At 40.7% G+C, this 120,494-nt stretch overlaps 1 protein-coding gene across 1 annotated transcript; it reads right to left on the reverse strand.

The window, feature by feature from the left end:
- Window positions 1-8,179: 8,179 nt before the first annotated feature.
- Window positions 8,180-119,288, reverse strand: LOC139753853 (probable G-protein coupled receptor Mth-like 3). The gene is made up of 9 exons (XM_071670790.1): window positions 119,266-119,288; window positions 91,189-91,668; window positions 88,310-88,622; window positions 55,651-55,914; window positions 49,367-49,445; window positions 42,225-42,421; window positions 31,520-31,688; window positions 16,411-16,500; window positions 8,180-9,634 (listed from the first exon to the last, which is right to left on the reverse strand). The coding sequence occupies exons 2-9, from the start codon at window positions 91,588-91,590 to the stop codon at window positions 9,370-9,372; spliced, it is 1,779 nt and encodes a 592-aa protein (XP_071526891.1). The 5' UTR covers window positions 91,591-91,668; window positions 119,266-119,288; the 3' UTR covers window positions 8,180-9,369.
- Between the last annotated feature and the right edge of the window lie 1,206 nt (window positions 119,289-120,494).

The raw sequence follows: 120,494 nt of genomic DNA on the forward strand, positions 1-120,494 counted from the left end.
CAATCCATCACTGATTCCCTAAATACATCCCATTCCTCCCCCACTCCCCTTACTTCCATTGTTCTCACCTTTTTCCATTCTGTACTCAGTCTCTCCTGGTACTTCCTCACACAAGTCTCCTTCCCAAGCTCACTTACTCTCACCACCCTCTTCACCCCAACATTCACTCTTCTTTTCTGAAAACCCATACAAATCTTCACCTTAGCCTCCACAAGATAATGATCAGACATCCCTCCAGTTGCACCCCTCAGCACATTAACATCCAAAAGTCTCTCTTTCGTGCGCTTGTCAATTAACACGTAATCCAATAACGCTCTCTGGCCATCTCTCCTACTTACATAAGTATACTTATGTATATCTCGCTTTTTAAACCAGGTATTCCCAATAATCAGTCCTTTTTCAGCACATAAATCTACAAGCTCTTCACCATTTCCATTTACAACACTGAACACCCCATGTATACCAATTATTCCCTCAACTGCCACATTACTCACCTTTGCATTCAAATCACCCAACGCTATAACCCGGTCTCGTGCATCAAAACCACTAACACACTCATTCAGCTGCTCCCAAAACACTTGCCTCTCATGATCTTTCTTCTCATGCCCAGGTGCATATGCACCAATAATCACCCATCTCTCTACATCAACTTTCAGTTTTACCCATATTAATCGAGAATTTACTTTCTTACATTCTATCACATACTTCCACAACTCCTGTTTCAGGAGTGCTGCTACTCCTTCCCTTGCTCTTGTCCTCTCACTAACCCCTGACTTTACTCCCAAGACATTCCCAAACCACTCTTCCCCTTTACCCTTGAGCTTCGTTTCACTCAGAGCCAAAACATCCAGGTTCCTTTCCTCAAACATACTACCTATCTCTCCTTTTTTCACATCTTGGTTACATCCACACACATTTAGGCACCCCAATCTGAGCCTTCGAGGAGGATGAGCACTCCCCGCGTGACTCCTTCTTCTGTTTCCCATTTTAGAAAGTTAAAAAAAAAATATATATATATATATTTCATTTACTATACTTTGTCGCTGTCACCCGTGTTAGCGAGATAGCACAAGAGACAAAAGAATGGCCCAACCCACCCACATTCAAATGTATATACATACACGTTCACACAAGCATATATACATACCTAAACATTTTAATGTATAAATATATATACATAGACATATACATATATACCCATGCTGCCTTTATTCAATCTCGTCGGCACCCCGCCACACATGAAATAGAAACCCCCCTCCCATCGCGAGGTAGCGGTAGGATTGGACTAAAGGCCACGTTCGTTCACACTGTCTCTAGCCATCATGTGTAATGCACCGAAACCAAAGCTCCCTTTCCACATCCAGGCCCCACAAAACTTTCCACGATTTACCACAGACGCTTCACATGCTCTGTTTCAATCCAATGACAGCACGTCGACCCCGGTATACCACATCGTTCCAATTCACTCTATTCCTTGCACGCCTTTCGCCCTTCTGTATATTCAGGTCCCGGCTGCTCAAAATCTCTTTCGCTTCGTCCTTCCACCTCCAATTTGGTCTCCCACTTCTCGTTCCCTCCACCTCTGACACATATATCCTCTTGGTCAATCTTTCCATACTCATTCTATCCATGTGACTAAACCATTTCAAAAACACCCTCTTCTGTTCTCTCAACCTCACTCTTTTTATTACCACACATCTCTCTCACCCTTTCATTACTTGATCAAACCACCTCACACCACATATTGTCCTCAAACATCTCATTTCCAGCAATTCCACCCTCCTCTGCACTGAATGGTTCTCAGTGAATGTTGGTTTGTGGCAGGGGTGTGTGATGTCTCCATGGTTGTTTAATTTGTTTATGGATGGGGTTGTTAGGGAGGTGAATGCAAGAGTTTTGGAAAGAGGGGCAAGTATGCAGTCTGTTGTGGATGAGAGAGCATATAAACATATCAACGTATACATACACATACACGAACATATACACATGTAGATATTCATACTCGCTTGCCTTCATCTTTTTCCGGTGCTACTCCACCCCACAACAAACAGCATCGCTACCCCCTACTTCAATGAGGTAGCGCCAGGAAAACACACAAAAAAGCCCACATTTGCTCATACTCAGTCTCCAGCTGTCATGTGTAATGCACCAAAACCACAGCTCCCTATCCACATCCAGACCCCATAGACCTTTCCACGGTTTACCCTAGATGCTTTACATACCTTGGTTGAATCCATTGACTGCACGTCAACCCCAGTATACCACATCATTCCAATTCAATCAATTCCTTGCACACCTCTCACCCTCCTGTGTATGTTCAGGCCCCAATTGCTCAAAATCTTTTTCACTCCATCCTCTCGCCTCCAATTTGCTTTCCCACTTTTCCTTGTTCCCTCCAGAGCTCTGATATTCTTAAAGTCTATCTTTTTTGCCAGAAATGATGTATATTTTGTACCTATAGTATATTTGAGGAATTTTCAATCATAAGCAGTGAATTGAAATACTGTCTTTATTTAGAAAGGACACCATTACTTTATTTTCAAAATATGAGAAATCCTGATCGTGGGCTGTTGTAACATAACTGCATCTACTTCTCAGGGACATTATTCACTGGCTGGTGGAACCAGGAATTTAGTACCTTTCACATCCATGCAGGTTTTCCTAACCTGCACAAAAGTGTCAGCACATAAAATGCATGAAAAAGTGTAAGGACATGCCATTGTACAAGGCCATATGAGTATATGTGGAGCAATAGTTCACACTGAGTTGGCAGAGCCATAGATCAGTCACCACAAATAAGAAAAGTAGCCTAAATATATAGAGCAATGATCACAAGGTGCTACGTAGTATGTATGAAGCCCATAGACTTCATCATCCATATCTGGGTAACATGCAGATATGCAAATGAAGGAGCCTGAAGGGCAAGAATTTAACTTATGATTACCTAGGGACTACCTCATATATAATTATCTTTAAATGTATCATTTATTGTGATGTGAGTATGACTGGAATAAATAGCTTGCATCCCTTTCAGTAGATTACTGAAATATATGTTAAGTCAGGAAATGTATGTGATAAAATTTACTTCTAACCATTAAAGCTTGATCTCAAAAACTGTTTGGTCCTGCACTAAGGGAGCCTCCACATAACTTATATGCACAACAGCCTTTAAAATGGGCTAGTAAACAATCAACTAATAATCCAGGTATGGGAGGTGCAACAGTTTCTAATCTGAGGCAACTAACATAGCTGTTCTGTGCTTAAAAAGAGAGAAATCCAGGCTCACATAATACCCAAATTATCCCCAAAATTTCATACCCACTATATCAGGAGGAATATTATGTTCGTGGACTTATAAATGTTTAAAAAGTATAAAAAATATTCATTAGACTCTAGCTCGAGTACATGCCCCCATTCTAATCACCCCATTTAATATGCTGGATAAAGATATAGAGGTAAGCAAAAGAGACTGTACCAGAAATAAGAAAATTAAGTTACAGGTAAAAGCAGCAACAGAATTATCCATGTCTAAGGAAGAGGGGAATGCGATAATCAAGTTTCTGAAGCGATATGTTGTAGATACTGAACAGTTCATAACTAAAAAAAATTACAGACTGATGAGGGGACATGGCAGGAAACTAACACATATATCCTCTTTGTCAACCTTTCCTCTCTTATTCTCTCCATATGTCCAAACCATTTCAACACACCCTCTTCTGCACTCTCAACCACACTCTATTTACCACACATCTCTCTTACCCTTTCATTACTTACTCGATCAAACCACCTCACACCACATATTGTCCTCAAACATTTCATTTCTAACACATCCACCTTCCTCCGTACAGCCCTAGCTATAGCCCATGCCAGATAACATTATTGAAAATACTATTCCTTCAAACACCCATTTTTGCTCTCCGAGATAACATTCTCTCCTTCCACACATTCTTCATTGCTCCTATAACCTTCGCCCTCTCCCCCACCCTGTGACTCACTTCCACTTCCATGGTTCCATTCGCTTCTAAGTCCACTCCCAGATATCTGACACACTTCACTTCCTCCAATTTTTCTCCATTCAAACTTACATCCCAATTAACTTGTCCCTCAACCCTACTGAACCAAATAACCTTGCTCTTATTCACATTTACTTTCAACTTTCTCCTTTCACACACTTTTCCAAACTCAGTCACCAACTTCTGCAGCTTCTCACCCGAATCAGCCACCAAAGCTGTATCATCAGTGAACAATAACTGACTCACTTCCCATGCCCTTTCATCCACAATAAACTGCATACTCGACCCTCTCTCCAAAACTCTTGCATTTACTTCCCTAAACACCGAATCCATAAACAAAATAAACTACCATGGGGACATCACACACCCCAGCCACAAATCTACATTCACTGGGAGCCAAACACTCCTCTCTTTCTACTTGTACACATGCCTTACATCGTAGGTAAAACATTTCACTACTTCCAACAACTTATCTCCCACACCATATTCTCTTAAAACCTTCCACAAAACATCTCTGTCAACCCTATCATATACCTTCTCCAGATCCATTAATGCTACATACATATCCATCTGTTTTTCGAAGTATTTCTCGCTTACACTCTTCAGAGCAAACACTTGATCCACACATCCTCTACCATTTCTGAAACCACACTGCTCTTCCCCAATATGAGTCTCTGTACATGCCTTTACCCTCTCAATCAATACCCTCTCATATAATTCCCCAGGAATACTCAACAAACTTATGCCTCTGTAATTTGAACACTCACCTTTATCCCCTTTGCCTTTATACAGTGGCACTATGCATACATTCTGCCAATCCTCAGACACTTCACCATGATCCATACATACATTGAATATCCTCACCAACCAATCAACAACACAGTCACCCCTTCTTTAATAAATTCCACTGCAATACCATCCAAACCCACCGCCTTGCCAGCCTTCATCTTCTGCAAAGCATTCACTACATATCTGTTTACCAAACCATTCTCCCTGACCCTCTCATTTTGCATACCAACCCAACCAAAACACCCAATATCTGCCACAATATCAAACACATTCAACAAACATTCAAAATACTCACTTCATCTTCTCACCTCATCACACTTGTTAGTACCTCCCCACTTGCCCCCTTCACTGATGTTCCCATTTGTTCCTCTTGTCTTATGTACATTATTTAACTCCATCCAAAACATCTTTTTATTCTCCCTAAAATTTAACAATGCTTTCTCACCCCAACTCTAATTTGTCCTATTTTTCAACTCTTGCACCTTTCTCTTGACCTTCTGCTGCTTTCTTTTATACATCTCCCAGTCATTTGCACATCTTCCCTGCATGTGTCATCCAAACAGTTCTCTCTTCTCTTTCACTAACAACCTTACTTCTATGCCCCACCACTCACTAACCTTTCTAATCTGCCCAACTCTCACCTTTCTCATGCCACATGCATCTTTTGCGCAAGCTATCTCTCTTTCCTAAATACATCCCATTCCTCACCCACTCCCCTCATGTCATTTGCTCTCACCTTTTGCCATTCTACACTCAATCTCTTCTGGTGCTTTCCTCACACAAGTCTCCCTTCCAAGCTCGCTTACTCTCACCACTCTCTTCTCCCCAACACTCTCTCTCTCTTCTTTCTGAAAACTTCTACAGATCTTCACCTTCGCCTCCACAAGATAGTTATCACACATCCATACAACATCCCCTCTCAGTACATTAACATCTAAAAGTCTCTCTTTAACATGCCTATCAATTAATTCATAATCCAGTAATGCCCTTTGACCATCTCTCCTACTCACATTCATATACTTATGTATATCTCTCTTTTTAAACCAGGTATTCCTAATCACTTGTCCTTTTTAAGCACACAAATCCACAAGCTCTTCACCATTTCCATTCACAACACTAAACACCCCATGTACACAAATTATACCCTTAACTGCCACATTACTCACCTTTTCATTTAAATCAAGCAGCACTATAATCCGGTCTCATACATCAAAGCTGCTAACACACTCACTCAGCTGCTCCCAAAACACTTGCCTCTCATGATCTTTCTTCTCATGACCAGGTATATAGGCACCAATAATCACCCATCTCTCTCCATCCACTTTCAGTTTTACTCACACAATCTAGAAATTACTTTCTTACACTCTATCACATATTCCGACAACTCCTGCTTCAGGAGTAGTGCTACTTCTTCTTCAGCTCTTGTTCTCTCAAGACTTTCCCAAATCACTCTTCACCTTTACCCTTGAGCTTTGTTTCACTCAGAGCCAACTCATCCAGGTTTCTTTCCTCAAACATATCCCCTATCTCTCCTTTCTTCTCATCTTGGTTACATCCACACATATTCCGGCACCCCAGTCTGAGCCTTCAAGGAGGATGAGCACTCCCCACTTGACCCCTTCGTCTGTTTTCCTTTTTAGAAATTTAAATATGTGAGGAAATATTTCTGTAATAAGAGAGGTGAATCATGATAAAAGACAGATACTTCTCAATGCTTACACTACAAAGAAGTTTTAAAGACCATACACTATGATAAATAATATCTTAAAAAATTTGGGACCCAAGAGTAAAATTTCCATCATTTAGTGCACAAACAGTTTATCACATTATTTTGATTTGTGGCACCTGGAAACAGGATTGTCTATGATAAATCTATTGTGCAAAAACTGAAGAGAAAAAGTGATTGTGGGGCCAGTAATCTTAACATTATTGGGTAGAGGAACTGTTTAGTGGAATTTAAGGATGGAAATTATGGGGCAAGGGTCAGCAAAAGAGAAACATTCCCTACTGGATTAACTGAAGGAAGAAACCCTGCAAGTTCTTACCCACAGATTATGTTTTGGCCAAAGAGGAAGCTCTAAAGAAAATTCAGAGGTATATCAGGCAAATCAAAATTGCAAGTGGTGTGAAAACAACTCTGAATACAAAGAAAATAAGGAAAGCAGAGCTGACAGATGGTTAACTTAGTGATTCAAGCAAGTGGACACTAATTAATATGTAAACTTATCTACTTTTCTAAGGAATGACTAGATAATACATTGTACAATATTAAAAATTTCTACAGTTGTACACTTAAAAATTGGTAAGACTACAGGCAAGTGGGAAGATACAGACTGAGAATCTAATGTAAAAGACAACCAAAATCATGTGCTGAATGAGGAGCAATATTGAAACAAGGTATATGATACTACGTCACTAGACTAGTGCAAGTACAGGTACATCACTGAATTTCCGGCAACTGATGATTCGGTACCTCTTTTAGTCCAGACAAAATTACATGAGGGAACTTGAAATTACTGAGGCCACCAGACTAGTTTACTGGGCAGCCACAGGTGGCATTGTGTGTAGGGCGCACTTATTTACATTCTTAACACTGCACTTGTTGGTGGTGATACCGCAATTATGTGAGATTCTTAGCTTGATTTGCTTAAATTCAACCCTAGCTATGGGAGCCCGTGTCAGGATAAGGTGGCCAGTGTCATAAGGGGCCCACGTCAGGCTAAGGTGGTCATTGTCATGAGGGCCCGAGTCTGGCTAAGGTGGTCGATGTCGTGAGGGCCCGTGTCAGGCTAAGGTGGTTTGTATGGCTTTTAAGACATGAGAATGTCAGTCGTGGTGTCAAATGTAAACACCAGTCCATATCGATCCGAGATAAAGTAGAACTGTTGAAAAAAATGAACTGTGGTGTTTCGGTGTGTAAGCTGCATGACATCTACAGTATTGGCTTGTTGACTGTTTATGATATAAAGAAGCAAAGGGAGAAAATATTGAAATTTTATGCAGACAGCAATTCCAAGAAGCAAATGGTGATTAGAAAAACTATGAAAGATGGTAAGAGTACTGAGCATGATCGAGAGGTGATGGAATGGTTTCGACAGCGTCAGAGTGATGGAGTGGACTTGTCAGGTAGCATGATAATGAACCAGGCCAAGTTGTTCCATAAAGAACTTAAATTACAACATGAATGTAATCATAGTGAAGGATGGCTTCAAAGATTCAAGAAGTGTCATGGAATTTCCATGAATAAAGTGTGCCGAGAAAAGCAGTCTGCAAACCACAAAGGAGCTGCTGAGTATGTGGTCGAATTTGAGAAACTCATAGCTGACGAGCACCTCAGTCCTGAGCAGGTGTATAATGTATTTCATTTATTTATCTAATTTACATTTAATATTTGTTTAATTCAAATTTCTAGCAGTCCATAGTATACTTTAGACACATGGGAGATGTATAATTAGTGGGTTAGAGGTGTGTTGATCAATCATTATTATGTGACCATGGTTTGTCCGGTAAAATCGTTATTCAGGCATGGCTTTGGAACCAAGACTGCCAGAAAATCAGTGGTGTACCTGTACATATGTAGTCTGTTTTGGTATAGCCACAGAAGAGAAGTTTTACAGTTTAGTAATTAGTCATATGAAGTGAATACAGTTACCAATACAGTTATAAGTAAAAGCAAAATGGTTAATAAAACCAGTGAAAATACAGCCTTGTACATAAGGTGACCTGATACTGGAAAAGTCTGAAATGCACTGATGACAAGGCTACAACTGCATCTCCATTATGGCTGAAAAGCCTGAAGAACACATATATCAAAAGAGACCAACTAGGCTGAAGACAAACAGCATGGATGATTCCTTTCATGTTTTTGGAGAAAGGGATATGGAAGGCAGTAAAAGATATTCAGGTAAGGATAATTACCCATGTCAGTTCAGAGAGATTATACATAGTCATAAATGGAGGATGCAAAACCTTGGGGAAGAATTGAGATCAATTACAAGTGGAATACCCATAGTAACTAAGAAGTTAGGAATCAAAGGGGAACATGAGAACCTTGTTTAGGATAAAGGTGGATGATGAAACATTATCCCACCACAGGTATAACAAAATTGAGATAAAAAGAGAGAAAAAGATTGAAATTAATGACTTACAGGGTAGACAGCCTTTCACTTAAAAGATAAGAGGGGCAGTGAAGCCATCACAGGGGTTTATCAACTTAAAACACAGGTGAAGTAAGAAACAGTAAAAATACAAGAAAAAATATGCTATAAACACAAAGTCATTGACATTCATTTTCTATCAATTAAAGCATTAATAAGGATTGCCTAAAGCTAATGGATGAACAGGTTGAAAGACATGTGAATCAAATTGAGAAATACAAGTGAATCAAAATAGAGTAAAGGAAGTTGTTTGTAATCAATTACACACTATTTCAGTCAAATTAATGAAACATGAGATGGAAAGATGTAAAATGATCATGAGCAAGAAAGATGTCCAACAGATTGGTCATGACACTTGATCTACAAGAACACAGTTCTTGGACTTTGGGGGCTTTAAGATTTCCTCAGTATTATTCATTGCTATTTCCTTGGTCTTCCTGAGATAATCCTAATGTCACAGGGTGTTCCTGAGGTACAGAAAGAGATGATGATGCTATATCTACATGAAAAGTGGCTCCCGGATTTTCACTCCTAGAGAGTTTTCTTGCTGTATTTGAAACTGAAGAAGTAACTCTATTCCAGGCTTCTTTTACCAATTCACGCTTCTTTTCACTTTTCATGAAGATGAGGAACACTATGAATCCTTGAGATGAATTCAAAACATCTGTTGCAAACCTGTTAGAATATCATTATAAATAAGAAATCAGTAATTAATAATAAAGGCAACTTTGTAAAAATAGATATATCTTCTGCAGTATAAAACCTATTTCCTAATTTGAAAATGGGTAGTTGATTTAAAATATATTCTCAGAGAATTGATGAGCAGCTCCACAGCTTAAAGTTCCAAATACCCATCAAGTGTTCGAAAAATGCTGATTTATTTATACATAAAACAGCCCCCTGGGGATAGGGGAGAAAGAATACTTCCCATGTATTCCCTGCGTGTCGTAGAAGGCGACTAAAAGGGGAGGGAGCGGGGGGCTGGAAATCCTCCCCTCTCGTTTTTTTTTTTTTTTTTAATTTTCCAAAAGAAGGAACAGAGAATTGGGCCAGGTGAGGGTATTCCCTCAAAGGCCCAGTCCTCTGTTCTTAACGCTACCTCGCTAATGCGGGAAATGGCGAATAGTTTGAAAGAAAAGAAATATATATATATATATATATATATATATATATATATATATATATATATATATATATATATATTGATTGAAAGGGTGAAGGCATGTACAGAGCATCAGATTGGGGAAGAGCAGTGTGGTTTCAGAAGTGGTAGAGGATGTGTGGATCAGGTGTTTGCTTTGAAGAATGTATGTGAGAAATACTTAGAAAAGCAAATGGATTTGTATGTAGCATTTATGGATCTGGAGAAGGCATATGATAGAGTTGATAGAGATGCTCTGTGGAAGGTATTAAGAATATATGGTGTGGGAGGCAAGTTGTTAGAAGCAGTGAAAAGTTTTTATCAAGGATGTAAGGCATGTGTACGTGTAGGAAGAGAGGAAAGTGATTGGTTCTCAGTGAATGTAGGTTTGCGGCAGGGGTGTGTGATGTCTCCATGGTTGTTTAATTTGTTTATGGATGCGGTTGTTAGGGAGGTGAATGCAAGAGTTTTGGAAAGAGGGGCAAGGATGAAGTCTGTTAGGGATGAGAGAGCTTGGGAAGTGAGTCAGTTGTTGTTCGCTGATGATACAGCGCTGGTGGCTGATTCATGTGAGAAACTGCAGAAGCTGGTGACTGAGTTTGGTAAAGTGTTGAAAGAAGAAAATTAAGAGTAAATGTGAATAAGAGCAAGGTTATTAGGTACACTAGGGTTGAGGGTCAAGTCAATTGGGAGGTGAGTTTGAATGGAGAAAAACTGGAGGAAGTGAAGTGTTTTAGATATCTGGGAGTGGATCTGGCAGCGGATGGAAACATGGAAGCGGAAGTGGATCATAGGGTGGGGGAGGGGGCGAAAATTCTCGGAGCCTTGAAGAATGTGTGGAAGTTGAGAACATTATCTCGGAAAGCAAAAATGGGTATGTTTGAAGGAATAGTGGTTCCAACAATGTTGTATGGTTGCGAGGCGTGGACTATGGATAGAGTTGTGCGCAGGAGGATGGATGTGCTGGAAATGAGATGTTTGAGGACAATGTGTGGTGTGAGGTGGTTTGATTGAGTAAGTAACGTAAGGGTAAGAGAGATGTGTGGAAATAAAAAGAGCGTGGTTGAGAGAGCAGAAGAGGGTGTTTTGAAATGGTTTGGTCACATGGAGAGAATGAGTGAGGAAAGATTGACCAAGAGGATATATGTGTCGGAGGTGGAGGGAACGAGGAGAAGAGGGAGACCAAATTGGAGGTGGAAAGATGGAGTGAAAAAGATTTTGTGTGATCGGGGCCTGAACATGCAGGAGGGTGAAAGGAGGGCAAGGAATAGAGTGAACTGGAGCGATGTGGTATACCGGGGTTGGCGTGCTGTCAGTGGATTGAATCAAGGCATGTGAAGCGTCTGGGGTAAACCATGGAAAGCTGTGTAGGTATGTATATTTGCGTGTGTGGACGTATGTATATACATGTGTATGGGGGTGGGTTGGGCCATTTCTTTCGTCTGTTTCCTTGCGCTACCTCGCAAACGCGGGAGACAGCGGCAAAAAAAAAAAAAAAAAATATATATATATATATATATATATATATATATATATATATATTTCTCACATACAGTCTTCAAAGCAAATGGATTTGTATGTAGCATTTATGGATCTGGAGAAGGCATATGATAGAGTTGATAGAGATGCTCTGTGGAAGGTATTAAGAATATATGGTGTGGGAGGAAAGTTGTTAGAAGCAGTGAAAAGTTTTTATCGAGGATGTAAGGCATGTGTACGTGTAGGAAGAGAGGAAAGTGATTGGTTCTCAGTGAATGTAGGTTTGCGGCAGGGGTGTGTGATGTCTCCATGGTTGTTTAATTTGTTTATGGATGGGGTTGTTAGGGAGGTAAATGCAAGAGTTTTGGAAAGAGGAGCAAGTATGAAGTCTGTTGGGGATGAGAGAGCTTGGGAAGAGAGTCAGTTGTTGTTCGCTGATGATACAGCGCTGGTGGCTGATTCATGTGAGAAACTGCAGAAGCTGGTGACTGAGTTTGGAAAAGTGTGTGGAAGAAGAAAGTTAAGAGTAAATGTGAATAAGAGCAAGGTTATTAGGTACAGTAGGGTTGAGGGTCAAGTCAATTGGGAGGTGAGTTTGAATGGAGAAAAACTGGAGGAAGTGAAGTGTTTTAGATATCTGGGAGTGGATCTGGCAGCGGATGGAACCATGGAAGCGGAGGTGGATCATAGGGTGGGGGAGGGGGCGAAAATCCTGGGGGCCTTGAAGAATGTGTGGAAGTCGAGAACATTATCTCGGAAAGCAAAAATGGGTATGTTTGAAGGAATAGTGGTTCCAACAATGTTGTATGGTTGCGAGGCGTGGGCTATGGATAGAGTTGTGCGCAGGAGGATGGATGTGCTGGAAATGAGATGTTTGAGGACAATGTGTGGTGTGAGGTGGTTTGATCGAGTGAGCAACGTAAGGGTAAGAGAGATGTGTGGAAATAAAAAGAGCGTGGTTGAGAGAGCAGAAGAGGGTGTTTTGAAGTGGTTTGGGCATATGGAGAGGATGAGTGAGGAAAGATTGACCAAGAGGATATATGTGTCGGAGGTGGAGGGAACAAGGAGAAGAGGGAGACCAAATTGGAGGTGGAAAGATGGAGTGACAAAGATTTTGTGTGATCGGGGCCTGAACATGCAGGAGGGTGAAAGGAGGGCAAGGAATAGAGTGAATTGGAGCGATGTGGTATACCGGGGTTGACGTGCTGTCAGTGGATTGAATCAAGGCATGTGAAGCGTCTGGGGTAAACCATGGAAAGCTGTGTAGGTATGTATATTTGCGTGTGTGGGCGTATGTATATACATGTGTATGGGGGGGGAGGTTGGGCCTTTTCTTTCGTCTGTTTCCTTGCGCTACCTCGCAAACGCGGGAGACAGCGACAAAGTATAATAATAAATAAAATATATATATATTTTTTTTTTTTTTTTTTTTTTTTTTTTATACTTTGTCGCTGTCTCCCGCGTTTGCGAGGTAGCGCAAGGAAACAGACGAAAGAAATGGCCCAACCCCCCCCATACACATGTACATACACACGTCCACACACGCAAATATACATACCTACACAGCTTTCCATGGTTTACCCCAGACGCTTCACATGCCTTGATTCAATCCACTGACAGCACGTCAACCCCGGTATACCACATCGCTCCAATTCACTCTATTCCTTGCCCTCCTTTCACCCTCCTGCATGTTCAGGCCCCGATCACACAAAATCTTTTTCACTCCATCTTTCCACCTCCAATTTGGTCTCCCTCTTCTCCTCGTTCCCTCCACCTCCAACACATATATCCTCTTGGTCAATCTTTCCTCACTCATTCTCTCCATGTGCCCAAACCATTTCAAAACACCCTCTTCTGCTCTCTCAACCACGCTCTTTTTATTTCCACACATCTCTCTTACCCTTACGTTACTTACTCGATCAAACCACCTCACACCACACATTGTCCTCAAACATCTCATTTCCAGCACATCCATCCTCCTGCGCACAACTCTATCCATAGCCCACGCCTCGCAACCATACAACATTGTTGGAACCACTATTCCTTCAAACATACCCATTTTTGCTTTCCGAGATAATGTTCTCGACTTCCACACATTTTTCAAGGCTCCCAAAATTTTCGCCCCCTCCCCCACCCTATGATCCACTTCCGCTTCCATGGTTCCATCCGCTGACAGATCCACTCCCAGATATCTAAAACACTTCACTTCCTCCAGTTTTTCTCCATTCAAACTCACCTCCCAATTGACTTGACCCTCAACCCTACTGTACCTAATAACCTTGCTCTTATTCACATTTACTCTTAACTTTCTTCTTCCACACACTTTACCAAACTCAGTCACCAGCTTCTGCAGTTTCTCACATGAATCAGCCACCAGCGCTGTATCATCAGCGAACAACAACTGACTCACTTTCCAAGCTCTCTCATCCCCAACAGACTTCATACTTGCCCCTCTTTCCAGGACTCTTGCATTTACCTCCCTAACAACCCCATCCATAAACAAATTAAACAACCATGGAGACATCACACACCCCTGCCGCAGACCTACATTCACTGAGAACCAATCACTTTCCTCTCTTCCTACACGTACACATGCCTTACATCCTCGATAAAAACTTTTCACTGCTTCTAACAACTTGCCTCCCACACCATATATTCTTAATACCTTCCACAGAACATCTCTCTCAACTCTATCATATGCCTTCTCCAGATCCATAAATGCTACATACAAATCCATTTGCTTTTCTAAGTATTTCTCACATACATTCTTCAAAGCAAACACCTGATCCACACATCCTCTACCACTTCTGAAACCGCACTGCTCTTCCCCAATCTGATGCTCTGTACATGCCTTCACCCTCTCAATCAATACCCTCCCATATAATTTACCAGGAATACTCAACAAACTTATACCTCTGTAATTTGAGCACTCACTCTTATCCCCTTTGCCTTTGTACAATGGCACTATGCACGCATTCCGCCAATCCTCAGGCACCTCACCATGAGTCATACATACATTAAATAACCTTACCAACCAGTCAACAATACAGTCACCCCCTTTTTTAATAAATTCCACTGCAATACCATCCAAACCTGCTGCCTTGCCGGCTTTCATCTTCCGCAAAGCTTTTACTACCTCTTCTCTGTTTACCAAATCATTTTCCCTAACCCTCTCACTTTGCACACCACCTCGACCAAAACACCCTATATCTGCCACTCTGTCATCAGACACATTCAACAAACCTTCAAAATACTCATTCCATCTCCTTCTCACATCACCACTACTTGTTATCACCTCCCCATTTACGCCCTTCACTGAAGTTCCCATTTGCTCCCTTGTCTTACGCACCCTATTTACCTCCTTCCAGAACATCTTTTTATTCTCCCTAAAATTTACTGATAGTCTCTCACCCCAACTCTCATTTGCCCTTTTTTTCACCTCTTGCACCTTTCTCTTGACCTCCTGTCTCTTTCTTTTATACTTCTCCCACTCAATTGCATTTTTTCCCTGCAAAAATCGTCCAAATGCCTCTCTCTTCTCTTTCACTTATACTCTTACTTCTTCATCCCACCACTCACTACCACTCACTATATATATATATATATATATATATATATATATATATATATATATATATATATATATATATATATACATATATATATATTATATTATCATTATTATTATTATTTTGCTTTGTCGCTGTCTCTCGCGTTTGCAAGGTAGTGCAAGGAAACAGACGAAAGAAATGGCTCAACCCACCCCCATACACATGTATATACATACACGTCTACACACGCAAATATACATACCCATACATCTCAATGTACAGATATATATACACACACAGACACATACATATATACACATGCACACAATTCACACTGTCTGCCTTTATTCATTCCCATCACCACCTCGCCACACATGGAATAACCTCATGTGTGCGAGGTAGCGCCAGGAAAACACAACAAAGGCCCCATTTGTTCACACTCAGTCTCTAGCTGTCATGCAATAATGCTCGAAACCACAGCTCCCTTTCTACATCCAGGCCCCACAGAATTTTCCATGGTTTACCCCAGACGCTTCACATGCCCTGACTCAATCCATCAATCCATTGACAGCACGTCGACCCCAGTATACCACATTGATCCAATTCACTCTATTCCTTGCCCACCTTTCACCCTCCTGCATGTTCAGGCCCTGATCACTCAAAATCTTTTTCACTCCATCTTTCCACCTCCAATTTGGTCTCCCACTTCTCCTCGTTCCCTCCACCTCCGACACATATATCCTCTTGGTCAATCTTTCCTCACTCATTCTCTCCATGTGCCCAAACCATTTCAAAACACCCTCTTCTGCTCTCTCAACCACGCTCTTTTTATTTCCACACATCTCTCTTACCCTTACATTACTTACTCGATCAAACCACCTCACACCACACATTGTCCTCAAATATCTCATTTCCAGCACATCCACCCTCCTGCGCACAACTCTATCCATAGCCCACGCCTCGCAACCATACAACATATATATATATATATATATATATATATATATATATACATTTTTCTTTAATACTATTTGCCATTTCCCACATTAGCAAGGTAGCGTTAAGAACAGAGGACTGAGCCTTTGAGGGAATATCCTCATTTGGCCCCCTTCTCTGTTCCTTCTCTTGAAAAGTTAAAAACGAGAGGGGAGGATCTCCAGCCCCCTACTGCTGTATCCCCTTTTAGTTGCCTTCTATGACACGCAGGGAATACGTGGGAAGTATTCTTTCTCCACTATCCCCAGGGATATATTGACAATAAAAAGGAAATCGTAGCTTACCATAGCTCTCTAGGAGGAATTTTCCAAGAGAGAATTTCTGTAACCCAACACAAAGCCATCAAAATGAATAGAAGGAAGCGATGCCAAAACCTGAAATAAAAACATATAGTGTACATTAGTCTCTACCTACCTGTATACATATGACAAGTGAAACATATGTTAGTTCAGCAATTTCACAGTGGTACCATTATAATATGTTTGTTTCATTACTCTGTGCATCAGAAGCCATATGCCTGTAAGGCCATATCTTTTAATCTCATTCATTTTTCTTACAGTGGCTGACATGGCACAGGCAAAATTATGCTCTGTCTATGGTCTTTTCAGATGAAAGGAATATAAAAAAGCAAGAGAAAAAAAATGAAGAGATTAATATGAGCTCCTCATGTATTGAAAGATCTGACTCTTAAAGGTGAAAAAGCTATAAGAAAGGGAAAAAAGAGAAAGAAGAGAATTCTGCAGCTCTATTGACTGAGGAAATGAGATATCTTAATGAACCATTTTCATGTAGCTTATCTCCCACAGAAGCTATGGAAAGTAACAGCTAGTCACATGCCATAAGTCCAGGCTTGGTGGCTGGAACATAAGAAGACAGCTCACAAGAGCAGTAGCCAAAATGATACTTGTAAAACAATGATACTGCATGCAGCATCACGGTAGATGGAAATGGATGGCAGAAGGGAGGAAATTCCATTCTAGCTATGAGAAAGGGAGGATGAGTTACCATGGATATGCATGTGAGATCCTTGTTAGTATACAAGGAATACAAAAGATTTCAAACAACAATAGACCACTGGGTTCTTTCAAGGCTGTTTGTGATGGTGGAAGATATTAGAAACTCATAGATTAGTGTGGCAAAAGTAGAAAAGCATACAGATAGTTCAAGGAGAAAAACCTGCAAACTGTCAACATAAATAAGAAGGCACAAATAAGTTAGTTGTGGACATGAAGCAAAATATTCATCGTCTATTCTCTAACATATCTATAGTACTGCTTCAATTTAACCGCTAAATCATTCCATATAATAATCCTGTTGAGGAAAAAGTACTTTGCCTCATTCAAGACAAAACGTTTGCCCAAGAGTTTATATCTATCACTTCAAATAAAATCAAATGAAACTAGTCTTACATGGCTTGTTCAATCAAGATTATTCAAGCCTTTGATAATCCTGAATACCTGTATTACATCACCCCTTAACCTTCTCTTTCTAAGCTAAACAGATTCAAGTTATTTAGATGGCTCTCACAGGATTTGTTTCTTAGTCCTGGAATCATCTTGGTAACTTGAACCTGTATTCTCTCCACTCTAGCTTTGTCTTTTTTCAAATTAGGAGACTAAAACTAAACACAATATTCAAGATGGGGAAGCACCAAGAAACTGAGAAGAGTAAGTATGATTTCCCTAGAATTTATTTCAAGATCCCTACCTATAATTCAAGAATCTTTTCACTGCTGCTATGCACTACTTACTTGGCTATTGGTCGACAGAGATTATAATGTCCAAGTTTTTTTCCTTATTTGTGTTTTGCAGTTCAACAGCTCTAATATTGCAACTTACTTTTTTGTTTCTGATATGCCATTAATGGACTGAACCAGGGCATGTGAAACAGTTGGGGTAAATCACGGAAAGGTCTGTGGGGCTTGGTTGTGATAGGGAGCCGTAGTTTTGGTGCACTACAAATGACAGCTATAGAATGGATGAAAGCGAATGTGGCCTTTTTTCATCTGTTTCTGGCACTGCCTTGCTAATGCAGGAAATGGTAATGTAGTATGAAAAAAAATTAATGTAAAACTTTGCACTTATCAATAAGAATTCGTCTGCCACTTATGAGCCCAGTCCATCAACTTGTCTAAGTCAGGGTGAAACTACAGATGTTCAAGTTGAATTGTAGATTTATTTCCCAGCTTATCATCATCAGCAAATTTTCATATCTCACAATGAAGCACATTATCAATATCATGAATATATGAAACAGTTGTTCACAAGGCAAGAGGCACTTGCCATGAGTTATATGCCAAGAAGAAAGTTAATGAGCTAATTCACTTGCAAAACTCTGCATGTTATGATATTTCTCTACCTGCTACATGATGTTATAAATCTGCACTTCATGAGTTACATGAACTGCAAAAACATCATCTTCCCAGTCCACAATTACAAAGAAAGATAATAGAAGATTAGGAGAAGTGATGAACCCATATATGCAACAGCAAGTTTCCCATCTCCTGTGATGGCACCACTTATGCACAACATTAAATTCCCACTTTTTTCAAAATCTAGCATGTTAACCTGCTGTCAACTGTCCTTCTAGAAGGTGATGTCACCATTTGGGAATTATTTACACTACGTCCGTTAGGTGTATGTCATTGAACGCTTCAGTTTATCAAAACAGACGGTGTAATGCCTTGATAAACAAAATTGAATGCTGAGAGAATATAGCTCTGATGATGATATTAACACATGTGATACCAGCTCCATTCATCAAGAGAAAGTGATTATAGAGTAACGATGAAAATGTATTTGGATTCCTGTATTGGCTGTGGTTTGATCTCCAGTTCTGAACCCTCAAGACCTAAAAATTAATTCTGGCAATGATATTAGGATATAACAGTTAGAATATAAGCACCAAGTAGGAAAAAATCTTCATGAAGTAAAAATATATAAAGGAGAACTTGTGACTTTGTAAAATTACAAATATATTGATGCATCAAGCAAATACACTGTGAGGCATGATCAAGCATGGTGGCCTGGCTCAGACCAGGCAGCACAAAAAACCCCTTTGCTGAACTACAGTAAACTTATGTAGTTGTATATTTTGTCTAACTATACCATATACAATATATTATACATCATATATTGTATATTTCATTGCTTGATAATGGTGACGTCAGTATAAGATTCATTGTTTGGTGTATGCAGAATCATAAAGCAATCATTAATGAACAAGTGCATTTAAAAACAATGTATGACCAAAAACAATGTGGCAAACTGATAAAAGTCATAAATATTTATGCAATGACAGTAGTAATTAGCTCAGCATAATCACTTCATAATAGTGAAGTCCTAATAATATTTACAATTTAGTGTACACAATATTACAGAGCAATCATTTATGAACAAATGCATATAAAAAAAGTAAGATGAAAAAGAGCATCACAAATTGATAAATACAATAGACATTTTTCACAGTGGCAGTAGCAATTACTGGTTACAAGGGAAACAAATGGGATTCCATCATATTAATTTTCTGGGGTGGTACGATTAATGGTGTGTAATTTCCTCCATAATCCCAATTTACATCTCAAATCTTTGCTTGGTAGGATATAAGTTTTTCTCTAAAAACTCAAAATACATTCTAAACTCAATGCCCTTGCATATCACTGATTCCATGCTTGAAGTGAAACAATTTCATCTTCAGCCAAAAGCAACCAATTTAGGTAAAACTTTACAATTTGCATGCTCCTTCCTATTACAAACTGATCCTTACTTTTAAGAAATTCTATTTACAGACTGTTTCTGCAAGAAAGAACAGTTTTCAATTTCAAATCCCCAAAGAGCAGATTAATGCAAAGCCTCCTACCTTGAAACAAAACCAGCACCTTGTCCAAATGAATGCAAACATCCTACTTCACAATGACCCCAAGGTCTTGTTCAAATACCAAACCAGTTCCCTCTTTACAGAATTTAATTATTTTTATCTGTTCCATTATACTTTGTTGCTGTCTCCCATGTTAGCGAGGAGTGCAAGGAAACAGACGAAAGAATGGCCCAACCCACCCACATGCACATGTATATACATACATGGCCACACATGCACATATACATACCTATACATTTCAGCATATACATACATATACATACACAGACATATACATACATACATATGTACATATCCATACATGCTGCCCTCATCCATTCCTCTCGCCACCCCTCCACGCATGAAATAGCACCCCACTCCCCCGTATGTGTGTGCTTGAGGTAGCATTAGGAAAAGACAACAAAGGCCACATTTGTTCACACTCAGTCTCTAGCTGTCATGTGTAATGCACCAAAACCACAGCTCCTTTTCCACATCCAGGCCCTACAAAACTTTCTATGGTTTACCCCAGACGCTTTACATTCCCTGGTTCAATCCACTGACAGCACATCGACCCCGGCTTACCAAATCATTCTAATTCACTCTATTCCTTGCATACCTTTCACCCTTCTCTATGTTCAAGCCCTGATTGCTCAAAATCTTTTTCACTCCATCCTTCCACCTCTAATTTGGTCTCCCACTTCCACTCGTTCCCTCCACCTCTGATACATGTATCCTCTTTGTCAATCTTTCCTTACTCATTCTCTCCATGTGACCAAACCATTTCAGAACAACCTATTCTGCTCTCTCAACCACACTCTTTTTATTACCACACATCTCTCTTACCCTTTCATTACTTACTTGATTAAACCACCTCACACCACATACTGTTCTCAAACATCTCATTTCTAACATATCCACCCTCCTCAACACAACCCTATCTGTAGCCCACGCCTCGCAACCATATAACATTGTTGGAACCACTATTCCTTCAAACATACCCATTTTTGCTTTCCGAGATAATGTTCTCACCTTCCACACATTCTTCAACGCTCCCAGAACCCTTGTCCCTTCCCCACCCTGTGACTCACTTCCACTTTCATGGTTCCATCCGGTGCCAAATCCACTCCTAGATATCTAAAACACTTCACTTCCTCCAGTTTTTCTCCATTCAAACTTACCTCCCAATTGACTCGTCCCTCAACCCTACTGAACCTAATAATCTTGCTCTTATTCACATTTACTCTCAGCTTTCTTGTTTCACACACTTTACCAAACTGTCACCAGCTTCTGCAGTTTCTCATCCCAAATCAGCCACCAGTGCTGTATTATCAGCAAACAACAACTAACTCACTTCCCAAGCCCTCTCATCCACAACAGACTGCATACTTGCCCCTCTCTCCAGAACTCTTGCATTCATTTCCCTAACAACTCCATCCATAACCAAATTAAACAACCATGGAGACATCACACACCCCTGCTGCAAACCAACATTCACTGGGAACCAATCACTTTCCTCTCTTCCCACTTGTACACATGCCTTACATCCTTGATATAAACTTTTCACTGCTTCCAGCAACTTACCTCCCACACCATATACTCTAAATGCCTTCCATGGAGCATCTCTATCAACTCTATCATATGCTTTCTCCAGATCCATAAATGCCACATATAACTCCATTTGTTTTTCTAAGTATTTCTCACATATATTCTTCAAAGCAAACACCTGATCCACACATCCTTCTCCACTTCTGAAACCACACTGCTCTTCCCCAATTGATGCTCTGTACATGCCTTCACCCTCTCAATCAATACCCTCCCATATAATTTCCCAGGAATACTCAACAAACTTATACCTCTGTAATTTTAACACTAACCTTTATCCCCTTTGCCTTTGTACAATGGTACTATGCATGCATTTCTCTAATGCTCAGGCACTTCACCGTGAACCATACATACAGTGAATATCCTCACCAACTATTCAAGAACACAGTCACCCCCTTTTTGATAAATTCCACTGCAACACCATCCAAACCAGCTGCCTTGCTGGCTTTCATCTTCGGCAAAGCTTTCACTACCTCATGCCTGTTTACCAAACCATTCTCCCTGACTCTCTAACTTCATATACCACCTCGACCAAAACACCCTATATCTGCAACTCTATCATCAAACACATTCAACAAACCTTCAAAATATTCACTCCATCTCCTCACTTCACCACTACTTGTTATTACCTCCCCATTAGCCACCTTCACCGATTTATTTATTTATTTATTTATTTATCTATTTTACTTTGTCGCTGTCTCCCGCATTAGCGAGGTAGCGCAAGGAAACAGACGAAAGAATGGCCCAACCCACCCACATACACATGTATATACATACACATCCACACACACAAATATACATACCTATACATCTCAAGTATACATATATATACTCACAGAGAGATATACATATATACACATGTACATAATTCATACTGTCTGCCTTTATTCATTCCCATCGCCACCCCACCACACATGAATTAACAACTCCCTCCCCCCGCATGTGCGCGAGGTAGTGCGAGGAAAAGACAACAAAGGCCCCATTCGTTCACACTCAGTCTCTAGCTGTCATGTATAATGCACCGAAACCACAGCTCCCTTTCCACATCCAGGCCCCACAGAACTTTCCATGGTTTACCCCAGACGCTTCACATGCCCTGGTTCAATCCACTGACAGCACGTCGACCCCGGTATACCACATCGTTCCAATTCACTCTATTCCTTGCATGCCTTTCACCCTCCTGCATGTTCAGGGCCCGATCACTCAAAATCTTTTTCACTCCATCTTTCCACCTCCAATTTGGTCTCCCACTTCTCGTTCCCTCCACCTCTGACACATATATCCTCTCGGTCAATCTTTCCTCACTCATTCTCTCCATGTGACCAAACCATTTCAAAACCCCCTTCTGCTCTCTCAACCACACCCTTCACCGATGTTCCCATTTATTCTTTTGTCTTGCACACTTTATTTACCTCTTTCCAAAACATCTTTTTATTCTCCCCAAAATTTAATGATAAGCTCTCACTCCAACTCTCATTTGCCCTCTTTTTCACCTCTTGCACCTTTCTCTTGACCTCCTGTCTTTCTTTATACATTTCTTTATACATTTCCCAGTCATTTGCACTATTTCCCTGCAAAAATCATCCAAATGCCTCTCTCTTCTCTTTCACTAAAATCTTACTCCTTCATCCCACCACTCACTAACCTTTCTAATGGCTTGCACAAAAGATGCCTGTGGCATGAGAAAGGTTGGAGGTGAGCATTTGAAAATATCTGAAGACAACTTACAAGGGCCTCTGGATAAAACCTTATTAAAAACCTAACCTTCTTATTTCCATTTTATACTTGCTACTGACTTGTGGAACAAGAAATAAAAAAAAAACATGCAATATAAGCATGTTATCACAAACAATTTTCACTGTCAACACTCAATCTAAATGAAAACCTTGAAGGTGTGTTCAAGTCTCCCCTCATTCTTCTTTCTTTTCTGATTAGCAAATTTATAGCATTTTACCTATTCCTCTATTTCATCTTTCTAATTTCAAGGTACAGTTTTTATAGCTGTTTCCATGAAGTTTAGAAAAAATGGAAAACTTTTCTGCTAACCAAATTTTGTTTCTGTAAGTGTTCTAACAGTGTTTAGGTTTCAAGTTCTCATAGTGTTGATGTTGCAGATATGAGAAAATGCAATGTATGTATTATATGTGATGCCTTCTACTATCAGTGTTTTATTCATAGGGAAGGTTTGTTGAACAATATGTAGAGGTGCATTTGATTTATTCTTGTTGGGTGTCAGTAGGGTAACTGAGGATTTCTATAGATATATTATTCAGTTGTGGAGGACACACTGTTCAATACATGTGAGAGACTATAGTAGGTAGCAGGGTGTTGATAGCACCAACCCACACTGGTACTACCATCCTCACTCAAGAGCATTAAAGTGGTGCCAGAACCATATTACACCCTCCATGTCAGGATTGCTGGTCTTACTTTCTGTTTCATCAAAACAGGACAACCAGGTTAGTCCTACCATCTAAAAAGCCACATAAACCTATTCATATCTCACTCAAGTTCTCATGCTATCTCATATCTGAATCATCATTTTTAAATGTAATCATGATAGAATCCAACACACATGCAGTCCTTAGTCCCCGGCATCATGGGGAATAAGAATATCCAGGTTCCCATCTGACTCTACAGTCAATGACAGAGAGAGCTCAGATAGTAGTAGTACCAACCTCTCCTATGACCATATACTTTCTAATAGACCTGTTTCTTTTTCCATTCACTATAAAACATTATTGGTCTTCCCTAATACATTCTCTTCTGTTGACATCCTCTGTCCAGTACTTCTACTATCTTACTTCTCCCTAAGAACCTAGTGATGTTATCACTAGCCCCTTTCTCATATCCTACTGTAATCTCCAATCATGATTCCAGTTCAAAAGTGGTGTCTATGCTTATTCTAACATCAACACACTTGTGGCATGCCTTGAGTACCTTCAGTCCCCAAACTTTGATGTATTTGGCTCAAGGTCTGTCTCCCAACTACCACTATCTTCCTTTGTTTCACCTACCACTCAACTAATTCTACAAATTTCAAAACTTTCTTCAACTATCTAAACTCCTGCAATGAGGCTGTGACATCCTCTCATCCACATACAGAGACCCTCTAACAAGGGGATTTCAACGTTCAACACTGGGATTGGTTTATCTCCTCCCACACAGATGGAATAAAGGCCTTACATTCTCCATGCTCAATGATCTAGAGCAAACTATCACCCACCCCACCCATGTTCCTGACTGCTGCTACCACTCTCCTAATATTCTGGATTGGTTTTCACCTCCAATCCTTTGTGTTATAGCTTCATAATCTTGCCCCCAGTGGTTTATCTGACCAAACTTTCATGAATGTATCTGTTTTAACAAGACCTTCCTCTCCAGCAGCCCATTCTAAATGTAAATGTTAGCACCTGAACAAAGCTGACTGGAATAACTTATGAAAATTCTTTTCCAACTTTCCTTGGGGAAATTACTGTCTCTTATGTGGTGATGATTCTGTCTCTGCTAATTGAATAGCAGAGGTTGTTGTTTCAGGAATGCAAGCATTCAACCCTCTTCCTCCAAGACAGCCACTTCTTCAAGTCCATGGTTCAACCATTCCTGTTCTGAGTCCATTCCGGCAAGAGATAAGGCATATCAAACTTGGAAAAACTCTGCTTCCTCTGACTTCCAATGAGCATTTATCACTGCTAGATATCATTGCAAGTGCATCATTTGTGAGGCAGCATGTTCCTTTATTCAAAGGAAGTGTGATAATCTCTCCCATTCATCCACAGATAAATCATTCTGGTCTTTAGGTAATAGCACCACTACAAACTTCTCTTGCTCTACCAGTCCTTCACTTATCCATTGTGATAGTACTATAGCTGTCTCTCCCAAAGACAAAGCAACTCTCTTTGGTTCTCATTTCTCCTTTAACTCTATTTTGGATGACTCTAATATTCCTTCACCCCTTTAGGCCCTCTTACTAATCTTATGCCCCTCACCTTAATCTCTTTTTGAAGTGTCCAAAAAGCACCTCTCTCTGGATACATGCAAGGCTTATGGATCTGACGGCATCCATCCCCATGAACTGAAAGAGTGTGCCTCTGAACTTGCACCTGTGACTGCTCGTTTGTTCCATTTCTGTTTAAAAACAGGAACTTTTCCTTCTTAGAAGCATGCGCTGGTACATTCCATTCCAAAAAGAGCAGCCATTTTAACACCTCTAACTTTTGTCCTGTTACTTTGACATCCACTATTTCCAAAGTCTTTGACTACTTTCTCAAGGATCATGTCCTCAGATTTCTTGAATATCATATCTTCCCTCTGATTATAATGGCTTACATAAGGTGAGGTCAACTGATGGTATTTTTTACTGTCTTACTAATGTCTGGGTACCATTCCTGAAAGATTCTAGAGAATCCTATGTAGTTACCCTTGATATATCCAAAGCTTATGTCAGGGTGTAGCAATGCGGTCTTAACTCTTAGTTCCATCTTTTGGCTTCCCTCCCTCACTATGTTTCTGTTTGACTAATCTATCTCTATGGTTGTTGACGGATCAGTCACTTCCCCTTTCTCCATCAACAGTGGTGACCCTCAAGGCTCTGTCCTGTCTCCTACACTTTTTATTCTTTATTCAAAGATTTCCTTTCTTCTACAAATAACCAAATGCACTCATATGCTGATGACACAACTCAGATCTACTCCTTCTTCTCCCATTCAATCTGCATCTCGCTTCACCACACCTTCCTCAATAAACTTGGACTTGGACAGAGCATCTAAGTGAGGTAGACTAAATTTGGTTAACTTTAATGTCTCCAAGACCCAATTTCTGCCCATAACTCTATCAAAGCTCCTCACACCTTTCTTCTCTTCTTTTCCCAATCTGTAATTCCACCTCTTGACTCCATGAACATACTTGGTATTACTATAACATCCACACTATCTTGGCAACCCCACATTAAAGAAGTAGCTAAGCGTACCTCTAAGAACCAGGAAGTCCCGTTCAAACATCAAAATTTCTTTTCTTCCAACTAGTTGCTCTATCATCACAAAGGATTGATCCATCCTTGTACATAGTTCTAGCTATGCATCCTAACTTGACAGAGTTGAAACAAAAGAAGGCCGACTTATCAATTCCCCTAGCCTAACTTCAAAACTTGACCCACTTGCTCTACATTGCAATGTCAGTTCATTTTCAGAGTCTTCTTTTGGTATTTCTTTGTTTTTTTTCTCTGGGAACCTGGCTGCTACACCATTGGCCAAGACATGCAATACTTGGCAAGCTGCTGTGTCATGCGATTACTGTATGGCAGCTGGCCATTCTGATAACTGTTTCTTTCCTTACACCTTGAAGCATTGGAACTCTCTACCCTCTTATGTCTTTTCCAATAACTATGGTCTGACACTTTTTAAAGAACAGATTTTTCACTTCCTCCAACATTCGTAAATACTTTTCCTTGTTTCTTCTTTTTCCCTTTCATTAACCTCTGTGACTAGAGCCTCCAATGTAAAAGAAAAAAAAAAGTTATTTGAGCTCTGTGGTACTTCATGGTATGGTGTGACGGTACGGTTGTTTGCATAGGAAAGAACAAGGATGTTACTGGTTACAGGAAGTGGTAGGTCATGAAGGAAGAGGTTAACTATAAGCACCCATGCTGAGATTTCATCAAAAATGGTAGAGCTATTTCCCAGCACTCACTGCAAGTTTTCTTGTTGAATTATTGTATTTCTCTCCACAGCAAACCCACCTGAGTATCTGTTTATCTGAGGTCCATCAAGGGGCTGACTTAAGGCACAAGTCGAATCTTCTTTTGAGTGTGTTTGTGATCACTTCAAACAAGTTACTTATTTCTCCTTGAAATACTTTACATGATCCTTCAATCTTTCTTTGCAAGACAATCACATTTTTGTCTGATATCTTTTTTCATATGTTCACAGGAATTATTCTCAACATAACAATTCTTTAAATTCCAAGCCTAGATGCATTCAGATTAGAACTTAACTATTTATGCCTGCTATCTGTTGTCATGCACAGTTCAAATTCTTAAAAGTTTCTTGTAATTCTGAATCCATTCAAACTTGGTTATGTCCACCTGTAAAACAGTTCAAGAGTAGCCAAAAGATAATGGAAGACAGAATGACACTTTAAGGGACTGCAGTGGGGAGGCTGCAAGTTTCTGAGGTGGTACAGTATTATTACATGATGGTGAACATAGTTTAAGAAATAGGGCTCCACAAGCACAGAACTCTCATACCATACTGCAGAATGAGGCAACTTCACACATTTATTATTCAAACTACTGCCAGTACACTACATCAGAAAACTTAACAACCAAATCATTCAGTGATATGAACATTTGTTTTCAGAAAAAAGAGAGAATGTTGGGGTGAAGATAGTGGTGAGAGTAAGTGAGCTTGGAAAGGAGACTTGTGTGAGGAAGTACCAGGAGAAACTGAGTGCAGAATGGAAAAAGGTGAGAGCAAAGGACATAAGGGGAGTGGGGGAGGAATGGGATGTATCTAAGGAAGCAGTGATAGCTTGCACAAAAGATGCTTGTGGCATGAAAAGCATGGGAGGTGGGCAGATTAGAAAGGGTAGTGAGTGGTGGGATGAAGAAGTAAGATTATTAGTGAAAGAGAAGAGAGAGGCACTTGGACAATTTTTGCAGGGAAATAGTGTAAATGAGTGGGAGATGTATAAAAGAAAGAGGCAGGAGGTCAAGAAAATGGTGCAAGAGGTGAAAATAAGGACAAATAAGAGTTGGGGTGAGAGAGTATCATTAAATTTTAGGGAGAATAAAAAGATGTTTTGGAAGGAGGTAAATAAAGTGCATAAGACAAGAGAACAAATAGGAACATTGGTGAAGGGGGCTAACAGGGAAGTAATAACAAATAGTGGTGATGTGATGAGGAGATGGAGTATTTTGAAGGTTTGTTGAATGTGTTAGATGATAGAGTGGCAGATGTAGGGTGTTTTGGTCGAGGTGGTGTGTGAAGTGAAAGGGTCAGGGAGAATGGTTTGGTAAACAGGGAAGAGTTAGTGAAAGCTTTGCGAAAGATGAAAGCTGGCAAGGCAGAGGTTTGGATGGTATAGCAGTGGAATTTATTAAAAAAGTGGGTGACTGTGTTGCTGACTAGTTGGTGAGGATATTCAATGTATATATGGCTCATGGTGAAGTACACGTGGATTGGCGGAATGCATGCATAGTGCCATTGTATAAAGGCAAAGGGGATAAAGGTGAGTGTTCAAATTACAGAGGTGTAAGTTTGTTGTGTATTTCTGGGAAATTATATGGGAGGATATTGATTGAGAGGGTGAAGGCATGTACAGAGCATCAGATTGGGGAAGAGCAATGTGGTTTCAAAAATGGTAGAGGATATGTGGATCAGGTGTTTGCTTTGAAGAATGTATGTGAGAAATACTTAGAAAAACAGATGGATTTGTATCTAGCATTTATGGATATGGAGAAGGCATATGATAGAGTTGATAGAGATGTTTATGGATCTGGAGAAGGCATATGATAGAGTTGATAGAGATGCTCTGTCAAAGATTTTTAGAGTATATGGTGTGGGAGGTAAGTTGCTAGAAGCAGTGAATAGTTTTTTATTGAGGATGTAAGGCATGTGTATGAGTAGAAAGAGAGGAAAGTGATTGGTTTCCAGTGAATGTCAGTTTGCGGCAGGGGTGCGTGGTCTCCATGGTTGTTTAATTTGGTTATGGATGGTGTTGCTAGGGAGGTGAATGCAAGAGTTTTGGAGAGAGGGGCAAGTATGCAGTCTGTTGTGGATGAGAGGGCTTGGGAAGTGAGTCAGGTGTTGTTTGCTGACGATACAGTGCTGGTGGCTGATTTGGGTGAAACTCTGCAAAAGTTGGTGATGAGTTTGGTAAAGTGTGTGAAAGAAGAAAGCTGAAAGTAAATGTGAATAAGAGCAAGGTTATTAGGTTCAGAAGGGTTGAGGGACGAGTCAATTGGGAGGTAAGTTTGAATGGAGAAAAACTGGAGGAAGTGAAGTGTTTTAGATATCTGGGAGCGGATTTGGCACCAGATGGAACCATGGAAGCGGAAGTGAGTCACAAGGTGGGGGAGAGAGTGAAGGTTCTCAGAGCACTGAAGAATATGTGGAAGGTGAGAACATTATCTCGGAAAGCAAATATGGGTATGTTCGAAGGAATAGTGATTCCAACAATATTATATGGTTGCGAGGTGTGGGCTATAGATAGGGTTGTGTGGAGGAGGGTGGATGTGTTGGAAATGAGATGTCTGAGGACACTATGTGGTGTGAAGTGGTTTGATTGAGTTAGTAATGAATGGGTAAGAGAGATGTGTGGTAATAAAAAGAGTGTGGTTGAGAGAGCAGAAGCGGGTGTATTGAAATGGTATGGTCACATGGGGAGAATGAGTGAGGAAAGATTGACAAAGAGGATATATGTGTTAGAGGTAGAGAGAACGAGAAGTGGAGACCAAATTGGAGGTGGAAGGATGGAGTGAAAAAGATTTTGAGCGATCAGGGCCTGAACATGCAGGAGGGTGAAAGGCATGCAAGGAATAGAGTGAATTGGAACAATGTAGTATACTGGGGTTGATGTGCTGTCAATGGATTGAACCAGGGCATGTGAAGTGCCTGAGGTAAACTATGGAAAGTTTTGTAGAGCCTAGATGTGGAAAGGGAACTGTGGTTTCGGTATTACACATGACAGCTAGCAACTGAGGGTGAATGAATGTGGCCTTTGTTTTCTTTTTCTAATGCTACCTTGCATGCATGTGGGGGGAGGGGGGTACCATTTCATGTGTAGCAGTGTGGTGATGGGAATGGCTGAGGGCAGCAAGTATGAATATGTACATGTGTAAATGTGTATTTGTCTGTGTATGTATATGTATGTATACATTGAAATGTATAGGTATGTATATGTGCGTGTGTGGGCATGTATGTATATACATGTGTATGTGGGTGGGTTGGGCCATTCTTTCATCTGTTTCCTTGTGCTACCTCGTTAACATGGGATACAGTGACAAAGTATAATAAATAGATAAAAATGAATATTACGAAAAACTAGAAGAGACAATACCTGAACAAGATTGAAGTCTTACCTAGCCCCCAAATACTACTGATTGCCTTCATTTCAAAATATTCAGAATATAATCCATGAATGAATGAAATATACATGAAAAAATAACTAAAAGAGACGGAACGCTCATCTAGCACCCAAACACTTGTGAGTCCCTTTGGTCATAACTGCTAGATTTGAGTGTACCACCTGACTGGCCACATGAACTTGCATGTTTCACATGCATTCTATGAAGTAATGGGATAACAATTTACAAAAATCAAATCTTAGAAGTGAGTTAAATAACAGCATTAATGTACAACAACTTTAACTCCCCTAATCAAACTAAAAATCTCAAAAGTGAACAATATCTCAATAAAATTCAACAAGAGATCATAAAAAGACACTAAGCAAGAAACATGCTAGAAAATATGTGATTAAGTACCTCTACAGTAGAAGAGCAATGGATAAATGAATCATGTTGAGTAATAAAAACATGCTAGGAATTATGAGATTAAGTACTTCTACATTGGAAGAGCATTAGATGAATATAATATTCTGAGTAATAAGACTGTGAATGCTGGCAATGTACAGAAATATAAATGGTTGGATAGCCAAATTAAAATTAAGAGATGGAGGCCTCATGAGTGTAGGACTCCCTCCCTGCACTGAACAATATGATACTCTCACATAAGACACACACACATCATTACCCCAGATCATAAAAAAAACACTGATCTTAAGTATTTGGAATACACTTCATTGTTATCACTCATCTATGAAGTTGTTATGAATCAATTTTGATTTCTACAAAACAAACCTTCACACGCACATTTCTCTACAATGTACAGTTATAGGCTGCAGTTTACAGGAGGCTGGAATAATAGCAAAACTTACATTTCAAGATGATGCCTGTTGAAAGCAGTAAATGACACCTGCCTGACAAAGCACTGGAAAGCAGTCCCAGCCTGGTACAGCATTAAAACAGTGTGTCCTAGGAGCACCATGTTAAACAGGAACAGTAATGCCACAATACCATAAAAATAGGTTAAACGTTCAAGACCATCTGTAGAGAAAATACAGATTTAGTACTTATTCTCATATAAGTACAGTATATCAAAACAATGGATATATATTAAACTTTACACTATTCTTATATATGAAAAGAGTAGGATTAATCATAACAGGCTGAGGTGAAAAATCATGAAGAGGTGCTTTTTCTCCTTTCATGGCAAATCCAGGCTACAGTATATTGATGTTTGGCACACATGCAAGGAATCTGGTTCAAGGTGTTATACTAAAACTCTGACTTACAATTTCTGAGAAAAAAAAAGCAGAATGCATATTCATATCAACAGAAGGCTTGTCTATGAGATGTAAAGAAAAATGAAGGGAATGTGTGCTTGAGAGGGTTGCATGCATGATAGAGTGTCCAGAAATTTGTTAGGATAAGGATGAACAAAGGAAATTGAATATAGCCACCCTACTGAACAGTGGGAGTATGTGCACTGGATACAAAGACAAGAGATATCTCAAGTTCTGTAAAAGATGCTAGCAATGTTCATAGTGGTAGCTTTACAAATCAAAAGAGACCAAAAGGCGGCAACACCGTCATGCATAGTATCTAATCAGATAACATCACTAGCCAAAAGAGTTTACCACAACTATACTCTACTGACTGCAATAGGAAACAAATACTGGAACTGTCAAGTACATGGTCTCAGTACTTTATTTTGTTTTTTATACCTGCTTGCCTATGACACCTCAGCAAAGCAGTGTTAGGTACAGGTATCAGTTTTCAAAAAAAAAAATCACATTTAGCTCCTTTTCTTCCTACTTTTTGAAAGTGATGAAAGACAAATGAAGGATTTCCAGTCCCCAACTCTTGTCCCTCTTAACTGCCTGATTGCTATGATACAGATACATGGGTAGTATCTTCTTTCTTCTCTTTTGTAATACTTACCATGGTACATTGGTCAAGGTACTTCTAATCAAACACTTAACAGCCCAAAAATAATTGCTATACTCTGGGAAAACTTCTGGTAGCTACAGCAGTCAGTTATACAATTTCATTTTGCAAACAGAACCCAGTTTGGCCATAAATAAAAACATTCATTCACTGTAAAGTTATGACATCCATTCCCCCTAAAATATGAAACTAACAGTATATAGTAAAATAATGTGTTTACAGGCATTTGTACCTTTTTTCACTATCAAGAAAATTACTGACTCTGTGCTGTGTTATAGAAATACAGAATAATTCAAATACAGCAAACAGAAAATACATATCCTTGAAACTATATATAAGTTCAGTAAAATAATTTGTTCTTCTGTTTTACATTCAGTGTATTACATAAAACATTGTACTCCTGAATATTATTGACGTACTCTACAAATCTAATCTCACAGGTGTATTCATAACTCATCCAGACCTTGCTTTAGTTATGAATGAGCCTCCTGAAGTTACCATCCAGCATAAACTTGCTTCAGGTCTCTCCCTGCTTATTTTCAAACTCACTTTGGCTTGGAAAACTGATGTTACCCTCTCATTGATCTTCAAATGTTCTACCATGTTCCTGAATCACAACTTGCCCAGAGCTCATTTATCCTGAAGCCTGCTGTGTTTTCACTCATATCATCTTCATCCCACTCTTGTATGATTACTTTCCTTAGAGTTCCCTGCTGTGACATCTTTACACTTCTAAATCTCATTTGATCAACATGTCTCCTGACAACTTTATCATCACACAGTTCTATCTTATATGAGAGAGATCATTACTTCCAATACAACTCCTGGTACCCAACAACCTCCCCTACTACTATACACAAACACTTCATCATTTACCCTACCCTAGATTCCCTCAAAGGTCTGCCCTTATCATGATATTTCTTTTGTTCTACTTGTTTCCTTTTCATCCTTTTTTAACCTTTGGTCTCAGTAGGTCAAGGGGTCCTTGTAGATTTCTACCTATTAGCAAATCTGCTGGGGCACTCCCAGTTACAGACTGTGGTGAACATCCGTATCTGAATAAGAATCTAGACAACCTTCTTTTGATACATGCTTTTCTCATTTTTGAACGTTTAAACAGCTCTTTCGGCCATTCAATTAGAGCTAGGGTGAAAAGGAGTACAAGTAACATGATCACTCCCAGTTTTCTGCATAAACTGACCAAATTCATAACTAGTAAACTGGCTTCCAATACCACTAGCTACCATTAAGGGCAGCCCACGAGTGGTGAAAATATCCCTTAAGTCAGCAATGGTTGCAAGTGCTGATGTATTATTCATGATTCTTACCTCTAACCATTCTGAGTAGGCATCAATGAGGACCAAATACATTCTTTTTTTTTTTTTTTTTACCGCTGTCTCCCGCGTTTGCTAGGTAACGCAAGGAAACAGACGAAAGAAATGGCCCAACCCACCCCCATACACCCCCATATGTACATACACGTCCACACACGCAAATATATATACCTATACATCTCAATGTACACATATATATACACACACAGAGACATACATATATACCCATGCACACAATTCACACTGTCTGCCTTTATTCATTTCCATCGCCACCTCGCCACACATGGAATACCATCCTCCTCCCCCCTCATGTGTGCGAGGTAGCACTAGGAAAAGACAACAAAGGCCCCATTCGTTCACACTCAGTCTCTAGCTGTCATGCAATAATGCCCGAAATCACAGCTCCCTTTCCACATCCAGGCCCCAAACAACTTTCCATGGTTTACCCCAGACACTTCACATGCCCTGATTCAATCCACTGACAGCACGTCAACCCCGGTATACCACATCGATCCAATTCACTCTATTCCTTGCCCTCCTTTCACCCTCCTGCATGTTCAGGCCCTGATCACACAAAATCTTTTTCACTCCATCTTTCCACCTCCAATTTGGTCTCCCACCTCTCCTCATTCCCTCCACCTCCAACACATATATCCTCTTGGTCCATCTTTCCTCACTCTTTCTCTCCATGTGCCTAAACCATTTCAAAACACCCTCTTCTGCTCTCTCAACCACACTCTTTTTATTTCCACACATCTCTCTTACCCTTACATTACTTACTCGATCAAACCACCTCACACCACACATTGTCCTCAAACATCTCATTTCCAGCACATCCACCCTCCTGCACACAACTCTATCCATAGCCCATGCCTCGCAACCATACAACATTGTTGGAACCACTATTCCTTCAAACATACCCATTTTTGCTTTCCGAGATAATGTTCTCGACTTCCACACATTCTTCAAGGCTACCAGGATTTTCGCCCCCTCCCCCACCCTATGATCCACTTCCGCTTCCATGGTTCCATCCGCTGCCAGATCCACTCCCAGATATCTAAAACACTTTACTTCCTCCAGTTTTTCTCCATTCAAACTTACCTCCCAATTGACTTGACCCTCAACCCTACTGTACCTAATAACCTTGCTCTTATTCACATTTACTCTTAACTTTCTTCTTTCACACACTTTACCAAACTCAGTCACCAGCTTCTGCAGTTTCTCACATGAATCAGCCACCAGCGCTGTGTCATCAGCGAACAACAACTGACTCACTTCAAAAGCTCTCTCATCCACAACAGACTTCATACTTGCCCCTCTTTCCAAAACTCTTGCATTCACCTCCCTAACAACCCCATCCATAAACAAATTAAACAACCATGGAGACATCACACACCCCTGCCGCAAACCTACATTCACTGAGAACCAATCACTTTCCTCTCTTCCTACCCGTACACATGCCTTACATCCTCGATAAAAACTTTTCACTGCTTCTAACAACTTGCCTCCCACACCATATATTCTTAATACTTTCCACAGAGCATCTCTATCAACTCTTATCATATGCCTTCTCCAGATCCATAAATGCTACATACAAATCCATTTGCTTTTCTAAGTATTTCCCACATACATTCTTCAAAGCAAACACCTGATCCACACATCCTCTACCACTTCTGAAACCACACTGCTCTTCCCCAATCTGATGCTCTGTACATGCCTTCACCCTCTCAATCAATACCCTCCCATATAATTTACCAGGAATACTCAACAAACTTATCCCCTTTGCCTTTGTACAATGGCACTATGCACGCATTCTGCCAATCCTCAGGCACCTCACCATGAGTCATACATACATTAAATAACCTTACCAACCAGTCAACAATACAGTCACCCCCTTTTTTGAGAAATTCCACTGCAATACCATCCAAACCTGCTGCCTTGCCGGCTTTCATCTTCCGCAAAGCTTTTACTACCTCTTCTCTGTTTACCAAATCATTTTCCCTAACCCTCGCACTTTGCACACCACCTCGACCAAAACACCCTATATCTGCCACTCTATCATCAAACACATTCAACAAACCTTCAAAATACTCACTCCATCTCCTTCTCACATCACCACTACTTGTTATCACCTCCCCACTTGCGCCCTTCATATGCCCTATAAACAATCCTCTAAGATCTACATGAACTCTCTCCCTTGGCTTATTGGGGTGTGGTCACACATGATGGGATGCAACACAGGGTTTATTTCTGTTTTCTTCACATATCTAACAAGTTTCTATAATTTGTTCAATATCCCTATCTAAACTAAGCCACCATACATATAATGTGGTAATCCTTTCATTGCAGGGATCCTTGATGAGCCTCATGCAGTTCTCATAATACACTTTGCTGTCCTGCTGGAGTAACCACTACCCTGTTCCCCCATTATGCAACCTCTAACTATACCAAGTTCATCTCTACACCCATAAAATGTTGAAACATATAACGTAGGAATCCCTTTCAATGCAGAGATCCTTGATGAGCCTCATGCAGCTCTTGTAATACACTTTGCTGTCCTGCTGGAGTAACCACTACCCTGTTCCCCCCATTATGTAACCTCTAACTGTACCAAGTTCATCTCTACACCCATAAAATGACAAACTCTGGAAGCTGAGCAGCTCCTCCATTTCTTAACCTCTATCTTAACTAAGTTCATCTCTACACCCATAAAATGACTTAAACTCTGGAAGCTGAGAAGCTTTTGACCAATCATTCTTGATAAAAGAACAAACTTTAGCATCTACAGGATCATGTGCTGTCCAAATGATGTGTTTAGCTACAACTGGTGAATCTTCAGTGTACTCTAACATCAATATGGTATCTGTGGGGAGTGCAACTGATGCTAGTTTCTCTGCCAATGGTAACCTCCTCAATAGGTTAGCACTTGCATTGTCATGATCATTTCTAAATTTCACTGGTAATCATTAGCAGCAAATGAGATGGCCCAATGTTTTATTCTTGCACTAGCCTTGTGTTCAGGTAAAAGTGAAACTATGGGTCTGTGTTCTATGACTATTGTGAATGATCTATACACATAGTTATGAAAATGGTGCACCCAAAACACTATTCTTAAAACCTTCCTGTAAATTTGTGCATAATTTTTTTTTCAGCAGCAAGCAGCATGTGTGAAGCAGAAGCTAAAAGTTGTTTTGAGCCATTTTCATTTTGGTGTGCTAGCACTTCCCCTACATCATGCAGTGATGCATCATATGACAAAACAAGTAGCCCATCCGCATCACACCCCCTTCTTTAATAACATACACGATGGCACAAGCAATGAAGAGAGGTTAATGAGAAATTTACCATGAAAATTTATACCTCCTAAGAATGATTCCAAAGTCTGTGCATTTGTTGGCCTGGGTGCTTCCACAAATGCTTTTCCTTTTTTCTAATACATGAATGCCCTGTGCATCAATTTTGTGTCCCAAATAATTTACACCATTTTGGAAAGACTTACATTCTTCAACAGGCAACCTCAAACCTTTTCAGTTAATCTCTTGACCACCTTGGTCAAGTTTGCTCTATGTTCTGCTTCAGAGCTTCCAGTGATCAAAATATCATCTAAAAATACAACAGTGTGTGAAATATCTCTCAATAAATTACATTTTTGCTTGAAAAATTTTTGGTTCACCCTTGATCTCATAAGGTAATCTGTTATACCTGAGCAACCATCTATGTGTGTTTATCACACAATACTTCTTTAACTCTTCATCCAATAACATCTGTTGATAAGCACTACTTAAGTTCAATTCTGAGAATGACTTATCACCAACCAAACTAGTCATTAACTCATTAACTTTGGAACTGGGAAAGTGTCTATCTCAGCTATCTGGTTTACCATCACTTTAAATTTAAGTCTTCTTAAATTCTAACTTGTGAGGATGGCTTGGAAACAACCACTTATGCAATAGCCCATTTTGAGCTTTCAAATGGTGAGTGTTCCATTTGTCACTAACTTATTGAATTCTATGTCTGTGGCCACTCACAGAGAAAAAAGCACTGTGCAAGCTTTCAAAAATTTTGGCTTTACACAATTCCCGTAAATTTTGGCCTTCCCTCCAATGTATGTGCCCAACCCTTCCTCAAATACACCAGCATTCTTCATTTTTAAATCCTTCACACTTTTCCATTGCTATTCAAGCGTTCTAGTACATTAAACACTAAATTTTTCCGATCAATCTGGAGTGTTTGTAACCAGTTCCTACCTAACAAATTTTGTCCATCATCTTCTACTACTGCTAACAGCAACTCATAATCTAGACCATGGTGAGGGATAAGTGCTTTCATGATGCTTTTAACTCTCAATCTTTCTTCTGTGTATGACTTCAATATCACATTATCTTTCATTAGCTTCTCTTGTAATATAAACATGTACATGTACATAAAACTTGCAGTATTTATCCAAATTTACCTCTTGCCCTTCAATATCTAGTCTACACATATACAGCTGAACACTTCCCTATTGTATCTCACTTGTTTCCACTACTAAAATATAGTACTGAAAAGAATTCAAAATAATCTTCTTTACCTTTCTCAATAGCATCATTATTTTCTAATCCTTCTTCCTGGTTTTCTATGGTTTCCACCTGATATATTTTACCTCCTCTCGGTTTTCCTTCTTCCCCTCTTGGTGCTGTTCTCCTTCCTTTTGGTGAAGGCACTCAGTTGGATGTGTTGTTTGGAGAAGGCTTGAAACTGCTGCTAAGGAATACCCATCCATCCCTCCTAGTCTCCGTCCAGTCCTGTCGCTGAGACTGCTGACATTTACAAGAGAAATGGCCTGCTTGTTGGCAGTTGTAGCATAGCAACAGCCATCTGGATGATAAACTTCACTGCATCTCCAACAGGGTGTGCCTTGTGTCACTGCATCCAGGGATGATGGCTGTTTCAGTCTGACATATCCTCTTGTGTTGTCTCTACTGCCAGTGCTAAATCATAGATTTTCTTGCACAACAGAGTCTCATCAGTCTTGGGCTCCAATGCCAGTAGTTTTGCTTGAGTCTGTTCATTGCTGATACCTACAACCAACTGGTCTTGCAATATTTGAGCATGCAGGTCTGTCATCAAAGAACTGATATTGCAGTTCTCCGTTAGTTCTTTCAAGGTAGTCATATACTCAGCATCACTCTCCTGGTTGCCTGATTCTTTTATGGAATTTTAATTTTGCTATTGTGTCTGACAGCTTTGGCTCATGACGTTTAGATAAAACTTCACATGGGTCTTCAAAAGTCAATGCTCCAGGACGTTTAGGCTGCTGCAAACTTCTAAGCAACTTAAATGTCTTTGGTACTACCATTGCTATCAATACATTTTCCTCCTTAGCTGCATCATCTATATCATTCAAGAAGAAATAATGTTGCCGACACTCTTTATACTCAGTCTAGGATTCAATGTCAGGATCAAATTCACTTATGTTACCAATAAGAGACTCTGTTACTGTTTGTAGTAAATCAGCTGTAGAAAACACTTGACAATGCCAAACAGTGATATTTGTTGACACCTTTTTTCACTTTTCAACAACTTTCATAAATTTCCCACACTAATTGCATGCAGTTTTATCCTCATCATCACTTTATGTAATATTTAGTGTAGCATACTGGTCAGGATAGTTCCAATCAAATACTCAATAATCCAAAAATAATTGCTCTACTCCGGGAAAACTTCCAGTAGATACAGCAGTCAGTTATACAGTTATGTTTTGTAAAAAGAACCCAGTTGGGCCATAAAGAAAAGCATTCATTCCCTATGATGCCTATCCTAAAGGATAATGATATATCAATTAACCCTTACAGTACTTAGAAACCTCATATGGGAAATCAACTAGGAAGACAAAGCTGAACAAATATATGGTTCTCAGTGAATGTAGGTTTGCGGCAGGGGTGTGTGATGTCTCCATGGTTGTTTAATTTGTTTATGGATGGGGTTGTAAGGGAGGTAAATGCAAGAGTCCTGGAAAGAGGGGCAAGTATGAAGTCTGTTGGGGATGAGAGAGCTTGGGAAGTGAGTCAGTTGTTGTTCGCTGATGATACAGCGCTGGTGGCTGATTCATGTGAGAAACTGCAGAAGCTGGTGACTGAGTTTGGTAAAGTGTGTGGAAGAAGAAAGTTGGGAGTAAATGTGAATAAGAGCAAGGTTATTAGGTACAGTAGGGGTGAGGGTCAAGTCAATTGGGAGGTGAGTTTGAATGGAGAAAAACTGGAGGAAGTGAAGTGTTTTAGATATCTGGGAGTGGATCTGTCAGCGGATGGAACCATGAAAGCGGAAGTGGATCATAGGGTGGGGGAGGGGGCGAAAATTTTGGGAGCCTTGAAAAATGTGTGGAAGTCGAGAACACTATCTCGGAAAGCAAAAATGGGTATGTTTGAGGGAATAGTGGTTCCAACAATGTTGTATGGTTGCGAGGCGTGGGCTATGGATAGAGATGTGCGCAGGAGGATGGATGTGCTGGAAATGAGATGTTTGAGGACAATGTGTGGTGTGAGGTGGTTTGATCGAGTAAGTAACGTAAGGGTAAGAGAGATGTGTGGAAATAAAAAGAGCGTGGTTGAGAGAGCAGAAGAGGGTGTTTTGAAATGGTTTGGGCACATGGAGAGAATGAGTGAGGAGAGATTGACCAAGAGGATATATGTGTCGGAGGTGGAGGGAACGAGGAGAAGAGGGAGACCAAATTGGAGGTGGAAAGATGGAGTGAAAAAGATTTTGTGTGATCGGGGCCTGAACATGCAGGAGGGTGAAAGGAGGGCAAGAAATAGAGTGAATTGGAGTCATGTGGTATACAGGGGTTGACGTGCTGTCAGTGGATTGAAGCAAGGCATGTGAAGCGTCTGGGGTAAACCATGGAAAGCTGTGTAGGTATGTATATTTGCGTGTGTGGACGTGTGTATGTACATGTGTATGGGGGGGGGTTGGGCCATTTCTTTCGTCTGTTTCCTTGCGCTACCTCGCAAACGCGGGAGACAGCGACAAAGTATAAAAAAAAAAAAAAAAAAAAAAATATATATATATATATATATATATATATATATATATATATATATATATATATATATATATATATATATATATATAAATATATATATCTTTTTTTTCTTCTTTCTTTCAAACTATTCGCCATTTCCCGCATTAGCGAGGTAGCGTTAAGAACAGAGGACTGGGCCTTTGAGGGAATACCCTCGCCTGGCCCAATTCTCTATTCCTTCTTTTGGAAAATTGAAAAAAAAAAAAAAAAACGAGAGGGGAGGATTTCCAGCCCCCCGCTCCCTCCCCTTTTAGTCGCCTTTTACGACACGCAGGGAATACGTGGGAAGTATTCTTAATCCCCTATCCCCAGGGATAATATATATATATATATATATATATATATATATATATATATATATATATATATATATATATATATATATATATATTATATATATATATATATATATATATATATATATATATATATATATATATATATATATATATATATATATATTATCCCTGGGGATAGGGGAGAAAGAATACTTCCCACGTATTCCCTGCATGTCGTAGAAGGCGACTAAAAGGGGAGGGAGCGGGGAGGGCTGGAAATCCTCCCCTCTCGTTTTTTTTTAATTTTCCAAAAGAGGGAACAGAGAACGAGGCCAGGTGAGGATACTCCCTCAGAGGCCCAGTCCTCTGTTCTTAACACTACCTTGCTAACGCGGGAAATGGCGAATAGTTTGAAAGAAAGAAAAGATATATTCTTTTTTTTTTTTTGCTTTGTCGCTGTCTCCCGCGTTTGCGAGGTAGCGAAAGATATATATATATATATATATATATATATATATATATATATATTTGAGAAGCATTTGAATAGAAATTTATGCAGGTCAGAAGAGATGAATGGTGACCAAGTGCTGAAGAGTCTATAAAGGGATAACAAAAAAGAATACAGATGAATATATAGTTAATCTAAATGAACATACATATACATAATTCATTAAGAGATACTTTATTTTCATTATGTCAAAAAGAAGGATTCTCTTATGTGCACTGTTGCATATATCACCTTCAAATGATATACTAAACTATAAACTGATATACAGATGATTTACCAGTAACTACAACAAAGAAATTTGTGCCATGATTTTCCTGATGATTTCTCTTTAAAAAGATGTACATTAAGCAAAATATCTTCAGAATTAGATTTATATAGCTCAGAGTTTGATCTATGACTTGTGATTAAAGTATATTTCTAAAAAGAAATAAAATCATTGATTCATAAACTGACCTGGGAACCAACATGATATTTTGCCAAATCCAGGACGTAAAAGGTTGCTGAATACCGGCTGGTCTGGTAGATTATGCAACACCAGAGTCACAAAAGTCATTATAGAAGGTCCTCCCCAGGCATACACTAAGTACAACTTGAATTTCTTAGCATCATTGGCTAAGATGCCGGTTAATGGTATGCAGCTGACAGTGGCTCTGAAATGAATGTTACAAGAGAAGACATGGTTTATTTTGACATTACTGAACAGCAAAGATTATCTATATTTATCTTATATCCCTGGGGATAGGGAAGAAAGAATACTTCCCATGTATTCCCTGCGTGTCGTAGAAGGCGACTAAAAGGGGAGGGAGTGGGGGGCTGGAAATCCTCCCCTCTCTTTTTTTTTCTTTTAATTTTTCAAAAGAAGGAACAGAGAAGGGGGCCGGGTGAGGATATTCCCTCAAAGGCCCAGTTCTCTGTTCTTAACGCTACCTCGCTAATGCAGGAAATGGCGAATAGTTTGAAAGAAAGAAAATCTCGATCACTGTTTCCCGCGTCTGTAAGGAAGCGCCAGGACACAGATGAATGGCCCATCCACTCACATACACAAATATCACATATAATGGGGAGGTGATAATAAGTAGTGGTGATGTGAAAAGGAGATGGAGTGAGTATTTTGAAGGTTTGTTGAATGTGTTTGATGATAGAGTGGCAGATATAGGGTGTTTTGGTCGAGGTGGTGTGCAAAGTGAGAGGGTTAGGGAAAATGATTTGGTAAACAGAGAAGAAGTAGTAAAAGCTTTGCGGAAGATGAAAGCCGGCAAGGCAGCAGGTTTGGATGGTATTGCAGTGGAATTTATTAAAAAAGGGGGTGACTGTATTGTTGACTGGTTGGTAAGGTTATCTAATGTATGTATGACTCATGGTGAGGTGCCTGAGGATTGGCGGAATGCCTGCATAGTGCCACTGTACAAAGGCAAAGGGGACAGGGGTGAGTGCTCAAATTACAGAGGTATAAGTTTGTTGAGTATTCCTGGTAAATTATATGGGAGGGTGTTGACTGAGAGGGTGAAGGCATGTACAGAGCATCAGATTGGGGAAGAGCAGTGTGGTTTCAGAAGTGGTAGAGGATGTGTGGATCAGGTGTTTGCTTTGAAGAATGTATGTGAGAAATACTTAGAAAAGCAAATGGATTTGTATGTAGCATTTGTGGATCTGGAGAAGGCATATGATAGAGTTGACAGAGATGCTCTGTGGAAGGTATTAAGAATATATGGTGTGGGAGGCAAGTTGTTAGAAGCAGTGAAAAGATTTTATCAAGGATATAAGGCATGTGTACATGTAGGAAGAGAGGAAAGTGATTGGTTCTCAGTGAATGTAGGTTTGCGGCAGGGGTGTGTGATGTCTCCATGGTTGTTTAATTTGTTTATGGATGGGGTTGTTAGGGAGGTGAATGCAAGAGTTTTGGAAAGAGGGGCAAATATGCAGTCTGTTGTGGATCAGAGAGCGTGGGAAGTGAGTCAGTTGTTGTTCGCTGATGATACAGTGCTGGTGGCTGATTCATGTGAGAAACTGCAGAAGCTGGTGACTGACTTTGGTAAAGTGTGTGAGAGAAGAAAGTTAAGAGTAAATGTGAATAAGAGCAAGGTTATTAGGTACAGTAGGGTTGAGGGTCAAGTCAATTGGGAGGTAAGTTTGAATGAAGAAAAACTGGAGAAAGTGAAGTGTTTCATATATCTGGGAGTGGATGTGGCAGCGAATGGAAGCATGGAAGGAGGGAGTGAAAATTCTGGGAGCGTTGAAGAATGTGTGGAAGTCAAGAACATTAACTCGGAAAGCAAAAATGGGTATGTTTGAAGGAATAGTGGTTCCAACAATGTTGTATGGTTGCGAGGCGTGGGCTATGGATAGAGTTGTGCGCAGGATGGTGGATGTGCTGGAAATGAGATGTTTGAGGACAATATGTGGTGCGAGGTGGTTTGATCGAGTAAGTAATGTAAGGGTAACAGAGAAGAATGAGCGAGGAAAGATTGACCAAGAGGATATATGTGTCAGAGGTGGAGGGAACGAGGAGAAGTGGGAGACCAAATTGGAGGTGGAAATATGGAGCGAAAAAGATTTTGATTGATCGGGGCCTGAACATGCAGGAGGGTGAAAGGCGTGCAAGGAATAGAGTGAATTGGAAAGATGTGGTATACCGGGGCCGACGTGCTGTCAATGGATTGAACCAGGGCATGTGAAGCATCTGAGGTAAACCATAGAAAGTTCTGTGGGGCCTGGATGTGGAAAGGGAGCTATGGTTTCGGTGCATTATTACATGACAGCTAAAGACTGAGTGTGAACGAATGTGACCTTTGTTGTCTTTTCCTAGCACTACCTCGCACACATGAGGGGGGAGGGGGTTGTTATTACATGTGTGGTGGGGTGGCAATGGGAATGAATAAAGGCAGACAGTATGAATTATGTACACGTGTATATATGTATATGTCTGTGTGTGTATATACATGTATACGTTGAGATGTATAGGTATGTATATTTGCGTGTGTGGACGTGTATGTATATACATGTGTATGTGGGTGGGTTGGGCCATTCTCTCGTCTGTTTCCTTGCGCTACCTCGCTAATGCGGGAGACAGCGACACAGCAAAATAAAAAAAAATAAATATATATATAAACGCCCATACATAAACATATACATATCAACATATAAATATATACGTATACATACACAGACATATACATATTCATGCTTGCCTTCATTCATTCCTGGCACCACCCCACCCCACAGGAAACAGCGTCGTTACCCCCAGCTTCAGCAAGGTAGCACCAGGAAAACAGACAAAAAAGGCCACATTCATTCACACTCAGTCTCTAGCTGACATGTATAATGCACCAAAACCACAGCTCTCTATCCACATCCAGGCCACACAGACCTTTCCATGGTTTACCCCAGATGTTTCACATACCCTGGTTCAGTCCACTGACAGCACGTCAACCCCAGTATACCACGTGGTTCCAATTCACTCTCTTCCTTGCACGCCTCTCAACCTCCTGTATGTTGAAGCCCCGATCACTCAAAATCTTTTTCTCTCCATCCTTCCTCCTCCAATTTTTTCTCTCCACCTCTGACACATATATCCTCTTTGTCAATCTTTCCTCATTCATTCTCTCCATATGTCCAAACGATTTCAACACACCCTCTTCTGCTTTCTCAATGACACTTTTTATTTCCACACATCTCTCTTACACTTTCATTACTTACTCGATCAAACCACCTCACACCACATATTGTCCTCAAACATTTCATTTCCAACACATCCATCCTCCTCCGTATAACCCTATCTATAGCCCATGCCTCGCAACCACATAATATTATTGGAACTACTATTGTGTATATATGTATAAGTCTGTGTGTGTATATATATGTATACATTGAGATGTATAGGTATGTATATTTGCGTGAGTGGACGTGTATGTATATACATATGTATGTGGGTGGGTTGGGCCATTCTTTCGTCTGTTTCCTTGCGCTACCTCGCTAATGCAGGAGACAGCGACAAAGCAAATAATAATAATAATACAACTATTCCTTCAAACAGCAAAGATATGGCTAAATCATATAGAATTACTCCTCAAAAAAAGTGGACATAATCTTTTTTTTCATCTTACAGCACCTGCCTACTGTTTCTGTATCTATCTACTATAAATTTTGATTTTGATTAGCAGTTTAATGCTCTATGAAAATCCAAATATTCAATGGTAAAACAGTAAACTTCCCCTTTTTCTTGGATACATGCCTTGGTTCAGCCCATCTCAAAGAAAGAACATTTAGGCTTTCCAAATACTACCCTATCACTCATGTATGCAATCTCCAAAAGCTTTGAAACTCCTCAACTCCCACATTCTTTAAAAATCATAGTCTGAAAACCTTCTTCGTGTTCACTAACACTTTTGCAGTGCAAGGTCTACTGTTGATCATTCCTGTGTGACTCACATCTGGTCCTCCTCTCTACGAAATTATGGCAAATTGTTTGTTGAGGCTCTTAACAGCTTCAAAGCATATGAACGGATGTGCCACAAGTCTGCTTACTAAACTTCCCTCTTTTGGCTTTTCTCCATTTTTCTTTGCTCTGATGCATGGTTTCCTTTCTAATCAGTCCATTTTGGTAATCTTTGATGCAGAAAATTTTCCCTCTAACCCTATCAATGATGGTGTCTCTCTGGGTTTTGTCCTATTGTCTACACTTTCTTCTCTGCAAAGAACTTCCTATAATCTATATCTCTATTCACTTTTACAACAATAATTCCATTCTACAACTTGTATTCCTTTCCCTTCTCACTCCATTATTATGCAGTTTAGGTAAGGGGAAGGGCACACAACTAGCCAGCTACCAGGAAAAGACATCAGAGTTATATTTGCAGAAGAGGGAAGGTAGACCAATACTGCAACATATGGCCAATGTTTCGAGCTGTAAGGTCAGAATGAAAGGGATGATAAGTCAGATTACGACAGACTCAACTCTGTCTAATAAAGTACGTACAACTGGAGCTGTGGATAATCTGTGAAGCTGTTCAGAAGAAAATATGGATTCTAAACAAAACTTCCAGTTTCTTAGGGGCATTTGTGTAATGTGAGGTTTTCTTGAGGTAGATTTGATGTTACAGTAATATCAAGTATATCTACTACGGATCAGGGTAGTAAAAAAAAATACAGGATGGACCTGGAGTTTTACTCTGTTACACTTCAGCATAAAGCATAAAATCATCCGCTCTGTACAGTAAATGTACGTTTGCATCAAACCTCTAACTCGCTTGTCCTACACAAAGATTAATGTGGATATTTGCCGAAATGGCAAGAGGCCAGGATAATCCTCAAAGATCTGAATAAGGGGATGAAAAAAAGCTGCTGAGGCTGCCTATATAATACCAAATAACAATAAATCATTCAGGAAGATTCCTCTACTTGTCAAAAGTGACATGAAAACTGGTGATGTCATCAAAGGAGGCAGAGCCAGCAGTCAACATTAGCCAATCAGGGAAAGACACGTACAAATGTCCGGAAAGATAGTCTATTTTCCATTTAAACAATGTATTCATCTCTAATGTTGTTAGTCAGTGCGAACAAAGTTTTACACCAAATGTAACAGATAAAAACTCTAGGTCCATCCTGTGTTTTTTATGACCCTAATCCACTTATCTGTCGATACTGATTCATATGCATCTATTGTTTGATTCATGTTATTAAAGATCCAACAAAAGGGATGAGGAAAGTTGTGAGGGACTACAGAAAGAGATGGACATAAAGTGAGTATGGAAGGCAATAACTGAGCCAATAGGGATACCCTGTCCATGTGGAGTTTATAAAGGAAGTTGTGTCAAAACAAAATGCAGATTGAACAAGAAACTGGTAATCTAACTGGTAAATAATTCCATATAAAAAACTACTTGTTTTATTTGAAGTAAAGAGTTTGCCCAAGAGTTCATACCCATTAATACACAAGGAATCAGACAAGAGGAATCACTGAAACTTTTGATAATTTTGATGACCTCTTAACCTTTTTCTACAATAAATAAGGTTAAGTTATCTAGACAGCCTTCACAGACTTGTTTCTCAGCCCAGGAATCATTTTGGTAGCCTTCCATTGGGTACTTTTTATTCAATGTCTTTTTTCAAGAAGAGAGACCAAAACTGAACACAACACTCAAGATGGGGATGGACAAGCTCTGAACAACTAAAAGACCAGCTAGAACTGACTATGCATGTGCTGCATAGACTTACCAAGCCTAATAAACAAAATTGCATTGCTGGCAATTAGTCTATAGTGTAAGAGAAAAAACTTAAGACAAAATTTTTCATTTCATTTGAAAATATCCACCTTATGTTCCTGCTTAAAGGTTCATCAAGTGTTCAATGATTTAAAGTACAGCAACCAAAAATAGTTCAGCTATATGGATTTTTTTAAGCCAATGGAAGAGTCATCAAAGTAGCCAATTTCTGGAACATTCTGGTTATTGGGCAGTCAGATTTAAGGTCAGACTGATCTCTAGTACACTATTCTAAGGCTTGATCATTAGCCTCCACTCATTGCTTATGGCCATTAAACAAATTTTGTAACAAAAGAAGTAAAATATCATGAGCACTACATCACAACCCTTGTTAGTAATCTTTGATGCAAGACTTTATCAAATGTTTCAGAAAATCTTAATATATAATGCTATTGTCATCATACAGGGTTGCTTACAAACTATGAAGAAACAAACCAAGGAGATCTGTCAGACAAACAATTTCATTATAACCTATGCTGCAAACTGTTAAGCAATTATTTTTGCATGACAGTAAAGACAGCACAGGCAAATGAATGCCCTAATCATGGCTATCTCATAAATGCTACATATACTGACCAGGCCTATAGGGAGGATGTACATCTGGTTTGGCTTAGGGCCAAATGCTGTGCTCAAGATTCTGAATGATTTACAATCTTGTCTCAAAATGATGGCTTCCCCAAGTTTACTAACTACAGATGCTATGGTAAATGGAAAATAATTTCTAGGCAGGAACTTATCTTTTTTAATATAAGTGTTCAGGAGAATTGTTCATGAGTAAAACATGTATTCTTTTCTTCACAGTGACAGGATCATGAAAAAGTATATACACTGCCATCCTGAAAGATCCCAACATACTTTCTGCCCTAGACATGTTGTCTTTGAATCTGCTGAAGGTAATGGAGCCTTTAGGTTATTCCTACTAAAGGTGAGTTTGGGAGCTGGAATATATATCCTACATGTGGCTAACGACTAGTATCCAGTCTTTTAGGGCAATCTACTGGTCACTTTGTTATTACAATTTTGGCTAGTTTTGTTGATGAATCAACTAGCTTGATAAAATGAAAAGGTTGAAAGGTAAATAAAATTTCATTCTGGCTGTATACTTGATGAATCGCCTTGTTTCAGAATATGAAATGGTAGAAAAGCAAATATAATTTCAAAATTTTGCAGCCAAGGATTAGTAATGTCTCCAGTTTCAGATGTCATTCTTTTTACCAGTTCCAACACAGAAAATCTTCAGATACTGGGAATTAATTCTACATAAATCTAAATATGTATATACCATATATAAATAGCAAGGCTCAGCTTAAGTAACTGTGTCAACTATAATCTTACCTGATTACTCGCCAGATGTCAAAACACATCACATTCAGCCAAAAAAATGCTGCTAAAAATGAAAACTGGAGAATGAGTCCTGGAAAGATGTAAAGCAAAATTCTAAATTAGATAAAATCACTATAATATCAACATGCAGTCTTATCAAGTGTAATATGTTATGCATTAAGTTTTGGGATGTTTGTTGGGAGAACAACAAATTTTACATAAGAGGCAGCAATTCTTTTTCAGCCTTATTTCTTTCTTTCTTTTTACATTGAAAGCTCCAGTCACGGACAAAAGTCCACATCAAGGTTGGGCCTTAATTGAAATACATAGAGAATTATGAAATGGAAAAAGAAAAAACATGGGAAAGCATTTATGAATTTTGGAGAAAGTGAAAAACCTGTCTCTTGAAATCTGCCAGATCATAGTTACTGGGAAAGACATGAGAAGGTAGAGAGTATTAAAGTTTCAAGGTGTTGGGAAAGAAGCAAGTATCAAAAGGGCCCATTTTGAGTTACCAAAGCCACACGGTAACCATATGACACAGCAGCTTGCCGAGGATTGCGTGGTCTAGCTAGTGGCATGGGCATACAAGCAGCCAGCTCTCGGGAGCAAAAACCAAAGTAATACCTACAGAAAAGGGAAAGTGAACCAACATTGTGCTGTAGGGCAAGAGTGTCAAGTCTGGAAGTTAGCTTGGGACAGTTTATAAGTCAGACAGCTTTTGACTCAACCCTGTCAAGTAAGGATGCAGAGCTAGAACCACCCCAGACGTAAACGCAATACTCCATACAAGGAAAAATCAATTTTTGTATAAACAGAGCAACTGTTCAGAAGAAAAGAACTTTTAATGTCTAAACAGGACACCCAGTTTCTTAAGAGGCAAACTTAGCTATTCCTGTAATGTGGGGTTTCCAAGAAAGAGTGGATGATACAATAATACCAAGTATGTTCACTGAGTCAAGAGGTCGAATAACATAACTGTCAAAGGAGAAATGAGAGTTATGAGGAGTTTTCGACAGAGGGATGGGTAGAAACTGGGTCTTGGAGGCATTAAATATAACATGATTTTGTGTACCCCACTGGGATGTCCTGGCCAAGTTTGAGTTTACTGAAGAAGCTGTGTCAGGACGAGATGCAGATCAAGTGAGAGAAGAGAAAGCAGAGTTGAAAGATGATGATGAATGTAGAGTTAAGATGCCAGCATATGTGCATTGTATTATCTGTGGAGGGGAGGAAATGTTGAAAAAAGAAGTGTAGGGGACAGGACAGAACACTGAGGGACAATGCTGTTGATGGAGAAAAGAGGGGAGGCTGATCCTTAAACAACCACTGAGATAGATTGGCTGTAGGGGAAGCTAGATATCAAGGAGTTAAGTGAGAGAGGGAAGCCAAAGAGGGGAGCTTAGAGATGATACATTGATGCCACTCACTGTCAAAAGCCTTGGATAAGTCAAGGGCAACTTCACAAGACTCCCTAAAAACTTTTAGGGATGATGACCAGACATAAGTAAGATAGGAGAGATATCATCAGTGGATCTCACTTTACTGAAGCCATACTGGTGATCAGAGAGAAGACTGTGATTTTCGAGGTGTTTAAGGTCGTGGGAGTTGAGAAGGGATACAAAAACCTTGGGAATGGTAGATGTCAAAGCAATATGGCAATAGCAAGAGGGGTCAGAGGGATGTATCAATGCATGCTTTCAAGAAGGAGGAAATGTTTTGGCTTTTAAAAAGAAAAGGAACAAAGGAGCAAGCACAGGTGGAAGTTCAGTGGCATATGAGTACATATATTAATGTTAGACCTTCTATTCATAAACATTCAAAAATCATTACTTGAAAACTTATAGCTATGAAATGGTAAATACCACACAGGGATATCATATCATTAGACAGCTCTCATTTCCCAACATATATATCAAATCTTCAAAGAGATATGAAGGTTTTCTTTAATGTGATTCCCTCAAAGTTGTCATTATGTAAGAATCAGATCTAGCCTATGTCCCTCCTAAGCTGTTAGAAGCTGAAGCATTTGCTTTTGTCTTCTGATTACCAAGAATTGAATTAGGGTTGACAAGAGGGTAATATATTTACAGGAATATCAAGAAGGTATACATTTGTTGAGGTGAGTTAAGGAATAAAAGAAATTAAGTAAATGGGATAATATTAACTGAAAGGAGTGCTACTGCTATTGCTGAGTGGTGTGAATAAAGGGTGGCTAATAAACCTACATTTATACATCCTAATGAGCTCAAAAATTTGACATTTGAAGGTTTGTTCTTTGTGATATGGGTCATACAAGGTGGACAAAAAATAACTGTCAAAAGGAAATGTGGGCTTTTAGGATGAATTTCATATCCATGAATTACTAAGCTAAACATCCACTGAAAGATCAATGCATTTACCATCAATAACAGAACATCAACTAATCATCACTGAATATGACAGGACATTATCTACTAAAGTCTTGATGAGAGACAATGGGTGACATAAGATTTATATACAAGATCTAAGAAAATCATGAGATGGATAAATGCCTTCTGAAGCACTGCTAAAACTTTTGAAGCTAGAAAAAAAGTGAACATCATACTGTGAATTTTATCATATTCATTATGAATTTTCATAAAAGCAGCAATGAATGCATGTACAGTACATTCAGTACATTTACTAATCTTTCTCAATATACCTCTCAATTCTAGTTCATTTTCCTTAGTATGCATGTACTCTTTCCATAAGTCATATGCTGAAAAACTGTAGGTCAAATGTTTATGCACATGTGCAAATATCCTAGATTCAGTGCTCAAGAGCAGGAGCTATACTGTCTGTAGAAATGTGTATGCTTCACAGGTGATATGCTAAAGAATGAAGGTCTGGTGTCTGTAGACACGATAGTTCAGTCAGGTAACATGAGTATTCTTTCATGCACACTGGAGGCAAAGTTTCAAAATATCAAAAGAAAAAAATCTTAGTTCTGTTTTTAAGATTAACTAGGGTGTAATATTTTGATTAAAATGATGTACAACTCAACCTGGCGAGTCAGTGCATATGAATGCTGTGCACTCTTTTAATGAGACTACACCACTGCCAGGTATATGTGGCACTCCATAAGCATTTTCAGGCATAATGAGTTATGTGGTATTTTGTATGTGTTTTTGTTGCAAAAGATTATTACTAATTGTTTTGCATCAAAAACATCTATCATCTTGTAACACTGACAAAGAAAAAAATATCTTGTAACATGGTGCAGATACTGTAGTCATTCTTGTCATCTCCACATATAATGACCAGTAATGGAAAATATTTAGGCCTACAGCATCCAGAAACAAAGCATGGTATTATCAATGGTTGTATAAGTTGCCTCAAGACAGAGGCAGCAAATAAATAAAATTCATTCTCATATGAGGCCAAATGCCTGCAAGGCCAGGCATTCATATGAGATCAACCACCATCTAAGGGTTCAGCTGTAGAGCATCTTGCCAATTAAATATCTGCAAACAGTTTCCATCAAGAGCAGTTATTCTTTCCAAAGTTTCGATACATTGGATCAGTTGGTCTACATACTAAATAATAATCTGAGCCATAATAGGAACTCTAAGGGGCTGCTACGACCATGTTGGTTTCTAAAGTTTCTATGGGTAGGCTTATATCTTAGGTTATGTTTAACTATCAGTCATTAAACCTCAAGCATCTGAACCAGGAAATCTAGGCAGGGTCCCCTGAATGAAAGGTTATGTATATAAGATCATTCTCCAAAATATACAGTTTCATCTGATTTGCATGCAATGTTAATATGCTATGATCTGCAGGTTTTCACTACATTTCCCATTATAAAATATCAGTGGACATTCGTTATAATATTAACTAATTCAAACATACAGTACCATGGTAAAGACATTTCTATGGGGTTTTACTTCTCAATGGCATGGAGTCACTTTGTGGACCAATCTCACAGAAACTCTCTATGTCAGGTTTTATAAAGAAGTTGGTGAAATATATCTAGAAATCAACAGTACCTATAAAAATTTCACCTAACTGTCCATAGGAAGAGATAACTGCCGCGTATAAGATGTAAAAGGTATTTGAAAAAGACATGCTTGTCATTGTCTCATTTCACATCATTTTTTGTCTGCTGTTGGTGTTTGCATGTAATCATTTGTACAACACGGAGAGAACTTTGGTAGTACTCCACCTCTTAAACTTTCTATACTATAATGTAGCCTTTTAAACCACTATACCCTGCCTTTCACCATCTCCTTGATTAGTTTATTCCAATCACCCAGCATTCTTACACTAAACCATTGGTTCTTTACATCCTTTCTGACTCATTTTGCCCAGTTCCTTGCCTGCATCTTAACCTGTTCACTGTCAACATCATCTAACTGATCTAGAATTTAAAGGCTATTATCAAAACCCTATTATCTCTATCTTTCTCCCCTTCTCCACGATGAGCAGTTTTGTAGCCCTAAGCTTATTCCCCTTCATTCAGGTACCATCTTAGCTGTTCCTCTCTGGGCCCTCCCAATCACAGCTTTGTGGTTCTTTAGGTGTGATGACCAGACTTGCATGGTATAATCCAGTCTTCACCTAACATCAGTAATGAACAGTTTACTGAAAATCTCCTTATTCATATACTTGGATGTGATTCTCATTTTTGTCAGCGGACACTTTGCTCTTTGACAGTGCTCCAGATGTGTACCTCTAGTGTCAAATTAGACACAATTTGGTTCCTAGGCCTCTTTCGCACAATGATTACTGGAATCCATATTGTGCATGATAATAATTGCACTGAGACTTTCTATAACTGACTCATCCTCATTGCCTCACACTTACTAGGAATGAATTTCACCATCATTTATCCGACCTACTTTAAAGTTTGTCCAGATCACCCGGTATTCAGATGCGATTATCAATCCTTACTTCTCTTATGACCTTGGCGTCATCCACAAGTGTGTTTAAGCAAGAGTTCAGTATGCCAGCCATGTCATTTACATACAACACAAATAGCAGTGGTCCAAGGATAAGCCTTGTGGTATACCACTTGTAATCTCAGCCCAGTTCGAGTATGTTTTCTTACCTGCATCCTCTCTTCCCTTCTACAATGAAAATTACCTCTAGCTTCTTTATCAACATTTGATGGGTCTGATATGGAGTTCCCTGTCATACCTGAGAGTGTGTTAGTGCATGGCTTCCTTCCCTGAAATCACACTTGGTCCCAGTTAGGTAGCTTCTCCTTTCCAAGAATTTGTTTCATTTGTTTTCCGATTATCTGACTGGTCAGTAGTTCAGGATGACTTCCTTAACACTTCTTTAGATACATGAACATTTGCCCTTCCCTAAATCTTTGGAATTAAAAGACAAATCCCTTTTAGCACACATTTTTCAGCATGTATATTTCCATCATAAAAATTAAATCTAAAGGAAAGCTTGGTCTTTAGGCAAAGTCAGAGATGCTTTTGCAGGATCAGGTGATTTCAAGAGGGGTTTCATCAACTTCTATAATAAGTGACTGCAAGTTTTTTCTTACACTCATAACCCTCCCTACTATGACTTATTTCTTATGAAATAGAAAAGGCTCTAATCAGAACAGCTACTTCTTTTAATCTCTAGACTTTATCAATGCAAATCAATATCACTCAAGTTAAAAAGCTATTCAAGTGGCTGTGATAAACTGTAACTGGTATCCATAAGAAAAGAAATATGCAGTTCGAAAAAAGAAGCTGTCCTTTTGATATGTCTGAAATATATAAGTCTGGCAGTTTGGTCATTAGAGAAATTGTCAGTTTAGTAAAACTAAAGAACTGAGTTATCAGTCTTGAGCCTGTCATTATGGTGATTACAATCACACATTCAATCATGAGATGTGAGAGCTTAATGAATTTTACACAGGTTCAGGTTTGCTGGAATGATTTCATTTTATCTTACTTGAAACTTTCCATGCACCCTGAGGAAGTCATTAAGGAAGATTTAGCTGAGCATATACAGGGATAGTGAAAGAAATGAAGTGAAGAAGTCCCTCCTGAGGATACAGCATATCTATCCAAGGATATATATGTATATGCTCTTTATCAATTTTCAGAAAAAAGGCTAGGAACCCCAATTCTGCAAATTTAATTCCCAAGAAAAGGGCATGTCTTTGCTCAAATCGTGTACCCTATGTATATACAAAAAAAAAGACGAAAACAAAACAAAAAACTCTGCCAAATAAGATCATAATAATCAACAATAAATTCTTTCTACTCTGTACAATATTAGTAAGTGAAACATATTTTATGATAACTTCTCTTGCTCTGCAGTCTTACCATTGATAATGCAGTGAACTGATGTCAGATATTTTGTAAGAACGTAAGTGACGAATAATGCACTGTCTGCCACAAGGAGTGATGCCATATGACACAAGAGACAAAGGCCCTGCATGTCACGAAGACTTGGGATGAAGACATGAAACAATATTGTTAAAGTAAGAAATATGGTTGATATGACCACACCAGCTATTTGCATATAATCTTTCACCACCAGTGCCTTGGATGTGGTACCCAAACACACTAATGCCACTTGAGCAGACCCTGCAAAAGAAGAATATTGAATTAAGAAAAATATTTCTAAATTTCAATGCAAGATACTCGTATATCAAGATCTTAAACAATTAAAAATGTGACCACATCATAGAGCACAGTAAACATGGGAATAATAAAAATGACAAGTACACATCATGTTGTACTAAATAAGGTAGAGGGATGTATAAAAAAAAAATTAAAACTTCCATCAGAAAAGTCTTGTAAGCAAAAGTGAGAACATATCCAGTACAGGATAATTAGGCCCAAGTGACTATCTGTTAATGTTCCTAGTATATGCAGAGATTCCTACCTCAACTCACTTCTGGGTCTCTGTACCATCTTAAGAAGTTACTTAACCTATTCACTGCAACTGGTGCTTATACATTATGGGATTATATTTTGGGAGCAGCTGAGTAACTGTAATAGCAGCTTTGATGCACGAGACTGGGTTATAGTGATGGGTGATTTGAATGCAAAGGTGAGTAATGTGGAGTTTAGGGCATAATTGGTGCACATGAAGTGTTCAGTGTTGCAAATGGAAATAATGAAGAGCTTGTAGATTTGTGTGCTGAAAAAGGACTGGTGATTGGGGATACCTGGTTTAAAATGAGAGCTATACATAAGTATATGTATGTAAGTAGGACAAATGGCCAGAAAGCATCACTGAATTACGTGTTAATTGATAGGCGCGTGAAAGAAAGACTTTTGGATGTTAATGTACTGAGAGGGGCAACTGGAGGGATTTCTGATTATTATCTTGTGGAGGTAAAGGTGAAGATTTGTAGAGGTTTTCAGAAAAGAAGAGAGAATGTTGGGGTGAAGAGAGTGGTGAGAGTAAATGAGCTTGGGAAGGATACTTGTGTGAGGAAGTACCGGGAGAGACTGAGTACAGAATGGAAAAAGGTGAGAACAAAGGACATAAGGGGAGTGGGGGAGGAATGAGATGTTTTTAGGGAAACACTGATGGTTTGCGCAAAAGATGCTTGTGGCATGGGAAGCGTGGGAGGTGGGCAGATTAGAGAGGTAGTGAGTGGTGGGATGAAGAAGTAAGATTTTTAGTGAAAGAGAAGAGAGAGGCATTTGGACAATTTTTGCAGGGAAATAGTGCAAATGACCGGGAGATGTATAAAGGAAAAAGGCAGGAGGTTGAGAGAAAGGTGCACGAGGTGAAAAAGAGGGCAAATGAGAGTTGGGGTGAGAGAGTATCATTAAATTTTTGGGAGAATAAAAAAATGTTTTGGAAGGAGGTAAATAAAGTGTGTAAGACAAGAGAGCAAATGGGAACATCAGTGAAGAGGGCTAATGGAGAGGTAATAACAAGGAGTGGTGAAGTGAGAAGGAGATGGAGTGAGTAATATTAAGGTTTGGTGACTGCGTTTGATGATAGAGTGGCAGATATAGGGTGTTTTAGTCGAGGTGATGTGCAAAGAAAGAGGGTCAGGGAGAATGGTTTAGTAAACAGAGAAGAAGTAGTGAAAGATTTGTGGAAAATGAAAGCCAGAAAGGCAACGGGTTTAGATGGTATTACAGTGGAATTCATTAAAAAAGGGGGTGACTGTGTTGTTGACTGGTTGGTGAGGATATTCAATGTATGGTTCATGGTATAGTGCCTGAGGATTGGCAGAATGCATGCATAGTGCCATTGTACAAAGGCAAAGGAAATAAAGGTGAGTGTTCAAATTACAGAGGTATAAGTTTAAGTATTCATGGGAAATCGTATGGGAGGGTAATGATTGAGAGGGTAAAGGAATGTACAGAGCATCAGATTGGGGAAGAGCAGAGTGGTTTCAGAAGTGGTAGAGGATGTGTGGATGAGGTGTTTGCTTTGAAGAATATATGTGAGAAATACTTAGAAAAACAGATGGATTTGTATGTAGCATTTATGGATCTGGAGAAGGCATATGATAGAGATGATTGATATGCTCTGTGAAAGGTATTAAGAGTATATGGTGTGAGAGGTAAGTTGCCAAAAGCAGTGAAAAGTTTTTACCAAGGATGTAAGGCATATGTACAAATAGGGAGAGAGGAAAGTGATTGGTTCCCAGTGAATGTCGGTTTTTGGCAGGAGTGCATGATGTCTCTATGGTTGTTTAATTTGTTTATGGATGGGGTTGTCAGGGAGGTGAATGCAAAAGTTTTGGAGAGAGAGTCAAGTATGTAGTCTGTTGTGGATGAGAGGGCTTGCAAAGTGAGTCAGTTGTTGTTTGCTGATGATACAGCACTGGTGGCTGATTTGGGTGAGACTCTTCAGAAGTTGGTGACTGAGTTTGGTAAAGTGTGTGAAAAAAGAAAGCTGAGAGTAAATGTGAATAAGATCTAGGTTATTAGGTTCAGTAGGGTTGAAGGACAAGTCAATTGGGAGGTAAGTTTGAATGAAGAAAAACAGAAGGAAGCAAAGTGCTTTAAATATTTGGAAGTGGATTTGGCAGCAGATAGAACCATGGAAGCGGAAGTGAGTCACAGGGTGGGGGAGTAAGTGAAGGTTTTTGGAGCATTGATGAATGTGTGGAAGGTGAGACCGTTATCTCGGAGAGCAAAAATGGGTATGTTTGAAGGAAAAGTGGTTCCAACAATGTTATATGGTTGCAAGGCATGGGCTATAGGTAGTGTTGTGCGGAGAAGGGTGGATGTGTTAGAAATGAGATGTTTGAGGACAATATGTGGTGTGAGGTGGTTTGATCGAGTAAGTAATAATAGGGTAAGAGAGATGTGTGGTAATAAAACGAGTGTGGTTGAAAGAGCAGAAGAGGGTGTTTTGAAATGGTTTGGTCACACGAAGAGAATGAGTGAGGAAAGATTGACCAAGAGGATATATGTGTCAGAGGTGGAGGGAACGAGGAGAAGTGGGAGACCAAATTGGAGGTGCAAAGATGGAGTGAAAAAGATTTCGAGTGATCAGGGTCTGAACATGCAGGAGGGTGAAAGGCGTGCAAGGAATAGAGTGAATTGGAACGATGAGGTATACCAGGGTGAACGTGCTGTCAATGGATTGAACCAGGGTATGTGAAGCATCTGGCGTAAACCATGGAAATTTCTGTGGGGCTTGGATGTGGAAAGGGAGCTGTGGTTTCAGTGCATTATTACATGACAGCTAGAGACTGAGTGTGAACGAATGTGGCCTTTGTTGTCTTTTCCTGGCGCTACCTCGCACACATGAGGGAGGGAAGGGGTTGTCATTTCATGTGTGGCGGGATGGCGATGGGAATGAATAGAGGCAGACCGTATGAATTATGTACATGTGTATATATGTAAATGTCTGTGTGTGGATATATGTATATGTTGAGATGCATAGGTATGTATATTTGCGTGTGTGGACGTATATGTATATACATGTGTATGTGGGTGGGTTGGGCCATTCTTCCGTCTGTTTCCTTGCGCTACCTAGCTAACGCGGGAAACAGCGACAAAGCAAAATAAATAAGAAAAAAGAAATAAAAAATATATATATATATATATATTTTTTTCTTTTTTGCGTTTTGTCGCTGTCTCCCGCGCTTGCGAGGTAGCGCAAGGAAACAGACGAAAGAAATGGCCCAACCCACCCCTATACACATGTATATACATACGTCCACACACGCAAATATACATACCTACACAGCTTTCCATGGTTTACCCCAGACGCTTCACATGCCTTGATTCAATCCACTGACAGCACGTCAACCCCGGTATACCACATCGATCCAATTCACTCTATTCCTTGCCCTCCTTTCACCCTCCTGCATGTTCAGGCCCCGATCACACAAAATCTTTTTCACTCCATCTTTCCACCTCCAATTTGGTCTCCCTCTTCTCCTCGTTCCCTCCACCTCCGACACATATATCCTCTTGGTCAATCTTTCCTCACTCATTCTCTCCATGTTCCCAAACCATTTCAAAACACCCTCTTCTGCTCTCTCAACCACACTCTTTTTATTTCCACACATCTCTCTTACCCTTACGTTACTTACTCGATCAAACCACCTCACACCTAACAACCCCATCCATAAACAAATTAAACAACCATGGAGATATCACACACCTCTGCCGCAAACCTACATTCACTGAGAACCAATCACTTTCCTCTCTTCCTACACGTACACATGCCTTACATCCTCGATAAAAACTTTTCACTGCTTCTAACAACTTGCCTCCCACACCATATATTCTTAATACCTTCCACAGAGCATCTCTATCAACTCTATCATATGCCTTCTCCAGATCCATAAATGCTACATACAAATCCATTTGCTTTTCTAAGTATTTCTCACATACATTCTTCAAAGCAAACACCTGATCCACACATCCTCTTCCCCAATCTGATGCTCTGTACATACCTTCACCCTCTCAATCAATACCCTCCCATATAATTTACCAGGAATACTCAACAAACTTATACCTCTGTAATTTGAGCACTCACTCTTATCCCCTTTTCCTTTGTACAATGGCACTATGCACGCATTCCGCCAATCCTCAGGCACTTCACCATGAGTCATACATACATTAAATAACCTTACCAACCAGTCAACAATACAGTCACCCCCTTTTTTAATAAATTCCACTGCAATACCATCCAACCCTGCTGCCTTGCCGGCTTTCATCTTCCGCAAAGCTTTTAGTACCTCTTCTCTGTTTACCAAATCATTTTCCCTAACCCTCTCACTTTGCACACCACCTCGACCAAAACACCCTATATCTGCCACTCTATCATCAAACACATTCAAGAAACCTTCAAAATACTCACTCCATCTCCTTCTCACATCACCACTACTTGTTATCACCTCCCCATTTGCGCCCTTCACTGAAGTTCCCATTTGCTCCCTTGTCTTACGCACTTTATTTACCTCCTTCCAGAACATATTTTTTTTTCCTTTTTTTTTTTATACTTTGTCGCTGTCTCCCGCGTTTGCGAGGTAGCGCAAGGAAACAGACAAAAGAAATGACCCAACCCCCCCCATACACATGTATATACATACGTCCACACACGCAAATATACATACCGACACAGCTTTCCATGGTTTACCCCAGACGCTTCACATGCCTTGATTCAATCCACTGACAGCACGTCAACCCCGGTATACCACATCGATCCAATTCACTCTATTCCTTGCCCTCCTTTCACCCTCCTGCATGTTCAGGCCCCGATCACACAAAATCTTTTTCACTCCATCTTTCCACCTCCAATTTGGTCTCCCTCTTCTCCTTGCTCCCTCCACCTCCGACACATATATCCTCTTGGTCAATCTTTCCTCACTCATCCTCTCCATGTGCCCAAACCACTTCAAAACACCCTCTTCTGCTCTCTCAACCACGCTCTTTTTATTTCCACACATCTCTCTTACCCTTACGTTACTTACTCGATCAAACCACCTCACACCACACATTGTCCTCAAACATCTCATTTCCAGCACATCCATCCTCCTGCGCACAACTCTATCCATAGTCCACGCCTCGCAACCATACAACATTGTTGGAACCACTATTCCTTCAAACATACCCATTTTTGCTTTCCGAGATAATGTTCTCGACTTCCACACATTCTTCAAGGCTCCCAGAATTTTCGCCCCCTCCCCCACCCTATGATCCACTTCCGCTTCCATGGTTCCATCCGCTGCCAGATCCACTCCCAGATATCTAAAACACTTCACTTCCTCCAGTTTTTCTCCATTCAAACTCACCTCCCAATTGACTTGACCCTCAACCCTACTGTACCTAATAATTAACCTTGCTCTTATTCACATTTACTCTTAACTTTCTTCTTTCACACACTTTACCAAATTCAGTCACCAGCTTCTGCAGTTTCTCACATGAATCAGCCACCAGCGCTGTATCATCAGCGAACAACGACTGACTCACTTCCCAAGCTCTCTCATCCCCAACAGACTTCATACTTGCCCCTCTTTCCAAAACTCTTGCATTCACCTCCCTAACAACCCCATCCATAAACAAATTAAACAACCATGGAGATATATATATATATATATATATATATATATATATATATATATATATATATATTTTTTTTTTTTTTTTTTTTATACTTTGTCGCTGTCTCCCGCGTTTGCGAGGTAGCGCAAGGAAACAGACGAAAGAAATGGCCCAACCCCCCCCCCCATACACATGTACATACACACGTCCACACACGCAAATATACATACCTACACAGCTTTCCATGGTTTACCCCAGACGCTTCACATGCCCTGATTCAATCCACTGACAGCACGTCAACCCCTGTATACCACATCGACTCCAATTCACTCTATTCCTTGCCCTCCTTTCACCCTCCTGCATGTTCAGGCCCCGATCACACAAAATCTTTTTCACTCCATCTTTCCACCTCCAATTTGGTCTCCCTCTTCTCCTCGTTCCCTCCACCTCCGACACATATATCCTCTTGGTCAATCTCTCCTCACTCATTCTCTCCATGTGCCCAAACCATTTCAAAACACCCTCTTCTGCTCTCTCAACCACGCTCTTTTTATTTCCACACATCTCTCTTACCCTTACGTTACTTACTCGATCAAACCACCTCACACCACACATTGTCCTCAAACATCTCATTTCCAGCACATCCATCCTCCTGCGCACAACTCTATCCATAGCCCACGCCTCGCAACCATACAACATTGTTGGAACCACTATTCCTTCAAACATACCCATTTTTGCTTTCCGAGATAATGTTCTCGACTTCCACACATTTTTCAAGGCTCCCAAAATTTTCGCCCCCTCCCCCACCCTATGATCCACTTCCGCTTCCATGGTTCCATCCGCTGCCAGATCCACTCCCAGATATCTAAAACACTTCACTTCCTCCAGTTTTTCTCCATTCAAACTCACCTCCCAATTGACTTGACCCTCAACCCTACTGTACCTAATAACCTTGCTCTTATTCACATTTACTCTTAACTTTCTTCTTCCACACACTTTACCAAACTCCGTCACCAGCTTCTGCAGTTTCTCACATGAATCAGCCACCAGCGCTGTATCATCAGCGAACAACAACTGACTCACTTCCCAAGCTCTCTCATCCCCAACAGACTTCATACTTGCCCCTCTTTCCAAGACTCTTGCATTTACCTCCCTAACAACCCCATCCATAAACAAATTAAACAACCATGGAGACATCACACACCCCTGCCGCAAACCTACATTCACTGAGAACCAATCACTTTCCTCTCTTCCTACACGTACACATGCCTTACATCCTCGATAAAAACTTTTCACTGCTTCTAACAGCTTGCCTCCCACACCATATATTCTTAATACCTTCCACAGAGCATCTCTATCAACTCTATCATATGCCTTCTCCAGATCCATAAATGCTACATACACATCCATTTGCTTTTCTAAGTATTTCTCACATACATTCTTCAAAGCAAACACCTGATCCACACATCCTCTACCACTTCTGAAACCACACTGCTCTTCCCCAATCTGATGCTCTGTACATGCCTTCACCCTCTCAATCAATACCCTCCCATATAATTTACCAGGAATACTCAACAAACTTATACCTCTGTAATTTGAGCACTCACTCTTATCCCCTTTGCCTTTGTACAATGGCACTATGCACGCATTCCGCCAATCCTCAGGCACCTCCCCATGAGTCATACATACATTAAATAACCTTACCAACCAGTCAACAATACAGTCACCCCCTTTTTTAATAAATTCCACTGCAATACCATCCAAACCTGCTGCCTTGCCGGCTTTCATCTTCCGCAAAGCTTTTACTACCTCTTCTCTGTTTACCAAATCATTTTCCCTAACCCTCTCACTTTGCACACCACCTTGACCCAAACACCCTATATCTGCCACTCTGTCATCAGACACATTCAACAAACCTTCAAAATACTCATTCCATCTCCTTCTCACATCACCACTACTTGTTATCACCTCCCCATTTACGCCCTTCACTGAAGTTCCCATTTGCTCCCTTGTCTTACGCACCCTATTTACCTCCTTCCAGAACATCTTTTTATTCTCCCTAAAATTTACTGATATATATATATTTTTTTTTTTTTTTTTTTTTTTTTTATACTTTGTCGCTGTCTCCCGCGTTTGCGAGGTAGCGCAAGGAAACAGACGAAATAAATGGCCCAACCCCCCCCCATACACATGTACATACACACGTCCACACACGCAAATATACATACCTACACAGCTTTCCATGGTTTACCCCAGACGCTTCACATGCCTTGCTTCAATCCACTGACAGCACGTCAACCCCTGTATACCACATGACTCCAATTCACTCTATTTCTTGCCCTCCTTTCACCCTCCTGCATGTTCAGGCCCCGATCACACAAAATCTTTTTCACTCCATCTTTCCACCTCCAATTTGGTCTCCCTCTTCTCCTCGTTCCCTCCACCTCCGACACATATATCCTCTTGGTCAATCTCTCCTCACTCATTCTCTCCATGTGCCCAAACCATTTCAAAACACCCTCCTCTGCTCTCTCAACCACGCTCTTTTTATTTCCACACATCTCTCTTACCCTTACGTTACTTACTCGATCAAACCACCTCACACCACACATTGTCCTCAAACATCTCATTTCCAGCACATCCATCCTCCTGCGCACATCTCTATCCATAGCCCACGCCTCGCAACCATACAACATTGTTGGAACCACTATTCCCTCAAACATACCCATTTTTGCTTTCCGAGATAATGTTCTCGACTTCCACACATTTTTCAAGGCTCCCAAAATTTTCGCCCCCTCCCCCACCCTATATATTATATATATATATATATATATATATATATATATATATATATATATATATATATATATATATATATATATTATCCCTGGGGATAGGGGATTAAGAATACTTCCCACGTATTCCCTGCGTGTCGTAGAAGGCGACTAAAAGGGGAGGGAGCGGGGGGCTGGAAATCCTCTCCTCTCTTTTTTTTTTTTTTAATTTTCCAAAAGAAGGAACAGAGGGGGCCAGGTGAGGATAGTCCATAAAAGGCCCAGTCCTCTATTCTTAACCCTACCTTGCTAACGCGGGAAATGGCAAATAGTTTAAAAGAAACAAAGAAGATATATATATATATATATATATATATATATATATATATATATATATATATATATATATATATATATATATATATATATATATATATCTTCATCCCACCACTCACTACCCTTTCTAATCAACCCACCTCCCACTCTTCTCATGCCACAAGCATCTTTTGCGCAATCCATCACTGATTCCCTAAATACATCCCATTCCTCCCCCACTCCCCTTACTTCCATTGTTCTCACCTTTTTCCATTCTGTACTCAGTCTCTCCTGGTACTTCCTCACACAAGTCTCCTTCCCAAGCTCACTTACTCTCACCACCCTCTTCACCCCAACATTCACTCTTCTTTTCTGAAAACCCATACAAATCTTCACCTTAGCCTCCACAAGATAATGATCAGACATCCCTCCAGTTGCACCTCTCAGCACATTAACATCCAAAAGTCTCTCTTTCGCGCGCCTGTCAATTAACACGTAATCCAATAACGCTCTCTGGCCATCTCTCCTACTTACATAAGTATACTTATGTATATCTCGCTTTTTAAACCAGGTATTCCCAATCATCAGTCCTTTTTCAGCACATAAATCTACAAGCTCTTCACCATTTCCATTTACAACACTGAACACCCCATGTATACCAATTATTCCCTCAACTGCCACATTACTCAGTTGAGGGAATAATTGGTGTTATATATATATATATATATATATATATATATATATATATATATATATATATATATATATATATATCCCTGGGGATAGGGGAGAAAGAATACTTCTCACGTATTCCCTGCGTGTCGTGGAAGGCGACTAAAAGGGAAGGGAACTGGTGGCTGGAAATCCTGCCCTCTCTTTTTTTTTTTTAATTTTCCAAAAGGAGGAACAGAGAAGGGGGCCAGGTGAGGATATTCCCTCAAAGGCCCAGTCCTTTGTTCTTAGCGCTACCTCGCTGACACGGGAAGTGGCAAATAGTATGAAAGGAAAAAAAGAAATATGTATATATATATATATATATATATATATATATATATATATATATATATATATATATATATATATATATATATATATATATATATACATATATATTTTTGCAGGGAAAAAATGCAATTGAGTAGGAGATGTATAAAAGAAAGAGACAGGAGGTCAAGAGAAAGGTGCAAGAGGTGAAAAAGAGGGCAAATGAGAGTTGGGGTGAGAGAGTATCATTAAATTTTAGGGAGAATAAAAAGATATTCTGGAAGGAGGTAAATAAAGTGCGTAAGACAAGGGAGCAAATGGGAACTTTAGTGAAGGGCGCAAATGGGGAGGTGATAACAAGTGGTGGTGATGTGAGAAGGAGATGGAGTGAGTATTTTGAAGGTTTGTTGAATGTGTTTGATGATAGAGTGGCAGATATAGGGTGTTTTGGTCGAGGTGGTGTGCAAAGTGAGAGGGTTAGGGAAAATGATTTGGTAAACAGAGAAGAGGTAGTAAGAGCTTTGCGGAAGATGAAAGCCGGCAAGGCAGCAGGTTTGGATGGTATTGCAGTGGATTTTATTAAAAAAGGGGGTGACTGTATTATTGACTGGTTGGTAAGGTTATTTAATGTATGTATGACTCATGGTGAGGTGCCTGAGGATTGGCGGAATGCATGCATAGTGCCATTGTACAAAGGCAAAGGGGATAAGAGTGAGTGCTCAAATTACAGAGATATAAGTTTGTTGAGTATTCCTGTTAAATTATATGGGAGGGTATTGATTGAGAGGGTGATGGCATGTACAGAGCATCAGATTGGGGAAAAGCAGTGTGGTTTCAGAAGTGGTAGAGGATGTGTGGATCAGGTGTTTGCTTTGAAGAATGTATGTGGGAAATACTTAGAAAAGCAAATGGATTTGTATGTAGCATTTATGGATCTGGAGAAGACATATGATAGAGTTGATAGAGATGCTCTGTGGAAGGTATTAAGAATATATGGTGTGGGAGGCAAGTTGTTAGAAGCAGTGAAAAGTTTTTATCGAGGATGTAAGGCATGTGTACGTGTAGGAAGAGAGGAAAGTGATTGGTTCTCAGTGAATGTAGGTTTGCGGCAGAGGTGTGTGATGTCTCCATGGCTGTTTAATTTGTTTATGGATGGGGTTGTTAGGGAGGTGAATGCAAGAGTTTTGGAAAGAGGGGCAAGTATGAAGTCTGTTGGGGATGAGAGAGCTTGGGAAGTGAGTCAGTTGTTGTTCGCTGATGATACAGCGCTGGTGGCTGATTCATGTGAGAAACTGCAGAAGCTGGTGACTGAGTTTGGTAAAGTGTATGAAGAAGAAAGTTAAGAGTAAATGTGAATAAGAGCAAGGTAATTAGGTACAGTAGGGTTGAGGGTCAAGTCATTTGGGAGGTAAGTTTGAATGGAGAAAAACTGGAGGAAGTAAAGTGTTTTAGATATCTGGGAGTGGATCTGGCAGCGGATGGAACCATGGAAGCGGAAGTGGATCATAGGGTGGGGGAGGGGGCGAAAATCCTGGGAGCCTTGAAGAATGTGTGGAAGTCGAGAACATTATCTCGGAAAGCAAAAATGGGTATGTTTAAAGGAATAGTGGTTCCAACAATGTTGTATGGTTGCGAGGCGTGGGCTATGGATAGAGTTGTGCGCAGGAGGATGGATGTGCTGGAAATGAGATGTTTGAGGACAATGTGTGGTGTGAGGTGGTTTGATCGAGTAAGTAACGTAAGGGTAAGAGAGATGTGTGGAAATAAAAAGAGCGTGGTTGAGAGAGCAGAAGAGGGTGTTTTGAAATGGTTTGGGCACATGGAGAGAATGAGTGAGGAAAGATTGACCAAGAGGATATATGTGTCGGAGGTGGAGGGAACGAGGAGAAGAGGGAGACCAAATTGGAGGTGGAAAGATGGAGTGAAAAAGATTTTGTGTGATCGGGGCCTGAACATGCAGGAGGGTGAAAGGAGGGCAAGGAATAGAGTGAATTGGAGCGATGTGGTATACCGGGGTTGACGTGCTGTCAGTGGATTGAATCGGGGCATGTGAAGCGTCTGGGGTAAATCATGGAAAGCTGTGTAGGTATGTATATTTGCGTGTGTGGACGTATGTATATACATGTGTATGGGGGTGGGTTAGGCCATTTCTTTCGTCTGTTTCCTTGCGCTACCTTGCAAACGCGGGAGACAGCGACAAAGCAAAAAAAAAAAAAAAAAAAAGAATATATATATATATATATATATATATATATATATATATATATATATATATATATATATATATATATATATATATATATACCTCACAAACGCGGGAGACAGCGACAAAGTATAAAAAAAAAAAAAAATATATATATATATATATATATATATATATATATATATATATATATATATATATATATATATATATATTCAAAATTCTTCAATTGCCTTGGGATACAATGTAAGGCCATTAGTGATTCTAGTAGTATATATATCTCTGACGCCTGTTAAATGGAACTCCCTTAAGGGGAGGCCATGGACTTCAGTACCCTTTAGTATTTCACCCTTAACAGGCCAATGACATAGGGCAACTCTAAGTGGTGTTTGCAAAGAATCCTACCTAATGCTCTAACTAACTGCTACTACTACTACTAGCAATAAACAATGTATTGTTACTGGATGCTAGACAAATGTTTTTTTCATTTACAGGTCAATCTATGAAAACATCAAAGATGTCTATAGGACAATATGCGACCTTTAGTTAAAGAATAATTTGTTAAGCTCTGAAACTCTTACAAAATAACAGTATAGTAACCGTACTATTAGTGACAAAAACGCTTCCAAAAACACCACATATCTCAGTAATTTTGCATGAATGTACATATGTTATGCCTAATAAGCATGGTAGCATAGTTCAAAAGTAAACAATTGCTTATCAGATTGAGCTGCATGTCATTTATAAATAATGTCCTAACAATTCATGATATTTCTTTTTCAAAATAATTGAGATCCTACACACACAATATACAATAAACATTCGGAAAGTCTCAGGGAAAGGGTTAATTTTTGCCTATAAGCTGGATACATAAATGCAAAAAGACAAGCAAAAGACAGAGGAGAGAAACAGAAAATGCAGACAAAAATTATGAAAATACATGTCTTCTAAAAGTTGAGTTGTCTTAAAAGAAAGAGTGAGAAGGCCACACAGACATAGGAAGAACCAGCTTGTACTAACTTGTTGATGAAATGAACTGAAGAGATTCTCAAGGGAAAACACAGGACTCTGTAGAGTAAAGAAAAGTGTAACACAGACAGTTGTATGTCTTTCACACTCCAGTATGTTCAGGCCCCGATCACTCAAAATCTTTTAATGTCATCCTTTCATCTCCAGTTTGGTATCCCCACTCTCCTTGTTCCCTCCACTTCAGACAATAAAGCCTCTTTGTCAACCTTTCCTCATTCATTCCCTCTATATGTCTAAAACCTTTCAGCACCCCCTCCAGCTCTCTCGGCCAATTTTTCTTACCACACATTTATGATTATATATTTTTTTTTTTTTTTTTTTTTTTTTTTATACTTTGTCGCTGTCTCCCGCGTTTGCGAGGTAGCGCAAGGAAACAGACGAAAGAAATGGCCCAACCCCCCCCATACACATGTACATACACACGTCCACACACACAAATATACATACCTACACAGCTTTCCATGGTTTACCCCGGACGCTTCACATGCCTTGATTCAATCCACTGACAGCACGTTAACCCCTGTATACCACATCGCTGCAATTCACTCTATTCCTTGCCCTCCTTACACCCTCCTGCATGTTCAGGCCCCGATCACACAAAATCTTTTTCACTCCATCTTTCCACCTCCAATTTGGTCTCCCTCTTCTCCTCGTTCCCTCCACCTCCGACACATATATCCTCTTGGTCAATCTTTCCTCACTCATTCTCTCCATGTGCCCAAACCATTTTAAAACACCCTCTTCTGCTCTCTCAACCACGCTCTTTTTATTTCCACACATCTCTCTTACCCTTACGTTACTTACTCGATCAAACCACCTCACACCACACATTGTCCTCAAACATCTCATTTCCAGCACATCCATCCTCCTGCGCACAACTCTATCCATAGCCCACGCCTCGCAACCATACAACATTGTTGGAACTACTATTCCTTCAAACATACCCATTTTTGCTTTCCGGGATAATGTTCTCGACTTCCACACATTTTTCAAGGCTCCCAAAATTTTCGCCCCCTCCCCCACCCTATGATCCACTTCCGCTTCCATGGTTCCATCCGCTGACAGATCCACTCCCAGATATCTAAAACACTTCACTTCCTCCAGTTTTTCTCCATTCAAACTCACCTCCCAATTGACTTGACCCTCAACCCTACTGTACCTAATAACCTTGCTCTTATTCACATTTACTCTTAACTTTCTTCTTCCACACACTTTACCAAACTCCGTCACCAGCTTCTGCAGTTTCTCACATGAATCCGCCACCAGCGCTGTATCATCAGCGAACAACAACTGACTCACTTCCCAAGCTCTCTCATCCCCAACAGACTTCATACTTGCCCCTCTTTCCAAGACTCTTGCATTTACCTCCCTAACAACCCCATCCATAAACAAATTAAACAACCATGGAGACATCACACACCCCTGCCGCAAACCTACATATATATATATATCTAATATATATATATTTATATATATATATATATATATATATATATATATATATATATATATATATATATATATATATATATATATATATATATATATATATATATATATATGATAGAATGTAAGAAAGTAAATTCTCGATTAATATGGGTAAAACTGAAAGTTGATGGAGAGAGGTGGGTGATTATTGGTGCATATGCACCTGGGCATGAGAAGAAAGATCATGAGAGGCAAGTGTTTTGGGAGCAGCTGAATGAGTGTGTTAGTGGTTTTGATGCACGAGACCGGGTTATAGTGATGGGTGATTTGAATGCAAAGGTGAGTAATGTGGCAGTTGAGGGAATAATTGGTATACATGGGGTGTTCAGTGTTGTAAATGGAAATGGTGAAGAGCTTGTAGATTTATGTGCTGAAAAAGGACTGATGATTGGGAATACCTGGTTTAAAAAGCGAGATATACATAAGTATACTTATGTAAGTAGGAGAGATGGCCAGAGAGCGTTATTGGATTACGTGTTAATTGACAGGCGTGCGAAAGAGAGACTTTTCGATGTTAATGTGCTGAGAGGTGCAACTGGAGGGATGTCTGATCATTATCTTGTGGAGGCTAAGGTGAAGATTTGTATGGGTTTTCAGAAAAGAAGAGTGAATGTTGGGGTGAAGAGGGTGGTGAGAGTAAGTGAGCTTGGGAAGGAGACCTGTGTGAGGAAGTACCAGGAGAGACTGAGTACAGAATGGAAAAAGGTGAGAACAATGGAAGTAAGGGGAATGGGGGAGGAATGGGATGTATTTAGGGAATCAGTGATGGATTGCGCAAAAGATGCTTGTGGCATGAGAAGAGTGGGAGGTGGGTTGATTAGAAAGGGTAGTGAGTGGTGGGATGAAGAAGTAAGAGTATTAGTGAAAGAGAAGAGAGAGGCATTTGGACGATCATCTCGGAAAGCAAAAATGGGTATGTTTGAAGTAATAGTGGTTCCAACAATGTTGTATGGTTGCGAGGCGTGGGCTATGGATAGAGTTGTGCACAGGAGGATGGATGTGCTGGAAATGAGATGTTTGAGGACAATGTGTGGTGTGAGGTGGTTTGATCGAGTGAGTAACGTAAGGGTAAGAGAGATGTGTGGAAATAAAAAGAGCGTGGTTGAGAGAGCAGAAGAGGGTGTTTTGAAGTGGTTTGGGCACATGGAGAGGATGAGTGAGGAAAGATTGACCAAGAGGATATATGTGTCGGAGGTGGAGGGAGCAAGGAGAAGAGGGAGACCAAATTGGAGGTGGAAAGATGGAGTGAAAAAGATTTTGTGTGATCGGGGCCTGAACATGCAGGAGGGTGAAAGGAGGGCAAGGAATAGAGTGAATTGGAGCGATGTGGTATACCGGGGTTGACGTGCTGTCAGTGGATTGAATCAAGGCATGTGAAGCGTCTGGGGTAAACCATGGAAAGCTGTGTAGGTATGTATATTTGCGTGTGTGGACGTATGTATATACATGTGTATGGGGGGGGTTGGGCCATTTCTTTCGTCTGTTTCCTTGCGCTACCTCGCAAACGCGGGAGACAGCGACAAAGTATAATAGAAATAAATATAAAAAAAATATATACATTATCTCGGAAAGCAAAAATGGGTATATTTGAAGGAATAGTGGTTCCAACAATGATGTATGGTTGCGAGGCGTGCGCTATGGATAGAGTTGTGCGCACGAGGGTGGGTGTGCTGGAAATGAGATGTTTGAGGACAATATGTGGTGTGAGGTGGTTTGATCGAGTAAGTAACATAAGGGTAAGAGAGATGTGTGGAAATAAAAAGAGTGTGGTTGAGAGAGCAGAAGAGGGTGTTTTGAAATGGTTTGGTCACATGGAGAGAATAAGTGAGGAAAGATTGACCAAGAGGATATATGTGTCAGAGGTGGAGGGAACGAGGAGAAGTGGGAGACCAAATTGGAGGTGGAAAGATGGAGTGAAAAAGATTTTGAGTGATCGGGGCCTGAACATGCAGGAGGGTGAAAGGCGGGCAAGGAATAGAGTGAATTGGATCGATGTGGTATACTGGGGTCGACGTTTTTTCTCCATTCAAACTTACCTCCCAATTGACTTGACCCTCAACCCTACTGTACCTGATAACCTTGCTCTTATTCACATTTACTCTTAACTTTCTTCTTCCACACACTTTACCAAACTCAGTCACCAGCTTCTGCAATTTCTCACATGAATCAGCCACCAGCGCTGTATCATCAGCAAACAACAACTGACTCACTTCCCAAGCTCTCTCATCCACAACAGACTTCATACTTGCCCCTCTTTCCAAAACTCTTGCATTCACCTCCCTAACAACCCCATCCATAAACAAATTAAACAACCATGGAGACATCACACACCCCTGCCGCAAACCTACATTCACTGAGAACCAATCACTTTTCTCTCTTCCTACACGTACACATGCCTTACATCCTCGATAAAAACTTTTCACTGCTTCTAACAACTTGCCTCCCACACCATATATTCTTAATACCTTCCACAGAGCATCTCTATCAACTCTATCATATGCCTTCTCCAGATCCATAAATGCTACATACACATCCATTTGCTTTTCTAAGTATTTCTCACATACATTCTTCAAAGCAAACACCTGATCCACACATCCTCTCCCACTTTTGAAACCACACTGCTCTTCCCCAATCTGATGCTCTGTACATGCCTTCACCCTCTCAATCAATACCCTCCCATATAATTTACCAGGAATACTCAACAAACTTATACCTCTGTAATTTGAGCACTCACTCTTATCTCCTTTGCCTTTGTACAATGGCACTATGCACACATTCCGCCAATCCTCAGGCACCTCACCATGAGTCATACATACATTAAATAACCTTACCAACCAGTCAACAATACAGTCACCCCCTTCTTTAATAAATTCCACTGCAATACCATCCAAACCCGCTGCCTTGCCGGCTTTCATTTTCTGCAAAGCTTTTACTACCTCTTCTCTGTTTACCAAATCATTTTCCCTAACCCTCTCACTCTGCACACCACCTCGACCAAAACACCCTATATCTGCCACTCTATCATCAAACACATTCAACAAACCTTCAAAATACTCACTCCATCTCCTTCTCACATCACCACTACTTGTTATCACCTCCCCATTTGCGCCCTTCACTGAAGTTCCCATTTGCTCCCTTGTCTTACGCACTTTATTTACCTCCTTCCAGAACATCTTTTTATTCTCCCTAAAATTTAATGATACTCTCTCACCCCAACTCTCATTTGCCCTCTTTTTCACCTCTTGCACCTTTCTCTTGACCTCCTGTCTCTTTCTTTTATACATCTCCCACTCAATTGCATTTTTTCCCTGCAAAAATCGTCCAAATGCCTCTCTCTTCTCTTTCACTAATAATCTTACTTCTTCATCCCTCCACTCACTACCTCTAATCAACCCACCTCCCACTCTTCTCATGCCACAAGCATCTTTTGCGTAATCCATCACTGATTCCCTAAATACATCCCATTCCTCCCCCACTCCCCTTACTTCCATTGTTCTCACCTTTTTCCGTTCTGTACTCAGTCTCTCCTGGTACTTCCTCACACAAGTCTCCTTCCCAAGCTCACTTACTCTCACCACCATCTTCACCCCAACATTCACTTTTCTTTTCTGAAAACCCATACAAATCTTCACCTTAGCCTCCACAAGATAATGATCAGACATCCCCCCAGTTGCACCTCTCAGCACATTAACATCCAAAAGTCTCTCTTTCGCGCTCTGTCAATTAACACACAATCCAATAACGCTCTCTGGCCATCTCTCCTACTTACATATGTATATTTATGTATATCTCACTTTTTAAACCAGGTATTCCCAATCACCAGTCCTTTTTCAGCACATAAATCTACAAGCTCTTCACCATTTCCATTTACAACACTGAACACCCCATGTATACCAATTATTCCCTCAACTGCCACATTACTCACCTTTGCATTTACATCACTCATCACTATAACCCGGTCTCGTGCATCAAAACCACTAACACACTCATTCAGCTGCTCCCAAAACACTTGCCTCTCATGATCTTTCTTCTCATGCCCAGGTGCATATGCACCAATAATCACCCATCTCTCTACATCAACTTTCAATTTTACCCATATCAATCGAGAATTTACTTTCTTACATTCTATCACATACTCCCACAACTCCTGTTTCAGGAGTACTGCTACTCCTTCCCTTGCTCTTGTCCTCTCACTAACCCCTGACTTTACTCCCAAGACATTCCCAAACCACTCTTTCCCTTTACCCTTGAGCTTCGTTTCACTCAGAGCCAAAACATCCAGGTTCCTTTCCTCAAACATACTACCTATCTCTCCTTTTTTCACATCATGGTTACATCCACACACATTTAGACACCCCAGTCTGAGCCTTCGAGAAGGATGAGCACTCCCCGCGTGACTCCTTCTGTTTTCCATTTTAGAAAGTTAAAAAAAAATACAAGAAGGGGAGGATTTCTGGCCCCTCGCTCCCGTCCCCTCTAGTCGCCTTCTACGACACGCGAGGAATGCATGGGAAGTATTCTTTCACCCCTATCCCCAGGGATAATATACATATATATATATATATATATATATATATATATATATATATATATATATATATATATATATATATATATATATATATATTTTTTTTTTTTTTTTTTTTATACTTTGTCGCTGTCTCCCGCGTTTGCGAGGTAGCACAAGGAAACAGACGAAAGAAATGGCCCAACCCCCCCCCCATACACATGTACATACACACGTCCACACACGCAAATATACATACCTACACAGCTTTCCATGGTTTACCCCAGACGCTTCACATGCCTTGATTCAATCCACTGACAGCACGTCAACCCTTGTATACCACATGACTCCAATTCACTCTATTCCTTGCCCTCCTTTCACCCTCCTGCATGTTCAGGCCCCGATCACACAAAATCTTTTTCACTCCATCTTTCCACCTCCAATTTGGTCTCCCTCTTCTCCTCGTTCCCTCCACCTCCGACACATATATACACATATATACACATATATCCACATATATATATATATATATATATATATATATATTTTTCTTTTTCTTTTTCATACTATTCGCCATTTCCCGCATTAGCGAGGTAGCGTTAAGAACAGAGGACTGGGCCTTTGAGGGAATATCCTCACCTGGCCCCCTTCTCTGTTCCTTCTTTTGGAAAATTAAAAAAAATTGAGAGGGGAGGATTTCCAGCCCCCCGCTCCCTCCCCTTTTAGTCGCCTTCTACGACACGCAGGGAATACGTGGGAAGTATTCTTTCTCCCCTATCCCCAGATATATATATTATATATATATTATTATATATTATTATATATTATTATTATATATATATATATATCTCTATCAACTCTATCATATGCCTTCTCCAGATCCATAAATGCTACATACAAATCCATTTGCTTTTCTAAGTATTTCTCACATACATTCTTCAAAGCAAACACCTGATCCACACATCCTCTACCACTTCTGAAACCGCACTGCTCTTCCCCAATCTGATGCTCTGTACATGCCTTCACCCTCTCAATCAATACCCTCCCATATAATTTACCAGGAATACTCAACAAACTTATACCTCTGTAATTTGAGCACTCACTCTTATCCCCTTTGCCTTTGTACAATGGCACTATGCACGCATTCCGCCAATCCTCAGGCACCTCACCATGAGTCATACATACATTAAATAACCTTACCAACCAGTCAACAATACAGTCACCCCCTTTTTTAATAAATTCCACTGCAATACCAATATTAAGAATATATGGTGTGGGAGGCAAGTTGTTAGAAGCAGTGAAAAGTTTTTATCGAGGATGTAAGGCATGTGTACGTGTAGGAAGAGAGGAAAGTGATTGGTTCTCAGTGAATGTAGGTTTGCGGCAGGGGTGTGTGATGTCTCCATGGTTGTTTAATTTGTTTATGGATGGGGTTGTTAGGGAGGTAAATGCAAGAGTCCTGGAAAGAGGGGCAAGTATGAAGTCTGTTGGGGATGAGAGAGCCTGGGAAGTGAGTCAGTTGTTGTTCGCTGATGATACAGCGCTGGTGGCTGATTCATGTGAGAAACTGCAGAAGCTGGTGACTGAGTTTGGTAAAGTGTGTGGAAGAAGAAAGTTAAGAGTAAATGTGAATAAGAGCAAGGTTATTAGGTACAGTAGGGTTGAGGGTCAAGTCAATTGGGAGGTAAGTTTGAATGGAGAAAAACTGGAGGAAGTGAAGTGTTTTAGATATCTGGGAGTGGATCTGTCAGCGGATGGAACCATGGAAGCGGAAGTGGATCATAGGGTGGGGGAGGGGGCGAAAATTTTGGGAGCCTTGAAAAATGTGTGGAAGTCGAGAACATTATCTCGGAAAGCAAAAATGGGTATGTTTGAAGGAATAGTGGTTCCAACAATGTTGTATGGTTGCGAGGCGTGGGCTATGGATAGAGTTGTGCGCAGGAGGATGGATGTGCTGGAAATGAGATGTTTGAGGACAATGTGTGGTGTGAGGTGGTTTGATCGAGTAAGTAACGTAAGGGTAAGAGAGATGTGTGGAAATAAAAAGAGCGTGGTTGAGAGAGCAGAAGAGGGTGTTTTGAAATGGTTTGGGCACATGGAGAGAATGAGTGAGGAAAGATTGACCAAGAGGATATATGTGTCGGAGGTGGAGGGAACGAGGAGAAGAGGGAGACCAAATTGGAGGTGGAAAGATGGAGTGAAAAAGATTTTGTGTGATCGGGGCCTGAACATGCAGGAGGGTGTAAGGAGGGCAAGGAATAGAGTGAATTGAAGCGATGTGGTATACAGGGGTTGACGTGCTGTCAGTGGAGTGAATCAAGGCATGTGAGGTGTCTGGGGTGGACCATGGAAAGCTGTGTAGGTATGTATACACGTGTGTGGACATGTGTATGTACATGTGTATGGGGGGGGGGTTGGGCCATTTCTTTCGTCTGTTTCCTTGCGCTACCTCGCAGACGCGGGAGACAGCGACAAAGTATAAAAAAAAAAAAAAAAAAAAAAAAATATATATATATATATATATATATATATATATATATATATATATATATATATATATATAGAGAGAGAGAGAGAGAGAGAGAGAGAGAGAGAGAGAGAGAGAGAGAGAGGATGTGTGGATCAGGTGTTTGCTTTGAAGAATGTATGTGAGAAATACTTAGAAAAGCAAATGGATTTGTATGTAGCATTTATGGATCTGGAGAAGGCATATGATAGAGTTGATAGAGATGCTCTGTGGAAAGTATTAAGAATATATGGTGTGGGAGGAAAGTTGTTAGAAGCAGTGAAAAGTTTTTATCGAGGATGTAAGGCATGTGTACGTGTAGGAAGAGAGGAAAGTGATTGGTTCTCAGTGAATGTAGGTTTGCGGCAGGGGTGTGTGATGTCTCCATGGTTGTTTAATTTGTTTATGGATGGGGTTGTTAGGGAGGTAAATGCAAGAGTTTTGGAAAGAGGGGCAAGTATGAAGTCTGTTGGGGATGAGAGAGCTTGGGAAGTGAGTCAGTTGTTGTTCGCTGATGATACAGCGCTGGTGGCTGATTCATGTGAGAAACTGCAGAAGCTGGTGACTGAGTTTGGTAAAGTGTGTGGAAGAAGAAAGTTAAGAGTAAATGTGAATAAGAGCAAGGTTATTAGGTACAGTAGGGTTGAGGGTCAAGTCAATTGGGAGGTGAGTTTGAATGGAGAAAAACTGGAGGAAGTGAAGTGTTTTAGATATCTGAGAGTGGATCTGGCAGCGGATGGAACCATGGAAGCGGAAGTGGATCATAGGGTGGGGGAGGGGGCGAAAATCCTGGGGGCCTTGAAGAATGTGTGGAAGTCGAGAACATTATCTCGGAAAGCAAAAATGGGTATGTTTGAAGGAATAGTGGTTCCAACAATGTTGTATGGTTGCGAGGCGTGGGCTATGGATGGAGTTGTGCACAGGAGGATGGATGTGCTGGAAATGAGATGTTTGAGGACAATGTGTGGTGTGAGGTGGTTTGATCGAGTGAGTAACGTAAGGGTAAGAGAGATGTGTGGAAATAAAAAGAGCGTGGTTGAGAGAGCAGAAGAGGGTGTTTTGAAGTGGTTTGGGCACATGGAGAGGATGAGTGAGGAAAGATTGACCAAGAGGATATATGTGTCGGAGGTGGAGGGAGCAAGGAGAAGAGGGAGACCAAATTGGAGGTGGAAAGATGGAGTGAAAAAGATTTTGTGTGATCGGGGCCTGAACATGCAGGAGGGTGAAAGGAGGGCAAGGAATAGAGTGAATTGGAGCGATGTGGTATACCGGGGTTGACGTGCTGTCAGTGGATTGAATCAAGGCATGTGAAGCGTCTGGGGTAAACCATGGAAAGCTGTGTAGGTATGTATATTTGCGTGTGTGGACGTATGTATATACATGTGTTTGGGGGGGGGTTGGGCCATTTCTTTCGTCTGTTTCCTTGCGCTACCTCGCAAACGCGGGAGACAGCGACAAAGTAAAAAAAAAAAAAATATATATATATATATATATATATATATATATATATATATATATATATATATATATATATATATATATATATATATATATATATCCCTGGGGATAGGAGAGAAAGAATACTTCCCACTTATTCCCTGCGTGTTGTAAAAGGCGCCTAAAAGGGGAGGGAGCGCGGGGCTGGAGATCCTCCCCTCTCTCTCTTTAATTTTCCAAAAAAAAGGAGCAGAGAAGGGGGCTAAGTGAGGATTTCCCTCAAAGGCTCAGTCCTCTGTTCTTAACGCTACCTCGCTAACACAGGAGATGGTGAATAGTATGAAAGAAATATATATATATATATATATATATATATATATATATATATATATATATATATATATATATTTATTTATTTATTTTATATTTTGCTTTGTCGCTGTCTCCCGCATTTGCGAGGTAGCGCAACGAAACAGACGAAAGAAATGGCCCAACCCACCCCCATACACATGTATATACATACACGTCCACACACGCAAATATACATACCTATACATCTCAATGTACACATATATATACACACACAGACACATACATATATACCCATGCACACAATTCACACTGTCTGCCTTTATTCATTCCCATCGCCACCTCGCCACACATGGAATACCATCCTCCTCCCCCCTCATGTGTGCGAGGTAGCACTAGGAAAAGACAACAAAGGCCCTATTCGTTCACACTCATTCTCTAGCTGTCATGCAATAATGCCCGAAACCACAGCTCCCTTTCCATATCCAGGCCCCACACAACTTTCCATGGTTTACCCCAGACGCTTCACATGCCCTGATTCAATCCACTGACAGCACGTCAACCACGGTATACCACATCGATCCAATTCACTCTATTCCTTGCCCGCCTTTCACCCTCCTGCATGTTCAGGCCCCAATCACTCAAAATCTTTTTCACTCCATCTTTCCACCTCCAATTTGGTCTCCCACCTCTCCTCGTTCCCTCCGCCTCCGACACATACATCCTCTTGGTCAATCTTTCCTCACTCATTCTCTCCATGTGCCCAAACCATTTCAAAACACCCTCTTCTGCTCTCTCAATCATGCTCTTTTTATTTCCAAACATCTCTCTTACCCTTACATTACTTACTCGATCAAACCACCTCACACCACACATTGTCCTCAAACATCTCATTTCCAGCACATCCACCCTCCTGCGCACAACTCTATCCATAGCCCACGCCTCGCAACCATACAACATTGTTGGAACCACTATTCCTTCAAACATACCCATTTTTGCTGTCTGAGATAATGTTCTCGACTTCCACACATTCTTCAAGGCTCCCAGGATTTTCGCCCCCTCCGCCACCCTATGATTCACTTCCACTTCCATGGTTCCATCCACTGCCAGATCCACTCCCAGATATCTAAAACACTTTACTTCCTCCAGTTTTTCTCCATTCAAACTTACCTCCCAATTGACTTGACCCTCAACCCTACTGTACCTAATAACCTTGCTCTTATTCACATTTACTCTTAACTTTCTTCTTTCACACACTTTACCAAACTCAGTCATCAGCATCTGCAGTTTCTCACATGAATCAGCCACCAGCGCTGTATCATCAGCGAATAACAACTGACTCACTTCCCAAGCTCTCTCATCCCCAACAGACTGCATACTTGCCCCTCTTTCCAAAACTCTTGCATTCACCTCCCTAACAACCCCATCCATAAACAAATTAAACAACCATGGAGACATCACACACCCCTGCCACAAACCTACATTCACTGAGAACCATTCACTTTCCTCTCTCCCTACACGTACACATGCCTTACATCCTCGATAAAAACTTTTCACTGCTCCTAACAACTTGCCTCCCACACCATATATTCTTAGTACCTGGGGATAGGGGAGAAAGAATACTTCCCACATATTCCCTGCGTGTTGTAGAAGGCGATTAAAAGGGGAGGGAGCGGGGGGCTGGAAATCCTCCCCTCTCTTTTTTAATTTTCCAAAAAAAAAAAAAAAAAAGAGCAGAGAAGGGGGCCAAGTGAGGATTTCCCTCAAAGGCTCAGTCCTCTGTTCTTAACGCTACCTTGCTAACGCGGGAGATCGCAAACACTATGAAAGAAATATATATATATATATATATATATATATATATATATATATATATATATATATATATATATATATATATATATATATATATATATATATATATATATATATATATATATATATATATATATATATATATATATATATATATATATATATATATATATATATATATATATATATATATATATACTCCCTGCGTGTCGTAGAAGGCGACTAAAAGGGGAGGGAGCGGGGGGCTGGAAATCCTCCCCTCTCGGTTTTTTTTCAATTTTCCAAAAGAAGGAACAGAGAATTGGGCCAGATGAGGGTATTCCCTCAAAGGCCCAGTCCTCTGTTCTTAACGCTACCTCGCTAATGCGGGAAATGGCGAATAGTTTGAAAGAAAAGAAAGAAATATATATATATATATATATATATATATATATATATATATATATATATATATATATATATATATATATATATATATATATATATATATATATTTACTACCTCTTCTCTGTTTACCAAATCATTTTCCCTAACCCTCTCACTTTGCACACCACCTCGACCAAAACACCCTATATCTGCCACTCTATCATCAAACACATTCAACAAACCTTCAAAATACTCACTCCATCTCCTTCTCACATCACCACTACTTGTTATCACCTCCCCATTTGCGCCCTTCACTGAAGTTCCCATTTGCTCCCTTGTCTTACGCACTTTATTTACCTCCTTCCAGAACATCTTTTTATTCTCCCTAAAATTCAATGATACTCTCTCACCCCAACTCTCATTTGCCCTTTTTTTCACCTCTTGCACCTTTCTCTTGACCTCCTGTCTCTTTCTTTTATACATCTCCCACTCAATGGCATTTTTTCCCTGCAAAAATCGTCCAAATGCCTCTCTCTTCTCTTTCACTAATACTCTTACTTCTTCATCCCACCACTCACTACCCTTTCTAATCAACCCACCTCCCACTCTTCTCATGCCACAAGCATCTTTTGCGCAATCCATCACTGATTCCCTAAATACATCCCATTCCTCCCCCACTCCCCTTACTTCCATTGTTCTCACCTTTTTCCATTCTGTACTCAGTCTCTCCTGGTACTTCCTCACACAAGTCTCCTTCCCAAGCTCACTTACTCTCACCACCCTCTTCACCCCAACATTCACTCTTCTTTTCTGAAAACCCATACAAATCTTCACCTTAGCCTCCACAAGATAATGATCAGACATCCCTCCAGTTGCACCTCTCAGCACATTAACATCCAAAAGTCTCTCTTTCGCGCGCCTGTCAATTAACACGTAATCCAATAACGCTCTCTGGCCATCTCTCCTACTTACATAAGTGTACTTATGTATATCTCGCTTTTTAAACCAGGTATTCCCAATCATCAGTCCTTTTTCAGCACATAAATCTACAAGCTCTTCACCATTTCCATTTACAACACTGAACACCCCATGTATACCAATTATTCCCTCAACTGCCACATAACTCACCTTTGCATTCAAATCACCCATCACTATAACCCGGTCTCGTGCATCAAAACCACTAACACACTCATTCAGCTGCTCCCAAAACACTTGCCTCTCATGATCTTTCTTCTCATGCCCAGGTGCATATGCACCAATAATCACCCATCTCTCTCCATCAACTTTCAGTTTTACCCATATTAATCGAGAATTTACTTTCTTACATTCTATCACATACTCCCACAACTCCTGTTTCAGGAGTATTGCTACTCCTTCCCTTGCTCTTGTCTTCTCACTTTGCGGAAGATGAAAGCCGGCAAGGCAGCAGGTTTGGATGGTATTGCAGTGGAATTTATTAAAAAAGGGGGTGACTGTATTGTTGACTGGTTGGTAAGGTTATTTAATGTATGTATGACTCATGGTGAGGTGCCTGAGGATTGGCGGAATGCGTGCATAGTGCCATTGTACAAAGGCAAAGGGGATAAGAGTGAGTGCTCAAATTACAGAGGTATAAGTTTGTTGAGTATTCCTGGTAAATTATATGGGAGGATATTGATTGAGAGGGTGAAGGCATGTACAGAGCATCAGATTGGGGAAGAGCAGTGTGGTTTCAGAAGTGGTAGAGGATGTGTGGATCAGGTGTTTGCTTTGAAGAATGTATGTGAGAAATACTTAGAAAAGCAAATGGATTTGTATGTAGCATTTATGGATCTGGAGAAGGCATATGATAGAGTTGATAGAGATGCTCTGTGGAAGGTATCAAGAATATATGGTGTGGGAGGAAAGTTGTTAGAAGCAGTGAAAAGTTTTTATCGAGGATGTAAGGCATGTGTACGTGTAGGAAGAGAGGAAAGTGATTGGTTCTCAGTGAATGTAGGTTTGCGGCAGGGGTGTGTGATGTCTCCATGGTTGTTTAATTTGTTTATGGATGGGGTGGTTAGGGAGGTGAATGCAAGAGTTTTGGAAAGAGGGGCAAGTATGAAGTCTGTTGGGGATGAGAGAGCTTGGGAAGTGAGTCAGTTGTTGTTCGCTGATGATACAGCGCTGGTGGCTGATTCATGTGAGAAACTGCAGAAGCTGGTGACTGAGTTTGGTAAAGTGTGTGAAAGAAGAAAGTTAAGAGTAAATGTGAATAAGAGCAAGGTTATTAGGTACAGTAGGGTTGAGGGTCAAGTCAACTGGGAGGTGAGTTTGAATGGAGAAAAACTGGAGGAAGTGAAGTGTTTTAGATATCTGGGAGTGGATTTGGCAGCGGATGGAACCATGGAAGCGGCAGTGGATCATAGGGTGGGGGAGGGGGCGAAAATTCTGGGAGCCTTGAAAAATGTGTGGAAGTCGAGAACATTATCTCGGAAAGCAAAAAATGGGTATGTTTGAAGGAATAGTGGTTCCAACAATGTTGTATGGTTGCGAGGCGTGGGCTATGGATAGAGTTGTGCGCAGGAGGATGGATGTGCTGGAAATGAGATGTTTGAGGACAATGTGTGGTGTGAGGTGGTTTGATCGAGTAAATAACGTAAGGGTAAGAGAGATGTGTGGAAATAAAAAGAGCGTGGTTGAGAGAGCAGAAGAGGGTGTTTTGAAATGGTTCGGGCACATGGAGAGAATGAGTGAGGAAAGATTGACCAAGAGAATATATGTGTCGGAGGTGGAGGGAACGAGGAGAAGAGGGAGACCAAATTATAGGTGGAAAGATGGAGTGAAAAAGATTTTGTGTGATCGGGGCCTGAACATGCAGGAGGGTGAAAGGAGGGCAAGGAATAAAGTGAATTGGAGCGATGTGGTATACCGGGGTTGACGTGCTGTCAGTGGATTGAATCAAGGCATGTGAAGCGTCTGGGGTAAACCATGGAAAGCTGTGTAGGTAGGTACATTTGCGTGTGTGGACGTATGTATATACATGTGTATGGGGGTGGGTTGGGCCATTTCTTTCGTCTGTTTCCTTGCGCTACCTCGCAAACGCGGGAGACAGCGGCAAAAAAAAAAAAAAATATATATATATATATATATATATATATATATATATATATATATATATATATATATATATTATACATATATATATATATATATATATATATATATATATATATATATATATATATATATATATATATATATATATATAAGAGGGTGAGAGGTGAGGAAGGAACAGTGAACTGGAACGATGTGGTATACTGGGGTCGACAGGTGAAACGTCTGGATAAACCATGGAAAGGTCTGTGAAGCCCAGACGCAGATAAGGAGCTAGATAGCTACAGACAGCGTGAATGAATGTGGCCTTTTTTTGTCTGTTTTCCTGAAGCGGGGGAACCGAGGCTGTTTCCTGTGGGGTGGAGTGGCGCCGGGAATGGATTGAAGGCAAGTACGAATATATATTCTTTCTTTCTTTCATACTATTCGCCATTTCCCGCATTAGCGAGGTAGCATTAAGAACAGAGGACTGGGCCTTAGAGGGAACATCCTCACCTCACCCCCTTCTCTGTTACTTCTTTTGGAAAGTTAAAAAAAAAAGAGAGGGAAGGATTTCCAGCCCCCCGCTCCCTTTCCTTTTAGTCGCCATCTACTACACGCAGGGAATACGTGGGAAGTATTCTTTCTCCCCTATATATATATATATATATATATATATATATATATATATATATATATATATATATATATATATATATATATATATATATATATATATATATATATATATATATATATATATATATATATATATATATATATATATATATGTTGCTTTGTCGCTGTCTCCCGCGTTAGCGAGGTAGAACAAGGAAACAGACAAAAGAATGGCCCAACCCACCCACATACACAACCCACCCACATACATACACGTCCACACACGCAAATATACATACCTATACATCTCAACGTATATATATATATATATATATATATATATATATATATATATATATATATATATATATATATATATATATATATACACACAGACAGACATATACATATATACACATGTACATCATTCATACTGTCTGCCTTTATTCATTCCCATCGCCACCTCGCCACACATGAAATAACCCCCTCCCCCTTCATGTGTGCGAGGTAGCGCTAAGAAAGGACAACAAAGGCCACATTCGTTCACACTCAGTCTCTAGCTGTCATGTATAATGCACCGAAACCACAGCTCCCTTTCCACATCCAGGGCCCACAAAACTTTCCATGGTTTGCCCCTAAACGCTTCACATGCCCTGGTTCAATCCATTGAAGCACGTCGACCCCGGTATAGCACATCGTTCCAATTGACTCTATTCCTTGCACGCCTTTCACCCTCCTGCAATGTTCAGGCACCGATCGCTCAAAATCTTTTTCACTCTATCTTTCCATCTCCAATTTGGTCTCACACCTCTCCTCGTTCCCTCCACCTCTGACACATATATCCTCTTGGTCAATCTTTCCTCACTCATTCTTTCCATGTGACCAAACCATTTCAAAACACCCTTTTCTGCTCTTTCAACCACTCTCTTTTTATTACCACACATCTCTCTTAACCTTTCATTACTTACTCGATCAAACCACCTCACAACACATATTGTCCTCAAGCATCTCATTTCCAACACATCCATTCTCCGCACAACTCTATAGCTCATGCCTCGCAACCATATAACATTGTTGGAACCACTATTCCTTCAAACATACCCATTTTTGCTTTCCGAGATAATGTTCTCGCCTTCCACACGTTTTTCAACGCTCCCAGAACTTTCGCCCCCTTCCCCACCCTGTGACTCACTTCCTCTTCCATGGTTCCATCAACTGCCAAATCCACTCGCAGATATCTAAAACATTTCACTTAATCCAGTTTTTCTCCATTCAAACTTACCTCCCAAGTGACTTGTCCCTCAACCCTACTGTACCTAATAACCTAGCTCTTATTCACATTTACTCTCAGCTTTCTTCTTTCACACCCTTTACCAAACTCAGTCACCAGCTTCTGCAGTTTCTCACCCGAATCAGCCACCAGCGCTGTATCATCGGCGAACAACAACTGACTCACTTCCCAACCTCTCATCCACAACAGACTGCATATTTGCCACACTCTCCAAAACTCTTGCATTCACCTCCCTAACAACCCCATCCATAAACAAATTAAACAACAATGGAGACATCACGCACCCCTGCCGGAAACCGACATTCACTGAAAACCAATCACTTTCCTCTCTTCCTATTCGTACACATGCCTTACATCCTCGATAAAAACTTTTCACTGCTTCTAACAACTTGCCTCCCACACCATATATTCTTAATACCTTCCACAGAGCATCTCTATCAATCCTATCATATGCCCTCTCCAGATTCATAAATGCCACATACAAATCCATTTGCTTTTCTAAGTATTTCTCACATACATTCTTCAAAGCAAACACCTGATCCACACAACCTCTACCACTTCTGAAACCACACTGCTCTTTCCCAATCTGATGCTCTGTACATGCCTTCACCCTTTCAATCAATACCCTCCCATATAATTTCCCAGGAATACTCAACAAACTTATACCTCTGTAATTTGAAGCACTCACCTGTATCCCCTTTGCCTTTGTACAATTTTTCTATTGGCAGAGAACAGCAGGCAGACAGCGTATCACTGGATCACCGATGGTATAAATTCTATTTGTCTGGAGCAGTAGATAGCAGTTCCAGAACTACAAAATGTTTTATCGGTGGTCCTGCGGTATGTTTCTGTGCTCCTGCTGCATTCGTTAGCCTGGGTTATTATACTCCAGGGTGGTTCGTGGTAAAATATACCATTCTTGTTTGAAGATTTTCATTATTTTAACGGTCCCAGTATTCGCTATCCCATTCTCTCACCTGAATGCAGGAATGTACTTACACTGGGACTTATTCCAACCTGCCAACTGTGACTCGAGTGGTGGTCATCCACAAGTCGCCCATAACTCTCCTAACTGCAAAATCCTGTCTTTGCAAAACAAATTCCCCTTCCCCTCAGGATGACGCTACAAGAGCTCTTTGTCTACCATAATATGCCAAGTTCTATTGGACAAAACCAACAAAGTGGAGGTTTGACCAACTGATGTCCGACCCTCGCGGCAAAACGCCGAGGTTGGTATCAGAGGACCCCGTTCCGGTCCCTACCTCCGTGTCTTCCTCTATAAGTCTCCAAAGGGGGAAAAAATAGTTATAAAAAGTGTCACTATACAGAAAATGTAACAAAACATAATACTAATATATAAACAAATGTATAATGTTATCAAATAAGAATCAGAAGAGGATACTCATCCATAAAAGGGTGGAAGAAGCAAAAGTCCATCACAGTAATGGAGTTAAACGTCTGCACATAACTAGTATCGTGAGAATTATATGGTAGTGGAAGCCAAAACGTTGGTACGAACAGCCAGCAGAACTATATCAAATGGGGCTTGCTGATTATTTAGGTCGGTGGGCAGACCAGGCCGGGCAAGTAGGCCATCACCGAACAGATAGTTACTAAGTGGCGAGGAACATTTATCGCACCAAGAGGCAGAGGATTTGAGGTATCTAACCTCTGGGGGTCGTAAAGATCAAGGCTCCCAGGAGGATCTGACTCTGGAGATATATGACTTTAAAAAAGGAAGATAAATGCAATATCTTGCAGAAAATCTAAGGATCATGAAGAAAAGACGTAATGAAGTACTCACCATTTTTAAAGTTTTCAAGGCAATAGTTGTTAACGTCACGCATTACTCCAGTACGTGGTCGGTATAACTGGCCATTTGGAAGAAGGTAACTCTTATGTGAAAGTTTTGTTTGAGGGTACAGCACGATTAACTCACAGTCAGGCACTAGGCTGACGATCATTGCCTTGGATGGAGGCATTGCTGGGCTACCACTGATGGAGTGATGCTGTAGTGACAAATTTGTATATTTTGCTGATACACAACTTAAAGTATTCAAATGCAGCACTTCTCCATCGGCACAGCACTTGTTTATACATGTTGTACTGCTGCACATCTGTTGATGTAAATATTGGTCATTCTTTCATAGCTTAATACTGAGACTGTTCATGCAACACAACTTCGGAAATGGTAATACAATAAACCGTTATTCACACACACACACACAAACACACACACACACACACACATTATATATATATATATATATATATATATATATATATATATATATATATATATATATATATATATATATATATTATCCCTGGGGATAGGGGATTAAGAATACTTCCCACGTATTCCCTGCGTGTCGTAGAAGGCGACTAAAAGGGGAGGGAGCAAGGGGCTGGAAATCCTCCCCTCTCGTTTTTTTTTTTTCTAATTTTCCAAAAGAAGGAACAGAGGGGGCCAGGTGAGGATATTCCAAAAAAGGCCCAGTCCTCTGTTCTTAACGCTACCTCGCTAACGCGGGAAATGGCGAATAGTTTAAAAGAAAAAAAAAAAAAAATATATATATATATATATATATATATATATATATATATATATATATATATATATATATTATTTTGCTTTGTCGCTGTCTCCCGCGTTAGCGAGGTAGCGCAAGGAAACAGACGAAAGAATGGCCCAACCCACCCACCCACATACACATGTACATACATACACGTCAACACACGAAAATATGCATACCTATACATCTCAATGTATACATATATATACACACAGACATATACATATATACACATGTACATAATTCATAGTCTGCCCTTATTCATTCCCATCGCCACCTCGCCACACATGGAATAACAACCCCCTCCCCCCTCAATGTGCGAGGTAGCGCTAGGAAAAGACAACAAAGGCCCCATTCGCTCACACTCAGTCTCTAACTGTCATGTAATAATGCACCGAAACCACAGCTCCCTTTCCACATCCAGGCCCCACAGAACTTTCCATGGTTTACCCCAGACGATTCACATGCCCTGGTTCAATCAATTGACAGCATGTCGACCCCGGTGTAGCACATCGTTCCAATTCACTCTATTCCTTGCACGCCTTTCACCCTCCTGCATGTTCAGGCCCCGATCACTCAAAATCTTTTTCACTCCATCTTTCCACCTCCAATTTGGTCTCCCACTTCTCCTCGTTCCCTCCACCTCTGACACATATATCCTCTTGGTCAATCTTTCCTCACTCATTCTCTCCATGTGAACAAACCATTTCAAAACACCCTATATATATATATATATATATATATATATATATATATATATATATATATATATATATATATATATATATATATATATGTTATCCCTGGGGATAGGGGAGAAAGAATACTTCCCACGTATTCCGTGCGTGTCGTAGAAGGCGACTAAAAGGGGAGGAGCGGGGGACTGGAAATCCTCCCCTCTCGTTTTTTTTTTTTTTAATTTTCTAAAAGAAGGAACAGAGGAGGGGGCCAGGTGAGGATATTCCCTCAAAGGCCCAGTCCTCTGTTCTTAACGCTACCTCGCTAACACGGGAAATGGCGAATAGTTTGAAAGAAAAAGAAAAAAAAAAAAAAAATATATATATATATATATATATATATATATATATATATATATATATATATATATTATTTTTTTTTTATTATACTTTGTCGCTGTCTCCCGCGTTTGCGAGGTAGCGCAAGGAAACAGACGAAAGAAATGGCCCCCCCCCCCCCATACACATGTATATACATACGTCCACACACGCAAATATACATACCTACACAGCTTTCCATGGTTTACCCCAGACGCTTCACATGCCTTGCTTCAATCCACTGATATATATATATATATGTATATATATATATATATATATATATATATATATATATATATATATATATATATATATATATATATATATATATATATAGGGGAGATATCTATGGGGATAGGGAAGAAAGAATACTTCCCACGCATTCCCCGAATGTCATAGAAAGCGACTAAAGGAAGCGTGATCAGGGGCTGCCCCCCCCCCCCCCCTCCTTGTATTTAACTTTCCAAAAGGGGAAACAGAAGAAGGAGTCATGCAGGGAGTGCTCATCCTCCTCGAAGGCTCAGACTGGGGTGTCTAAATGTGTGTGGATGTAACCAAGATGAGAAGAAATGAGGGATAGGTAGTATGTTTGAAGAAAGGAACTTGGATGTTTTGGTTCAAGTGAAACGAAGCTCAAGGGTAATGGGAAAGAGTGGTTTGGGAATGTCTTGGGAGTAAAGTTAGGGGTTAGTGAGAGGAGAAGAGCAAAGAAAGGAGTAGCACTCCTCCTGAAGCACGAGGTGTGGGAATGTGTGATAGAGTGTAAGAAAGTAAACTAGATTGATATGGGTAAAACTGAAAGTGGATGGAGAGAGATGGGTGATAATTGGTCCTACGCTACTAGAATGAGTATAAAAAGAATCTAGTGTACTCATCCATTCCCCTTCCTAAACCCATCTTGTTCTTTACAGTCACTGGGGTCGTTCATTATTTCCTTTTATATCCATATCCTAAAGAAAACTCTCGCTCCTTCACAACTCTTGGAAACTAATTCTAATCGAGAAAACTTCGTTCTAGGGTTGAAAAACTCACTGTGAAAAACGACTTACGTTAGGTAGGTCAGGCCGACATATAGCGGCACGATATCCCTCATCAGGATGAAGTTCCACGCAGAAATCTTTCGTATATTTGTAAAGCTGCTCCCTCCACCTTATTCGAACTCCATCTTCTTCCAAAATCAATATATTGTGTTTTCCATCTAGACCATACCAATTGATCTTGAAACCCGGTGGGCACTTCAGATCAAGAGGACTCCATAGCACTAAATCTGGTGAAGCTTTGGATGTATTAATGTATTCCAGTGGTGGTGAGAAAGTAGACGCTCCTGCCACGGGAGTACATCCATTCTTGATCAGAGATTGGTCCTCCATGCAACAGCTCCATCCCTTCCTCGCTGCGAGGTTGATATTTTTGAGATGGCCTCGCAACCTAGACTGGACAGGAGCAACCATCCAGCCAAGTTTAGTAATGCTTGCATATTCATACGGCTGTCCGACTGATAATGTTTTCCTTGTGGTACTTGCTCAGATCTGTGAAACAAACATAAATGAAATTATAAGTAATTTTTTCTTTCATAATTTCTCTCTTTTCATGTTACATTGATTTTCCAAAACTGTTTTCAAAACAGCTTCCCTGATGGTAAGGTATGTGTGATTTTTCAAGAAGAAATTATTAACAAAATTCCCAAATCCAGCATATTTTGTTGCCTAAAGTCTTGGTAATGATCAATGGAACCGTGAGAACTTGTGTACAATGCCTAATGTATCTTCGTAAATATGTATCAGATAATAAACAGGATCATGAACCTCGACACACTAATAATTCTTAGTTAACCCTCAATACGTTCTAAATATATCTTTGTTGAGGAGTTCTTTATCAAAATGACACTATTTCCCGTTACGGGCTTTGTCAAGTCACTGGCCACGCTGTAGTTGATTGGCTGCGCTTTAGACCCATCAGTCGCCAGGCCTTCAACGTCAACACAGGAGCAACCGAAAAATCTGAACACCATTAGGTGTTAACGATTTAAGACGACATACACTCTCACTGTGTACATTGGCCATGAAAACACACCAGAACTCCAGTCCATCTACTCAAATGTAGCGGTGGATTGGGGGAGGGAGAGATCAGGGAAGGGAAAGGGTACGTGACGTCAGTAGTGTAAGAGAGGGAAGGGGGTCATAAGGAGCACTGTCGGGAGGAGGAGGTATGTATGACGTTCAGGATAAGTATGCACATTTTGATGACATTCAGTAGGTGTTACACTAGACATATTGTTTTGCTTTTCTGCATCTACACTTTACTGAGTTGCTGCTCTCTCTTAAGGGCCTCGGACTCTGACAACTCCGCGCTTTATTCCAATCGTGCCCGCCAAGGATTCTCAGCGACGAGAATCATGAGCCGAAGTGTTCACCATCCCGTGAGGTGCTGCAGCAAAATATACGACGGAGAGACGTCTCAGGACTTGTATACAAGATGATAGTTAGTGGAGGCAGATATAAGTGGCGATCAAACACCAAGAACAACGCGTGTGTAGTTCATTGTGATATAAACAACCATCTCTTGGGACAGGTAAAATGTTCTAGCTCTACCTACTCGCTAAAGTTAAGTCTAAATAATTTAGATTTACCACCTCGCTCGATCTTACCTTATACCTTGACCCGACACCGCAATGTTGGTTCGCTTTCCCTCTTTGATAAGTATTACTTTGGCTTTCGCTCGCGGTATGTGGCTGCATGTGTGGCCACATCATGAGCCAGACCACGTAATACTCAGCAAGTTTCTGCACTATATAATTATTGTCTGACCGTTGCCTACTGAAGGATGGGCCGTTTTAATTTTTCTTTCTGCATACGTCTATAATTTGTGACTTTAGGTTCGAATCCTTGTTTCGGCAGTCGGTCCATGGTCAACCCAGCTGTTCATGGCTTTGATTTAGATCTCAGCTGCCCGTACCGCCTCAGCTAACACACACACACACACACACACACAAAAAAACAAAAAAAAAAGCTGTCAGAAATCTCCTGAGTAGCGGTGATGAGCTCACATTTAGAAGGTGCCATCATCCTAGAATTATTTACTCAGCTCATACGGTAGTCTCTCACTAAAGTTCTTCAGAGGCTAAGCAAAATAACAGAGGGGCAGAGAGAACGCCTTGCTGGACTCCTTCAGTTGACTTGGTCTCAAGGTCGTTAAAAATCTAAGTCGCAGGTGTGCTGTAGCATGTACGTATGAAGAGGGAAAAGGACGGAGAGTACTGGGTGAACATCGGTGACAGCATCCCTTCCCACATGATCGATAGACTTCTTGAAAGTTTAGTCTGTCGGTGACTTTATCCTGGGCGAGGCTGCCAACACAGGCTCGTGCAACCTGGGCTGCTGTTTCACAGCTTAAAGGTATGCCACAGCAAATTTGTCTTGGGATCAGTGAGGTGCTTGCCTCACTGCTGACGTTGTTGAAGCCAATCTATATATCAGACGTTGTAGATGTTGCCATCGGCAATTATCTTTCTTCTTTGGTGTACAGAGAAGAGCCAAAGAAAGGGGGTCTTGTTGGTTGGGGAATATTAGCAGCGATACACGGACTGAGACACACACACACACACACACACTACCAAAAATACTTCGACAGCTGTGGTGATGGTCAATCATGAGTTCCATGGGGGTCCTTAAGCCATGGCTTCAACAAACCTCCTTCATCAAGACATTACAAGACTCACATAGGCCGCAGGACAAAGTTTACAGTGACCATTCACTTTCCTGTGGGATGAGGGAAGGCCGCTAACATTCTGACTTTTCATATATAAATCTAACCACCAGAAGAAGTAGTGTGGCATGCATCTAAAACACCTGCTAAGAATAACTAATTACCATAATTCACAAGTATAAGAAATAATTAGATTAAAAACAGAGGCATGCAGAGTATCGGCACAGAGTTGAAGTAGCTCTTATAATATACAACTGTATGCAAGGAAATGATTGTGGAAAATGCACTTAGATTACGTTCATCTCAAAACAAGATGTGCGCTGTAATTCCTGCCGCACAGCATAATACTAACTGGCGGTTCTGTCCGGTCTCTGGTGTTGAAAGTTCACTTAAGGGAGCATCAACTGGTTACACAGGTCCTTAAAACATGATCTTAGCTGCATTGCCGACCGTCTGCTTGGCAGTCCGGACGTGCGGTGCACCACGTCCTTCCGATCGTGTCGGTCTGTTACGAACACTGGAGTTCAGGCGTGCGAGAGTCCCTCCTGAGAGACGCCCACGCTCCCAAGGTCAGGTGGGCCTGTACGTGCACTGCTTGCAGCGGCTAAGCGCGCCCTGCGTACGACCTTTGTATGGTTCAAAGTTTCCGCCTTCACATAGCCGAGATTCTCTCTCTCTCTCTCTCTCTCTCTCTCTCTCTCTCTCTCTCTCTCTCTCTCTCTCTCTCTCTCTCTCCTACTAACACCTGGCCCCTACTGGCGCTCGGTCCCTATTGGCGCCCTGTTGAAACTGAAGCTATAGGCGTCCCTGTAAGCACAGTATTGGCTCGTTACTCCTACAGGGAACGAGCTTGACACACTAAACACATCCTAGAGTGACAGAGTGAGGTGTGACTTACCGCGATTGTGGTATATGTCAGCGTTTTGTTCACCCGGGCTAGGAAAGCAGCACTGCAAGCTGACCTGGTACTAACTGACCCAGCACTGACCTAGTCTCTGTTCTGCGTAATGTAGGATGACATTTCTTGTATTACCAAGGCAATTAGTCCAGTTTCCTTGGTCAATTACTCCACTAATTCACTCTTTCATTTTTCCATGTTCGATACATTTCAGTTGAGTATTCAATTGTCACTTTTTCGCTGTATTTTCTAACATGAACACCAAGAATACATTTTACAGCCTCCTTCATCCTATGAAGGATGCCAGGTCTCGTTACCTTAGCACTTACAGAAACATTATTGATACAAACCAGGAAAGAACTTAAACACTATGTAACTTCTAGCATTCTTACAATCAGAATTTTTACTTTCGACTGACTAAACAATTTTAAGAGATTATCCTTAACTGATACATCTCTCGGCCAGTGAATGAAGCGCGGGCTAAGCAACTTACAATGATGACTCCTAAGCCTGACAACATTGGCCGCAGTTTTTGACGCTCCGATTCTCTTCCTGATCACACTCTCTTATTCATCAAACTAAATTTTTGCTTCCTAGTCATAGTATTCTTAATATAAAACGAACTACTACCTGTTCATCCAGCCAAAAAGTCGTATAGAGATGGACAGACGTGACACGTTTACTCTAATCAGATCTCACTCTTACCCAGATCCATGTTTACGAAGGAATGACTGACGTCAGCCTACAGTTTGCACACACACACACACACACACACACACACACACACACACACACAAGCTCCCTATCTCCCATGGTAAGTTGTGCGGGAAAGCGGCAGTGGAAAGTATGGTGGCACACACAAAGGAACAATGCGGCATCAAGAATGGTAGATGTGTGGATGTTTGCTTCGAACAATTTTCGCGAGAAATATTTAAGGAAACAGAAGGATTTATACGGGGCATTTTTAGATCTGGAGAAGGGATATGATAGTGCAGGTAGAGGGTTTATAGAGGGTGTTACGAATTTATGGCGTAAGAGGAAAGCTACTATAAGCAGTAAGGAGCTTCTATCAAGAGATTAAGAAGTGTGAGCGAGTAGGAGGAGAGGAGGTTAAGAGGTTCCAGATGAACATAGGGCTGTGGCATGGGTGTGATGCTATCATGGCTGTTTAATTCATTAATGGATGGGAACGCGAGGGTTTTGGAGAGAATGGCAGGTCTGCAGTCTTTCGGGGTTGGGGGTAGGGACCTGAGAGGTGATTCATTAACTGTTTACTGAGGACAATAATGCTGGTCAAGATTTGAGTGAGAAACTGCAGAACATGGTGTCTGAGTTTGGAAGAGTGTGTGAAAGGAGATATTTCAGGACATGTGAAAAAATCAATGTAATCAAATTTAGCAGTGGAGACACAGGTTACCTGAAATGTGAGTCTGAATGGAGAAAACTTGCAGAAAGTAGTGTTTTTCATACTTGGGAGAAGACATGGCAGCGAATGGAACTAGGGAACTGAAGTGAACTAGACGTGGGTGAGGGGAGGACGTAGGTCCTGGACGCACTGAGGAAAGTTTGGAAAGAGAAGCCACTGTCGGTGAGGGCAAATATGGGCATGTTTGATGATATGTAGTGGTCCCACTGGACTTGCTCTCTTGCAAGGCGTGGGCCTAAAATGACAGAATACGGCAAGGGTGTGTTACAAATGAGGACAATATGTGGTGTGAGGAGGGTTGATCGAATAAGAAATGAATGGATACGAGAGAAGAGTGGTGGTGAGAGATGTATGAGAGAACTGAAGAGATTGAGCTGAAATGTTTTGGATGAGTGAGGAGAGGATGACTAAGAAAGTATATATTGCACAGTCATTTAGTACGCAAAGGTAAACACAGTAGTGCTATTACTTATAAACTGGCAAGGACATTTTCACACTGTTGATCTTAACAACCCAGTCACATTGTACCCTTGTCGGATTAAGTTACCCGTAATGTTACTGAATCTGTCTTAATTGCTAATCTGTCTGTCTCCAGTTAACTTTAAAGCACATCAACCAAATCATTATGAAAGAAATAGTAAAAAAAGATAACATAAGAAGAGTAGTTGAACACGCATCCCGCTCACCAGGCCAACCACCCAACACAACCCTCATTGACCACAAGGCACCCACCACTTTCCCTTTAACGGTCAGGTCAGTGTCTTCTCGGGCATGACGGAAGCCTTTGTGGTTGTGTTAGGATTTGAAACTTTATGAACTGTTTACTCATGATGAGGCGGATTGTCTCCGCGAAACGTGTGTTTTGTAATCATAAAGAGGATGAACAGAACTCCGACTGAAGTGCGATTTCACCTTCATCAATATCATCACGGATTACTGTGATCGTCATAGTATCAATATGTATATATATATATATATATATATATATATATATATATATATATATATATATATATATATATATATATATATATATATATATATATATATATATATGGCCTGAATAAGTATTGAGTTCGTAACAATATATATATATATATATATATATATATATATATATATATATATATATATATATATATATATATATATATATATATATATATATATATATATCATCCCCGGGGATAAGGGAGAAATAATACTTCCCACGTATTCCCTGCGTGTCGTAGAAGGCGACTAAAAGGGAAGGGAGCGGGGGGCTGTAAATCCTCCCCTCTCGGTTTTTTTTTTTTTCAATTTGCCAAAAGAAGGAACAGAGAAAGGGGCCAGGTGAGGATATTCCCTCAAAGGTCCAGTCCTCTGTTCTTAACGCTACCTCGCTAACGTGGGAAATGGCTGGTATGAAAAAAAAAAAAAAAATATATATATATATATATATATATATATATATATATATATATATATATATATATATATATATATATATATATATATATATATATATATATATATATATATATATATTGTTACGAACTCGATACTTATTCAGGCCAGGTCGCCAGTAACATATCTGTTACAAATACTACTGACCTTGTCTTGCAAGGACGTTATAGATTTGTCAAGTTGCACAACTCAGGATAACACAATAATAAAGTTATGGGATTGAATTAAAGACCAGCATTACATTAAAACTACTTATAATGAAAGAATTCAAGTGTACAAAGATAGGTACATAAATCAAGCATGAAACATTTACGTTAACACTGAACATAAGTCAATATTCCCGATAAGATTTCAAGCCAGGAGACCTCTTTCTTGTGACAGTTACGCTTGACGTGACACAATTAACTTCATCGTTACACTTATCTAAACCTGATGTAACACAGTAAACACTTAGCTAACTCTGACGTAACACAGTAAACACTTATAGCACAACACTCGTTATAGCAGTAACGGCTTATAGCACAGCAGGGCTTACAGGCTTACAGGTTTACAAGTTTACAGGCTTACAGGCTACAGCAGGGGACACCACCCACCTCGCTGGGCTTCAGAGAAAGGAATCAAGTCTCAGCGGGTGTTGTGGGTACCAGAAGACAAGCGTTCGCCCTTGCTGCTATAAACCTTACATTTCGATTGGCTATAGAAATATAGGAGAAGTTCTCATTGGTTGGAGGGTCCCAGAGTCTCAGCGTACTTACACTCTCGCAAAATGCTGGGTGGACAGAAACTCCGAGCCAGCCTCTGGCATCACTCCTCGCCCTGATAAGAAGTAGATACAAACACACACGTCTTCGTAACACCCCCCCCTCCTTAAAGGAGAAAATTCCTAGAAGAGGAATTTTCTCACGTTAAGAGCGGGATAAACAATCAGCTAACACATTATGTGCGCCAGCAATATGGTGAATATCTAAATTATACTCTTGAAGAAACAAGGCCCACCTAGTTAACCTTTGATTCTTATCTCGGAACTTATTAACATATTTCAAGGGGTGGTGATCAGTATACACCTTGATGACATTGCCTGAAGGACACAAGTAAACATGAAAATGATGCAATGCTAATATTAAAGATAAAAGTTCCTTCTCAATGGTAGAATAATTCCTTTGGGCTTGATTGAATTTCTTACTAAAATAACTTACAGGGTGCTCAACATGGTTCTCGTCCTCCTGCAAGAGGACAGCACCGGCTCCCACATTGCTGGCGTCAACAGCTAACTTGAAAGGGCGATCAAAATCAGGGGCCTGCAAAATAGGACTATTACAAAGTATGGATTTTAATTGATGAAAGGCTATGTCACACTGCTCATTCCAAACATATTTAACATCTTTCTTCAGTAAATCTGTCAGAGGGGTTGCGACTGTTGCAAAATTTACAATGAACATCCTATAGTACCCAACCATACCCATAAAACGTCTCAGTTCTCTTCGAGATCGGGGGCACTCAACTGGGATAAAGATTGGACCTTTGCAGTCGGTGGGGCTAGCTCACCTTGGCCGATCACATAACCCAAATATTGCACCTTGGCCTTCACAAACTCGCATTTGTTCCAATTGAGAACAAGGTTAGCTTTATTCAAGGCCGTCAGAACGTTGTCAAGTCTCTGTAGATGTTCGTCCCAACTCTGACTGTATATCACAATATCATCCAGGTAGACGACACAACCAGGCAGGTCTCTGATGAGTATGTCCATAAGTCGTTGAAATGTAGCAGGGGCGTTCTTCATCCCAAAAGGCATCACTTTACACTTATAAGTTTGTCCTAGCACTACAAAAGTACTAATATCTTGTGCTCTCTCCGTCAATCTAATCTGCCAGTACCCTTTCCTGAGGTCTACTTTTGACAGGAAGCGAGCATTGCCGACGCGATCAATGCAGTCTTCCACTCGCGGCAGGGGGTAACTGTCAGTTCTTGTTACCTCATTAACCCGGCGGTAGTCATTACAGAACCGATGGGTCCCATCGGACTTGGATACGAGAGTAACAGGGGAGCTCCACTCTGACTGACATGGCTCAATCAGCTCGTGCTCAAGCATATAGTTCATCTCAGTGCGAAGGATGGCCTCTCGTTGTGGGCTCACTCGACACGGAGCCAATTTAACTGGTCGGGCTGCTTCCACGTCCACATCATGGGTTGCGAGCGAGGTCTGTCCATGTGTGTTTCGGAAAACCTCCGGGTGTTTTGACAACAAGGCGGACATTTGTACACGTCGATCTTCCGATAGATGCGAAAGCTTGGTCTCCCACTTTCCGTTCGCGCCTCCGTCCGGTTCCCAGGCTTCCGAGGCACTCGCAGCTACGTCGTCGACTTCGTCACACACGGCTACCGCTGGACGTTGGATGATGCAGACTGGCACCTTCGGTTCCAAGGGGGGAGGATCACGCCTGAAATATGGCTTAAGCATGTTGACGTGGCATAATCTCCGACCTCTGCGCCTATCGGGGGTAGAGACAAGGTAATTTGAGTCTCCTACACTCCGGATAATGGTGTAGGGGCCCTGAAACCGGGCAGCCAAGGGTTGACCTGGCTGCGGTAGTAGAAGCAACACCTCGTCGCCCGCCTCAAACTTTCTTGGACGAGATCGTTTGTCAGGCCATATTGTCCTTCCTTCCTGAGACTCTCTTGAATGGGCGCGAGACAAATCCTCAGTCTCACCCACTGAATCTCGCTCGGACTCGAAACTAGCACAGGAGGTATCACACAGCTTCTCCTCACTAATTTCATCCTCAGAAGACGTCCTCAAATCCTGAGTCTTCTCTCTTGAAAGGGCATGAGACAAATCCTCAGTCTCAACGGAGTCTACACCAGGGGAGAGGGTATCACAGAGCTCCCTCTCACTAGACTCACTCGTAGGGAGAGACTTCACTTCCTCCGTCTTAACGGAGTCTACACCAGGGGAGAGGGTATCACACAGCTTCCTCTCACTGGCCTCACTCTCATGAAGAGCCTTTAAGTCCACTGTCTCAACGGAGGCTATACCTGGGGAGAGGGTATCACACAGCCTCCCCTCGCTGGCCTCATTCTCATCCGTCGACGCGGGGTCAGTGCCTAACTCAGCAAAGAAGGTATCAGCGAGCTCCACCTCACTCGGCTCACTCTCGGGCAGTGACTGTAGTTTTCCCGCCTCACGCTCTGTCTCCTGGGGCTTGCAACTTGCTTTCTTAGCGGACATGGACCGGGTAACTGCGCATACGGGGAATAAGTCCGGTACCTCTTCCTCAAGCTGCACTGCCTCCGTGGACTCTACCGGGCCCGTAGGCAACACCGGCATTGGGTTCATCTTCCCACCTGCTAGGTCATTGCCTAACATAAAGTCCACACCTGAGACAGGTAACCTATCTACAACCCCTATGAGAGCATGGCCCGTGAAGAGGTCTGTTTCTACCCTCACATCAACTAGTGGAGCTTCCTTGGGACCCGACAGTCCATCTAGCAAGACTCGGTCTCCAAACTCTCCTTGCGGCACCAAGCCATCCAACATTAGGGACTGTAGCGCACCAGAATCCCGTAATACGGTCACTTTTCGTCGTACACCACATCTACTAACATAGCCCTCAGACAAGAACGCATTGTAGTTCCCACAAAACGGATCCTTAATTACAAAGTGATTAACACTCTCGCAACCCCTCTTTTTCCTAAGAGCAGGGACAGCCTCACCTACTTTACTAAGTGGCCCTAAAGTTGAGACGAGATTCACCGATCTACTTTTGGTAGAATCTCTGGATTCCTTCACTCGAGCCCAGCAATCCTTCACCTGGTGCCCAGCCTTGCCACAATTAAAACAACTCTTAACTCGGAGTATTTCCCCTGACTTTTATGAGTTACCGGCAAGGTAGCAGATTCAGGTGGGATTACATGACCATTGGTCCTCCCTCTGCCGTCGTAGCCCTTTGAATGCCTGCCCGCGTCAAGTTTGACATCTAACATGTACTCATCTGCTAGTTTCCCAGCCTCCTCAAAATCCTTCGCTGATTTAGTTATTACGTACTGCCGTACATCACGGGGTAGACCGTCCTTACATTCCTCGAACACAAATAGTTTCAGGACCGATTCAGCATCTATATAAGCTCCCGCAGAACGAACCCACTGCGCGCCTAACTTGTACTTCTCACAAAAGTGATCTAGGTAGGTTTGATCAGGGCGCTTATGCTTAGTTCGAAATCTAAGTCGGTGTGCTTCCGGACTTAAATGATAAGAATTTATCACCGCCTGCTTAACGACCTCATAATCACCACACTGGTCATCGTTCAACGCGGTGTATGTGGATTCAGCTTTGCCAAAAAGGAGGGGCCGCAAAACTGCCACCCAGGCTGACTTCGGCCAAGAGCAGTCACGGGCAGTCTGTTCAGATTTAAGGAAAAAGGAAGCCACGTTATCTTCATCGAACTTAGGTACGAGATGTAAGTCTCCCAACCGAGATGACACTGGTCCTGATGGTGAAGCGTTAAGTCTAAGTTTTTCACGTTCGAGGGCGATCCTCTCCTTTTGCATTTCGGCATTGATCTTAGCTATATCTAGTTGAATTCGCCAGTATTCGGGATCAACATTAACATCACTAGGGATATTAGGAGGGATCGAGGCTTCGGCCAACGTCACTGATGGAGCGGTATTGTCGACACTAATTTCAACATCAGGCGCAGCTTCTACTATCTGTTCACTAGCAAAATGATTTATGACTAAGGTCTCCAACTGTACTTTACTAGCTTTCCGGTCATAATTCAATTCTAACCTATTTGCAATAAGCTTCAACTCATGCTTTGTTAAAGATTTGATGTCCTCGTGAGAGGGCTCAGTTCCACAGAACTGGTCAACGTCAGCGTTGCTGGTCAACGACATGATTAACGAAAAGGAAAGAGATTCCGTTAAGGCAAGAAATATCCTGGCAAGGTCGCCAATTCATATGTTACGAACTCAATACTTATTCAGGCCAGGTCGCCAGTAACATATCTGTTACAAATACTACTGATCTTGTCTTGCAAGGACGTTATAGATTTGTCAAGTTGCACAACTCAGGATAACACAATAATAAAGTTATGGGATTGAATTAAAGACCAGCATTACATTAAAACTACTTATAATGAAAGAATTCAAGTGTACAAAGATAGGTACATAAATCAAGCATGAAACATTTACGTTAACACTGAACATAAGTCAATATTCCAGATAAGATTTCAAGCCAGGAGACCTCTTTCTTGTGACAGTTACGCTTGACGTGACACAATTAACTTCATCGTTACACTTATCTAAACCTGATGTAACACAGTAAACACTTAGCTAACTCTGATGTAACACAGTAAACACTTATAGCACAACACTCGTTATAGCAGTAACGGCTTATAGCACAGCAGGGCTTACAGGCTTACAGGTTTACAAGTTTACAGGCTTACAGGCTACAGCAGGGGACACCACCCACCTCGCTGGGCTTCAGAGAAAGGAATCAAGTCTCAGCGGGTGTTGTGGGTACCAGAAGACAAGCGTTCGCCCTTGCTGCTATAAACCTTACATTTCGATTGGCTATAGAAATATAGGAGAAGTTCTCATTGGTTGGAGGGTCCCAGAGTCTCGGCGTTGTTACACTCTCGCAAAATGCTGGGTGGACAGAAACTCCGAGCCAGCCTCTGGCATCACTCCTCGCCCTGATAAGAAATAGATACAAACACACACGTCTTCGTAACAATATATATATATATATATATATATATATATATATATATATATATATATATATATATATATATATATATATATATATATATATTTTTTTTTTTTTTTTTTTATACTTTGTCGCTGTCTCCCGCGTTTGCGAGGTAGCGCAAGGAAACAGACGAAAGAAATGGCCCAACCCCCCCCCCCCCCCATACACATGTACATACACACGTCCACACACGCAAATATACATACCTACACAGCTTTCCTTGGTTTACCCCAGACGCTTCACATGCCTTGATTCAATCCACTGACAGCACGTCAACCCCTGTATACCACATCGCCCCAATTCACTCTATTCCTTGCCCTCCTTTCACCCTCCTGCATGTTCAGGCCCCGATCACACAAAATCCTTTTCACTCCATCTTTCCACCTCCAATTTGGTCTCCCTCTTCTCCTCGTTCCCTCCACCTCCGACACATATATCCTCTTGGTCAATCTTTCCTCACTCATTCTCTCCATGTGCCCAAACCATTTCAAAACACCCTCTTCTGCTCTCTCAACCACGCTCTTTTTATTTCCACACATCTCTCTTACCCTTACGTTACTTACTCGATCAAACCACCTCACACCACACATTGTCCTCAAACATCTCATTTCCAGCACATCCATCCTCCTGCGCACAACTCTATCCATAGCCCACGCCTCGCAACCATACAACATTGTTGGAACTACTATTCCTTCAAACATACCCATTTTTGCTTTCCGGATAATGTTCTCGACTTCCACACATTTTTCAAGGCTCCCAAAATTTTCGCCCCCTCCCCCACCCTATGATCCACTTCCGCTTCCATGGTTCCATCCGCTGACAGATCCACTCCCAGATATCTAAAACACTTCACTTCCTCCAGTTTTTCTCCATTCAAACTCACCTCCCAATTGACTTGACCCTCAACCCTACTGTACCTAATAACCTTGCTCTTATTCACATTTACTCTTAACTTTCTTCTTCCACACACTTTACCAAACTCCGTCACCAGCTTCTGCAGTTTCTCACATGAATCCGCCACCAGCGCTGTATCATCAGCGAACAACAACTGACTCACTTCCCAAGCTCTCTCATCCCCAACAGACTTCATACTTGCCCCTCTTTCCAAAACTCTTGCATTTACCTCCCTAACAACCCCATCCATAAACAAATTAAACAACCATGGAGACATCACACACCCCTGCCGCAAACCTACATTCACTGAGAACCAATCACTTTCCTCTCTTCCTACACGTACACATGCCTTACATCCTCGATAAAAACTTTTCACTGCTTCTAACAACTTGCCTCCCACACCATATATTCTTAATACCTTCCACAGAGCATCTCTATCAACTCTATCATATGCCTTCTCCAGATCCATAAATGCTACATACAAATCCATTTGCTTTTCTAAGTATTTCTCACATACATTCTTCAAAGCAAACACCTGATCCACACATCCTCTACCACTTCTGAAACCACACTGCTCTTCCCCAATCTGATGCTCTGTACATGCCTTCACCCTCTCAATCAATACCCTCCCATATAATTTACCAGGAATACTCAACAAACTTATACCTCTGTAATTTGAGCACTCACTCTTATCCCCTTTGCCTTTGTACAATGGCACTATGCACGCATTCCGCCAATCCTCAGGCACCTCACCATGAGTCATACATACATTAAATAACCTTACCAACCAGTCAACAATACAGTCACCCCCTTTTTTAATAAATTCCACTGCAATACCATCCAAACCTGCTGCCTTGCCGGCTTTCATCTTCCGCAAAGCTTTTACTTCCTCTTCTCTGTTTACCAAATCATTTTTCCTAACCCTCTCACTTTGCACACCACCTCGACCCAAACACCCTATATCTGCCACTCTGTCATCAGACACATTCAACAAACCTTCAAAATACTCATTCCATCTCCTTCTCACATCACCACTACTTGTTATCACCTCCCCATTTACGCCCTTCACTGAAGTTCCCATTTGCTCCCTTGTCTTACGCACCCTATTTACCTCCTTCCAGAACATCTTTTTATTCTCCCTAAAATTTACTGATAGTCTCTCACCCCAACTCTCATTTGCCCTTTTTTTTCACCTCTTGCACCTTTCTCTTGACCTCCTGTCTCTTTCTTTTATACTTCTCCCACTCAATTGCATTTTTTCCCTGCAAAAATCGTCCAAATGCCTCTCTCTTCTCTTTCACTAATACTCTTACTTCTTCATCCCACCACTCACTACCCTTTCTAAACAGCCCACCTCCCACTCTTATCATGCCACAAGCATCTTTTGCGCAATCCATCACTGATTCCCTAAATACATCCCATTCCTCCCCCACTCCCCTTACTTCCATTGTTCTCACCTTTTTCCATTCTGTACACAGTCTCTCCTGATACTTCTTCACACAGGTCTCCTTCCCAAGCTCACTTACTCTCACCACCTTCTTCACCCCAACATTCACTCTTCTTTTCTGAAAACCCATACAAATCTTCACCTTAGCCTCCACAAGATAATGATCAGACATCCCTCCAGTTGCACCTCTCAGCACATTGACATCCAAAAGTCTCTCTTTCGCACGCCTGTCAATTAACACGTAATCCAATAACGCTCTCTGGCCATCTCTCCTACTTACATAAGTATACTTATGTATATCTCGCTTTTTAAACCAGGTATTCCCAATCATCAGTCCTTTTTCAGCACATAAATCTACAAGCTCTTCACCATTTCCATTTACAACACTGAACACCCCATGCATACCAATTATTCCCTCAACTGCCACATTACTCACCTTTGCATTCAAATCACCCATCACTATAACCCGGTCTCGTGCATCAAAACCGCTAACACACTCATTTAGCTGCTCCCAAAACACTTGCCTCTCATGATCTTTCTTCCCATGCCCAGGTGCATATGCACCAATAATCACCCACCTCTCTCCATCAACTTTCAATTTTACCCATATTAATCGAGAATTTACTTTCTTACATTCTATCACATACTCCCACAACTCCTGTTTCAGGAGTATTGCTACTCCTTCCCTTGCTCTTGTCCTCTCACTAACCCCTGACTTCACTCCCCAGACATTTCCAAACCACTCTTCCCCTTTACCCTTGAGCTTCGTTTCACTCAGAGCCAAAACATCCAGGTTCCTTTCCTCAAACATACTACCTATCTCTCCTTTTTTCACATCTTGGTTACATCCACACACATTTAGGCACCCCACTCTGAGCCTTCGAGGAGGATGAGCACTCCCCGCGTGACTCCTTCTTCTGTTTCCCATTTTAGAAAGTTATACAAGGAGGGGAGGATTTCCGGCCCCCCGCTCCCGTCCCCTCTAGTCGCTTTCTACGACACGCGAGGAATACGTGGGAAGTATTCTTTCACCCCTATCCCCAGGGATAATATACATATACACACACACACACACACACACACACACACACACACACACACACACACACACACACACACACACGCACACACACACACACACATACATATATATACATATGAAAAATGTAAGAAACAATTTAGAAAACAAACTTTTAGCTTGAAATGAATGAAATGAATATATATATATATATATATATATATATATATATATATATATATATATATATATATATTTTTTTTTTTTTTTTTTATACTTTGTCGCTGTCTCCCGCGTTTGCGAGGTAGCGCAAGGAAACAGACGAAAGAAATGGCCCAACCCCCCCCCCCCCATACACATGTACATACACACGTCCACACACGCAAATATACATACCTACACAGCTTTCCATGGTTTACCCCAGACGCTTCACATGCCTTGCTTCAATCCACTGACAGCACGTCAACCCCTGTATACCACATGACTCCACTTCACTCTATTTCTTGCCCTCCTTTCACCCTCCTGCATGTTCAGGCCCCGATCACACAAAATCTTTTTCACTCCATCTTTCCACCTCCAATTTGGTCTCCCTCTTCTCCTCGTTCCCTCCACCTCCGACACATATATCCTCTTGGTCAATCTCTCCTCACTCATTCTCTCCATGTGCCCAAACCATTTCAAAACACCCTCTTCTGCTCTCTCAACCACGCTCTTTTTATTTCCACACATCTCTCTTACCCTTACGTTACTTACTCGATCAAACCACCTCACACCACACATTGTCCTCAAACATCTCATTTCCAGCACATCCATCCTCCTGCGCACATCTCTATCCATAGCCCACGCCTCGCAACCATACAACATTGTTGGAACCACTATTCCCTCAAACATACCCATTTTTGCTTTCCGAGATAGTGTTCTCGACTTCCACACATTTTTCAAGGCTCCCAAAATTTTCGCCCCCTCCCCCACCCTATGATCCACTTCCGCTTCCATGGTTCCATCCGCTGACAGATCCACTCCCAGATATCTAAAACACTTCACTTCCTCCAGTTTTTCTCCATTCAAACTCACCTCCCAATTGACTTGACCCTCACCCCTACTGTACCTAATAACCTTGCTCTTATTCACATTTACTCTCAACTTTCTTCTTCCACACACTTTACCAAACTCAGTCACCAGCTTCTGCAGTTTCTCACATGAATCAGCCACCAGCGCTGTATCATCAGCGAACAACAACTGACTCACTTCCCAAGCTCTCTCATCCCCAACAGACTTCATACTTGCCCCTCTTTCCAGGACTCTTGCATTTACCTCCCTTACAACCCCATCCATAAACAAATTAAACAACCATGGAGACATCACACACCCCTGCCGCAAACCTACATTCACTGAGAACCAATCACTTTCCTCTCTTCCTACACGTACACATGCCTTACATCCTCGATAAAAACTTTTCACTGCTTCTAACAACTTGCCTCCCACACCATATATTCTTAATACCTTAATATATATATATATATATATATATATATATATATATATATATATATTCATGTGTGTGTGTGTGAGAGAGAGAGAGAGAGAGAGAGAGAGAGAGAGAGAGAGAGAGAGTCCTGATACCAAGCTCTTAATCTCATTCTACGTGACTCGAAACATGAACCTTTCACCTTCACAGGGGAATTTCCATCTCACCACATCCCGTCACTAGCCCTATGAATTAGTGTGAACCTGTGAATGATTGCGTCAAACCCTGACTGTTCTCGCGTTACTGCCACAACTTAGGTTGTCCAGAACAGTCAGTTCTACTGATCAACAACAAAAACATACAGAAATGGACAAAGGTTTTGATGATGCAAGAAGTCAGTCGTGCATATATGTAGCGCATCATTTCGTTATAAATAATAACAGTTCTCTCAGATATGAGACAGATTGACTAATCAACTCGATTTGGTAGATGTAGTGGACATATTTACTTTAGGTCGTTTTAGGTCACCTTGCCTTTCCTGAGAATCAAAACACCTTGGCCGTTCGTGGACCACATGACAGCCGGGAGACTGTCGCTACGTCCGATAATTATAATCTGTTTCCCCAGATATATATATATATATATATATATATATATATATATATATATATATATATATATATATATATATATATATATATATATATACAGAGAGAGAGAGAGAGAGAGAGAGAGAGAGAGAGAGAGAGAGAGAGAGAGAGAGAGAGAGAGAGAGAGAGAGAGTCCAGTCAAAGATGTCAAAAAGCAAGTGCTTAGAGATATCATATGGAGGAGGTCTTGCTGGCACAGCAGCCAGCCGACATCTGTGACTTATGAGAGAGCAACAAATGAGTCCAAAATAAGGAAGGGACACAGGAAATTTTAAAAGAATATTGTGGACAAGGAAACAGTTAATGAAACAATTTTTCATACGCCTGTCGACTAACTGGGCTCAGGTACTGTGATGGAAGAGTAATAGAGGACGACATAAAGATGTACCAGGAGCTAAATGGCAAGTTCCAGACTGTTTTCCGAGAGGATAACATTGACCAACAACAGGGAGGTGCGATGGAGAGGAGCCCCTGAAAATGGGGTTTATATATATATATATATATATATATATATATATATATATATATATATATATATATATATTTTTTTTTTTTTTTTCTTTTGCTTTGTCGCTGTCTCCCGCGTTTGCGAGGTAGCGCAAGGAAACAGACGAAAGAAATGGCCCAACCCACCCCCATACACATGTATATACATACGTCCACACACGCAAAATATACATACCTACACAGCTTTCCATGGTTTACCCCAGACGCTTCACATGCCCCGATTCAATCCACTGACAGCACGTCAACCCCGGTATACCACATCGCTCCAATTCACTCTATTCCTTGCCCTCCTTTCACCCTCCTGCATGTTCAGGCCCCGATCACACAAAATCTTTTTCACTCCATCTTTCCACCTCCAATTTGGTCTCCCTCTTCTCCTCGTTCCCTCCACCTCCGACACATATATCCTCTTCGTCAATCTTTCCTCACTCATTCTCTCCATGTGCCCAAACCATTTCAAAACACCCTCTTCTGCTCTCTCAACCACGCTCTTTTTATTTCCACACATCTCTCTTACCCTTACGTTACTTACTCGATCAAACCACCTCACACCACACATTGTCCTCAAACATCTCATTTCCAGCACATCCATCCTCCTGCGCACAACTCTATCCATAGCCCACGCCTCGCAACCATACAACATTGTTGGAACCACTATTCCTTCAAACATACTCATTTTTGCTTTCCGAGATAATGTTCTCGACTTCCACACATTCTTCAAGGCCCCCAGAATTTTCGCCCCCTCCCCCACCCTATGATCCACTTCCGCTTCCATGGTTCCATCCGCTGCCAGATCCACTCCCAGATATCTAAAACACTTCACTTCCTCCAGTTTTTCTCCATTCAAACTCACCTCCCAATTGACTTGACCCTCAACCCTACTGTACCTAATAACCTTGCTCTTATTCACATTTACTCTTAACTTTCTTCTTTCACACACTTTACCAAACTCAGTCACCAGCTTCTGCAGTTTCTCACATGAATCAGCCACCAGCGCTGTATCATCAGCGAACAACAACTGACTCACTTCCCAAGCTCTCTCATACACAACAGACTTCATACTTGCCCCTCTTTCCAAAATTCTTGCATTCACCTCCCTAACAACCCCATCCATAAACAAATTAAACAACCATGGAGACATCACACACCCCTGCCGCAAACCTACATTCACTGAGAACCAATCACTTTCCTCTCTTCCTACACGTACACATGCCTTACATCCTCGATAAAAACTTTTCACTGCTTCTAACAACTTTCCTCCCACACCATATATTCTTAATACCTTCCACAGAGCATCTCTATCAACTCTATCATATGCCTTCTCCAGATCCATAAATGCTACATACAAATCCATTTGCTTTTCTAAGTATTTCTCACATACATTCTTCAAAGCAAACACCTGATCCACACATCCTCTACCACTTCTGAAACCACACTGCTCTTCCCCAATCTGATGCTCTGTACATGCTTTCACCCTCTCAATCAATACCCTCCCATACAATTTACCAGGAATACTCAACAAACTTATACCTCTGTAATTTGAGCACTCACTCTTATCCCCTTTGCCTTTGTACAATGGCACTATGCACGCATTCCGCCAATCCTCAGCAACCTCACCGTGAGTCATACATACATTAAATAACCCTACCAACCAGTCAACAATACAGTCACCCCCTTTTTTAATAAATTCCACTGCAATACCATCCAAACCTGCTGCTTTGCCGGCTTTCATCTTCCGCAAAGCTTTTACTACCTCTTCTCTGTTTACCAAATCATTTTCCCTAACCCTCTCACTTTGCACACCACCTCGACCAAAACACCCTATATCTGCCACTTTATCATCAAACACATTCAACAAACCTTCAAAATACTCACTCCATCTCCTTCTCACATCACCACTACTTGTTATCACCTCCCCATTTGCGCCCTTCACTGAAGTTCCCATTTGCTCCCTTGTCTTACGCACTTTATTTACCTCCTTCCAGAACATCTTTTTATTCTCCCTAAAATTTAATGATACTCTCTCACCCCAACTCTCATTTGCCCTTTTTTTTCACCTCTTGCACCTTTCTCTTGACCTCCTGTCTCTTTCTTTTATACGTCTCCCACTCAACTGCATTTTTTCCCTGCAAAAATCGTCCAAATGCCTCTCTCTTCTCTTTCACTAATACTCTTACTTCTTCATCCCACCACTCACTACCCTTTCTAATCAACCCACCTCCCACTCTTCTCATGCCACAAGCATCTTTTGCGCAATCCATCACTGATTCCCTAAATACATCCCATTCCTCCCCCACTCCCCTTACTTCCATTGTTCTCACCTTTTTCCATTGTGTACTCAGTCTCTCCTGGTACTTCCTCACACAAGTCTCCTTCCCAAGCTCACTTACTCTCACCACCCTCTTCACCCCAACATTCACTCTTTTTTTCTGAAAACCCATACAAATCTTCACCTTAGCCTCCACAAGATAATGATCAGACATCCCTCCAGTTGCACCTCTCAGCACATTAACATCCAAAAGTCTCTCTTTCGCGCGCCTGTCAATTAACACGTAATCCAATAACGCTCTCTGGCCATCTCTCCTACTTACATAAGTATACTTATGTATATCTCGCTTTTTAAACCAGGTATTCCCAATCATCAGTCCTTTTTCAGCACATAAATCTACAAGCTCTTCACCATTTCCATTTACAACACTGAACACCCCATGTATACCAATTATTCCCTCAACTGCCACATTACTCACCTTTGCATTCAAATCACCCATCACTATAACCCGGTCTCGTGCATCAAAACCACTAACACACTCATTCAGCTGCTCCCAAAACACTTGCCTTATGAGGAGTAAGAGGCAATAAGAAGACACTCAGGCAACAAACCCGACCCTACTACTTAAGTCACTATGTAAAATGGCGATGTCGAGACTAAATCATCTACTACATTCTTACGATCAGTCAGCTGTATAAGAGCAGATTCATGTAAATTCCTGACTATAAATCTTTTACACATTGTGATTGACGAAGCTCTGAACCAGCCAATAAGATGTGTTTTCATTCATGTGAGCGTACAGAGTATTTATGTTAACGTACGCGAGACTTTAAGCCTTTACCTGTCTAAGTAAAATGAACTTCATGTTTTGCAAGGAATCCTGTAAACTATACCATTGTCATTACGTGGGCTGTTCTTAATCAACATTTTCCTTACAGTCCACTTGTGAGTGTTTTAGTTATCATCAGCAGGTGTCTTAGGATGCATGACATATAATTTCTATTGCTGTTTGCAGAATCAGATACTAAATGCAAGAATATTCGCGACCCTTTCTTTGCCTATAGGAAAGTGAGTGGTTACAGTCTCTAGCTGTCATGTATAATGCACTGAAACCACAGCTCCCTTTCCACATCCAGGCCCCGCAAAACTTTTCATGGTTTACCCGACGCTTCACATGCCCTGGCTCTATCTATTGACAGCACGTCGACCCCGGTATACCACATCGTGCCAATTCACTCTATTCCTTGCACATCTTTCACCCTCCTGCATGTTCAGGCCCTGATCGCTCAAAATCTTTTTCACTCCATCCTTCCACCTCCAATTTGGTATCCCACTCCTCCTCGTTCCCTCCACCTCTGACACATATATCCTCTTGGTCAATCTTTCCTCACTCATTCTCTCCAAGTGACCAAACCATTTCAATACACCCTCCTCTGCTCTTTCAACCACACTCTTTTTATTACCACACATCTCTCTTACCCTTTCATTACTTACTCGATCAAACCACCTCACACCACATAATGTCCTCAAACATCTCATTTCCAAAACATCCACCCTCCTCCGCACAACCCTATCTATAACCATATAACATTGGAATCACTATTCCTTCAAACATACCCATATATATATATATATATATATATATATATATATATATATATATATATATATATATATATATATATATATATATATATATATATATATATATATATATATATATATATATATATATATATATATGAGTCCACGGGGAAAATGAAACGATAAGTTCCCAAGTGCACTTTCGTGTAATAATCACATCATCAGGGGATTATTACACGAAAGTGCACCTGGTAACTTATCGTGTTTCATTTTCCCCGTGGACTTATAGGAATATACTTGATCACGCGCAAAATTGTGATCCTTTCCAATATATACATATATAAATGCTTATAGTGATGGGTGATTTGAATGCAAAGTTGAGTCATGTGGCAGCTGAGGGAATAATTGGTGTACATGGGGTGTTCAGTGTTGTAAATGGAAATGGTGAAGAGCTTGTAGATTTGGGTGCTAAAAAGGACTGATGACTGGGAATACCTGGTTTAAAAGATATATATATATATATATATATATATATATATATATATATATATATATATATATATATATATATATATATATATATATATATATATATTGAGGATTGGCGGAATGCGTGCAGAGTGCCATTGTACAAAGGCAAAGGGGATAAGAGTGAGTGCTCAAATTACAGAGGTATAAGTTTGTTGAGTATTCCTGGTAAATTATATGGGAGGGTATTGATTGAGAGGGTGAAGGCATGTACAGAGCATCAGATTGGGGAAGAGCACTGTGGTTTCAGAAGTGGTAGAGGATCTGTGGATTAGGTGTTTGCTTTGAAGAATGTGAGAAATACTTAGAAAAGCAAATGGATTTGTATGTAGCATTTATGGATCTGGAGAAGGCATATGATAGAGTTGATAGAGATGCTCTGTGGAAGGTATTAAGAATATATGGTGTGGGAGGCAAGTTGTTAGAAGCAGTGAAAAGTTTTTATCGAGGATGTAAGGCATGTGTACGTGTAGGAAGAGAGGAAAGTGATTGGTTCTCAGTGAATGTAGGTTTGCGGCAGGGGTGTGTGATGTCTCCATGGTTGTTTAATTTGTTTATGGATGGGGTTGTTAGGGAGGTAAATGCAAGAGTTTTGGAAGGAAGGGCAAGTATGAAGTCTGTTGGGGATGAGAGAGCTTGGGAAGTGAGTCAGTTGTTGTTCGCTGATGATACAGCGCTGGTGGCTGATTCATGTGAGAAACTGCAGAAGCTGGTGACTGAGTTTGGTAAAGTGTGTGAAAGAAGAAAGTTAAGAGTAAATGTGAAAAGACCAAGGTAATTAGGTACAGTAGGGTTGAGGGACAAGTCGATTGGGAGGTGAGTTTGAATGGAGAAAAACTGGAGGAAGTAAAGTGTTTTAGATATCTGGGAGTGGATCTGGCAGCGGATGGAACCATGGAAGTGGAAGTAGATCATAGGGTGGGGGAGGGGGCGAAAATCCTGGGAGCCTTGAAGAATGTGTGGAAGTCGAGAACATTATCTCGGAAAGCAAAAATGGCTATGTTTGAAGGATTAGTGGTTCCAACAATGTTGTATGGTTGCGAGGCGTGGCCTATGGAAAGAGTTGTGCGCAGGAGGATGGATGTGCTGGAAATGAGATGTTTGAGGACAATGTGTGGTGTGAGGTGGTTTGATCGAGTAAGTAACGTAAGGGTAAGAGAGATGTGTGGAAATAAAAAGAGCGTGGTTGAGAGAGCAGAAGAAATGGTTTGGGCACACGGAGAGAATGAGTGAGGAAAGATTGACCAAGAGGATTTATGTGTCGGAGGTGGAGGGAACGAGGAGAAGAGGGAGACCAAATTGGAGGTGGAAAGATGGAGTGAAAAAGATTTTGTATGATTGGGGCCTGAACATGCAGGAGGGTGAAAGGAGGGCAAGGAATAGAGTGAATTGGATCGATGTGGGATACCGGGGTTGACGTGCTGTCAGTGGATTGAATCAGGGCATGTGAAGCGTCTGGGGTGAACCATGGAAAGCTGTGTAGGTATGTATATTTGCGTGTGTGGACGTATGTATGTGTATGGGGGTGGGTTGGGCCATTTTTTTCACCTATTTCCTTGCGCTACCTCGCAAACGCGGGAGACAGTGGCAAAAAAAAAAAAAAAAGAAAAAAAAATATATATATATATATTCCTATGAGTCCACGGGGAAAATGAAACAGTCAATTGATATACATCGAAGAGACGAAGCTAGGACGCCATATGGTAAACATGTTTACCAAATGGCGTCCTATATATATATATATATATATATATATATATATATATATATATATATATATATATATATATATAAGTATACGTATGTAAGTAGGAGAGATGGCCGGAGAGCGTTATTGGACTTTTGCAGCGATGTATCATCAGCGAACAACAAGTGACTCACTTCCTAAGCTCTCTCATACACAACAGACTACATACTTGTCCCTCTTTCCAAAATTCTTGCATTTACCTCCTTAATAACTCCATCCATAAACAAATTAAACAACCATGGAGACATCACGCACCCCTGCCGCAAACCGACATTCACTGGGAACCAATCACTTTCCTCTCTTCCTACTCGTACACATGCCTTACATTCTTGATAAAGACTTTTCACTGCTTCTAGCAACTTACCTCCCACACCATATGCTCTTAATACCTTCCACAGAGCATCTCTAACAGCTATCATATGCCTTCTCCAGATCTATAAATGCTACATACATATCTATTTGTTTTTCTAAGTATTTCTCACATACATTCTTCACAGCGAACACCTAATCCACACATCCTCTACCTTTTCTGAAACCACACTGCTCTTCCCCAGTCTGATGCTCTGTACAAGCCTTCACCCTCTCAATCAATACCCTCCCATATGATTTCCATATAATTGATAGACGTGTGAGACTTTCGGATGTTAATGTGCTGATCATTATCTTGTGGAGGAGGGGGTGAAGATTTGTAGAGGTTTTCAGAAAAGAGGAGAGAATGTTGAGGTGAAGAGAGTGGTGAGAGTAAGTGAGCTTGGAAAGGAGACTTGTGTGAGGAAGTAGCACGAGAGATTGAGAGCAGAATGGAAAAAAGGTGAGAGCAAATGACGTAAGGGGAGTGGGGAGTTAGAATGGGATGCATATAGGGAAGCAGTGATGGCTTCCGCAAAAGATGCTTGTGGCATGAGAAGCTTGAGAGGTGGGCAGATTAGAAAGGGTGGTAAGTGGTGGGATGAAGTAAGATTGTTAGTGAGAGAGAAGAGAGACGTGTTTGGACGATTTTTACTGGGAAATAGTGTGAATGACTGGGAGATGTATAAAAGAAAGAGGCAGGAGGTCAAGAGAAAGGTGAAAAAGAGGGCAAATGAGAGTTGGGGTGGGAAAGTATCGTTAAATTTTAGGGAGAATAAAAAGATGTTTTGGAAGGAGGTAAATAAAGTGCGTAAGACAAGAGAACAAATGAGGAGGTAATAATAAGTAGTGGTGATGTAAGAAGGAAATGGAGAGTATTTTGAAGGTTTGTTGAATGTGTTTTATGACAGAGTGGCAGATGTTTTGGTAGAGGTGATGTGCGAAGTGAGAGGGTCACGGAGAATGGTTTGGTAAACAGAGAAGTGGCAGTGAAAGCTGTGCGGAAGATGAAAGTTGGAAAGGCGGCGAGTTTGGATGGTATGGCAGGATTTTTTTTTTAAAAAAAGGGGGTGACTGTGTTGTTGACTGGTTGGTAAGGATATTCAGTTGATGTATGGTTCATAATGAAGTGCCTGAGGATTGGCGAAATGCATGCATAGCGCCATTGTACAAAGGCAAAGGGGATAAAGGTGAGTGTTCAAATTACATAGGTGTAAGTTTGTTATGTATTCCTGGGAAATTATACGGAAGGGTAATGATTGTGAGGGTAGAAGCATGTACAGAGCATCAGATTGTGTAAGAGCAGTGTGGTTTCAAAAGTGGTAGAGGATGCGTGGATCACGTGTTTGCTCTGAAGAATGTATGTGAGAAATACTTAAAAAAACAGATGGATTTGTATGTAGCATTTGCGAGTCTGGAGAAGGCATATGATAGAGTTGATAAAGATGCTCTTTGGAAGGTATTAATAGTATATGGTGTGGGAGGTAAGTTGCTAGAAACAGTGAAAAGTTTTTATCAAGGATGTAAGGCATATGTACGAGTAGGAAGAGGAAAGTGATTGGTTCCCAGTGAATGTAGGTCTGTGGCAGGGGTATGTGATGTCTCCATGGTTATTTAATTTGTTTATGGATGGGGTGGTCAGGAAGGTGAATGCAAGAGTTTTGGAGAGAGGGGTAAGTATGCAGTCTATTGAGGATGAGAGGGCTTGGGAAGTGAGTCAGTTGTTGTTCGCTGATGTTACAGCTCTGGTGGCTGATTCGGGTGAGAAATTGCAGAAGTTGGTGACTGAATTTCGTAAAGTATGTGAAAGAAGAAAGCTGAGAGTAAATGTGAATAAGAGCAAGGTTATTAGGTACAGTAGGGTTGAGGGACAAGTCTCTTGGGAGGTAAGTTTGAATGGAGAAAAACTGGAGGAAGACAAGTGTTTTAGATATCTGGGAGTGGATTTGGCAGCGGATGGAACCATGGAAGCGGAAGTGAGTCACAGGGTTGGGGGAGGGGGCGAAGGTTCTGGGAGCGTTGAAGAATGAGCGGAAGGCGAGAACGTTATCTCAGAGAGCAAAAATGGGTATGTTTGAAGGAGTAGTGGTTCCAACACTGTTATATGGTTGTGAAGCATGGGCCATAGATAGGGTTGTGCGGAGAGAGAGAGAGAGAGAGAGAGAGAGAGAGAGAGAGAGAGAGAGAGAGAGAGAGAGAGAGAGAGAGAGAGAGAGAGAATTACGTGCCATGTAGTGATTTAAGACAAGGGACCGGATGTTAGCACAGTTTTTTTTTTTTTTTAAGGGAATACTATTCTGTTAGCCGAATGGAAGGAATGGCAATAGAGAAATGAAGGTTATGTGTTAGCAAGAGGATGTTGGAAATACATAGGAGTTGGAGCAAGAATCTAGTTTTTGAAACCGATGGTCTGTATAATATCAAGTTTAGTGGAAGATAGGCCTATAGTTGTTAGTGAACTTAAAAATTGACTACGAGTCTATGAATTATTAGGTCTAGTGGAAGTTATAGGCATATAGCTGTTTGCGATCAAAAGAATTCACAGAAACGATTAGTGAAGGTGGTTGTGGGTTTGATGTTGCGAGTACAAGGCAGGCAAGGCAAGGCAGACAAAATCAGAGAAACACAAATCAATGGAAACAACTTGAATGCAATTATTTTGGGAAATCCTAAAATTTATAGCGCACTTCAGCAAACAGCAGTGTTTGTGAGCTATCTTTTTTCTTCTTGTGATTTGCAATTTGCATTTCCTTGTTAGTAATTATGAACACTGTTAAACGGTTAAACAACATCGAGACAAGGCTTACCCAGAACACACTATTCAAAGTTAACATATCCAGAACCGGTGACGGAAATTCTCGCTCTGCGGTATCATCATTATGTACGTATATTTAGGTCAACCAACTCGATATACTTGATGTACTCAAAAAACAATAGCACTTCATAAATCAGAGTATTAGGTCCTTATTTACTCAAGTGATTTGGCTACCGGAATGCGAAGTGGTGTTATTTTGCATATGTAACCTTACCTGAGATGTTATTAAATTACTAAGGGTTGTTTCGTTGGTAATCCCCCTCCACAATCTCACATACATTCGTCGAAAATTTGTTCTGGTTGTTTGCTGCCGTCATTCTCAGAACGTGTAGATGCAGTACGTTTTCCGCAATCAAATGGTCATAATATGTGGGTTTAAAGCATAATATTGTTTAATTTCTGTGTAATACGCAAGAGAACAGTATATTCTGGGCTGATAAAGCTACAGCATGATACTTTGCTACTAAATGCACAAAAAAATATACCTGCTTTATATAAAAATATCTTAGAATTACCATAAAAGTTATCACAAATTCCGATCACTTTAGACGGCAATGCTCAGGATACATTCTTTCACAAAACTGTACTTCACGTTCACAATTTAGAAGTAAACCCTGACATACTCACAACTCCGTGCAACTCTCTCCAGTGAGGAGAAGACAGGGAGGCGGGATGTCTGATTGCCAGACGTAAGATCAAACTGTGCTCTTGAATATTTCAGTTTCAGATTCCATTTGGGAACAAATATCCTTTTATTTTGTGCATGTTGCCAATGCTGAATGATAGCGAGCATTTTCATCTTCTGACCTGTAAGCTGCAACACATGAGATGATGGTATATGATGTTACATATTGCGCAAGGAATCGAGTATCGTATGTTATGTAGAATGTAAGCTTAGCAGCCTCGGAAGGTACTGAATTCTCGTTAGCTTTATTAACAATCACGCACGCATCAAGGATTCGGTCAAGGGAGACGGCCCGAACTTGATAATGATAAGCCCCCCAAATCATACGCATACCCAGGATTTGGTCAAGGGACAGAGGGCGAACTTAATAATAATGATGATAATGAAAAGCCCAGAAAAGGAATAGCATCTAAAAAAGCACGTTCGCTGACCATACATTGCATTTTAAATAATTTTCTCTTATTTTGATGCTAGATGAAATCACTTAATTGCAAAATAATTGCATAGGGAAATATAGTAGTCATACAAAAGTTTATTTATATCAAAAAGAGCCATTTTTAAGGAAAAAACTATTTGATAATACAACTGAATAATCAAGGAAGTTCTGTTCTATAAAACAATTCGTTTTTGCTGCCAGAAAACTATATAACCATATAACTATTTTAGAAAAGTGGCAGAATAGATAAAGAATGGTAAAATAAGTTTGGAAGTGAAGAAAAGATTAAGGGAAAGCACAGTCCTCCTGGCCCTGACCTACGCAGGCGCAACATAGACATGATATCAAGATCTTGAGCACCGCTTTCATTCTTAATGTTGAAAATCATCATTTTACCATTACTGGTAAGAAAGTCAAGTCAGCAGCCTCAGGCTAAAATCCAAATGGTTTATCATGTCCCCAGCTTCTTACTAATGCAGTCAAATCTCCCTACTGTACGGAAACAATATTCAGCTACTGGCTTGATCTTACTTAAAATACAAACCAATGAGGAAAGATTACGAAAAGATTTCTGCTCTCTTTGTAATTAATGGCCCAAATTCCTACATTAACCAATGGGCAAACATATGAACTGCGCTTAACGACAGGATCACTTCATTGTTTGCTGTGCATGCATTCCGCCAATCCTCATGCACTTCACCATGGTCCATACATACATTGAATATCCTTACCAAC

This window comes from Panulirus ornatus, chromosome 15, assembly GCF_036320965.1.
Source record: "Panulirus ornatus isolate Po-2019 chromosome 15, ASM3632096v1, whole genome shotgun sequence".
Classification (NCBI taxonomy): Eukaryota; Metazoa; Arthropoda; class Malacostraca; order Decapoda; family Palinuridae; genus Panulirus; species Panulirus ornatus.

Coding starts and splice junctions, on each gene's coding strand:
- LOC139753853 (XM_071670790.1), bottom strand. CDS start 91,590: ATGGTTGCTCCTGTCCAGTCTAGGTTGCGAGGCCATCTCAAAAATATC. Junction 55,915..88,309: donor CCTTGAAAACTTTAAAAATG/GTGAGTACTTCA, acceptor CTTCTTTTGCAG/GGTCTGCTCAAGTGGCATTA. Junction 31,689..42,224: donor AATATCATGTTGGTTCCCAG/GTCAGTTTATGA, acceptor TTTTCTCTACAG/ATGGTCTTGAACGTTTAACC.